This window comes from Mytilus galloprovincialis, chromosome 6, assembly GCF_965363235.1.
Source record: "Mytilus galloprovincialis chromosome 6, xbMytGall1.hap1.1, whole genome shotgun sequence".
Classification (NCBI taxonomy): domain Eukaryota; kingdom Metazoa; phylum Mollusca; class Bivalvia; order Mytilida; family Mytilidae; genus Mytilus; species Mytilus galloprovincialis.
This window is the reverse complement of record NC_134843.1, coordinates 39,664,914-39,809,092: the sequence shown is the minus strand read 5'-3', so window position 1 is coordinate 39,809,092 and position 144,179 is coordinate 39,664,914. Positions and strand designations below refer to the sequence as shown.

Below are 144,179 nucleotides of genomic sequence, written 5' to 3'. Positions count from 1 at the left end.
AAACAGCACTTGGTCAGTATCTCATTAGGAACATTCATACGATGTTTGGTTTCATTCCATTCAGTGGTTCTCTAAAAGAAGTCATTTGTATGCATTTCCCATAGGGTTCTATGTTAAACTAAGTCCCCTGCTGGCCGCCATCTTGGATGATGGATTGGCTACAAAGTAGCAACACTTAGTCAACACCTCATAAGGAACATTCCTGCCATGTTTGGTTTCATTCCATTCAATGGTTCTCTAGAAGAAGTCGTTTGTATGCTTTTCCCATAGGGTCCTATATTAAACTAAGTCCCCCGCTGACGGCCATCTTGGATGATGGATCGGCTACAAAGTAACAACACTTGGTCAGCACCTCATAACGCACATTCATACTAGGTTTTGTTTCATTCCATTCAATGGTTCTCTTAAAGAAGTCATTTGTATGCATTTCCCATAGGGTCCTATGTTAAACTAAGTCCCCCGCTGGCGGCCATCTTGGATAATGGATCGGCTACAAAGTAACAACACTTGTATTGGTCAGCACCTCATAAGGAACATTCATGCTGTGTTTGGTTTTATTCCATTCAGTGGTTCTCTAGAAGAAGTTCAAAATGTAAAAAGTTAACGCCGAAGACAGACGACGATGATGGACGACGGACGCCAAGTGATGAGAAAAGCTCACTTGGCCCTTCGGGCCAGGTGAGCTAATAAATGCAAGACCAAATTTTTCATCCTAGTCCCACCCCCTTTAAACAAACGGAAGCTCCATCACAAGATCACACAGACATAAGTTTTGGATCGTATTTAATATGTATCATGTATGAATTTCAAGATTATTTATACGTCACTGTACCAAGTCAGGAATGTGAGTTGTTGTTCATCCGTTTGATGTGTTAAATCATTTCATCTTGCCATTCGATAAGGGACTTTTCGTCTAGAATTTTCCTTGCAGTTCAGTTTTTGTGTTATTTTACATTTTAGATATACGCCGTGTGTGGTGATGTTGTTAAATGAAGATGTCCGTTGTTATTTTGCGGTTGAAATGAACTATTATATTATTTATTTATGCGTTTCTCTGCCCTAAGTGTCCTTGTGTTTGTGTACTGAATTCATGCCACGTTGTGTTTATTATTAACATTGCCATTTATGCGGAAGGTCTGGCTAAGTCATTTCAGCAATGATTTTAGCATTGCAATATATTGTTTCGGTAGCCATAAAACCAGGTTCAACCCACCATTTTTTCTTAAAACGTCATGTACAAGGTCAAGAATACGGCAGTTATTTTCAAATAGTCTGTTTCTATGTGTGTTTGCATTTATTATTATTCCACTTCAGAGCGTCTGTTTTTCCGTTGGTTTCCGCTTATAGTTAATGTGCTTCCATCGGTTTTAGTTTGTAGACTGGAATTGTTTTCTCTTGATTTCTGACTTTTTGAGTAGAGGTATACTACTGTTGCCTTTATCTTTGTAACATCATAGCGAGATGTATAAGTACCGAGCCACGTTAAGAGGATAATACCAAAATTGGACTAATCAGTTAAATTTAAAAGTTTTCAAAGACGAAAAAAAGAACATTCCAACACGTAATTAAGATGAACAACGCATTCTTTTATTACATTGGCATTGTTTATTTCTCTACTTTTCTGATATAAACCACTTTTCAGAAGACACACGAAGTTTATTAAATACTAAGGTTTTTTGACCTCAGGAATAGATTACCTTAGCTGTATTTGGCAACACTCTTAATAATTTTGGTCCTCAGAGCTCAACAACTTCGTACTTTATTTGGCCTTTTTAACTCTTTTGGATTCGTGTGTCACTGATGAGTCTTTTGTAGACGAACACGCGTCTGGAGTAATTATAAAATGTAATCCTGGTAATCTTTGATAAGTTTATTTACAATAACTGGTTCGATTTCACTTCTCGCGGAGTTTTAATTCCCCGAGGGTATCACGTCTGTGCTGACAGGAATTGTCATTGATATGGTCATATTTATAAATATCTATTTACAAAACTTGAATTTTTGAAATATTATGGTTTTTCTACCTCAGGAATAGATTACCTTAGCTGTATTTGGCAAAACTTTCAGGAATTTTGATCCTCTATTCTCTTCAACTTCGTACTTTATTTGGCCTTTTTAACTTTTTTGGATTCGAGCGTCACTGATGAGTCTTTTGTAGACGAAACGCGTCTTGCGTATATATAAAAATTAATCCTGGAATCTATGATGAGTTTATTGAATGCTATCAAATATTTGCAAATGTGGTTTAAAATATAAAACATAATTTATTCGAGCAAACCTGAACATATAGTTTATAAATTTCTATATTTCAAGTAGTGCGCCTTTAATGTATAACATTTTTTGACGACAAGCAAATTAATAAAATGTTGCTTATTCTTTTCTTTTAGGTGATATTCAGACTTCAACGATCTTATAAGACACAATTTTAAGTAGTTTTAATAAAAACTAGGAAGTTTGTTGAAGTCTTTGGTGACAATCACAAAGAAGGTTGCTGAATATCTCCCGTTGTGTTATAGAACAATAAAGCTGGAATGACTGAATCTTATTTTTTATCTATGATGTTTATTGAGTTTACATAAAAAGTATTTCAGATATTTTTAGCGTTTGCCGTTGTTGATTTTATGTACATTAGAACACACCCGCGAAATCGCGGGCATATACAGCTTGTGAACTGTTGTAGGATGATTTTTTGTAAAAGATATTATGTATGAAGAATTTAATAAAAGGTACCAAAAGCCCTCTACCTTTTTCCAAAGTCCGATATTTGTTTCCTTTCTGTTAAATTCAATTATTTTCGTGTTTCTGGCCTCAGACCACAATTATTCTTCTCCTTTGCTACAATGCTTCGTTTGGTAAAAGTTAAATCAAATTAAAAATTTGCACCGTTTCAAACATGTAATAAATGTAACTGCTTATATATAGACCATTATGAGTCTGACAAAATATGCTTCTAGGATAATCCATCAGTGCTTTTTCTTTTAAGAGCCTTATTAACATGCCATTGGTAGGATATGAATCATGTATAAATGACTAAGACCGACTAAGGCTAATTTGAGGGGTCCTGATCCCCAAATCCCGGGCTTATAACCATGAAATCCCGAGATGCAGAATTTAAAGAAATTCATATCCCGAAATCGAAAAATATATTCCCTGATCCCGTAAGGATCAATCCCCAAATCCCGAGCTTAAAAACACCCGATCCCGACGCCCCGAAAAAGGTCCTGCCTCTCTCTAATCTCTACCTTAGTTTCATTTTTGCCAAATCACTATTTTCCCTTTCAACAATAAATTTTTTTGCCCCATTTATGGGCATTATGTTTTCTAGTCTGTGCATCCGTGCGTTCGGTCGTCCGTCCGTCCGTCTGTACCGCTTCAGGTTAAAGTTTTTGGTCGAGGTAGTTTTAGATGAAGTTGAGCATGTTCTATAGAGAAGCTGTCCGAATATCTGTGAAACTAAAGGTTATTACTGATACGTACATTTTACAATCTCATAGATTAAGATATAACCTAAATGAAACTCCTACTTGTAAATTATGTGATACAGATATCGAAGATCGTTCTCATTTTTTGCTTACATGTAAAATACTCCAATGCATTAGAGAAAGATATCTTAACCAAATTGATGAAATTATCTCTGATTTCTTGAACTTTAGAATGAGGGACATACCAACTGATGACCAACTACAAATTATCTTGGACTGCACTGTGTTACTTTCTCGGTATACAAATGATAATACATTACTTCAAAGGATAGAAGATTTATCAAGACAGTTGATTTATGCTCTTATGCTGATTTGCTAGGTATAGAACGTTGGACATTAAGAAGAGATAATTGTGCGTCTTTAACAGGAAATAAGTATATTGTTAGTGTCCCGGGAACATTTAGTGCTAATTTTACCGTGATTGATATTGTGTATATATATATAGTGTATATAAATGTGGTGGTGGATATTATTGACATTATTGTGATTAAGGATTACTGTTATCTAGATATTGAAGAAAGAAAATCCTACTCAATTGAGGTTGTCCCAACGTGGACGGAAAGAGAATAGAGTAAACATTTCAAAGAAAACAGTAGACAGAATACAGAGAGTCTCTATATATTAAAGTAGTATAATCGTAGTTTACATGCAGATAAACGCGAAAAATAATTGTCCTCTCTTAGGAGGTATAATAGTTGTGGTTCTTGCGATATAAACACCATGATATGGAGAACGCTCTGATTGGCTTATTTATTTTTCATTTTTGTTATCCATCATACGATTGGTTGTACTTGTGAATATGTCTTATCTGAGACTTAAAGTCAGTCTAATGACGGAATCATATCCGGACTCCTTTTTTGTCAGTTTTTCTCCCAAAATAACTCAATCTGAATAATCATAAAAATGGATGACGAATGCGACTATGCATGTTACCTATAGGACACAGAGGCATGATGATTGATTTATTGCGTAAGGAAGAGAAGCGACACACAAAATGAGGTCTTCTCGTTTAATAGTATAGATAATAAAACAACTGACCAGTCTGTTATGGCTGCACTTTTATTTGTTTACGATTCCTGTTTTGTTATGTGGTTCTAATAAATGAATCAAATCTGCCGTTTTCTTGTCTGTTTTATACTTTGAGCCAGTGCCCGAACCCTTTGAGCGATCTGATGCACAAAACAAAGGGGATCAGAGCGATGTATATGACCGACCCTTTTTCACAATGAAACGTCGCACGATACTGGTGTTACTTTGGTGAAATCGCGGACAAGACGTATTCATGTCATTAATTTATATACATTAAATTTGATATACTAAAGTGTTATATATATTGTTAGAGCTTTTTAATTCTTCTTTCCGAATATCGCAATTTTGTATATGTTCCAGGCTGATTTTATTATAAAACCCTTATTTTTTAAAATTATTTACTTGTCCCGCGTTACACTAAAAGTTTTGTGAAATTCTGAATAATGTAAAAGGCACACCAAAAAATTCGCAAAACGATATAAAAATTAGTCCCGAACAAGCACACGTTATGTCCGTTTTTTTTCTACAGACATACGGATTTACGAAAAAAAGGGATCAAACTGATACAAATTAAGTGTCCCATGCACGAAAAGTTGATGTCATTTCTGTAATTAATGGTGAAAAAAGTGAATACCAAAGCGATCGCCATGTCGTAAGTAAATAATTTTTATGCCCCACCTACAATAGTAGAGGGGCATTATGTTTTCTGATCTGTGCCTCTGTTAGTGCGTTCGTCCGTCCGTTCGTCCGTTCGCTTCAGGTTAAAGTGTTTGGTCAAGGTAGTTTTTGAAGAAGTTGAAGTCTAATCAACTTGAAACTTAGTACACATGTTCCCCATGATATGATCTTTCTAATTTTAATGCCAAATTATAGTTTTGACTCCAATTTCATGGTCCACTGAACATAGAAAATGATAGTGCGAAGTTCAGGTTAAAGTTTTTGATCAAGGTAGATTTTGATGAAGTTAAAGTTACATCACCTTGAAACTTAGTACACATGTTCCCTATGATATGATCTTTCTAATTTTGATTCCAAATTGAAGTTTTGACCCCCAATTTCACGGTCCACTGAACTTAGAAAATGATAGTGCGAGTGGGGCATCCGTGTACTATGGACACATTCTTGTTATAATAGCATTTTGTACAAAGGTCTCGCTTTCCCCTCATGCAATAATCAAGGATTTAGAATTGTTTTTTTTTTAATCCAGTTGAATAGCAATGTCCGACATTTTGTCCCCTTCAAAACAAATTGACGTAGGGTTACGTTTTTCCGTTTATATAATATTTATTTAATGCAGTGCTATTCGCTAAATAAAAAAACCCATAAGGGATAAAAGTACAAATAAATATCTCTATTTTGATATGAAATTATCATAGATCTAATCTAAAAAATCAGATATCAGATAAAATAATAATGTCCGATACAATGTCCCCACATACGATTTTGACGTTTTGTAACAAAATGTATAGATCGTTACGTGTGAATTGTTTTGAAAATTAGCCGAAAAAAAAATAAAAAAGATAAAGCACTCAGACACTTACACAACTTAAAAAGGGAGACAACACACGGTATTTGGACTTATTTTGAATCATTTATCGGGAAAGTTAGAATCGGCTACCGGTTACAATAAAACAAATAGTTATGACTACAGAAATTCAAAAGGAAATGAAGGTATATTTTTTTTTCTAAAAAATAATAAAAAAACAAGGAATACAAAATTGAATTAAAATATTTTCTTTCAGAAAAACAAAAAAAGCCGAAATGAGTTCTCGAGAAAAACTACAGTGGTATCGCGACCAAAAAAAAAAAGAGAAGTGAACAAAAAATTCAGCCGTACATGAAAAATCGTGAATTAACTCAAAAAGAACAAAACAATACGAAGGCAGCGATAAAGAAAAGAACATACCGGAAGAAAGTGACAGAAAGTAGAACAAAGGAGGCATTAAGGAAACACAATTACAGACCATCCTTGAGAGATAATGGTATAGGGCAAAAACAAAACAAAAGGAACAATTATAACTTGAAAAATGTATTTGAAAACAGAACATCAAAACACAGAGCAGTAAATAAACTAAAAAACTCACTCCTGCTTACTCCTCTGGAAAGAGTAGCTACTTTAGCTACTTATCTGGATAAAACTCAATCTCCAATAGTTCGCAAGTTACAAAAATTGAATATTGTTAAAACTCCAGAAGAACAGTCTGATATAATTGTTGCAACGGCTGTTTTAGCAGATATTAAAACGACAATTAACGCATCCAAATTAAAACGAAGTAATGAATCTTTAAAGGGAATGAACACTATCATTGCATCATTAAGCGGAGAAAAAGTAATTGAGAAAAAGTGTAGAAAGCGTTTAACGATGAAACTTAACATCTCGATTAGAAGAATAAGCGGAGGTAGGAGAAATCGTACCCGAATTCTGAGGTCGGACCAATTCTGTTGGAGCTTAACCAAAAGAAAAACTCGTGCTGATGCGTTATCAGAAGACGTAAAGCGTCGAATATATGAATATTGGCAAAAATCTGGTCACAAAAGAAACCAAAGCAGGTGTTCTTTTTTCACACATTAAGAGTTACTGAAAACTTTTCCATTTCATCAACATAAAGCTTTAGGGCAAAATGAACAATTTAAATCGTTAGTGTCGTCTCTATCGTTTGGTAGCTGTGTTTGCGTCCATGACTTTTCAGAAAATTATAGATGTTCAGAAATGCAAGAACTTCAAAGTACGTATTTTCAAGTATCTGTCCATGTGTCGATTATTCTTCGCCATGCAATGCTTGAATGTGACGGTATAGAGAGCACTGAAGAAATTCCTTACATTATTACAGAATACTTTTATGTCGTTAGTCCTGATCAACAACACGACCATTTCTTCGTACACGAGGTTCGAAAACAAATATACGAGTACTTGAGATCTATATCATATAATACCACCTGTATTCATGAATTCACGGATGGCTGTCCATCCCAGTACAAAAGCCGTCACTGCTTTGGAGACTTAAGCAATGCTTTCAGTGACTTTCCAGAGTTAAATTGATTTAGCAGGATTTTTTTGAGACATCCCACGCCAAAGGTATTTTAATAGTTAATACTTTTTCAATGTCTATTTGATTCAAACGTATACTTTAATAATTATGTTTAAATCTGTAAAACAAATCTAAGCACATTGTTGTGCTTTTTTTTATACACGTTTAAGTCTTAACATGTCTCGGTTCTAAATATGTTTAGGTTGAAGAGGATGTTTAAAATTATGCTTCGTGTTGTGGTAATTTGAATAAGTGTTTTATTCCTTACCACATTTAATGGTTTTTATATTGAAGAAAGATGAACATTGTATGTTCTTATTTTGACATGTGTTAAGATATTAAACATTATCATTATGCAAGTGTTTATCAAAATAAGCACGGTTTTTCAGTGTATATTTTTTTATTAACAAAAAATAGAAATGTTGGTTGATTCAAACATGCATTTTGATAACGCATGCAATGAAAAATCTTTAAAAAAATCAACATTCAAAAATACTTTGAAAGAACAAGCTGAACTTTAGCCAATCTTAAATCTCTAATTTAATCATACAATTTCGAAATGGGCATACAATGGTTTTAAATGTATACCTTTTAAAAAGCTTCACTACTAGGACAAACAAATCTCTTCTGTAGAGTACATTCCACGCTTCAAATCACGCACATTCTAGATATATATTGTCCCAAAACGATAATTTTTCGTGGTTTAAAGCAGTTTTATAATGAAAAATTTGCAGTTTCTCGATCTGAACGACTTATACTTATTTCAGGACCACAAGATGCAGCCGGGGAAATTCTAAAACGACAAGCAGATATAGCAGTGTTGAGAGGTCGTTGCCGTATTCAGACCGCAAAAGACTTGTATGATTTTGGTACTAAATCCCTGATAACTACCAAGTCAGGAACCTGCAGAAGACGACTATTTAGATATTTAGAAACAATTCAGCGCGATTTTCCTGTACGATCTATTCATAGTGTTCGCAATCAAAATTCAGAAGGTCACTTATCGTTAAACGACCTGTCCTGTTTTTCGTGTGAACACTGTTCCAATAAATAAACTCATCATAGATACCAGGACTAAATTTTGTATATACGCCAGACGCGCGTTTCGTCTACAAAAGACTCATCAGTGACGCTCGAATCCAAAAAAGTTAAAAAGGCCAAACAAAGTACGAAGTTGAAGAGCATTGAGAACCAAAATTCCTAAAAGTTTTGGCAAATACAGCTAAGGTAATCTATGCCTGAGGTAGAAAAGCCTTAGTATTTCAAAAATTGAAAAAATTTGTAAACAGTGAATTTATAAATATAACCATATTAATGATAATTCATGTCAGCACAAAGTGCTGACTACTGGGCTGGTGATACCCTCGGGGAAATAAATATCGACCCAGTGATTGTAAATAAACTCATCATAGATACCAGGACTAAATTTTGTATATACGCCAGACGCGCGTTTCTTCTACAAAAGACTCATCAGTGACGCTCGAATCCAAAAAAGTATAATTTAGAGGAAGAATGTTTAAATGTCTCAAAAACAGGATATTCTCGTGTTCACATGATTGAACGAGAACACCATTTACAATCGAACAACGAAGCTAAAATTTCAGAAAACACTTTGCCAATGCCATCTTTAGTTTCTTGTGAAAGTATTATTGTAGTGTTTACAGACGACTCGGATTATGACTATTTTTTATTGCTTGTAAAGAAAACTCTAAATGTTTTAAGCAAAAGCTCTACCGATTCATGGGGGACAAGATTACCTCGCGGAACTGAAGTGTTTTCCGGCCTCTACTATGACCGTCAGGCTGATCCTCTTCAGTAAAAACTAATAGAAAGGAAAACAGCTGTTGTTCCCGCTGATTTCCTAGTATATATTTGTGCTGAACTCAATGGCACTGCCATTCTAACTTTACCGGAGTCAATCCACCTCGACATTCTAGAGTGTATCAATGAGCGCTGTTGCCGTGCATAGTGAATAAAAAGAAATTAATGGCTTTTATGATTAAGATGTAAATTTATCAAATGGTCTCAATTTTATTTAAAGTTTAATTTATATTATCTAAGAAAAATATGAATCTAAAGTTTTAACATATTTCGTTTATAAAATCCGTTAAAATTGACGTCAACTGAATAACGTGCAATCTAACTTGAGATTTTTTTTATTTGAGTAACGTCTTTAAGCGTGTAACGTTAAGTAACACCAGTATCGTGCGACGTTTCAATGCATACACATATTTAAATGTATATACCAGGCGACTTATCTGTGAAGAGCTCTTAAACCTCGAAACCTTATTTGAATCAATTGGCCATTCAATTTGATAAAATTCACATTGTAAACCTCAGACATTTCGTGTTGGTTGATAGAATCTCTTTTGAAGTTTTTACAGCTAGTCACAAAAGTTCTAGGATTATCAAATTTAAACAGATTTAACACACGATCTCATGATTCAAAGACTCCAGCAATCTATCTCTTCCGTCTTTCTGCTCATTCTTTTTCAGTTTGCTTCAGCGAGACTGTCTGTGAGTAAAAATAAGGTAGGAAACGCTCCATTTTGATTTGCTTTCAAAATAATACGGTGGTTGCCATTTCAAAGTAAAAATAAAGTATGATTACTGGCTGAAAACATATTCACAATGGCCGAATTTGCCTCAAGACATTATTTGACCCGATTGGCCGCTATACTTTCAATATAAAAATATAATGTCACAATTGCAATGGCTTAAACATTTTCAATGTTTGGATAATCTATTCTGGTGTGCCAACGCTTGTTATAGGACACATAGTAAACGAAACCAACAACTAATTGAATTTCTGTGATATACCGGTATATTAAAAAATTAATCTTATTTTTTCTAATTTAATGATCTAAAAAAACTTAGCTTTTGAACAAGACTGGCATAAAATTGTGAGGCAAATAACAATTTAAAGATTGCATCATTAAACACTGACTCCATTTCGAATTTTGAACTTTTTCATGCGTTTCTTTCAATATGATTATACCCCCGTTCCAACTATAATCAACCCCCCGTTCCAAATGAGGGACATACTGTATGACTTGTGTCTGTTCGTCCTTATTTATGTCCATCCCATGAAATTCCGTCGCAAATTTTCACATTGCACAAATCAAGAGCTTCCTTAAATTTGTTTTCGGAGATATACTTCTTTTGGCTAAAATCTGTGCTCAGATATGATAAAACATGGAGCCTGGATGTAACAAGACTGTCACTTTCAACTATATATGCAGACAGTATGGTCTGATGTAAAGTTTATTAACTTCGGTCTCCATGTGAAAATGGTATACTGTATAATATAGTTTTGGATTTGTCGATTCTCAACTTCCTATTTACCAAATATTTATTTATATTTGGAACACATAATTGTCATGTATGACATTTTCGTGGCATTTTTATAAGAAACAACCAACAAGAACTTCCTGAAATGTATAAGCAGTCTTTATGTGATTACAACATATATACTCTGCGTCAAACTGAAAGTCTGAATTCTTAGAGTCATAGGACATGTCTATCACAATTTGTTCTTGTTTTATATAATCTTCTCGAGATTCATGCTTTATTTTTTGCTTTCCTCTCACTATGGACTTCGGATTTACATGTACAGTTCTAAATTTTTACCAATTTTTTACAAAGTTCATCAAATTTGTAATTGCAATGAGTTGAATGCAATGAGTTCTAACAAAATGGTTTCTCAGTATTTCAGTTACTTTTTCACATTTTCTTCGTGAAATATTTCTGTGACTGCATCTTAAGTTACGATCCTTTACGTTAGATAATTTAACTAATCTGCAATCAATTCCATCTTCGTGCCTAATATATCAATACATCATGTACTGTGTCACAACTCTTAGATTCTGCTGACGAGGAATGGTAGCACTAGGCCACCGAAAGCTGAATGTTTATATTAGTCTAGGTTGTTGAGTGGTCTAGAGCGCTGGACACAGTGCAGGCGATGTTGTCTCGATATCCCGGCGAGGGAAGAACAAACATTTGCTTCCGTAGATTTGCAGATTTAACATTGTTGTGCTAATATTTAGAGTTATTAATTAATCAAATAATATATACATATACTAGAAAATACCCGCGAAATATACGGTTCATAAAGTTTTAAAACATATAACTTTGATGTATGGCGATATTAAGATCTTAAAAATCTTTTTGAAGCGTGTCACAGACGAAATACCACCACTCAACGTGTCACCCAAAAGAATAGTCTTCCCGACAAAAACTATTGGCGCGTGTGATATTATCATAAGATTTGTCATTGCGTAAACCCCTGAGGGTTTACGCAGTATATATTGGACGATCTCCGTAGTCTTTCGGAACACCGGATGTTATTCGGAATACATCTTCTTTCTATGACCACCTTTCATATACATGCGCAATAGCTTATTATGATAGAATACTTCCTTGCACGCAATTACAAGCTGCTTATATTTACCTACATATATGCGTAGTTATATTAATTAGAGTCAAACGTTGAAACCAGCTGTGTTTAGATATGAGATAAGATTTCATGTAAACCAGCGATTTATATTCGGAACGAGAATCGTTAAAACTAAAATCTATAAAGTTTAAAGAAGTATTACTAGCATTTTTAACTTGAGATTTTGAGTCTTGGGAAGATGTTCATGATGTACAAAGCATGCTAATTCATTTTTTCATATACTGAAATTAAAAGGAAGTCTTTCTTGCATATGATTAAAAAATACAGTTATTTTCTCACTGGCCGCTTTGTTTAAATATTGGAACATTATTTCCTTTTAATATTAAAACAAGGAGGTAATATAACCTCCTTGATTTTAAAATAACAAATCAGATTGTTATAGGTACATCTGGATCCTTTTTCGTTATTAGAATGTGGATAAATAGATATTGAATATGTCAGTGTAGCGATAAGTGAACACAACAGCTAGGGGTCCAGTTGAGTGTTTATCGAGACTATAATATATTTGATATCCTCTGGGACTATCATACCATGGAAGTATTATATTGATATATGGGTCATTTTCAAAAAATGTCGAATTTTGAAATTGAAAAATTTATTAAAAGTTACTTATTCAAACAACCCTCTACATAAGCAAATCAAAACAAACAGTACTTTAAGAACAACATATTAAAAGATGCAATCTTAATGATGTCATACAAGAATATCTTGAAACATTTTTTGATCGGTGGTACAATATTTTGTCTATCCTGTTACCATTTTCAAAAGAAATTTTGGGTTATTAAGAAAAGGTTTAGATAAAATGTTAAGCTTGTTTTACGTTACCAATTAGATGGTTTTCAAGAGAATAAACTTCTATATATATTCATTCTGTAAAATAATAGATTATTTGCCAATTTTCTAGGTTGTACTGAAAAAATTTTCCAACACGTTATTGCACTTTTTACAACCATACTGTTAGTGTAATTAATCAAAATAGTTGGTAACAGCATAGACATGAAAAAAAGTACGCTCTATTTTTTTCACTAAATGTCTTGAAATTTCTTTTCTCTACACTGTCGTTCAAGAAACGAGGCGTTTTTTAAAAATGTAAAGATTACTTTGCATTTTTGAAATCAACACTGACTGATTCAATATTCATATAGGGAGAATAATTTAACGACTGATTTAAGTAGCGGTAACAGGATAGACATGAATCTCCTGTACGCTGATTGAATTTTGTCTGTAGATAATCTGTTACATACAATGATAAAGAAGCTACGATTTTTCGTTAAAATTATAATTAACGTTCTTAAAAAGTCCCTTTCGCAGATATCAAGGCGATCAGAAAATCGGAAAAAAGTCATTTGAAATGTGTTTTTCTGACAATGTACGCACACAAATACCCCCAAAATCGGACTTAAATGCAGTTTAATCTTATCAAAATAGATGTAAGGCGTGTTTTTTATTAATGTTCTGAATCACAAATCCGACAAGCTTTCATTTAAACCATTACAACTGAAATTTCCATTAGAAATAAAAAATTTAGCATGGGTGTACTGAAAATTCGACATTTTTTGAAAATGACCCATATAATTCTTCCATGATCATACTAATATATCATGTCACAGATATTCTACATCAGTAGTTAATTGATCTAGAAGATAAAGTGTGAAGTTTTCTGAAGCACAAGCTGTGCTCCAATATGGGATATGATTTTAAGCGAAAAAAGTGACTGTCATGCAGTGAATAGATATAGGGCGTTTTTATGATTTTATGTGGTTTTCGAGAAAAAAAATAGCAATATTGTTTACGTGATTATTTTGTGATGATTATCTTATCAAGTCAGAGATCCGATTGTCTTCTCTTTTGTTGTTGTTTGGGGGAAGGGGGGGGGGGTGTTTACAAAGGGACGACTACCCTCTCCAAAAAAATAAAGTTATAAATGGAAAAATCCATTCTTTTGTTTTTGTCATGTGAAACCCCTCGCCAAATAAATGTAGTAAAACATAATGTAGCAGGTGCACAGCTTTGTGTCATATATTTAAGCTTTATAGATGAAGTTTTGGGAATTCCGTCAATTCATTTACAAGGAGTTGCGGCAATCTGTATTCATAAGTCAAGTAAGAGGGTCTATTTGACAGAGGCTCACCGCGTGTTTGGCGAAAAATTAGGACGAAATGTTAGAAGCCGTTGAAAATAAAAAAACACATAAAAAAAAAACAGCTAAGTACAAATTATCTTTCTTCAAATGAAAGTCAATATCCTTTTTCAACGGACAGGCGATTGAAAAATTAACAATTTTTTTTAAATGCGTACTGGACATGAACTACATGTATATTGCATTGGCCTTTTCATTCCTGCTTCCTTCTCTGTTTCTATCAAACAACCGTATAAAACAACACAGCTGCAGCTTCTTTTTATTTGGGATAATTTACAAAAGGACAAGCTAGAAATAAAAAAGTGAAATTTGTTTGAAAAAGTATAAAGTTCCGGTTTCATACTGTTTCACTCCAAAAGCTTGGTTTGAGTTTGTTGCCCGTGCATTGTATTTATTAATTTATCAAAACTAACTCTTATCAAAAAACAATTAAACCAGCACCTTAGAATGGAACATCCTGGGTGACTTAACATGTTGTATTTCGGGAGAGGCAAATAAAATTATATACTAAAACAATACATCTTTATTAATCAATCATCTGATATTTAATGCCAAACAAGCATTTGGGTTTACGATTGCATTTCTTTTTTTTAAAGAAAGCAACTTGTTGTTATACCCTGGATGCATTGTACTGTTCAATATAATATGTGTTTATAAATACCTTTAACTGGTGACATATAGAGTAAAAACTGACTGGGATTTTTCACAAAAAAATAACCTGACCCTGATTAGATAAAAGAAAATTTTGTCTAGCACTTCTAGCAGTTTTGCCAATTCCCCATAGAAGGAAATAAATTGGGTGTACTGTACACATAGGGAAAACATTGAAGGATTAAAAAAGTGCGCACAAAAGTTCTTCTTGTATATGAATTAAAATTATGATATATCGGATCCATTAGAACCCTGTTAGCCATATTAGACCTTCAATCTGGACAAATATTTAGTTACAGTACTACGTATGTACTTTTTCAGGTACAATCATTTTGTTTTTGCTTTTATTTTAATTAATCTATTCTTGAAAAGAATACAAAACTGTCATATCCTATAAGTTTCAGTGACAATTTTGACCTTATTTGGTGGCCATTTTTAATTTCTGTTCGTCACTTTAATATAGTAAAAACACTTTTTGTAAAGAAATGTCACAACGTAAATATGCTATGACTTTGTGGCAACATAGTATCTATATTCAGTCGAAATGGTAAATAATTGATAAGACGTTTGAAGTAGTGAGCTTTATTGCTTGGACAGAGATTTTAATAAAATTCAATAAGGGCACCTATCATTTTATTATTCCCATTATATCTCCGTGTCTATATGATAGTAAAAGTTTATGCGTTGTAGAATGCGACTATTGTTCACGTTGTGCTTCTGTCTTTCTTTCCATGTACTTGGTCGTACATTTCATTAGTATTTTTCATTCCCAATACCCCGGACTTCCCCTGTCTCTTACAGAAAATACAATCAAACTTAATTCAACATTTGGAAGAGAAGTGTATATTTTTAGATACTTTTTATTCAAACTCCTGTATGATTAAGTGTGGTTGTTTTGTGGTATCGTTCTGTCCTCATCTGTTAGCATTTTTTGTTTATGCTCTTTTTTTTTATTTATATTTTATTCAATTACAAAGTATGATTTTTATTTAATTTCGAAATAAAAAGCACTAAAAAGAATATAAAAGATTTGTTAATGGATTTTTTTCGTTTTTTTGAATATCCAGCTTCTTTTCAAAGTAGGATAGTATGATACAAAAAAATATCACAAACTTTATAAAAGAAGGCATTATACAAATCAAAGTTCACATGAGTAATTGAATGCAGATTATTATGCGTTCATACCTTCTCATATTGTTTGGAAATTCTGTTTCGGTTGTTGCTCTTAGAAGTTCCGCTATGATATTAATATCTTTCACGACATTTTCTGTAATACGCCAAGGCGTCAAACGTCTCCTGACTAAGGTTAACGGAACTGTAAGGTATGGAGACAACATCCATAGAACGGCAGATTAGAGATAAAAGTTTCGGCATCTTAATAACTACTGGCTGACTGTCGTAGAAACATAGACTGGACATTAGGAGAGTCGAACTGCTTACTAACGTCTTTTGTCTTCTTGTCTTTAGTCATTTTCAATATTAAAATAGGCAACACAGTAACGTTCTATAATTTCACAATCAGATATATTGATGGTGCTCTTTTCATTAACAATTCAAACTTTTCTGGTTGGGTTCTATTAAAATATCCCCAAGAACTAGAAATAAAAGAAATAACAGACACATGCAGTTTGCCTCATGTTTATAACTATACCTCGAATTAGAAATAAGCGGCCATCTCAGTACCAGAACATGACAATAGTTATCAAAGGTACCAGTATTATAATTTAGTACGCCAGACGCGCGTTTCGTCTACATGAGACTCATCAGTTACGCTCATATCAAAATATTATTAAAGCCAAACAAGTACAAAGATGAAGAGCATTGAGGATCCAAAATTCCAAAAAGTTGTGCCAAATACGGCTAAGGTAATCTATGCCTGGGATAAGAAAATCCTTAGTTTTTCGATAAATTCAAAGTTTTGTAAACAGGAAATTACAGACGAAACGTCCACCAGCAGTGACATCGACCCAGTGGTGTAAATAGTTATGAAAGGTACCAGGATTATAATTTAGTACGCCAGACGCGCGTTTCGTCTACATAAGACTCATCAGTGACGATCATATCAAAACATTTATAAAGCCAAACAAGTACAAGGTTGAAGAGCATTGAGGATCCAAAATTTCAAAAAGTTGTGCCAAATACGGCTAAGGTAATCTATTTCTGGGATCAGAAACTTCCTTAGTTTTTCGATAAATTCAAAGTTTGTAAACAGAATTTTTTTTAAAATGACCACATTAATGATATACGAGACAATTTTAATTTTGAAACTATAAAGAGGTAGGGTCATTTTTGGGTTTTTTTTTTTTATTAGTTATGCAAATCATGCCCGATAGATGCTAATAATAGTACATGAAAATACGTCGAATCATCTATTTTCATATCTTGTAAACGCCCCTAAGGAGCTTTAAAATATGAATTATCAAATAATGGATACAAAAAACATGTTGCTTCCGTAAGCGTGTTAATGTTTGTAGGTGGTTTGTAGCATACGTGAATTTATAGTTTTGTTTATCTTAAAATGAACAAACACAATAAAAAACGAGGGTTAAATATTACTACAAAACACATTTAATAATTTGATTATCTGATATAAATCAGCTTATCTGATTCAAAATCGGTATATGTCTAGACTGGCATCTTTAAATAAAGTAGAATATCTGTCGGTTTTTAATCTGTATGTCTGGCATATTCCATGTACAAAAATATCGTAGCTACATCGGCACAACATCCCAGTTCGGGCTCCCGCCTTACACTCACAAAACCAACCGTTAACTGGATGAGTAGAATTCAAGCCAAAGACCTATTGTTTACAGCTAGTGTGTCTGTATTGTATTTTGGCTTGACAATGGACGACGAGACTGTATATAAAAAGATATCAATATCGTCGTCATTTTCAAGATGCTAGTCGGCATAGTTAGGAGTCTAGTATTATTGGTAAACACCAAATGTAAGAGATCGTAAATGTTAGTAATCTTCTGTCAGTGTAGGGAAGTTGTCATAATGTTTACATTCGTGTAACGGAACCCACTCTTCTGCTCAATTACCTTATGCTTTGTGTTTTAGAACCCTTACCTGTAAAAGGTTTGGTAGTTTAGACTTATTTAACATACTTCTAGTCAAGTTTCAGTGTTCCTAAACGGAAGTGATTAACGGTGGCCTAATTTAGTTGCATATAGCGCCTACGTTTCTCATGTATTTTTTAAGGTTCAAGATATCGATATTTTGGACAACTTTATCGAAATCGTTCCATGTTTTAATGCTTGTGTTGACTGATTAAACCGTCCATCTAATTTCAGTAACTAGTATTGACAAGTTAGCATCTTAAGTCGAAAACTACTTGCAGATTTAGCAAGCGATTTGCTTTGAAACCCACAGGCATGTAAAACCTCTCACGCATCTCTAAGTTCTCTATCTAGAATCAGAATATCATCTTTCTATAACCATTTCATCATATAATCATCATTTGAACGCACCATATGCTGCACAATGCTAACATCATTGTTTTTGGTCATCCACTAATTACAGCCCCAATATATTCAATATGTATTCATCCGTGGACACTCGGTTTACCAAAGGTCTAAGCTTATGCTTAGAAAAGCATCGCCGCTGGAATTTGAATTTATTGCTTTTCTGTATATAAATATATGTCCCATCCATATTTGTGATGACAGAGTCTGATAAAAAGTTACTAAAAAGTTGAGTAGCGAAATAAGTAGTATGGTTTACTTTTTAAAATTGTGGGTCCTCAATGCTCTTCAACTTTGTACTTGTTTGGCTTTATAACTATTTTGATCTGAGCGTCACTGATGAGTCTTATTTAGACGAAACGCGCGTCTGGCGTATTGAATTAAAATTCTGGCTGGTACCTTTGATAACTATTTCAATAATGTTGTCTCTATTGATGTGATGAAAGCCAATATATGAAGGTACAAAATCTGCAGACTATGAAATTTTGCTTGTTGTACTATTTTCGAAACTGTACCCAAAAAGAGTTGCCAGATATCTGAAAAATGTGTACTCTTGTTTTTAAGAACGTATTTCTTAACATTTATAACATATATAACATTAAGTTTGTTTAAGTGTAGTTAAAAACAAGCGTGCAGAGTGTAAAATGAAACAAGAGTTTCTTTAATAAACAACACGATGGATGTCTTTCAAGTGACAAAAAAAGGGTTACCCGTACGTGATGATGTATATCAATTCAAATATTTATGCGCAGTGAGATTCATTTGTTTTGTTTTGTTTTGTCTGTTGTGTATTTTGTTTTCTTGTTACCAGTTGTGTTTTTGGTTACTTGACATTCCTTTTTCAATTGATTTCTGTTAGTTAATTGATATAAGGGATAAGGCTCCCCTGTAAGTGTCATTTATATTATTGTTTTGATGTATCAATACGCTTCCACGTTTGATTGGTTTGATGACGTTTGGTCGGATGCCCCAAGTGTGTTACGGAACTTGTGCTACAATAATGATGTGGTTCGTAGCTGACCACTTTGTAGCCTATACTTTGTTCCTGACCACCTTTCTCTCATTGTCTGGGGGCAGTTAATATCTAACTTGAATTGATAAGAAAAATTCCTTTCCGTCGTATCATATATGTAGAATACTAGATTCAGACGACATGTAAAATGTTTTCATACTACAAACATTATCATATACACTTCCACCCAAGAGGTTCATTATGCTCAGTCTTAGTTTTCTATGTTGTTTTTCATGTACTATAATTGTTTGTCTTTTTTAGCTCACCTGGCCCGAAGGGCCAAGTGAGCTTTTCCCATCACTTTGCGTCCAGCGTCCGTCGTCGTTAACTTTTACAAAAATCTTCTCCTCTGAAACTGCTGGGCCAAATTAAACCAAACTTGGCCACAATCATCATTGGGGTATCTAGTTTAAAAAATGTGTGGCGTGACCCCGCCTACCAACCAAGATGGCCGCCATGGCTAAAAATAGAACATAGGGGTAAAATGCAGTTTTTGGCTTATAACTCAAAAACCAAAGCATTTAGAGCAAATCTGACATGGGGTAAAATTGTTTATCAGGTCAAGATCTATCTGCCCTGAAATTTTCAGATGAATCAGACAACCCGTTGTTGGGTTGCTCCCCCTGAGTATGTAATTTTAAGGAAATTTTGCTGTTTTTGGTTATTATCTTGAATATTATTATAGATAAAGATAAACTGTAAACAGCAATAATGTTCAGCAAAGTAAGATTTACAAATAAGTCAACATGACCGAAATGGTCAATTGACCCCTTTAGGAGTTATTGCCCTTTATAGTCAATTTTTAACCATTTTTCGTAAATCTTAGTCATCTTTTAGAAAAATCTTCTCCTCTGAAACTACTGGGCCAAATTAAACCAAACATGGCCACAATCATCATTGGGGTATCTAGTTTTAAAAATGTGTCCGGTGACCCGGCCAACTAACCAAGATGGCCGCCACGCCTAAAAATAGAACATCGGGGTAAAATGCAGTTTTTGGCTTATAACTCAAAAACCAAAGCATTTAGAGCAAAATCTGACATGAGTAAAAAAATTTATCGGGTCAAGATCTATCTGCCCTGAAATTTTCAAATGAATCAGACAACCTGTTGTTGGGTTGCTGCCCCTGAATTGGTAATTTTAAGGAAATTTTGCTGTTTTTGGTTATTATCTTGAATATTATTATAGATCAGTCAGAGATATAACTCTATAGGGTTATTACAGAAAATAACTTGCGTGTGTTATTACAGATACTTTTCCCTAAATTTTCTAAATCTGTAATAACATATGTTTGTTATTTGTAAAATTATTTAATCTATAGTGGACTCTAGGGAACTCTTGAGACTTTGCGCAGAAACTAAATGCATAGCCTTGATAATTAATTTTTAAATTGAATTAATACATTTTTGATTAACCATGGTAAATCAATGAGACAAGGCTATTAAGGAATTAACTTAGCTGTGATAACAAGGCTTAGTTATTAAAGGAATGTAACTTATTATATAAGACACTTGGGAATTACTGAGAAACTTGCGCAGAACCTCATTACATGCTCCGGTCATTATTTCTTACAATAAATTAAAATACATTGTACAAATGTTGTAATTAAGCATGATGTATGTCTGAGCAAATGATTTGAAGTGATATAGAGAAGCTGTGATAACACCCTTTAGTTATTACAGGCATATTTTTTCTGTAATAACATAAAGGTGTACTATACAAAATTGGAATACTATGAACTGTTACATCTTTCAATAGTTAAGTATACATAAAGACAATAGTAATATCAATAGAACTTGTATACATTTTAACTAAATTTATGATGTATATTGTCCCTTTGAAACATGTAACATACGTATGTTATCACAGTTCTTTGATTTTTTAGTCCACAATAACAAATGTATGTTATTTTCCTGTAATAACCCTATAGAGTTATATCCCTGACTGTAGATAGAGATAAACTGTAAACAGCAATAATGTACAGCAAAGTAAGACCTAAAAAGAAGTCAACATGACCAAAATGGTCAATTGACCCCTAAGGAGTTATTGCCCTTTATATAGTCATTTTTGTTTAACAATTTTCACAAAATTTGTAAAATTTTACTAGCATTTTCCACTGTAACTACTGGGTCAAGTTCATTATAGATAGAGATAATTGTAAGCAGCAAGAATGTTCAGTAAAGTAAGATCTACAAACACATCACCATCACCAAACCACAATTTTGTCTTGAATCCATCTGTGTCCTTTGTTTAGTATTCACATAGACCAAGGTGAGCGACACAGGCTCTTTAGAGCCTCTAGTTCTTTTTAGCCATGACGTTGTTTATTTTCAACATACGCATTTAAATGTACGACTGGTATCTTTCGCCACTTTTTAGGGAACGTTGGATTAGTATCCTCATTTTCCTGTGGCATCATTCAAATTTTCCGCCGACCTTCATCCAGGACGACCACTTACCCTCTTTTTCCAGTGGCATTCGAATATCTTTTCACTACGACCTTCATCCCGAACGGCCTCTATTACAAGATCTACTGCTAATTTGCTCTCGTCCTGAACTTGCATGAAATTATGCCACTGGAGACTAAGCAACCAACAATCAATCAGATATACTTAAGAATTAATCAAATGAAAAAGTCAAATATATAACATTTAAGATTGTATGGTAAAATTTTACGATAGGGAGTTGCAACCTTAGATTTAGTGCAATCCCATAATTTTTTTACCGAAATTTTTTACTATATTATGTAAAGCATTAATGGACCGAAATATTACAATTGTTAGATGAAACATAATAAATTAAAATTTTGTATGGTCGATTGAATAATTGCTAGATATGCAAAAGTGTAGTTCGATATCCATTTCAACATTTAATCACTCGCGACTGCTTGTTGTTGTATATAATCGGGGGTACCTTTGGTCCCACAAATTAGCATTCAGCTCAGTGCGTGTTAATAAAAAGCCATTTAGGTTGTAAATAAAGGCAACACTAGTGTACCGCTGTTCGGTAAACAAGGGTTTCGTATTTGACAAGTCTGAGATTTCTAACATTAGTCTTACTTTATTATACTGCTATAAAAATTTTGTTAAATCCTTTTTTTTTTTTTTTACTAATGCTCAAATGTCCATTGACAGAACGATATGTGACCTGAGGTTGTTAAGAGTAGGCAGCTCGACAGAATTTAGAATTGTGTAGAGTAGAAGATATCACGTTGATTTGTGATTACTTTATACTTCAAGCGAACATTGTGTATATGAACCTTTTTAAACACAACTCCCCCTTCCCCTAAAAACCTAACTCTTTGATGGTTCTAAATATAAGTAGCTGTTACAATGTCAAGTGTCTGGCCCTATCCAACATAATATCCTCTTTTTCAAGTGGCAGCCCAAGTCTTTTCTACCCGGTATAATTCTTTTGCAGAATCTAACCATTAGATTAATTGTTAAGTTGTAATCTTCCTCAATATCCATGAAATTTTCGCCACCAGACATAGAGCAAACAAAAATCAATCGATCAATATTCCCTTAGTAATAGCTTTTGACACATATCAAAATGTGTGTGTTTTATGTGATTTAATTATCACTTGAACTTTTTTTAAATCTTAGTTCAGTTAATGTCAGATATCAAATATATGTCATCTATATTCGGAACAATAACAAAGTACCAATAATTCTGCAATGTTGGTCGAACAGTAAAATAAAGCGTGAAATTGGACCGCCACTCAAAAAAAGAAATTTTGGATAGGTGCAGAAATAAAGCCTCGAGACGGGAAACGTACGGACTACTCAGAGTTGTTTACGTGCATGGACCTTGGTGCTGTAAAAAATAAGGAGTCGTCGAGATCAACTTCTTCAAAATGAATCTGTTATATACACCAGCACTGTCAAATGGGCCATCTCTGCATGACCTATATTTCAGGATAGGAGAAGTCTAGATGACAATATTTCTATATCAGACTCAACTCTTTTATGTCGAATACCGAACCGTATAATGTTTATAATGATGGTCATTTCTTATCAACACAAGTTATCAGACATTTGACCTTAAATGTCATGGTTAGTTTATTCGTGACTAACAAACATTAATTCAACATTCCAACAAATACTCAGACCTAAAGAAACCCACAAACCAGAAGAAATCCAATGATTATGAAAGGATGAACTTATTAACAATATTCGTGAAATATCTTTTACGCGATATTAAAGAAATTACAACAAGGTTAAAGCTAAAGATTCAGTTACATAAAAAAACATGTCAGTGTCAACAAACTAACTCACAGAATGTTTCAAGGAACCAATTACATAAACTTCGCTCTATGAAAATAAAAGAGTGTACTTAAGGAGGCTCGATGGTATAAAAATTTCAGAAAAAAATTAAACATTTGTTTTTCATTACAAATTTTATTTATTACCTTTTGTAGTTGTTACTTTATCATATGGTACAAAAAACATTCAAAACAATTAATTCGTGTTGGCCCCAGATGACTTTTAAAATGTAAACATCATTGAAAAAGTTCCAAATTATCTCCCTTTGGTGGAAAAATGCCATTTTTGGCTTTAAAATTGAAATATCTCTTTTAACTCATCGGTGACCTATATTTTTTAACATAATTTCGATATATGCTGTACTTAAACTAAATTATTGTAAAATTTGAGCGATTTCTGTAATAAATTTCTTTTTTTATTTCGATATTACCTTTATTTCTCCTATTAGTTCAACAGAGAAAAAAACACTTTTAACAAAGATGCATGCTTCTTTCGAAGGCAGATTGTGAGCGCAAATGAACGGTGACCCCATTTTTTAATTTTATTTTTTTATTAACTATAAGATAAAGTTCATTTATAGAAAAATATAGAGAAATCCTATTTAAATGATTTAGACCCGCGAACCCCCTTAAACATATTTTTACGTTTCCATTTTTTATTCCAATCAAATTTATTTTGAATAAAATGTGTAAAATGCTTTTTTCAGTAATTGTCAGCATTAAAATTTCCATTGTGATTTTTCACTTCAAGAAGTACCGTCACTTGAAATATTGTACTGTACTATGGAAATTTGCCTTCATTCACAAACCATGGGAGTGTAAATATAAGTATCCATTTTTCAACTTTGAGATTACATGATATAGTCACTTTCTTAAAATTCTAAATATCAACACTATTCCTTAAAACCTAAATATGTATGAGAAACATATAAAGATACTAAAGGTCTGTTACAGCGTAAATGTCAATATATATTAACACCCACTTGTAAGTAATTGGTGCACTCGGAAGTCTCAGAAATGTGCACGGGTGTAGGAGGTAACAGTCGTCCAGATAAACCTACTATAGGTCAAACACAATTCTACTAAGATATGCAAATTGTCTGACTTCTGTAATTGATAAGGCTTACATATATAAGCCCTTGTGTTCCATTGATAAGAAAGCTTTTTCGTTTTGACTTTTCGTAAACCGCCTTAAGATGTTCCGAAATATCGGATTTCTTCTGGCATCTTTCGCAGTGCTGACAACGGCTCAAGGTAGGATTTTATTAATTATGTTTATTTATTTAATTTTCAAATAACCTAACTTAATGTTTATTTTAAGAGTTGCCTTTCTTGTTGGCAGATTTCCGCTAAATGTTACCAATAGAAATTTTATACTATGAACTTTACTAAATAGTAAATGTATATATTAAGTGTCTAAATGTGAGGATTTGGATAAATGAAATCTAATAAAACTAGAATATCAGGTCATATCAACTATAAAAAAGGAACCTGATCACAAGATTCGCATCTATGTATTACTGGTATTAAAACATTATGTTTGAAACGATGACTGTGCTCTTGTAAGCAATGAGGAATGAAGGACGCCTTCCAGAAATAAGACTATCGGAACCGCAGTTGTGGAATTACTGGATGAAAGAATTATATATCGGAGTTTTTATGTACCTTTGCCAAAAAGGATGAATTTACAAGTGAACCTATATCATAGCTATGCTTGGTAAATGGACATAAATATGAAGTTATAGTGTGATTAATGTTTAGCCTTGCTGCTTTATTTATTTTTTGCCATGCATTTCGTCTCGAGGATAGCCTAACTCCCAATTGAACGTCAACTGGGGTGATCATGACTACATGCATCGAATCAAGTTCTGTAGCAGAATTTTAATAGTGAAAGAATTCATTCTGGAGTCTGAATCGAGGACCAATAAAAGTATGTCATGACAATATTAAAAGCTATTCTTAGTTGTACATAGGATGGCACCGAGTTATTTGTTTTAAACATTGTAAAATGGAGTAAATGCATTCCTTCTTTATGTTTTGCTGTAAAATTAAAAAATATGTGTACGGTAAATTGATGTGGTATAATTTAGCTGCTTTAAGATGGTTGCTACTGTCGGATAATTGGGCCATCGAATGTCAACTGTATTTGATATCCGTTTTACTGGCATACCCTGTGAAAAATTGATATTATTATTTGAATCTTAAACAGAGGTTAATTTTTTAACGATATTCCCTTCCATTTTAACGATATTCCCTTCAAATTTAACGAATTCCCTTCCGTGTATTTTAACGATATTCCCTTCCATTGTAAAGATATTCCCTTCAAATTTAACGATATTCCCATCCATTTTAATTATATTCCCTTCCATAGAAGTACAAATCTGTGCTGTCTTCATATATAAATATAAAACACGATTACTTATATATGATAGAAAAGGGTTTTCTTAAAGTTATGATTGTACGATCGTCAGACTGTTCATACAGTGTTGCCTTTATTTGTCAAGTGGCTGTTTTTCTATATTGAATGAAACTAGTAAATGAATTCAGAAACCGGTATCTAAAATTAAAAATATATGGACTTTCGTGTAACTGCTTTTTCCTTATACATACCAATTTTTCCTCCCTAATATTAATTAACTCTTTCCATGTTTCTTTGTTTCTCTCCATTTAATTTTCGTGAACAGTTAATTGAATTAAACTGAAATAAAAACCATCTGATTGTCATTTATGTCAGTAACAATAGAAATTAATTAAGTTGATACGTTTTTGTTTTCATTGTTAAAGTTTATGCACTCTGGTAATCTTAGTTTCCTTATCAGTGGTCTATTGACCTTGTCGGAATAATAGCATATGTAGTCGACAGGATTGGCTGGTATCACGAGTTCTGTTATCAAACTCCACACAAGGTTGTTTCTAAATCAGTCCAACAAAACCACAGATATAATGTTTCTCTTCTATTGACCAAAACAATATGGAAAGGAATGTTAAGCATATAGCGAATTTTTATTTTAAAACGATACCGAATATGACAACTAATGTTACCCAATTTTCATAATATACCTTTATTTGACAAGATGCAGAGAAACAACAAATTCTTAACATTAATATTTGACAACATTATATTGGGCTCTGAATTTTGTTCTAGTTCACGCATATATCTTATCAGCAAACAAAATTTCCAGTGCACTTTTTATTCTCAATGATAAACCATGATTATTTGACAACATATAGAGAAATTAACAAATGCTTAACATTAATATTTGACAACATTGTATGGGGCTCTAAATTTTGTTCTAGTTCACGCATATATTTTATCAGCAAACAAAATTTCCAATGCACTTTTTATTCTCAATGATAAACCATGATTATTTGACAACATATAGAGAAATTAACAAATGCTTAACATTAATATTTGACAACATTGTATGGGGCTCTGATTTTTTTTCTAGTTAACGCATATCTCTTATCAGCAAACAAAACTTTTCAACGCAATTTTTATTCTCAATGATAAACCATGATTATTTGACAAGATATAGAGAAATTAATAAATGTTTAAAACTTAAATATTTGACAACATTGTATCATGGGGTGCTCTGATTTGTGTTCTAGTTCACGTATATCTCTTATCAGCAAACAAAATTTTCAATGCACTTTTTATTCTCCATGATGAACGATTATTTGACAAGATATAGATAAATTAACACATGCTAAAAACTTAAATGTTTGACAACATTGTATCATGGTGTGCTCTTATTTTTGTTCTAGTTCACGCATATCTCTTATCAGCAAACTTAATTTTCAATGCAATTTTTATTCTCAATGATAAAACATGATTATTTGACAAGATATAGAGAAATTAACAAATGCTTAACATTAATATATTTAACAACAATGTATGGTGTTCTGATTTTTGTCGTAGTTCACGCATATCTCTTTATCTGCAAACAAAATCCTTAGACAACGTAATCATCAATATGGCATACTTCATTGTTTTATATTGTGACTTTAAAAATATCATTAATTATACAATTATTATTTATATAAAAAATAATTATAGGACAATTTACAACATGTAAGTTGTTTACATTTGGACATATGCTTTAAGCTTATCTGAAAAATATATTTTGTACATGCTTTGTCTAGCATATATTATGCTTTGAGCTTTATATTTTGAAACTTTAAATATTGCTGAAGCTTATTGGTACTTGCATTATTTGCCTCCACTTTTTAACCATGACGATGATTTCTAGTTTTGAACATTTTTGTTTAAATGGTGGGACTTGCATGAAGACGGCGACTTGTTTAAACCTTTTACCGTCCTAATCATGCATGAAATATTTGCCATTTGACGTTAAGCAACCAACAATCAATCTTGTTCAACTCTTTTGATTTAAAAACTGAGAAACAGTTATTTAAAGGTAACTTATTTTTTTAATCATAATTTTTTTTAAATTAAAGATATTTAACACCAAACAAAAATGAAAATAACGTTCGATGATTATCCTGTCTACTCCTAAAATGTTCCAAGAAAATATACATGTGGATGTTTTGTACAGTTAAAAGTTTGAATAACTAACTAACTGTCTTTGTGGGAATTTTGTTCAACAATGTAAATCTTAAGCTTTGCATTTGCTTTGTCAATATGCTGAGATATTGCTTCATTGACAGAAGGTGCTTATCTGTAGGCATTGCCTTATATTTATTTGTTTATACTGAAATTGTTGAGATATACCTTTTTCCTATATTCTTCTTAAAGCAGTATAACACGCAGTTTTTGTTTGTTTACAAATTGATAAGTGACAATAACATTAAAGTATATCGAGGATAATCAATTCTATAAAAACTGCATATCATTTTAAAATTTTACATAATGAAAAAGAAAATATTCAAATGAAAACATATAACCTGAGGAATTGAGAAAATTTCTATTTTACAATTTAAAATATTGTGGATGAGATTTGAGTTGCTATTTGTGTTCAACAGCATGCATACCTCAGGACATTGTTTTTATGGTGGACACCTCCGTCGGAGTTGGAGCAGACAATTTCCGAAAGGAGCTAGACTTTGTAAAATCTACTATAAACAATTATAACATATCCCCGCAGTGTATTCATGTCGGCATAATAACGTTTAGTGGCCAAGTATACCATAATATAAAACTTGGTTCTTATGGTACCAAGGCAGAAATTATGTCCGCCATCGATCAAATACAATACCAGCCAGGTCGACGGTACACTACTGAAGCCATAAAGTATTTACAATCGAACGCATTTGGCCAAGTTGCTGGCGGCAGGAGCAATGCAGCTCATATAGGCGTTCTAGTAACAAATGGACAGCCTATTAATAATTTAGCATTCCAACAAGAAGCCGGGAAAGCAAGGGACAGTGGAATAAGACTGTATACGGTTGGGATAGGACAGGGACAACACCAAAGTGAACTAATGTTATCTTCTACCTATCCTCAAAACAGACATTCAATGAGTGCTCAAAACTTTGACGCTCTCGGTGATTTAGCATATCCGCTTGCAACTAAAACGAACAAAGGTGAGTACAACAAAACAAATATTGTATATGTGTACTTATGTAAAAAATCTGTTCTTTTCTAAAAGCTCAGCTTTAAAGATGGCAGATTCAAAGGTTATCTTAGAGAAAAAAAATGACTACAAACATGACTTACTTGATGCCATAACAGGCATATTTTTATGGATTGCTGCTTTATATCATTGTATAATTATCTGTGTATGTTCATCTAAACATTCTTTTCAAATATTTCAGTATTCTTCAGAAAAATTACTTAATCAATGATTTTCAAATTTCAGACGGCCAGCAACTTCCATCAGCATCAGGTCAGTTTAGTATAAACAAAATATGAACTTGTTTTTTATTTTGATACAAAAAGAACATAGAGTTTTTTAATGTTTAAACGAAAAAGAACATAGAGGTTTTTAATGTAAAAACACAAATGAACATAGAAGTTTTTATTGTCAAAACAAAAAAGTACGCAAAGCTGCATAACAATTATTAATGTTAAAATAAAATGATTGCAGAGGTTTTTAATGTTAAAACAAAAAATGAACATAGAGGTTTTTAATGTTAATACACAAAAACATAGTATTTCGGCTTTACTGTCAAGTTTTTGTATACACTGGTTAGAGTAATGTTATTTACGATGTTCAAACTCTAAATCTAAGAGTAAATACGGATACAAATTTGAGTTTTTCAGTTAGAGTATTAATCAACGTCCATTTACTTATTCGTGTCTATGTATCCATGTTGACCAATAATAACGATAAACATTAACAGATTATGATACGAACAAAAAATGGGAAATATAGCACGGCCTTGATAAAAAAATATATCAAAGTTATTGAAGGATTCAATGGGGTCGAATTATTCACTTGCAAGTGAACTATTCATCAGCGATGTTTTCTTATCTTATTTTGAAAAAATTGAACTAAACTGACAACTGAAATTGAATCATTGTTTTACTATTTCACTTTCACTAATGATTGATTTCGTAGCTAGTGCCCATTTAAAACAAGTCAGAATAATTATTTAAGTTAATACGGTTTTTTTTCAGGATGCTTACAAAAAGCAGATTTAGTATTCGTAGTAGATGGATCAGGTAGTATCGGACCAGCAAATTTTGTAAAACTACAAACATTTCTAAAGGACATAGTTACTCAACTAAATGTCGGAAATAATGCTGTGCATGTTGGTGTCATGAAGTTTAGTAACTATCCATCAATTGAGTTCCCATTGGATATGCATTTATCACGTCAAGAAGTGATGAAGGCTATCGACAATATCAACTATATTGGTGGTGGTACTAATACTGCCGAGGCAATTACCTACATGGACCATCAGATGTTCTCTCAAAAGAGCGGAGCGAGATCAAATGTTCCAAGAATTGCTGTAGTGATAACAGATGGTAGATCATCTAATCCGACAAACACTGCAAATGCTGCAAATCAAGCCAGAGTTGATAACATCGGAGTTATGTCCGTTGGAATAGGCGCTGGGGTAGATCGATCAGAGTTGAATGCAATTGCTGATAACCCTGACAGTCAGAATTCATTTATGGTCAACAACTATGATCAACTGAAATCAATTGTAACACAGATTGTAAACAGAGCATGTCAAGGTATTCTTATATTGAGGCTTTTTCTCGAAAATTTCAATTTACATATTTTTTAGTAAATGTCATCATAACTTTTTAACCTATTTATCTCGTGTCTAACGTGTCTGTATTTTAAATTCACAGCTATAATATTTTGATTATATTTTTTCTTCGATTTTTTTTCCTTCAAGTTTTGGTTTGTAACCCCGGATTTTCTTTTCTCTTAATCGGTTTAAAACTTTTGAACACCGGTATACTACATGTACTAATGCCTTTATTTCTCACAATTAAAAAAAACTAATATAATTATTTATTTATGCTTAATAATCAAGTTTTTTGTCTCTTTATAGTAAGAGCTACACAACCAGTACCAACAGTACGAGCACCAGGTTAGTATTTCAACTGACAAATAACAAAACACATGGGACAATGAATAAATAAAAAATAACGTACAATCAAAATATATAGACCGAAAAACTATTGGGCTTACTATCTAAAATTCATTAGTTCTCTATAATTAAGATACTAATAATTCCTGCCATTCAGATTTTGTAAGTTTACAGTTGAATCAGGTGTACTATGTTTTTATATCACATGCTTAAATGTGCTGTCTGATAAATGTTTGAAAAAAATCTAAGAATCTAGGAATGCATAAGCTTCACAGATGTAATTCCGTCGGAGACATTTAAAGGTAAAAAAAATGTAATCACTTTAAACCGATGTGGAATTTGCAGGTATGAATAAGTCCATTAGAAGTCCATTTATGGTCATCTTTTTTTTTTAAGTTTTCGTAAGGTGCACGTGTGAAGGTAAAAGTCATAACTTGTAGTTCTTCTTTAACAATGTCTAGCTAAATAAAATATATGAACGGTGGGCACTGAATTAAATTAGTGTCTCCTCCATGACAGTCTTGAACATTAATACTCAATATTAAATAAAAGACACAGCTACTTTCAGTGGTTGGTATGAAGGTTGGCTGTCACTGTGCACCACAGTTCAACATAGAATCATATGGCGGAAAAACAGAGAACTCTTTTTGTCCGAAAACACTGTCAAACATCCAAACAAACTATCCACACTTATATGTGTCCACACTTATTCTTCTTTTAAAAATAATGATAAAATTACGTCGATCACTTGTTATGTCTGGGTGGTACCCTGCCTCCAAACTGTAAGTGTTTCCAAGACAAACCTATGGGGAAAACTAGAGAACTCTTTTTGTCCGAAAACACTGTCAAACATCCAAACAAACTATCCATACTGATCTTTGTCCACACTTGTTCTTCTTTAAATTATTACTTAAATGAATAACGTTGCTGCTCACTTGTTATATCTAGGTGGTACCCTGCCTCCAGATCCATGCCAAGACGTACAGGCAAACTGTGAGAGTTTCCAAGACAACATGTGCTACGATTATGCACCATGGGCTAAAGATAACTGTGCAAGATTCTGCGGATTCTGTAAACGTAAGTTGTGATTATTTTGTTTTTAGCAATGGAAAAGTAGATAAGTAAGCTTTTTTTTTAATTATCTAAGCATTTTTGTGAAATATGCTTTATTTTTGAATGGGATTATCTTTAAATATAGATAAACTTATATAGTTACATTTGTTCATTTTATTGTTATTTTTTTGGTGATGTTGTACCCTTTTAGCTGACTGGATAGATAAACTTATTTATATATATCAATATTTCTTTATTTCGGAAACATATATTTACCCTACACCTTCTCGACAAAATTCTCATCGTCTCGTAGAATGACAGAGAAAAATCGTAAATTTTACGTAATGTTTTATTATTCAGCAACCTATTAAACTAGAAAGTTTTTATTTCGGGGTGTTTTTAAGTCAAATATTATTTATCTATTTTTCTTTTCAGTTTATGAATCTTTTCTTGTTTGTGTCTTTTTGAATCTTAATGTTTTAATTTCAAATTTTTTATCCACAGCCCTGTACACCACCGCACCACCACCATGTATTGACGTATTAAACAATTGTGCTAACTATGGACTGTTCGTGTGCCATGATAAGAGATACAAATCTTGGGCTAGTCAAAACTGTAGGAGGTTCTGTGGATTATGTGGTAAGTTTAACAATGCTCTTCAACGAGGGGCGTAAAGGATGGGTATCTGCACGGAAGAACGCGAAATAAAATTGCCATTTTACGATGAACGAACAATTAAAAATTTACTGCATGTTGATCTTTTTACCAATTTCACGAAACATGGAGAATGACAAACATTTTTCACGGCTGCACGTGAAATAAAAATGGCAAAACATATTGCACGAAAATAACCCTTTACCTCTTCAACTTTGTACTTGTTTTGGCTTTCTTACTATCTGAGCGTCACTGATGGGTCTTATGTAGACGAAACGCGCGTCTGGCATATGAAAGTATATATATAATCCTGGTATATTTGATAAGTAATTAATAACTTAGGAGTAAACCTCACTGTCCGACTGTTAAACGGCAAACCTGTGTTAAAAAAAGAGGCGTTTGACTGCGTTGGATTTATAAATACGCAGCCACGTCCAATCAGAAATCGAATGTTAAGCCTGATGTCTTTTTACAAGTTTGTTTCCATTGACTATCTCACTTTTGTTTATATATAAAATTACCAAAATATTTCAAACTTAGATGTTATCGTTAAGTGTAAATGTAATTTTTTTTTTGTTACATTTTGTTTTACTAATTCTTAACTGTTTAGATATATTTCATGCAAAGCTCTGATTCCTTTCATGGATTTGGCTATACTTTTTGGAACTTTTGGATTATAGCTCTTCATCTTTTATATAAGCTTTGGATTTCAAATATTTTGGCAACGAGCATCACTGAAGAGACATGAACTGTCGAAATGCGCATCTGGTGCAGGAAAATTGGTACCGTTAATGTCATTGTACTCAAATAGTAATCAAAAGTAGATCATATTATATGGTTTGCAAGACTGAATGTTCCTTAATTACTTGCTGTATAATGTTAAATCTTTTTCTTTTCCTCAGGCACTGAGAATGGAGCAATCGGATTTTGTAAGTTTTTTTAACTTCTTTACTTTATAGAAAAGCACTTTACGCCCATATGGGCCAATACATATGTCAAAATATGATGTAGAAAATCATAAGCAATCCCCAACAATAAGTTTTACAAATTCATGTATTTTTTATCGCTAATATATTAATATTTATACAAATAAAACAATAAGAGGTAAAAAAAAAAAAAAAAAAAAAAAAACAACACCTTTGAATTTATCAAAGTACCGTTAAACAAGTTGATATCATCCTAGAACTGGTAACCCGGCTTATTTCACCTAACCTCACCTATCCTCTTCATGCCGGTCGGTATTTAAGGCCCTAGATCACCTTTTCACCTCACCTCACCTATCCTCTTCATGCCGGTCGGCATTTAAGGCCCTAGATAACCTTATTTTCATCTCACCTATCCTCATCATGCCGGTCGGTATTTAAGGCCCTAGATAACCTTATTTTCACCTCACCTCACCTATCCTCTTCATGCCGGTCGGCATTTAAGGCCCTAGATAACCTTATTTTCACCTCACCTATCCTCTTCATGCCGGTCGGCATTAAAGGCCCTAGATTACCTTATTTTCACCTCACCTATCCTCTTCATGGCGGTCGGTATTTAAGGCCCTAGATAACCTTACTTTCACCTCACCTCACCTATCCTTTTCATGCCGGTCGGCATCTAAGGCCCTAGATAACCTTATTCAGTCAACGATAAATAGTGTATCTGTGATCTAATAATCTTTACTTTATATTTCAGATGGCAAATGTTATTACAAGGGACAGTCATATCAGCATGGTCAGAAATGGACCGATGGATGTGATTATGAATGTGTCTGCGAAGACGGAAATACTGGACGATACAAGTGTTACAACAAGTCAGTTCTGATAAATGTTTATCACATTTTTTAAATTTATTTTACAGTTTATATTTCAGTCTCGTATTTGATTTTGTAGCAATTTACCCACATTTTGAGTATTTTATTTATTATATCTGTTTAGTTCACGCATCATTGTAAATATAACGGAATTTGATGAGACTGTCAACAAAGTGAGAGGGTTAGCGCTATAAAACCAGGTTTAATCTACCATTTTCTACATTTGAAAATGCCGGTACCAATTCAGGAATATGACAGTTCTTGTCCATTCGTCTTTGATGTGTTTTGTCATTTGATTTTGCCATGTGATTATGAACTTTCCGATTAGATTTTCCTCTGAGTTCAGTATTTTTGTGATTTTACTTTTGCAAAGCAAAAACAAGGGAATGTCATAATCGATAAGAGTTCGCTATTGTTACAGATGAAAGCAACGATTTATTACTGGATCTTTTGTATTTTTATGTTTTTTTTTTTTTTTTTACTTTTTACCATTTACTGTGCTCTGGCTTAAAAGACATTTATCAGCGTGTTTGTGAAATAAGACAATTACTTAAATCATATTTAACATCATTTTGGTATAAAAATCAATCAATAAATATTCAAGAATCATTGACAGTTTTTCTTGCAAAAAATACTAAATAAACTAAACTACAATGTACCCCACTTGTACAGTAATTTCTGCGTTTTGTTATTTCAGATGTCCACTTTACTACAACCTTCCAAATGAATGTACTTTAGTACGAAGTCCATCAAAATGCTGTCAACAACCTGTCTGCAACTTCAACCAAAACATACAAACATTCCAAAGTAACTCAATGGGTCGTACCCCTGCCGGCTTACGTAAGTTTCTATTACCACTTAATAAGAAACTGACGAGGGATCTGTATTATGGGGAAAATTAGATGTTTCGGTAAAAGGTTTTATGAATGTTTGGTCCGCAATGATCTTCATCTTCGTATTTTATAGGCCTATTAACTTCTTTGAATATAATGTAACTGATAAGTTCGTTTGTACACGAAATGTGCGTATGGCGTTCACAATTATAGCAGCCTGGTTTCTTTGATGAGTTTTTAATAAGTTACTCGGAATTATCTATACTTTCATTGTTGAAGATTGGCTCTATTCTCATGCTTTCAACTTTTTACAGTTGACATTTTTTTGTGCATCTTTTCTATGTCTATTTGAATATGAAAAAGAGAGTGCAACTGAATCTCGCTGGATATATTTAGGTTTAATGTCAAATTATTGAATTATTTCTTCCGTTTTCAGCTGTCTGCGCATACAAAGGAAAACAATACATCCAAGGTCAATCTTGGCAAGACGGTTGTGATTATCAGTGCACGTGCACCAATTCTGCCACAGGAGCATACAAATGCCAGGACTTGTAAGTATTTTATGACATAACATTATGTTACTATATCCAAAGTAATGGAACTAATACGTCGACGGTTCCCTGAAAAAAGGTGATTGAATCAGTGACTCAATCACGTGGCTTTTTTCAGGGAACCGGTGATTTACTCAACATAACATTATCTTTGTCTCAAAGAAATTTATTAATGGATTGGTCAGATGTCCCTTTTAAAGGGAAAAAAGAGGAATATAATTTATTGTAACATCTATTAATTGGTTTAAGTCAGAAGGCAGATTGGATTATAAAAATATGAACACCTTGACTTACCAACAGTAACTGTGAGGGTGTCCCATTTGGCTGAGCGGGATGTAAAGATGCACACTATCACAGACTTCCCATCCGATGTCCCATTTCACAATCATGTTGTAAACGCTGAACATTTCCAACTTGAAGAATGCATCAATCGTCACTGGTCAACTCTCTGGTCACTGACGATTGCGTTCAAATTTGATTTAAGGAGTTGTTGATGAATTTATTCTTTGTCCAGAATATACTTGAATACTTTAGATAGAGTAGACTTGTTGACCGTGAACTGATCGCTCGCGTGATCGCACCAACCTTCCAATAAACCGGATCCGCTCTACCAACATGGGTTAGACTGTTAGTTTTGTAACATCCGGTTATGAAAAAAGGTGAAGAAAAAGTTTTTTGCAGCATGAGCATGAATTTGTTTTGAAAAGTTAGTATTTAAACAATGTTTTCGATATTTTGATTGGATTTTTTTTGTAGAAATAATGATTTTTAAAAGATAAACCGATTGTGTTGATTGTTTAAAAAAATGATACGTTTATTAAAACAGAAATTTTAGTTATATTTTTTTTATCAGCCTTTTATTGACTTCCATAATAGTTTACGTATACTCACTATGACCAGTTCCGGATCCAGAAATTTTTCCTAAGTGTGGGCCCACTGACTGTCCAAGGGGAATATAGTTTATAGTTTTACATAAGTTTAATAAAGATATTATAAGCTGTTGTCTATTTAATATAGAAAATTAAAACTGAATAAAAATGGATGTCTAAAAGAACATCTAACCAGAGACAGATATTATTATATGTCTCTGATCAAACTTAATTCTGCCTTATGCTGTATTCTAACTTTTACAATTTGCTATACTAGGTAACTAGATAAACTTTTTATAAGATAGTTTAGACAGCTTTAATACATTATATATATTAGTAACAGTGTATCTCAAACTCTCTCTGACCAAGGATTTGTATGGTAATACAAATCTTTGGTTTGACATTAACTAAATGTCAGACAAAAAGTAATTCGGTCAGACAGAATTTTAAACATTTTTTAGTTGAACATTTAGTAGAAAAGTTAAATTCTTTATTTCGGTCAGACAAACCCTACATGTACATGTACAATAGTTTGCCACAAACTGTTGTAAAGTAAAATGTCTGATTGCACAATCATGTCAGCAGAAGCTAGAGGTAATGTTTTTTTTAAATGCTTTAATTTGACTCTTGACTATTGAACAGATGCCCTGCCTACACCTCAATTCCACCATACTGCCATATGACCAAACAGAATGGAGAATGCTGTTCTAAACCAGTCTGTGATTTTACCACACAACAAGGAAGCTTCTCAGGAACTGGATCAATTAGTGGGAAAGGAGTTGGTAAGATGACAGTTAATATTACTAGTGTTTCCTTTATCTTTTGAAAAGGGCAGGGTATTTTTTCTCAGTGGGCACTCTTAGCGTGAGTGGCTACATTTTAAGGGCACCCTTTGCAGGGAGGACTACACTTTTAGGGCACTCTTTACATAGATATAAAGTCACTGTAATGGATAAGAATTTAATTATTGTTTTATACATTTGTATTTATTGGTAAGAAATGCAGATATGTCTATTACTATTAGGTTGTTAATTTAATTCCTTTAGGTAATGAAATTGTCACTTCTAGACTCATCTACATGTAATAGAATCTTGTTCATGTTCATTGTGCAACTGCCTCATTAAAATCAATAACTCCAGTTATAAACTTTAATACTGGATCACTGAGACTAAGTACCCCCTTAACCTTTGATAGACAATGGACATATTTACCATTTATTTATTATACATGTATGATTATCTTGTTTAAAAGAATAGTTAATGATCATGTAATTATATTGGCAAAAAAATTGTGATTATGTGTAATATGTGATTACTTAGAAACCCCCATAAGGGGCCTCATCTATTTTTATCTTTCTATTTTTTTCAGGTTCCACACCAACAACACCTCCACCATGTACTGATGTAGCTCCAAACTGTGTAAGATATGGAAAGAAAACATGTACAGACTTTGCTGGATGGGCAAGTGACAACTGCAGAAAATATTGTGATATGTGTAGTAAGTACATGTACACTTGACCTTGGCTAGGATAAGATAAATCTTCCATTACAGAGTTCATGAAAATCGTCAATCCTGTCGGTCTTGACTGTCAAAATGAGGCTCGGTAAACTGAATACTTCAAAACAAGCATTCAAGGGCATATACATGTATCCTCGTTCAATATCTTAGTACACTGTATATAAGAATAAAAACAATTATGTAATTTTATGAGATTAGATACATTCCCTTGTGCCCTAAAAACTACATTGAGATTTAAATAATTAGGAAAGTACATGTTTATGTATGTTCAAAGGTTGAATGAACTCGTTGAATTTTTTTTTTTTTTAAATTGAACATGAATGATATATTTTCCTGCTATGAATTGATAGGTATTTTGCATTAAATTACAGTTATCATTTCATGTTTTGTTTAGTTTGATATTTGTTTTATAGACATTTTTTTTACTAACTCTATAGATTTAATATTTGTACCAATTTAAATTACAAAAACCAATGTGAGATTTGATTTATTCTAAATCTTTTTCAGATCTTAAGCCAACACCTGGACCAGATGGTTAGTATTTTACTGGAAGGATTAGAAGGGGCTCCCCCCATCAAAACCAAGATACTTTGTGTAATTTTGCATACATCAAATGGACACTCAACCATAAATGATCTTTTAAAAAAAATTCCTCCCTTCCGTCCTATATAAAATAAGGAGTGGTGGCTTGATTGTCAATGAGAAAACTATTCACCAGAGTTTCATGATGTGGATGAAAGCAATTATATGTTACTTTATAGCCTTCAACAATGAGCAAAAGTCATACTGTTCAGTCAGTTATAAAAGAACAAACTAGGATAACACAAATAAAAAAAAAAAAAATGACAGACAACCACCAAAAATAAACCACTGAATAACAGGCTCATTACTTGGGACAAGCACATGCATAATCATGATAGTGAGGCTGGGTTAAGCTTGTTTGTGAGTGGTCAATCATGTTCTCCCAGACTTTTATATATTCATATACATTTTGATTGAAACGCCTGCAAAGCAAAAAGTTTAGAAAAGAGGTGTCTACATTTATAAATACATGAAGTGCTATATAAGAAATTTCATCTTGAAAATAATAGCCAAAATCATCGCAGGAAAATTTTGCTTCTGATCTGGATTTACTATAAAACAATTTATCAGGCTAAACTTGACAAGGATATGAACATGATGAATGAGTAAGAGTTTTGTTTGTCAACAGAAGCAGTTTAAGAATGGGACAGACAGCCCTAGTTTCCCCCATATGGAACTATGTACTAGTATGTAGTTTAAGTTAATATGTACTGGGTATATCTTTTACATATCCCACTCCTAATGTCGCCTAGTTTGGCAGCCCCTTTTTTCAAAATCCTGGATATGTATGTGTGCAATATACATGTACATGTATATTATGATTTGAAATTCATCATAGATGCATGCTTTTTTTATTCAAAATCCTGCTTTGGCATCTGGGCAATATACATTTACATTATGATTTGATTCTCAACAGTATGTTTTTCTTCAAAATTCTGTTTCGGCATCTGGGCAATATACATGTATATTATGATTTGTTTCTCAACAAATAAATGTATGTTTTTTTCAAAATCCTGTATAATCATCTGTGCAATATTCATGTATAAATATATTTTGGTTTGTTTCTCCACAGAAAAATGTATGTTCAATGGAGAAGAATACAGCCAGGGACAAGGTTGGATGATCAGCTGTGATACACAGTGTGTATGTGAAGATGCTATTTATGGCTACTACAGGTGTACAAATATGTAAGTTTATTTGTAACATAGGATCTAACTGATTGTGTTATTACTTAATTCCAATTTTTCACCTAATGTGACAACCGAGATGATATAAGACAAACAAATATATGTTGGTTCCAACCCCTGGCTTATCTTAGCAAACTAATACACTAACATTTCAAAAAAAGTAGGATAGAAGATTTAAAAAGGGAAAGGTTTTTTAAAGATCATAAAAAAGACAGACTACACCCAAAAAGTTTCTAAAGTTTGTTTAATATTAAGTGGTGCCACCTGTTTAAAGGATTCAAATCTTTATTCAGCTGCCCAAAATACAGCAATTTACCTACTGGTTGTTATGAAACAAAGAAATCTGGTGATTGTTGTGCCTCAGTACAATGTGATTCTGGATCCATACTGACCTCAACTAACAACCTCGGAACAATCGGCAGTGGAGGACTGATCGTAGTTAAAAATCCCAATCAGCCACAGATAATACCCACAGCACCAGGTGGAGCCACTCCACAACCTGGTACCGGAGGAACTGGAATGCAAGCACCTACACTTCGTAAGTAAAATTGATTACATAGGATTACACTGCAAAATGTAATCGATTACAGCTGATTACGATTACTGATTACGATTACCCAATGCCTGATGTAGGATGGATTTTAATGAGTTGAGAACCAGACAATTTAATCAGACTTATATAGACATCTAGAGCTTCTCCTCTTAAAATTTAATTTTGGAAGAATGCTGGTATATTTCCTATGGAAAACAATTGTAGTTAGTATGAATAATATAAAAATAAGAAGATGTGGTATGATTCCTAATAAGACAACTCTCCACCAGAGAGGGTCCACTGTAAGCTTAAGTTTGGTGAATAATTCCTTATTGTTTCCAGCTTTGCCTAAATTTCAAGATATGGGAAGAAAGAAAAGTAGTTTTGAAATAAAAACACTATTTCAACTTTTTATTTTAAAATAATATATATGTGTTTGTATGTATATATATACATGTATATATATCTGACGATTAATTTTAATTGATTTATTTGTGAAAAGAGCAGCTTATACACATTTTTTCATGTTTTCATTTCTTAATTTACACAGGAATTATCAGTATGTAATTTTTTTCTATTTAACAGGTGGTTGTTTGTACAAGGGACAACTTTATCTACAAGACCAGATGTGGGATGATGGGTGCCAGTTCAGTTGTGCTTGTAAGAGTGCTCAAAGTGGATTTTATGAGTGTTCCTCAAAGTGAGATTTTATTTGGTTTTTTTTACTGTATTATAGATATGACATGATTTTATTAATTTTACAGAACCCAAGATACATGAAAATATATATCCCTTTATATTTATATATAAAATAGTATAATTAATTGATTGTTCAAATGCACTTTTTTGAATTTATGGTAATTCATAATTTTGACTTCATTAATGGTAATAAATAGATTGGATTTTTAATTACTGGACAGTAATTCTTTTTATTGTTTCCTTTTACATAATCATAATTGCCATGTATGAACTTTGTATTGCATTTTTTCTCAGTGGCCTATTATCATGGCTTTCTGGAATTTAGAATCAACCTACATTTGAGCATGCTACACTGTGTATACTGTTAGCATACTTAACTGTGTGATGAGTTTTAACATCAATCAATCATCAAATTCCTTTTTATATACAGTAAAACTTGTATAAACCAGCCAGCTACGGGACTATGAAAAAGGGCCGGTTTGGACGGTGAGCCGGTTTATTCAGGTTTCCGTTTTGACCGGAAGTTAATGACTTGTGACGTCCGATATTTTGCATGTAAAAGTTCTCTCTGATTGTAAATTATATCTGATAAATTAAAATACTTCACTTCGTTTTTCATTGTTTGCATTTGCATCATAATGCTCGCCTTTTTGGGATTGTTAGACGAGAGTTTAGATTTACTTCCATGATCATTAATTTGAAATGTTGGAGTGGCCGATTAAAAAGCCAGAATATTATCCAACGTAATTTCATCACTATCGAAACGTTGTCGTACAGCGTACAATACCCATTGATTGTTGTCATCCGGGTGTTTTTCATTATTAAGGTCATTTGTTTAGGGGTTCACAACAGGGAATCCAGAACTTCGAAATCACGATGTAAATTTCTTACTCCGAGATTTAAATTTGTTTATCCAAGTTACAACGTAATTTCACTCCGAGATATATTCGTTGTGTCTTTTCGTTTAATTGACACGTTTATAATGTTTTAATAAATAATACAGCTCACCACTGTACGATTGTAAGTTCACAGTTTAACACCTGACTAATTGATTACCTGAAAAGCCATATTGTATAAACAAATATGTTTTGATTGCATATCGATCATGGAAATTAATTAGACAAACCGGTTTTGACACGTAATAATTAATGTAATTAAGAGTATAATTAGACTGGAATTCGGAATACACAGGGTCAGGTTTACAAAGGGTATTTTAACAAAGACTTTGAAGGGGAAAAATTGGGACTTTCATTTTCGGCCGGAATGGACAGGAAACTGGTTTATTCAGGGTCCGGTTTAATCAGGTTTGACTGTACTATTGAAAATGAAAATGGGGAATGTGTCAAAAAGACAACATTCCAACCAAAGAGTAGAAAATATCCATAGGTCAATTGGTCTTCAACATAGTGTAAAAATCCTGCGCATCCCAGAGGCTGGCATCAGCTGTCCCTTAATTAAATATGTGTACTAATTCAGTGAAAATGGAAACATATTATAGAATACTGAATTTACTGATAGCAGGACTACTGTAAATAAACTTATTTTCGTGGATACTTTATTTTGCATTTTACTCTTTCTATTACACGGCTACTTATAGTTTCGAGATTTAAAAATTTATAAGATGTAGTTTAAGAAGGAAAGATCCAAGTTTAACATTTTCGCGACAATTTATATCTGTGTTATTTTTCTACTCCTGAAGTCGCAAAAAAATTGCTCGCGAAAATAAATTGAATTACAGTATCATTACTTAAATTATGAGTAAAAGCTCAACTTGTTATTGCTAAAATTTCAGATGTCCATCTTACCCTAATCTCCCAGTTGGCTGTCACATGGAAGCAGACGACAGTGAACCATGCTGCCAGAAACCAGTATGCATTGACCCCAAGACTCCAGTGATCCCAATATTTAACCAGGGAACAACAGGACAAGGTGTAGTACGACCACCCAGTATTACTGATCTGTACAACAACACTTACCAGGTTCATTACACCATGTTATATGGTAACCAGACTGTTGCCCCGCCTACTGCCCCATCAGCAACAAATAGACCAGGAATTGGTAAGACATATTGTATATTGTATATTTATGCCCCACCTACGATAGTAGAGGGGCATTGTGTTTTCTGATCTGTGGCTTCGTTCGTGCGTTCGTCCATGCGTCCGTCCATCCGTCCTTTCAGGTTAAAGTTTTTGGTCAAGGTAGTTTTTGATGAAATTGAAGTCCAATCAACTTGAAACTTAGTACATATGTTCCCTATAGTATAATCTTTCTAATTTTAATGCCAAATTAGATTATTACCCAATTTGTACAGTCCATGGAACATGGAAAAGGATAGTGCAAGTGGGGCATCCGTGTACTTTGGACACATTCTTGTTTGTATATATTTATCGCCTTTGTCTGATATGGGAGTTTCAGGATGATACCTGGCATGGACTAATGTAGAAATGACCATGTATTAATCTTTTTCACAATATCTCTTATTGTATTGGATCATAATTTCATATACTGGAAAATGATTGATTTTCATGGAGTTTAAATTTTGCGGACCAGACCTGTTCATGAGAACATTTTTCCAATTTTTGTTTCCCCTATAATGATCTTTTTGTAAAAGTTTTAAGAGTGTGAAAGGCAAACTTCAGTTTAATTCATGAATATTAACCAAATACATAAAGTTAATGCAATGAAATAAAAAAAATAACAACCCACCATAAAATATCACATTTTTCAATTTGCCCCACTAATGAATGGTCAGTTTGATTCAGATTTTTTTTTATAATTTTTTACGCCTTTGACTAATAAGAACTGTTCTTTTCCTTACTTGATTTGTTTTTATCATCTAGGATATTGTGAATATAAAGGAAAGAGATATAACCAAGGACAGAATTGGGATGATGGCTGTGATTATAAATGTGTCTGTGAAGATGCTTCAATTGGAAAATGGAGATGTAGAGAAAGGTGAGCATACAAAAGAGATATCTTATACTGTAGATTTATTCATTTTCTTGGGTACTGATTTTCATGGATTGCTGAAAATTTGCCTTTTCATGGATATGTGATTTCATGATTCTGCCAAAGAATAGAAATTTGTATTTCGTTGAACATTTAAATTCATGGTTTAACTGTAACCATAAAACCCTCGAAAATTGGTATCCAACAATGATAATGAATCCACAGTAAATTTTGTTAAGACAACAGCTGTTTAACTTAAGGGCTATTCCATTAAAATGTATGTGGGAGGGTAGGAAGGGAAGTTTATTAGTAAATGTGGGTCATCAGTCTTTTTTCAGTATGCTTCTATTACCATTATGCAAAATTATCTAAAAAAATGGTTCTTGGTTATAGAGATATTTTGAATGCCCCTTCCTACCCTCCCAGATATATTTTAATGGAATATCCCTAAGATAAGCAAATATAGTCATCTATAGATGTGATATGACCCTCAGAAATATGTATGCACCAAGACAACAAGTTATAAATTGCTTTTAGTTTTTTTAGTTTACACACAGTCACTGATATTGGTCGAGTTTGTGTTGCTCAGTCTTAAGTTTTGTTTGATATACTTTTATTTGTCTTTTGGTTGTTGTTCATTTTTTGCCACGGTGTTGTCAGTTTTTTTTTCGACTTATGAGTTTGAATTATGTATGTTATTTTTTGCCTCTCTTTGCAAAAAGTGAGTGGGAAGGACAGTAGATACACATGTATAAACTTCTGTGCATACATCAGTGTTTGTTTAGGAAGGACAGTAGATACACATGTATAAACTTCTGTGCATACATCCTTGTTTGTTTAGTAACTCTCTTACACATTCTTCTTGTTAAGAGATACTATAAAATTTAGATATTATTGGGGAAATGCGACAGGGTTACAATCCTAATAATTAAAATTCACATTTTGGAATTTTTTATATATGATTAAACAGGCCTTTTCTTAATATTGCAAAAATTAAAATCGCAATCTAGTTTAAAATGACACTTTAACAATAAAAAATGCACGCAATAATTTCTTAATTTACAGTATCTAATACTGGTATAAATGGACATTATGAACCAGAATTTGATTTTGCAGAAGTAGGTATGATTTATCAGATAGGAAACCTAATTAATCTATGATTGATGATAATGTAGTTTTTAATTTAACCAAAATATATTTTGCTGATTTGAACAGATGCAGAAAATATAATAACCTTCCACAGCAATGTATTCTACAACAATCTGTGGCTGATGCATGCTGTATGGAACCACACTGTGATTTCTCAGCTACTGGAAATTCTTTCACTGGTGCTATTACACTTACCATGGCACCAATAACACCACAACCAATCACAACTACACCAAGACCAACATCACCTAAACCTAGTAAGTAAAACACATAAAAGTATCAAAAAAAAAGTTGTTTTTATTCCTGTATTTTCAAAAGTATTTGAACAGAAGGGCAATATTGTCCAAAGTTTTAAATGTAGTGAAGAGAGATATTAAATGTCAAAAGTATTTGTGGGGAAGAAAGATGATGTCAAAAGAATTTGTTGGGAAGGGAGATAATGTCATAATTATTTGTGGGTAAGGGAGGTAATGTCATAATTATTAGTGGGTAAGGGAGGTAATGTCATAATTATTTGTGGGTAAGGGAAATGATGCCAAAAGTTTGTGGGTAAGAGAGATAATCCAAGAAGTATTAGTGGGTAAGGAAGATAATGCAAAAATTATTTGTTGGTAAGGGAGATAATGCAAAAATTATTTGTGGGTAAGGGAGATAATGCAAAAAGTATTTGTGGGTAAGGGAGATAATGCAAAAAAATATTTGTGGGTAAGGGAGATAAAGGAGAATAAAGAGCAAAGACTGGCTTAAAAATAATATGTTCATATGCATTTAATTTTCCACTGAAAAATGGGCGGAGAAAATATTAATTTGGTGTTTGAAGCACTTTTCAGGATTTATATTCATCAGTGATGCTCTCGCCAGAAAATTTAAATGTATGAATAATGAAAATAAAACATTTGCCTACATCTCAAATTTACAGGAATTTGGATGAATAAAAGATAAGATTTTTATGCCCCACTTACGATAGTAGAGGGGCATTATGTTTTCTGGTCTGTGCCTCCGTTTGTCTGTGCGTCCGTCTGTGCGTGCGTCCGTCCGTTAAGGTTTAAGTTTTTGGTCAAGGTAGTTTTTGATGAAACTGAAGTCCAATCAACTTGAAACTTAGTAGACTTGTTGCTTATGATATGATCTTTCTAATTTTAAAGCCAAATTAGACTTTTGACCCCAATTTCACGGTCCACTGAACATAGAAAATGAAAGTGGGAGTTTCAGGTTAAAGTTTTTGGTTAAGGTAGTTTTTGGTGAAGCTGAAGTCCAATCAACTTGAAACTTAGTTAACTTGTTGCTTATGATATAATCTTTTTAATTTTGAAGCCAAATTAGACTTTTGACCCCAATTTCACGGTCCACTAAACATAGAAAATGAAAGTGGGAGTTTCAAGTTAAAGTTTTTGGTCAAGGTAGTTTTTGATAAAATTGAAGTCCAATCAACTTGAAACTTAGTACATATGTTCCCTATAGTATAATCTTTCTAATTTTAATACCAAATTAGATTATTACCCAATTTCACAGTCCATGGAACATGGAAAAGGATAGTGCGAGTGGGGCATTCGTGTACTTTAGACACATTCTTGTTCATACCTAAGTTATTCTATCAGAAATCAGATGCACATTCTTTTTGATTTTAGAAATGTGTGTGTATGGTGGTAAACAATACTCACAAGGTCAGCAGTGGTATGATGGATGTAAATACAGGTGTACATGTGACAATGCACTTCTTGGCTTCTACAGGTGTACAAACAGGTAATGTAGGAATTGGAACATGTGATCTTGTTCGAATAGAAATTGACCTTATGCAAATGAATATCAATACATCTGTTAACTTATTTAGGTTTGACAAAATCTTGATGCAAAGTCTGTAAAAATTCTGCCAAATTGACTTGATATACCGGTAAGAACCTACTAAAAAGGCAAAATTTATCTTTTATTACAAATTGAATGTTCCAAAATCATTAAAAAGTCTTATATATGTACATGTATCTGTGCAGTTGCATAAGATCATTTTCTATTTGAAACTTCTCATGGAATATTTTCTGTTTAACATTATCTCCCTTGTTGATTAGTATGGTATGTTTAAAACATAGCGCTACTGGTAACAATTTTTATTGTAATATTGTTTGATGGAGGTTTGCCATTTTTTATATGAGCTGTTGGAGGATTGAAACCAGTAGTTAATATGTAAAATGATTATTAATACATCTATAAAAAAAACTTTTTATTGTACTTACATGGTTTTATAATTACTTATATATTTTTATGCCCCACCTACGATAGTAGAGGGGCATTATGTTTTCTGGTCTGTGCGTCTGTTCGTTTGTCCGTTCGTTCGTTCGTTCGTCCGTCCGTCTGTCCCGCTTCAGGTTAAAGTTTTTGGTCGAGGTAGTTTTTGATGAAGTTGAAGTCCAATCGACTTCAAACTTGGTACACATGTTCCCTATGATATGATCTTTCTAATTTTAATGCCAAATTAGAGATTTTACCCCAATTTCACGGTCCACTGAACATAGAAAATGATAGTGCGAGTGGGGCATTCGTGTACTGAGGACACATTCTTGTTTTTTCTTATAAAGTTCTAGCTGTAAAAGGGGCTGGTAATTTTCCGCATGCTGGTTGTTTTGGTTTTACAATTTTATACAATACATTTAAATGGATGATGAAATGTGTTACATGAGATAAACTTCCCAGTAAAATGTCTTTTTGCAAATATAGCGAAAATTAAAAATATAAAAAATTCCCAAATATATGGTTTAGCCTGCCATTTAAGAGTTCATAGGGGACAAGTTTCACCATGTATATTGGGTTTTGTATGTATATGTTTAATTGTATTACTTATAGAATATATTGTAGACTTCTTAGGAATGTTTTAAGAGAACAAATAGATATAGGAAGATGTGGTATGAGGGCCAATGACTGATGAGACAACTCTTCATTCAAGTCACAATTTATAAAGTAAACTTTTATTCTAAATTTCAGATGTCCAGAATACCAGAATGTTCCTGATGGTTGTTCTATGGTTCCAGACACACAGGATCCCGTCTGCTGCAAAGTACCACAATGCAATTTTACTCCAGCTCCAGGTGTAAACACAGGAACCGGGGGTGTAGTAACCTTGTCACCAGGATCTTTCCAAGGATCAGGCAATTCAGGAACAAATATTAACATTGGTAAGACTTAGTCTGTTGTATTCTATCAAAACTATAAGTTACTGTGGATTCATTTATTTTCGTGGGTACCAATTTTCATGGATAAAGAAAAACTTGCAAATTCGTAGATATTTAATTTCGTGGTTTTGCCAAAGTCTGCATATAAGCCTAAACAAGTTTATCATTCATTGAATATTTGATTTCGTGGTTCACCTGTACTAAAAAAATCCACGAATATTAGTATATAACTAAGCAGCAAAACTTTCCAAGGAGAGTAATTTTGGGGGTCTAGTAATTTATACAGCCAAGATATTTTTACACTATAACAAAAATAGTAAATATTAGGCATCTTAAGACTGCCATCACAGTGTTCGGACATAACCACTGTTCTTTTCACTTTATCTGGTTTTCCTTTCCATAAAAAATTGAAAAATACATTTTGAATATCCTTCAAAACCCCATCTGGAAGGACAGTCAGAACTTGAACCAAAATGGGAAGTGCTAAAGTTTTAATCACAACAACCCTCCCAATATATGTTAGTTCTCTATAAGTCCAAGTATTAAGAAGTGACTTGATACTGTTTATATTAGCTGAAAAATTACATAGAGTCTTATCCCTTTTAGCAAGCTCAAACCATATACCTAATAGTTTGAACCTCCCAGAAAGGTTCCAAACAAGATTTTTTTCTGGCAAAAGTTTTTCCATACTACCCTTTTTTGACCCAATCCATATGGCCTCAGTTTTGTCAAAATTACACCTAAGTCCAGCACATTCTGAAAATTTAGACATTGATTTAGAGACTTTTGGTCAACATCAAGGAATAGGGAAGAATCATCAGCATATTGACTCAATAAAAATTCTGAGTCATTAATTGTTACCCAGCAACATCAGGGTAATTTTTAAAAGCTGCACTGAGTAGTTCCAAAACTAAAATAAATAGATAAGGAGATAAAGGATCCCCTTGACGAACCCCTCTTTTCAATGAAAAAAATTCTGAAATATATCCGTTGTTTAACACTGCACTAGAGACATCACAATAGCATGCCTTAATCCAACTTATAAATGTATGGTCAAAGCCATAAAACTGAAAAGCCTCTAGTATAAAAGACCATTCGACCGTGTCAAAAGCTTTTTCAAAATCGACTAAAAGTAAAAGTCCAAGAGTGTCGTCTTCCTCCATCTTTTCCATCAGATCATAAATAAATCTAGTACATTCACCTATATACCTACCTTTAAGAAATCCTTTTTGTGTTTGACTAATTATATTTACCAGCACCTTTTTTAGTCTATTTGCTAAACTTGCTGTAGCTATCTTATAGTCTAAACACAAAAGTGTGATAGGTCGCCAGTTCTTAAAAAATAAAATATTGACTTACCCTCCTTTGGTATACGAGTAATGAGTCCCTGCCTTTGTGTGATTGAGAACTTTCCATATTCTAAAGCCTCATTTAAACATCTTACCAGTGGTATCTTAATCTCATTCCAAAAGAATTTATAAAACTCAACAGTAAATCCATCTATACCAGGTGATTTGGAGTTCTTCATAAGTTTAAGAGAAGACAAACATTCCTGCATTGTTAAAGGTCCCTCACAGGAACCCACCTCTTCCTCATTCGGTTTTGTAATAAAAGGATTATCATGTTGAAGAAATGTGTCCCTGTGAGTTTCAAGTAACAATGGTTTACAACTAGTATATAATTTTTTAATCGTCTTTATACTTGACTCTTACTTCTTGATTTTAGGTTATTGTTTGTACAAGGGACAGAAATATTCTCAAGATCAGAAATGGGATGATGGTTGTAATTACCATTGTTATTGTAAAGATGCAAGATCTGGCCTATACCAATGTGATGAAACGTAAGTACTGCAAATTTGTTTATTATGCCCCACCTACGATAGTAGAGGGGCATTATGTTATATGGTCTGTTGGTCCGTTTGTTCGTCTGTCTGTCCTTCTTCAGGTTAAAGTTTTTGGTCACAGTAGTTTTTGATGAAGTTAAAGTTCAATCAACTTGAAACTTAGTAAACATGTTCTCTAAGATATGATCTTTTTAATTTTAATGCCAGATTAAGAGTTTTTACCCCAATTTCACAGTCCACTGAACATAGAAATGATAGTATGAGTAGGGCATCCGTGTACTATGGACACAATCATGTTTTTCATGGCTGTCAAAAATTTGTGGATTCAGTAAAAAATACATTTTCATGGATATTTGATTATGTGGTTTTGCAATGATTTCTTTACAAGCTATTTATATATCATTGAAAATTTGAATTTATATTTTTCAAAAGCTGTGAAATCAGCCAAAAATGGTACTCAACAAATTGTAATGAATCCATAGAATTTTTTTTATTTTTTCTAGACCTGTATTCCCTTATAGCACTTTATTAATAGGGGTACCAGATCCTTTCCTTATTCTGTTTAATGGGAGGAAAGGAAATTATGAAATATTTGATATTTAGATTTATATATTTTCATGTAAGTAGAAATTATTTGAAGAGGGATTTTGTAAATATTCACATGTATTTGGAAAGGTACTTATACATGTTATAGTACTTTATTAATAATATTATGAAATAGGAATCAAAATTTTTAAAATATGAAAATTTTTGAGAATTTATTATAGTTTAAAAAAATCTATTTTGGTGTGGGCTTTAACATATGACCCTAAGGGATGATTGATAGTTTATGTTCGGATTGTCTTTTTCAGTTGTCCTCGATATGGAAATCTGCCATACCCATGCACTCTAATAACAGACTTCAGAAACCCATGCTGTAAAGTACCAGACTGTCAGTTCAATGGAGGTCTTAATGAAATTACTGGAACTTTGACCCCTGCTCCACATCTTGGGCCTACTTTAGTGCCACCAATGCCAGGTCAAAATGGACCATCAACACTAGCCCCAGTCCTGAGTGAGTAGTTAGAAATACACATGTTGATCTTACATAATCATCCAAACTAGCCCCACTTCTGAGTAAGTAGTCACTACTCCACATGTGGGTCTTATATAGAAACTGTAAACATCAGGTCAGAATGCAGATAGGTCCTTCGTCACTTTGTCTAGTAATCACTAACTTGTTAAGTCCTGCTTCACATCTAGGCATAATTGAAATTGAATAAACCTTCAAAACCTTAATTGGAATGGTCCTCTCAATCCTGGCCTAGAAGTCTGTAAGTAGTTTACCCTATTGAACACTGGAATAGCTTAGATTTCAGATAGATGCACATGAGTAAAAAAATTACAAAACACATGGAAATAACCAACATTTCTAATCAATAGCTCTTGTCTTGCAATCAACATAATGAGAGTGGCTGGGAAATTATCCAAGTTTACAACTTGTTATACTAGTATGCATAGAGTACTGTCCATTGCTTAACTTTTAGGTCTTTATGTGATGCTGCCAAAAACACTGTATCAATTTCCTTTTTATAAATTAAAAAGAAAGCACTATTAACCTATTTTATAGAGCCTTTAAATAAAACTTTAATATTCTCGTTAAAAGTTTTGAAATGTTATGATTTGCGCAAGTGTTAACAATAAAAATGAATTTAGGGGAAAGTTTGGCAGATCTTAAATTTAATATCCTATTAAACAAATAATTCTAACTACTTTTCAGATTATTGTCTCTACAGTGGAGTTAGATATTACCAAGGACAGACATGGGATGATGGATGTGATAAGAGATGTAGATGTGATGATGCAACACAAGGATTCTACACTTGTAATGACAGGTAATTATTATTTAACTAGTTATTAAACCAGGTTTAATCCAACCTTTTCTACATAAGGACTTTACCAAGTCTGAAATATGACAGTTGTTTCCCATTTGTTTGATGTGTTGGAGCTTGTGATTTTGCCGTTTGATAAGGAACATTCTGTTTTGGATTTTCCTTGGTGTTTGGTATTTTTGACATTTTACATTTTTCTATATCAACAGACCTTTACAACAGGGGTATAGATATAATGCATTGATCAAAATTTTTACTAAATTTTATCACAATTTTAGAGATTTATTGTTAAAGTATAATTCCACCTGCAGGAATTTGATAACAGGTGGTAATTTGCATCAAGCTTTATATAGAAATATTATTTATTTATATTAGATATTGTGCTGATTGTTGGTATGTGAGTTTACCATGATGAGTTACAGATCAAGTTTAAGTTTCGTTCCGCTCCGCTAATTTTTGCCAAAATTACGATTTGGACTTTGATAAATTGTTGAAAATCAAAGTTATACGGACTTTTTTTCTAAACTCTTTCAGATATTGGGATGATTTTTGGCATGTGAGTTAACAAAGATGAGTTACAGATCAAGATGAAGTTTTGTTCCGCTTGGCTAATTTTTGCCGAAATTACAGGCTATTGACTTTGATAAATTGTTGAAAATCACAGTTATACAGACTTTTTTTCTAAACGCTTTCAGATATTGGTCTGATTTTTGGTTTGTGATTTACTCATGATAAGTTACAGATCAAGTTTAAGTTTTGTTCTGCTTCGCTAATTTTTGCCAAAATTAAGGGTGTACAACTTTCAAAATTGTTATAAATCACAGTTATACAGACTTTTTTTCTATATGCCTCCAGATTTTGAGCTGATTTTTTATATGTGAGACTACCATCATGTTTGTGTCCACATGTGTTATTAAAATTGCAGATTTTTCAACTTTTGAGACAGGGCCATTCGTGTCGTTTTGACACATCTAGTTTCCTCTGCTGTTGTCTGTTCTATGGTCAGGTTGTTGTCTCTTTGACACATTCCCCATTTCCATTCTTTATTAATTTTTTTTATATATAAAAACAGAAGTTCACTTAACATGTATTCTGTAGATATTAAATAAATATTTTATAATGACAAAATCTTTTTAATTTATTTTTTTAGATGTCCAAAATATCCAACTCTTCCAAAGGATTGTACTTTGGTAACAGATCCCACTGATATTTGCTGCCAGAAACCAGAATGTAATTTCCAATCTATCTTGAAAAATATCTCTGGAACAGTTCCCCCTAACTTGATTCCAACTCTCGCTCCACCTGCTATAATTACTGGACAGGTCAACACTCCAGCACCAACACCTGGCCCAGGACCAACACCAAAACCAATTAGTAAGTTTCATAAAATGATTTTTTTTCTTGTAAGTACATGAAGCTATTGTAAAGTAATCAATTATACAGGAATATGCAAAAGATCAAGAAGAAAAGTCACAGTATGGTAAAAACCAATTTAAGGTTGAAAAAACTTAGAATAATTTAAGAAGACCATTGGTTGTCTGCTTCTGCTATTTATCATATAGAGTGATGAGTCCTTAGCCACATGAAGGGAATTTGATTGATTGATTGTTGGTTGCTTAACATCCAGTGGCAAGTATTTCATGCATATTCAGGACGAGAACAAGTTAACAATAAATACAATAGGTAGGACTTGTCATAATAGAGGCCATTTGGGATGATAGTCGGGGAAAGTTAGACTGCCACTGGAGAATGAGGGTATATTGGATAGGGACAGAAATTTTGCCTTGCAACAGGCCACCTACAGACCCCTCAAAGAGTTGTTGCACAGGTTCTTAAGGGAATTTGATAATAGAACATATTTGTTCATTGTTTGAACTATATACAGATATCATAGTGGATTGCATTTTAGTAATTAGTTAGTTAAATAGTTCTTAAGATTTCAAGATTATGTCACAAGTGTAGAAATTGTAAAGATTTTCAATCACTTTTGTCTTGAATAATTGCTCAATAGAATAATCAAAAACACATCAGAAATCAGATTGCACCAATTCTAACACATTTTTTAAAATTTATTTTAGCCAAATGTTTGTACAAGAATGCACAATACTCCCAGGGACAGAGATGGGATGATGGCTGCAAGTACACATGTGTGTGTGACGATGCAATGAAAGGAAAATATACTTGCACTGAAAAGTAAGCTATACTTGATATAAACCTCAGATATTTGGCAGACTGTGTGAGGGCTGTATAGCCAGTCAAATCGTTAAAAACATCCATCATCATACTTGATATTATCAAATATTTTAAACTTTCATCTTTAAGAAAGTTATGTTTTCTTCATAATGTATGATTCATATTTATAAACCTCAGATATCATATCTGATGATTATAATCTAGATCAATCAGAATGCTAGAATTCATTAAAATACCATTTTTTGTAGAACACTTTTTACTAAGATTAAGGATAAAATGAAAAATGGAAATATTGTTTAATGTTTACCATCAGAAACATATTGCGTACCAAATAAAAACCTTTAAGTGTGTTAAATAAAACTGCAAACATTATATGCATAAAGAATAATTGTGTTTACAGTATTTGTTGGCATCAATAATAAGCATTCTATTTAGAAGTGGTAATAATATTAATGTATATTCATTGTTGCTTATAGGTGTCCAAAATGGCCAACCCTGCCACCACAATGTAGCTTACAGAAGGATCCAGCTAACCCATGTTGTTACAAACCAGAGTGTGTTTTCAACCCTAATGTGAATGAATTAACAGGCAAAGGGCCCACACAAGCTCCCCATATTGGACCAACACTTGTACCAACACCCTACACTGGACAACCCACAAGGGCTCCTTATGCTACACCAGCTTTACCTAAAGGTTCGTTTTGTGTCCGCATGAATTATCATTGATATGGTCATACTTATAAATTAACTGTTCACAAAACTTTGAATTTTTAAAAAAATATACTAAGGCTTTTTTTTCTCGCTCAGGAATAGATTACCGATGCTGAATTTGGCAAAACTTTAAGGAATTTTTGGTGGTCAATGCTCTTCAACTTCGTACTTTATTTAGCCTTTTTAACTTTTTTTGGTTTGATGTGCACAGATGAGTCTTTTGTAAACGTAACGTGGGTCTGGAGCAAATTTGTAAATTTTAACCCTGGAATTCTATGATGAGTTTATTATTGAAGAACATGTAATGTGATTCATCAGTTCTTACTAGTTAGAGGTTAAATAAAAATAAAAATTGTGGATTTGTTAGTTTGTAGGGCATAACTTTTAACAGAGTATTTATTTTTATTTATAGGCCATAGGTCCATAGGAATATTTTTCGTGAAAATCAATATACACTAAAAAAAATAAAAATATAGACAGAAAATTAATATCTTGCAGAAATATTTCTGTGTATGAGCATTAATGGTTAGCTTTGTCCAGTTTATAAAGGAAAATAAATGATTCTAAGAATCCCTTTTCTTGAATTAAAGTATGATTCTTATTTATTGTAATTTATAAACTTTGTTATCAAAAAGCTTACTATAAGAAATCTGTGCCAAACTGTTTTAGGGTTTGATTGACTGAAAAAGAAATTTGACCTTTTTACTATATTTTTAACCACTGTAAATTCAGATTTATTGTATTCATTTATTATTGCAATTTTTTCATTCAAGACTAATATACGATTTTAATTTTGGCGATATTGAGAAAAATCCTGTGTTTAATTGTGATATAAAAAGAAATTAAAAGGCAAGTTTAAATTATTGCGATAATAACTCAAAAAATCTAAAAATTTCTGTCTGACATTTTTTCGGTCAGAAAGTGTTGGGAGACCCTGCTATAAGTCATGTAAATATGTCATGGTGTGTTATTTGGCTTACATTTGTGTTAGTGTTATTTTGGATAAAAATATGTTTTATTTAGAGAAAGAAAATTTAATGTTTGTATTTTGTAAAAATTTTATTAATCTGTTTAATTAATTTTACCTATGCTGTGGCATTAGTACTTGAAATGTCACAGTTTGCTCAAAGCACTTTATTTTGAAATACTAATTGTAATTAGCATATGTCACTTTGAAAGTTTAAGATTTTATCAAAACATTATAGGATTAGGCTTTGTTAATTAATGTCTATTTTTTGCTAATGAGAGTATTATTAACGTGTCGGGACATGTTGAGTTATTTTGTGTTTTAGTATAAATATCATTGTGAAATTTTGGAAAAGCAGTCACCTTTCGGAAACCTAACCTTTCACTACTAAAGTCTATTATACTGGATCTGTAAGACTGTCGATCAGTCTACTAGTTGACTTAGTAGTGTTTAGACAAAAATGTATTTTTGACTCACCTTTTATTTTTGAGAATAGTTTTAGAACAGTCAGTGTTTCGGAAGCGTAACCTCACACTACTCATGTCATTATACTGGACCTATAAGACTGTCTACCAGTCTACCAGTTGACTGTGTAGTGTGAGACAAAATTTATCTCTGACTCATAATTTAACTTTAGAAAATAATACTTTTGGAGAATCTTTTTATTTTAAGACTTTACATTCTGAAATTGAGATTAAGTATATTTTATGATTTAGTAATTTTGGCATTTATTTTATATTTTACATTTTAAAGAGAAATAGTTTTACTTTGGATTTGTTATTTTGAATTGATACTTTGTACTTTAATTAGATTATTATTATTTGGCATTGTTTATTGATTGATTTGTTATCATTCATTTAAATCGTTATCGTTAATTAAATTATGAAAACCTTCCTTGCGTTTTAGCTATGCCTATAGAACATTAAGTCTAGCGATAGACTGACCCCCTGTCCCTTGGTTCCAGCACATACGAGTTAGCTCCCCCTTATCTAACAGTGCTCTGGAGTGGACCTTGGTGACAGATATGGTGGATTGACCCGGGCATGATACAAATTAGATTCTGAGACTGCATAGCTAGAATGTAGGTTGACAAAAGTCATTCAAAATTATTTCAAATTTCAAATTTCAAAATTGAGACAACAGCAGGAGAGACAATAAGAGGAAGAGAGAACCAGTAGCAGGAGAGACAAGTTGCAGATTCGACAACACACAACTAAAAGATAAGTACATCTTGCCTATTGTATTACACTTTAATATTTTTAGTGAAAAATAAAGATGTATGTTGATTCTTGGTGTGAATCTGTAATTTATAATATTTGTTTGTGCAAAACTTTACAGAAGTTAAAATTCAGTTCATGAGAAACTGTACTTGTGCAAATAATTTTATACAATCTGGAAATTTGACTCATAGTAGAGAGAAAATAGAAAATAAACAATATACTGACAAAAATTACTTTTAGTTTCAGTTTGGTAATGGGAGTAGAATTATCATGGAGAGAAAGAGAATCTCAAAAGGATGGTGCTGCCAAAAAGACAGATGTGCCAGGCTATCCAGTGTAATACCAGGAACAGCAAGTTTCCAGTTTACTACAACCATGGAGAGGAACTAAATTTGTCGAAATTGGAATAGAGAACCTTCAAGTGAGATGTTTAGTTGACAGTGGGGCTTCTTTTAGCTGTATCAGTCAACATCAGCTGTACTGTCTAAACACCACTACAGCGATACACAGAGATCAACGATCAAGGATGCAATAAGTGTCCGTAGATGTGTGTATGCAATAATCAGAAATATAGTGCTTCAACTTTCTTTTGGACATCTTACAAGAAATTCATAATTTTGAACATTACTTGCTAGAGCGTATTTATAGGATTAAACTTTTTGTGAAACAACAAAGCAAAATTAGACTACAAGAACAGAACTTTGACATTACCAACTTAGATCATTTAGACATCAGTGAATATCATGATGGTGCTTATCATGTTACCATAGCAACCTTCCAAGACAGCAGTACATAGAAAACTTTCGGTTTCTATCTTCTTTTTTGTGGTTCTAGGAACTAGTAGGAGTGCACGCCTGTTGGTTCTTTTCACTACATCAATTTGAATTTTGGATTACAGAAATATTATTCTATTATTCATCTGTTAAACAAGGAATAAAGGTTGCTGGAAGCTAGCAAGTTGGAATAAATTGTTGTTGATATATGTATATATTTTTGGCGCCAGGTTATAAATATAGTTTACAAAGAGTGTATTGAGATATTTTTAGGGTGTTACTACAAAAAATGTATGTAAATGTTTATATCATGTTTGGGGACAAACATATAAGAGTAGGGGGGAATATGTCATGGTGTGTTATTTGGCTTACATTTGTGTTAGTGTTATTTTGGATAAAAATATGTTTTATTTAGAGAAAGAAAATTTAATGTTTGTATTTTGTAAAAATTTTATTAATCTGTTTAATTAATTTTACCTATGCTGTGGCATTAGTACTTGAAATGTCACAGTTTGCTCAAAGCACTTTATTTTGAAATACTAATTGTAATTAGCATATGTCACTTTGAAAGTTTAAGATTTTATCAAAACATTATAGGATTAGGCTTTGTTAATTAATGTCTATTTTTTGCTAATGAGAGTATTATTAACGTGTCGGGACATGTTGAGTTATTTTGTGTTTTAGTATAAATATCATTGTGAAATTTTGGAAAAGCAGTCACCTTTCGGAAACCTAACCTTTCACTACTAAAGTCTATTATACTGGATCTGTAAGACTGTCGATCAGTCTACTAGTTGACTTAGTAGTGTTTAGACAAAAATGTATTTTTGACTCACCTTTTATTTTTGAGAATAGTTTTAGAACAGTCAGTGTTTCGGAAGCGTAACCTCACACTACTCATGTCATTATACTGGACCTATAAGACTGTCTACCAGTCTACCAGTTGACTGTGTAGTGTGAGACAAAATTTATCTCTGACTCATAATTTAACTTTAGAAAATAATACTTTTGGAGAATCTTTTTATTTTAAGACTTTACATTCTGAAATTGAGATTAAGTATATTTTATGATTTAGTAATTTTGGCATTTATTTTATATTTTACATTTTAAAGAGAAATAGTTTTACTTTGGATTTGTTATTTTGAATTGATACTTTGTACTTTAATTAGATTATTATTATTTGGCATTGTTTATTGATTGATTTGTTATCATTCATTTAAATCGTTATCGTTAATTAAATTATGAAAACCTTCCTTGCGTTTTAGCTATGCCTATAGAACATTAAGTCTAGCGATAGACTGACCCCCTGTCCCTTGGTTCCAGCACATACGAGTTAGCTCCCCCTTATCTAACAGTGCTCTGGAGTGGACCTTGGTGACAAATTACTAAGTTTCATCATTTATTGTTTACTAAAAACTGTATTTTCCAATTACCTTTGTAGCTGTATGTGTGTACAAAGGAAAGAGTTATACACAAGGACAGAACTGGTATGATAACTGTGATTACCAATGTACATGTGAAAATGCCATGCAAGGAATCTACAGATGTAGCAGAAGGTTAGTAGATTATATTTTTGTACAATGAGTCAGATTCTGAATGTTTAATCACAATTTTTCAATGGTTTTATAATAATAAACTGAAATTTGCAATTAAGATGTTATGTGTAAAATGTCAATTATATTTGAAAATCAAGCACATGATATTTTATGAGCTACACCTCATTTGACATCTTACAAATTGCTTTAATTCTTCTTCATTTTTTTAGATGTGCAGAGTACACCAATATACCCAAGGAATGTGCCCTAGTCGCTGACGATAGAGATCCACTCTGTTGTAAAGTACCTCAATGTAACATTCCTCCCCAGTATAACAACCAGACTGGATACGTTCCAATCCCCACAGCACAACCAGGAATCCTTACCGGTGGATCTGTCACCAAGGCACCAACCCCAGGAACTACCCAGGTACCAATACCAGGACAACCCAACCCAACACCAGGACCAACACCAGCTCCTAGAGGTAAAGATCAATTTATATTGAGATAAACAGTAAACCTGTTGATTTATTATTATTTGTTTTTATACCAATTGTCGTTGGTACAGGTGAAATACTAGTACCAATGTTCAAAGAATTACAAACTTTCTATAAGCTTGTATGCAGATATTGGAAAAAAGCGAAATCAAATATCCATGGAAGTACAAGTTTTGCACAATTAAAATAAATTTGGTACACATGAAAATAAACGAAATCCACAATAGATATTTTGCATTCTATAATTGTGTAACTTACTGTCAGAATCTCGAGCATTCAAGTTTTTGGATTAAGGTAAATCCAGAATAGTGCTTCAAACGTATAAAAATTATGAAGATATACATTGTATTTTAATTTATCAGACATTTGTTAAATTTCTAGTTTGATCTCATCTTTTATGATACTTTAAGGTGGTACCCAACACTTTCACTAAAATTAATTTGGCTCATATAATTTTCATAAAATTTTGTCAAAGTATTTACTTTTGATCCTTTAATCAAAATATAAAAATTTTGAAAATTTTGAACCAACCGTTTTGTCAGAAATATTACACTGGTTATATAGCAGTTTGGCAAACACCAATTTTGATCATTGAGAAGCTCAATATTCCTTTTACAACACAACGTAATTAAAACGTTTAGCTAACTTTACAGAGTTATCTCACTGTAGTGTTAGGTACCACTTGAAGTAACATTGAATATTCCATTTCAATTGACCTATTTTGAAGTTTAAAGACGTAACAGTAATTACATTGAATTTATTTCAATACAACGGGATCAGAGGAATTTGATATTACACTAAACACACCCCTTGAAATAGTAACTAGACGTTTTATAGCATTGAATTTGTGATTAAGTAAAAATTTCCTGATGAAGAAAGCAAGTCTGTTAGCCTTAAATTTGAGATTTTTAAAAATTGCCCAAAAGAGAAAGCATTATGTTAACATTAGTTTGAGATTGAATTGAATGCCTGTCTATAACCAGTATAAAAGATTGTTCAATGGTCATGAGTTATTTGATTATTTCAGAAATCTGTATCTACAAGGGAAGAAGTTATACACAGGGACAGAAGTGGCAAGATGGCTGTGATTATGATTGTGAATGTGTTAATGCTAAAATGGGTTTCTATAGATGTTCAGAGAAGTAAGTATTTAGTAGGTGGTACATTTTCTTTAAACTTGTTTTCCCATTTTTATATAAATGAACTTTTATGCCTGAGGACGGAATATTTGCAGAGTGGTCAGTGTAAAGAACAAACACTTTTCTTCATTTTAAAAATCTTTGCTTGTTCTACCAACTGCATTCCTCCTCCATTATAAATACTAATATCTTACTTTTCTAAAGAATTTTGATGTTAATTTTTTTAAAATTTTGTTCTATTGTAATTCTTATTTTGTCTGATGGCTTGTTTTTTGTAATTCTTTTTATGCCTCATCTATGATAGAAGGGGGTAAATTGCATCTCAGTCGGTGTCTGTCCATATGCTATTGAACTATTAATATTGTTGTGTTGCTCATATTTTCTATAATTTCTTTCCTTCATGAAATGACAACATTGTACACTTCCTTTGTAGGTGTCCAAAATACACCAACTTACCAGCACAATGTAGATTGGTAGCTGACTATCTTAAGCCATGTTGTAAGAAACCTTACTGTGACTTCACAGGAACCAATGGTCAGATCACTGGAACCCTGACTCTAGCTCCAGGTATGGTAACGACCTTGGCACCACTCGCTCCCGGACAGACAAGGGCACCAACTCCAGCACCTACACCAAAAATGCCTGGTATGATATTGCATATCTTGAGTTTTTTTCGTTATTTTTTTTTTTTCACTATAATTGGTTATGTTGAAGTTAAAGGAGTATTGATATATGAATTGCTATCTATCCAAAACTTTTATTTTCCCTGACAATATTTATTGATTTAAGAGCGACAAAACTGTTTGTAACAAAACGAAATGGTGCAACAACTTAAAAATTAATGCAATCAGAGTGTTTTCAAGTTGGTTTTTCATCTTTTAGTATCAGTATAGTCTGTCTAAACATCTTTGCTGAATGGACAACTTGAAAATTACAAAATTCTTGACCTAGCATTTATGACATCTGGGTGTAGTTTTGCAATCTATATCTATGTAAACAATTCTTTTTATATAATTCCATATTGTTTTGGTAATAATATTCATTTCTAATGGATACATGTGAAATATATGGTTAGATCATATGTTTTCATACACATCTGATAGATACATGTGAAATATATGGTTAGATCATATGTTTACATACGCATATGAATTTGAACTATGTATGCTTAATCATGGGAAATTGTGACGACAAAATACATTCTTAATAGCGCTAAAACCCATGAGATGAGGATAAGTATTTTAGTTTGTCCTGAACATGCATGAACTAATTGCCAATGGATGTTAAGCAACCAAAAAGTAATCAATAATGTAGTCTCTTTTACTTTCGTGTTTGTAGATACCTGTATGTACAATGGTGTACCTTTCAAACAAGGACAGACATGGGACGATGGATGTGATCTTAAATGTGTATGTGAAAATGGAAAGACAGGGTTCTACAGATGTTCAGACATGTAAATAATCAACACTAATAAATGTGAAATGGTTAATTCATACATGAAAAAAAGATAATAGGATTGACCTAATATATTTGACAATGCAACATCTACCATCAACAACTAATTAAGAAAATAAACAACAAAGCATGGTTCAGATAGACTAACTCTGTTTAGGCACAATTTTTTTGTAGGGCTTAAACTAGTTTGAATTGTACAGAAACTTGCCATCAGGCTTCCTAGATTACATGTCAAAAAAATAATGCAAGCAATAAATTAATCTGCACTGTCCAGCTACCAACGGTATGACCATTGAATTGAAAAAAAAATTACAAATAGCACATAATTATAAGTTATGTGTACTATCTGGTGTTGTAAGTTGTTGTTTTATTTTATATTCAAAATTTTAAAGGATACTCCATATCTCATTTTATTCTCATTTGCTTAAAAGTTTAAGCATTTTAACTAAGAGTTTTGTGAACCAAGAAATTATTATTGATGATTAAAAAACCAATGGGGAATTTATATGTGTATTGATATTAAAAACTAATGTTAAGATTGAATCAAAACGTTTTTTCTCTGAAGCATGTTTGAAAAGCCAATAATTGAAATTGAAGGCTTGTTCCTGAAGCAATGTACGAATTTATAGTTATCATTTGAATTAATTTTTTTAGATGTGCTAAATACCCAAGTGTACCTCAAGGATGTGTTTTAGTTACCGATCCATCAGACAGCTGCTGTCGCGTACCAAGTTGCAGTCCTCAGACACCACAACCAGGACAAACACCTTCACTTGGCCCAGGAATGACACCAAATCCCAACCCAACACTGGTACCACCAATGATACCTACCGTACCTGCTGTTATTATTGGTGTGGGTGTGACACCAACACCACGCCCAGGAATGCCAACCCCTGCTACAAACAGTCCACCAATTCCAGTCTGTATGTACAAGGGAGTGACTTACACTCAAGGACAGAAATTTGATGACGGATGCGATCTTCATTGTGAATGTTTTGATGCCGTCAACGGAAGATATAAATGTACAAAACGGTATGTAATATATATTGTTAGCCGTTATAAAATTTGTAGAATATTTTAAAATTTTATATATAAACAATGATAAAGACACATACAAATGTTTTTTTTTTATTTTTCAAATTTTCTTGCTACATCTGAAGTACAATTGAAAAATCTTTTCAATGTGTTATTTAGTGACAACCAAATTTGAGATTTCTAACTTTGGACTGACTGATTAACATTGGGAATGTGGAACTAGTTTTGTGAGAACTTAATTATGCTGTTTTGTCTTCATAATATACATTAACTTATACATCCAAAAGTTGAAATAATAATGTTAACTATGATAACAAGATAATTGTAAAAACTTATTCCTATTTTTTTGAAATTTTGAAATTTTTGCTAATATAGTTATCTCCCCTGAACACAATTTGTCACATGACTATTTTATTTTTCAGTTGTCAGACCTATGTCAATCTACCTGCTAACTGCAGACTATCTGTTGATCCAAATGATGCCTGCTGTAAGATTGCCACCTGTGCACCAACACCTGCACCAAACATGACACCTAATCCTATGAATACACTGGTTCCAAACCCAGGAAATACTGGTGGCCCAACTATTGCACCAAATCTTAAGACTACTCTTGTACCAAACCCCTACACCGGAGTACCAACTTTAGCACCACAACCTAAAAGTAAGTCCTCATTTAGTAATTATTCATTTTAAGTTTTTTCATTTTCGTACTCATTTACTTTTAAATGTAATGGCATATCATACAATATTTCGTCCTGAATATAATTGAAACATGTTTTGTAGGATCTCAACACCCTTCTATACCTCTAGCCAAAAATGTGTTCAGTATATACAAATGTTTATATTTAATTTGTCTTTGAGTTATAAATGCTTTGCTAAACCAGTTCCAATGCATGTATTAAAAGGACAAATATTTTACAATCTGTCTTTTTTGTAGATGTCTGTGTAATGAAAGGTCGTCAGTATACTCAAGGTCAGACTTGGTATGATGGCTGTGACAAGATATGTGTCTGTGAAGACGGTCAAACTGGATTCTATAGATGTAGCGACAGGTAATATTAATTTTACAGCAAGAACCAGTCATCTGTGCATCAATTTTCTTGAAAATCAATTTTTCTATTCTGAAAAAAAAAGAAAAAACTATTTGCTGTTGAATTCAAAGTTGTTGAAATAAGAAAAATTCTTCTGGTAACTTTATCTGAGATTTACCTGATGTCAGCTTATCAATTTGGTTTCAATAGTTGTCAATTTTTTTTTAATGTTTTATACATGATCGGTAACCTAGAAGTTAATGGGAAAAGGATTACAATACATCTGTATAAAAATAAGTAGAAAAAAGTAGAAAAAAGTTTTGAGAATTTGGATAAGACTCAAAATTGCTGAAAAAATTGTATTCCTGAAAAGGATAATCTGTTTTATTTATATGTTAATGCTTATTTTACCTCCTACCTGGGTTTTTTTTCTTCAATTGTTTAAAAAAAAATTTTGATAAAAGGTATATATATTTTTTTTTATCAGATGTCGATCATACAAGAATGTTCCTCCTACCTGTACCATGGTACCAGATCCAAAAGACCCACAATGTTGTCAACTTCCTCAATGTATCCCAGGAGTCAACGGTTACCCAACCCCCGTACCACAAGTCACACCACGTCCAGGAATGACTCAAGCACCACAGCTTGTGACAGGACAGCCATTAGGTAGTGTAACGGGATTTGCACCAAGCCCTACACCAACACCTATGATTACTCTAGCACCTATTCCAGGCCAGCCAACACCATCCAGACAACCCACACCAGCTCCTAAAAGTAGGTTATAGTTTACACCAGCATTTATTAAAGTGTGCAGTAACGTTCTTGCCTATAATCACTTCAGTTCATTTTTAATTAGAAAAATTTAAGCATTTTTTTTATATTGAGGTTAATTCTGTTAATTCAGAAATTATTGTGGAATTTATTATTACAATCTTTGAAAATTAATTATTTTGATTTCAGATAAATCAAAAATTGAAATTGTCTAGTCATCATTATAAATATCTAAACTGATTAAATAACCTGAATGTTTTTCCATGAACATTGTAATTGTTAAAGTCATTATGATAATTAATAAGTAAAATGATTATATTTTAGTGGTATGTGTATACAAGGGTAAAGCTTATGGACAAGGTCAGAGATGGCAGGATGGATGTGACTACAACTGTGAATGTACTGATGGTATGACAGGACATTATGAATGTACTGAAAGGTAATAAAATTAAGTCACTAATGTCTACTGTGGATTCATTTATTTTCATGGGTACATATTTTTGATATTGATAAAAACTTGTATTTTTGTTGTTTTGTCAAAGTCTAAAAAAGAAGATGTGGTATGATTGCCAATGAGACAACTATCCACAAAAGACCAAAATGACACAGACATTAACAACTAAAGGTCACCGTACATCCTTCAACAATGAGCAAAGCCCATACCGCATAGTCAGAAAGATAAGACAATGTAAAACAATTCAAACGAGAAAACTAACGGCCTTATTTATATAAAAAAATGAACGAAAAAAAAATATGTAACACATTAACAAACAACAAACGACAACCACTGAATTACAGGCTCCTGACTTGGGACAGGCACATACATAAATAATGTGGCGGGGTTAAACATGTTAGCGGGATCCCAACCCTCCCCCTAACCTGGGACAGTGGTATAACAGTACAACATAAGAACGAACTATAAAAATCAGTTGAAAAAGGCTTCACTCATCAGATGGACAAAAATACAAGTGGACGTGGATACTACCATATAATTACTGTGCCATTCATTGAACACTCAAATTCTTGATTCACCTGTACACATGAAATTCACAAAAAAATCAGTATCCAAAGAATAATAATGATTCCACTGTATTATTAGACTCAATTAGACTGTTCAATGACAAAATAATTTTAATGCAATAGAAATATTTTGTGTATAGTCTAACTTTATCAAATATGCAGAAAATTGATAATAATAAAGCACTTTTAAAGAAAAAATATATTGAAGGTTATCATATGCAAGTAAAAATGAGATGTGTAGTGTATGTGATTAAAAGAGCAACCCAGTCAAACAAAAATCTAGATTCTCAGTGGAATGGTTAAAAAGTTTTGGAAATTTTGTAGCAATTTGTTTTTCTGACAAATTATTGAGTTTGTTTAAATACGGACCAAAAAGAGACAATTATCTACCAGTGACAAAATGACTTAGATGTTAGCAACTATAGGCCTCCAACTGACCTTCATTAATGAACAAAAACATAAATTATAAATATTTCTGGAATCCTGCATACAAATGAAGAAACATGTACCAATATCATAATTGCGAATTTTTATTTTTGCAATATCTATTCAGTCGCCATTTTTGCAATGGTGAGTAATAAAATCATTGAAAAACTTGTAAAATTTGCAATAGAAAGAGATTGATACTTGTGTAATTTACTTTTTCGTTAGACGTCCATGTACTTATACTGGGTACTAAAAACATTGAAAAGAATTGTGAGTTTTAAGAGATTAAAATGTGTGTGGGTTTCCTATTCTTTTAGATGCCCATCTTATCCAGCTATTCCTCCATATTGTACCCTGGAGACCGATCCTAAAGATTTCTGTTGTCAGAGACCAGTTTGTAACTATGATAAACCAGTAATCATACCAACACCAGGACCAAACAAACCAGTCACATTAGCTCCTAAACCAGGACAACCCACATTGGTACCTACACCAGGACAGCCTGGTACCCAGACAACACAAGCACCTGTTCTAGGTAAGATAAAATTTATACACCTATTATGTGCATAGGGATGGGTATATTAAGATAGTGTACAACAGCATCAAAATTAAATATAGATTAATATTAACTAATTGATAAAAATTATATTTTGACAAAAATTTCTGTCATCAGTATGAACTGACCATTACTGAAGTTCAAACATTTATGCGAAGAAGACATGGTTTGGTTATAAAAAAAAACATTCTGTTAACTTAAAACTTAATTACAATACATCAAACCCTAGTGTTTGTTTTTAACCTAAATAAGTTGAATTCATTTCACAAAATTTGGTATCATGTCACATTTGAAGCTAAAGGTGGCACCAAACAAACACCTTGATTAAAATTAATTAATTTTTGGCTTGTTTGATTTTCATAAAATTTTGACAAATATTTACTTTGACCCTTTAACAAAAATATAAAAATTTCAAAAAACTTGAACCATACTTTATCAGATAAATTTCATTGGACATGTAGCAGTTTGACAAAGACCAATTTTGATCATTCAGAAGCTTAATATTTCCTTTACATTATAGAACATGATAAAACTTTCAGCTGATTTTTACAGACTGAGTTATTTCCCTATAGTGTTTTGGACAGAACTCCATTCAAAAATAAAAGTATTTTGCAAAACAGTTTACTTATTATATCTTTATTACAGCATTCTGTATATACCAAGGTGTAGCATATAAACAAGGTCAGAGCTGGCAAGTCGGTTGTGACAAGAATTGTAGATGTGATGATGCTTCCAGAAATATTTACAACTGCATGGATAGGTATGGATCTCTGCTTGTCTGAATTTGTACAAATGTAATGTGTAACAATTTTTGTTTTTATTTTATATTGAAAGAAACCTTATCACTGGTTTTTTTTGGCCCTTACATAATTTAGTAATTTTATTAAAAATGTTGATGCAAAAAATGACGTCATTTGGGTCAAATATTGTAGAATCCCTTACAAGTTTCATTGACTACAACAGGGGTGTAAAAAGACCTTGTTTATTGAGGGTCAAGTCTCACAGAGTCAGTCAAAATAAAAAAAAAAATATGATAAATAGGTCATTGTAGACTGCATGAATTACTTTTTTTACCCAGTCTTTTAACTTATGGGTTTTGATTCATCCTTTTTTTATAAAAATAATGAGACATGGTATGATTATCAATAAGACAACTATCCATCAAATTTCAAATGAAGTTGATATAAGTAATAGGCTGTTTCATGATTGAAGTTAATTCTTCAAGCTAATATTAAAATATTATTTCAATATTTTAGATGCCCAAGTTACCAGTTACAACCAGGATGTAGTTACGTAACAGACCCAGCAGATCCATGTTGTCAAGTACCCAGATGTCTCTCTACTCCTACACCTAAACCATATCTTACTCCAGGACCAGGACAACCAGGACAACCCACACCACAACCAGGACAACCAACATTACAACCAGGACTTAACCCCACCGTTGGACCTAACTTCACACCTACTGTCACACCCTACCCACAACCTCTGGGTGTTACAGGGTCTGTCATTGGAAAACCACAAGTACCAAGTCTCCGAGGTAAGATTGCTGATCTCTGGTTAGTGGTTATGTTTTACAAAAAACAGGGGTCTCTCTCATGAAACTTTACTCAATACCCAGGGTACAAGATTTGTGCTGGAATACAAAATCCAGTATTTTGATTGGTTGATTTCTGAGTCTAAGTACTTCAATTGTGCTCAAAAGTTTTACCTCACAGGACCAGATTTTGACAAGTTTTGATTATTTGGGATCCATTTATCCAACTTTATGATTATTTAAAATTCAGCAATTATTCTATACATGTTTTATTGCAATAGTTGGATAATCAACACAAATAAAAGTTTAAATTATTGCGATATTAGAAAATGGTGCATCCAAATAAGGCAATCAAATTTTATTTTTTTAATTTAATTATCAATTTTTGCAATAATAAAGACATAACAAAGACTTCTGAATTTGCAGAATATGAAAAGTAGACACAATTCATGACTGAATTTTGTAATTTTCTGTACTAATTAAAACCTTTACTCTGAATCAGTATGACAGCAGATCATCAGTTTTTTGTTTGCTTACAGCTGAACTTTCATGTCTTGCTTTTGATATCCTGAATTGTTTCACTTGAATGATGATATTTTTACAGGAACATGTGAATACATGGGTAAACAATATACCACAGGCCAGAAATGGGACGATGGTTGTAGATACCACTGTGTATGTACTGATGGAATGAGTGGTCAGTACAAATGTGACGAAAGGTGAGTTCTCTTCTTGAAAACCACTGAACCATGTTAGGACTATTCCATTAAAAGGTATGTGGGAGGGTAGGAAGGGAAGTTTGATTATTGATTGTGGGTTGACATGGGTCTTTTTTCAGTATGTTTATAAACATGCAAAATTTTCTAAAAAATGGTTCTTGGTTGCAGGGATATTTTGAAGGTCCCTTCTTAACCTCCCACATACATTTTAAGGGAAAAACCCTTAGATATAGTAAACTGAGCAGGACAAAAATGTTCCTATTGCCATTATCTATTAAATTAGCTAGTAAATCCATCAAATGTTTTAGTCAAATGATATTGGATGTATGGCCTTAGTTGAGATTGTCCATTCGTTTTTGATGCGTTTTGTTATTTGATTTTGCCATGTGATTATGGACTTTCCGAATTGATTTTCCTCTAAGTTCAGTATTTTTGTGATTTTACTTTTTGCTAGTTTAAGGATTTTTGTCTTTTATGTGTGTAAAGAATTAAGTTGAAAGTCTTTAGAATTTCGTATTGATGGCTCTCTTCAGGTACACAAAATTCCTCCATCAGTTAAAACTGGATGCCACAATGTAACCAAGAGTGATGAAAGTGGCATTAAACACCAATATTTATAATCCATCTGATTTTAGTATCAAAAGTCAACAACAGCAGCATTTCAACACACATGAATTAAATCTGTCAGAATCAGTCATAAATGTATTGTTTTCATTGTTTTATTTCAGATGCCCAAGATACCCACAGATCCCATCATACTGTGTTTTGGTACAGGATAAGAACGATCAGTGTTGTAAAGTTCCATCATGCAGTATCTTAGCACCAACACCAAATCCACCATTCAGCCCATCACCAAAACCAGGACAGCCCACTTTAGTACCAGGCATGGGAACCACATTGTCACCAATTATGACTCCACCAACACAAGCTCCACAACCTGTTGTTAAAGGTGAGTTGTAATGTCTCCTGAAAGATGTTGTTATCTGTTGAGAAATGATTAAAAGATGTATTTGTTTTCAAAGCCAATTAAGCTACATGCTTTGTATTCGTATAAAAATTAATAGTTTTTGCTAATGATAAAAAAGATCCTTGAATAATATATATAACATTGCTATGAAGTCCTGACAGTAAATTAATAAATGTTTTTTTCATCTTATCCAGGACTGTTTAAAATATTTTAGGTTTGAATATATTGATCTCGGAATTTTTATGAATTGTCCCATTTGGTCCTTTTTTGGGACATTTTATCAAAAGTCAAGTCGTTTGGGAATGAAATGAATACTTATTTTATCTTTGCTTTGAAGGTGTCATTTAACAGGAACCTAGGGATCAATTGTATTTTTTGTCTTTTAGATGTTTGTATCATGAGTGGAAAAGCTTACACTCAAGGACAGAAATGGGACGATGGATGTGACAGACTTTGTGTTTGTGACGATGGTAAAACTGGACATTACTCATGTAAACAAAGGTCAGTTTGGACTTTATTTACATTTATTATAAAATTGAGAATGGAAATCGGGAATGTGTCAAAGAGACAATGTTTATTTTTTTAACTTTTTTATTAATAAATATTTTCATTAAAAAAATTTATTGGTTATTTATTACCAGTATTCATTTAGGTTTTTTTTTTAATAGTAAGACATAGAATAAAAGTCTTCTGAAATCATTATAAATAGCAATTGTTCTGAAAGTCTACATCATTTAAAAATAGAGAAAGAAAAAAGAAAAAAAAATGGTTAATATTTCACAGGTTTAAACTTTTTTAACAAGAATAACTTGCTTAATTGGTTTTATTTAATTCCTTGTTTAGATGTCCAACCTACACAAACATCTCACCAACATGTATAATGGTAGCTGATCCATCAGACCCTGTCTGCTGCAAGATCCCACAATGCACCAATCCAAACAATTCCACCATTCCACCTGGAGTATTTGGACAAGTCACTGGACTCAACCCAACACCAATTCCAAACTTGCAACCAACACCAGGAGGAATGAACACACCAGTGCCGCAGCCAAACCTTAACCCCACACCATACCCAGGAGGCACCTATGCACCAGGCATGATTCCATCACAGATTCCAACACTTGTACCAAATCCAAATTTGACACCAAACCCTAATCCAACTCCAATGCCACAACCAAGTAAGTTTGTATTTGAAAACTGCGCTCATTATTTACATATCAAACAACTTGGAACTTTGTTATTGCATCATTGAAAATTTCACAAAATATCAATAAACTTATCATAGATACCAGGATTAAAGTTTTGTATTTGCTTAAAAAGGCCCAATAAAGTACAAAGTTGGAGAACATTGAGGACAACAAATTCCTATCATTATACTGTCAAGATGGTTTATTTGTTGATTTTAGTTTTTGGTCCTAGTGAAAACGTAACATATACATGGTTGGTTTTTTAATTTGTTTTTTGTAAAAAACAACTCAAAATAAAAAAATTAAAAAAGTCATTTTAGTGTGTGTTAAAATTCCTAATTTTGATTTACTAACATGACTAAGGAATCAATCAAAAAATATAGTCCATGAATGATTTAGTTTCATTATGAGCTAAATGTGTTTTTTTTTAAATTTGTTTACAGAAGTGTGCGTCTACAATGGCCAACAATATACCCAGGGACAAAGATGGAGAGACGGTTGTAAATATAACTGTGTATGTGAAAATGGCATGACTGGAAAATACACATGTACTGATATGTAAGTACAATTACAAAGATGTCTTATTAATTTTGATTAAGTTTGATTTTATGTTGGGTGATATAACTGGAAAAATTTAGACTTTCAAAATTTTTTGGGGTAAAGATTTCATGCAATCAAAATCCTTATTTGAAAGTTAGTAAGACTTCATCACTACTTTTGACAAATACAAAACATAGTGCATTAATAGGCACACATTCTACACATCTTATCCATGAACATTTCAGCAAACTGTATCAATGAACATAAACTCAGATATTCTCAGACAAAAGTTTTCAAGAAAATTACTTAAATTTTGCATTGTGCATTTATCTAGTATCTGTTGTAAAAATATTGATTGTGAAAGCAAGATTTTAAATTGGAGTTATCTTTCTTTGTTCATAAAAAAAATAATGGATTAACTTGTTCCAGTGGGATCAGAATGAAAGTAAGAGTTAAGATTTAATCCTGACATCTGTTTTCTATCTAAATGATTCTGTTCATCAACTGTTTTACATGAGCAGTTTATTTACTTCGCTACACAGTTGCCAGATAAACTCTATTTGTGACAGTAAAATCTATGTTTTACGATGGTCAAGCTTAAAATGCAGTACAGTTATCTCTGAAATTTCATTGAAATTTGATAAAGAAAATTGGAAAGAACATATGTTCTGAACAATGGAACATAAAAAATATGCCTGTTTTCAATTTATGATTTAATATTTTCAGATGTGCAAGATACCCACCACTACCAGCCAACTGTAGAATGGTTTATGATGCTTCCAATCCATGTTGTAAGAAACCTGATTGCTCCAACCCAACACCAAATCCTCTGACACCATCACCAGGACCTAATGCTACTCCTAATCCACTACCAACATTGGCTCCAAAACTTGGTAATATAAATATCAGAATTTGACTTAGTGCATAAATAATTTGTTTGATAAGAAAAGGTGTTATGATTGCTAATGAGGCAACTCTCCACCAGAGACCAAATGATGCAGAATTTAGAAACTATAGGGCATGGTAGTGCATTCAACAATGAGCAAAGCCACTACTGCATAGCAATCTATGAAAGGCCCAAAAATGACATATGAATAAGCTCATTGGTGTAAACTCCCCAGGTGTAAAAGGGTGCCATTGATTGTTTTCTCTAAAAAAAATCTTCTAAAGCCTGCCGAGAACAAGGTCAAAGCTCTTTCTTTACCCTCTTTAAACATGTAGCTGCTTGTCCAGTTAAAAAAAAAGACAAATTCAAGGCATTGTTAATGTCGGCAAATAAGCTAGTGAAGATTTTTGTTTTATAATGTTTGAATTTTTTATTTAAGATTTTTTTGGCCATAAGTTATTAAATGATACAATATCATAGATAATTAAATATGAAATGGGTTCTGCAAAAGATATTCTGCCATTACTCATGAAAAGATTGTCTCCCCTGTCATCATTAAATCAAAAAGCAATGGAAAAAAACTTGATAATAAATTGTCTCTCATGTTATTTATTCAGATTGTGTATAGACACAGGAATAATATTAATGTATACCTATGATTTCAGAGTTCTGTATTTACAATGGTATACCCTACAGGCAGGGACAGAGTTGGCAGGATGGCTGTAGTAAGGTCTGTAGATGTGAAGATGCTGCTGCTAAACAAGTCACATGTAATGACAGGTAGGATCAAGATTCTTTATTGTCAAGGGGGATAATTCTTGGGTTTTATGTAGTCCTGTATGGTCAAGCAAGGCAAATAATTCAAAGTTTGAAAAGAATACATTTTATTTTCATTTCTGTCAAATACTATAAAGTTTTTTTATGTTGAGCTGATCATTTGACACTGTGCGTGATGTATTAGGTTAACAGAGATAGTCCCTTCTGTAATAATGACAAAAATAGGAAAAGTTCGTGATTTTAACATTTTTATGACAAATATTTTAGGAAAAATTTGAGAGAAAAAATGTGAATAAATTTATCAGAGGCATTCAATGATGTCCAATTAGAATTTAATCCTTAAGGACAAAACATTAAGGTAGACTGTCTAAGACCCTGTACTTTTCCTTTTTTCAGATGTTCAACATACCCACAACTTCAACCCGGATGTACATACATCACTGACCCAAGTGACCCCTGTTGTCAAGTACCTAGATGTGTACCAACCACCAATACTTCTGTTGTTGTCACTGGACCAAAGGGTACCATTGATGGATCTAATATTGTTAAACCAAATCAACCAAACACAGGAATTACTGGTAGATCTAGTAAGTTATTGGGATTTAAATTTGGGTCAATATGCACAATTCATTTCAGGTAAGAAATGATGTTTGCCATTTGTTCTATTCCTCTGTGCATTTCAGAAACATGGATATTTAGGATGGCTCATTTCGAAGCTGAGACATTTTCATGTGTTTAATTGTCACAATACGAAAAGGAGATATTATTACATATTTAAGATTAAAAAAACAAATATCTTGATTTCAGCAGTAACTCTTTTCTAAATGGTGGCTGAACAAACCAATACTACCCCTGACAGTCTATGTCAAAATATTTTATAGATACTAGCCAAAAACTAATTTTAAGAAAATACTTCTACTAGGTGTATGACAGAATTTTCACTAGTCATCACCATTTTTTACTAGACACAGGCTAAAACTTTGATAATTCCAGTATTGGAAGTTTACTATTGAGGACCTATAAGTATATAAATTCTGATGTAAATATATTTTGTATGAAAAGATTATTATTCTGTTATTTCAGACGTATGTTTGTATAATGGTAAGATCTATACCCAGGGTCAACAATGGGACGATGGATGTTCCTACCACTGTGTGTGTCTCGATGCTTCAACAGGACATTATCAATGTACAGACAGGTCAGTGTATAATCTTTAACTTAGTCTTAAGATACATTATCTAAGAGATTTATTCAGGTCGAATTCTGGATGTATGAATATGATCATGATTTATTGTTTTTGTTTTTAATTATTTTATTTTTCACTCAAATAAGCTAAATCATAATTATTATAGTAATAAACCAATTTTCCAGACATTTGGCCATTGCCATTGGCTTTCTTCAGTTTCTGTATTTTTCTTCTCAACTACATGGTAGACATTTTTACTTTCACAATCATTTTAGATGTTATAGATGGAATGTCATTAACAATATCTTTAAGACATCTATTGTTTAAGGATGCCAGAGGAGTAGAAATTCAGGATTTATTTCACATGTGAAACTAATGTCTTTTGTTAATGAAGTGTCCTTCCATGTGTCTTTCAATCACAAATTATCTCATATGAGTTAATGCTGTGGATAGGTATGAAGACCTTTTCTGTAATCTAACTTTAAAACCCCTTTCGACTCGACTTGTTTGAGATTGGATATCTTGATGTTGTAGTGGGTCTCATTGGGGTCTAAGCGTGGCGCGGGATTGACAATTTTTCGTAGGGGTGACACGGGAAAGTCAAATTATTGTGCCGTGAAATTGGGAATTAAGGTCTAGCAGGACACGGGTAATTACAAAAAAATGAGAATTGCTTAGGTACATAGTATAAGCGGGATACGTGAATCTGACAAAACAGTAAGCGGGATCCAGGATCAGAACCCCCCAATGAGACCCCCATTGTAAACATAGATTTAATGTTTTCTTTTCAGATGTTTCAAGGTACCCAAGCTTCCACCATACTGTACTATGATCAGTGATCCAAAAGATCAGTGTTGTCAACTTCCTTACTGCCAGAACCCACAACCAACACCTAATCCAAACATGCAACCCACACCAGGAGTTACACTTGTACCAAACCCTAACAATGTACCAACCATAGCACCTAAACCAAAGAGTAAGTTTTACTTTCAGATGGAAAGATTTAGATTGGTTGCACTAGTTTTGTTTTTTTAATAAAAAAAACATGAAAAAATAAATTTTGTGCTTATATTTCATATCACTCTCTAAATTTTTCTACATTTCACTTTGGAATTGGAATTGTAGGTTAGCTTTTTGTTGTTTTTTCAATTGCTGCTGTCATATGTACCTTAGAATTGTTATGAATTGGAATTTATTTTCTGACTGATTTTATCTTCTCCATGCAATTGCCAAATAAATATATGAATAATTGGTCTATAAATAAGAAAATTTTCTAAGGGCCAGCTGAAGCCTTCCTCTGGGTGGGGGATTTTCCTCCCTTTGTTGAAGACCCATTGGCGCCCTATGGCTGTTTTCTGCTCTTTGGTTAAGTTGTTGTCTCTTTGACACATTTCCTATTTCAATTCTCAGTTCATGATACTTTTATGCATTTATAACTTTTGTAGATGTATGTGTGTACAAAGGAAACATGTACCAAGAAAACCAAGTTTGGTATGATGGATGTAATGCTAAATGTAGATGTGAGAACTCTAACACAGGATACTACAGGTGTCAAGAAAGGTAGGGTTTATAACATATTCTATCAAGAGATTGCTGATATTAAAGGCTTTGCTCATTGTTGAAGGCAGTACAGTGACCTATATTTGTTAATTTCTGTTTCATTTGGTCTCTTATGAAAATCTGTCTCATTGTCAATCATACCACATCTTCTTTTTAATATCAGTAATTTTCATGAGATACTTCATTTGTACTTATAGATTATCGTTGATCATCTCAACGAGATTGATTTTCTCGCTTGAGCCAGTATGGCAAAAGCGAGAAAAGCAATTGAGTTGAGATGACCAATGATAATCTGTTTAACGCTATTTTACCTATGAAGACGTTGTCAATTTCATGTTAATTTCATTAGCAACGCCACGTGCCTACTTAGTTTCTAGCGATAATTTTCCATCTCAAACGAGTAGCATGGTATGAAAAAATTATCATAAAAAAAGATCAAAGGAAAAATGCACAAAATAGCGATAATTATAAGTTATAGAATGACTAATTGAAGAATTTGAATATAGACAAAATAAATAAGTGACTCACCAGCACATCAATTCATTTAATTAAAATATCAGTTTTGTTTTGTCAAAAGTAAAATATTTGTTAAATTTCAAATATTTAAAACACTTGGCAAGCGTCAATTTTGAAATTTGAAAATTTAACTGTCAAGAGTGGATTAATATATCACACTCTACACAGTAGTAGAAATATAGATTTCATAACTGTAACGAGTGTGTTACGATATTTCTTCTCTCGAGACAGTTAAATTTTAATATTTAAAGTGCAAGGCTTGCCGAGCTTTTTAAATAAGCAAAATTTTGCTGTTAGGAAATTTAGAAGAAATCCGAATAATTCGACATCATAATTTAATTTCGTCCAATCATTTGCTGATAACAGATATTTCACTAGTGATGCGAAATATTTTCGCACACTACTCAGAAAATGTGAAAATAGCACAAATAATTGAATATTTCAGATGTGCAAGATACACTGCTATTCCATCAAGCTGCGTATTGGTAGCTGATCCTGCAGATCCAACATGTTGTAAGGTTCCAGAATGTCCTGTCGTACCAACCGGTGGACCTACACCAACACCAGGATTTATTCCAACCCCAATGACTCCTCAACCTGGTGTTCTTACAGGTCTTGCTCCAGTCATAACACCAACTCCAGGTATCACTCTTAGACCTCCTCAACTTGATGGAAGGACCACCTTAGCTCCTCAACCCAAAACAGGTATACTAAAAATCAAATTGGATTGATGAAATTTTTAGTTTGACGATTGTCAACGCAGTATTTATTTGAGAGTGTGTTCTACTGTGGAAACAAGAAATCAAAAATGCATATAAATACAACTTTTCCTCAATCCAAGAATTTATGTACCTTTAAAAATATTTGAATCCAGGGTATTCATTCAAAATTGAGTCTCATGAAATTTTTTATAAGTAATCTTAAAAATGAAATGTGAAATTTTTTGAAAGATGTTGAAATCAGGTTTATTTTCAGATTTTCACCGTTTTCTGTATGATTTTTTATAATGTACAAATACTTTATTCAACATTTTTATAATACCAATTACTTTGTGTTTATACAGGATGTTCCTACAAAGGAGTTGTTTACCAGAAAGGTGCCCAATGGGATGACGGATGTACATATGAATGTGAATGTTTGGATGATATGACTGGTCAATACAGATGTGTTGAAAAGTAGGTCACTGTTTCTCATTTGTAACCCTTAGTATTTGGCGGATATGACAAGACAATAAAGATATGTTGTACTCGAGCCTTATGTTTTTAATTTTGTAAAACATTTAATAATTTGTGCTAAACATGAGATTAATACATTTGTACTTGATTTATTTCAATGTATCCCATTTACATGTTTTCATTTTTTTTTAACAAATTTTTGTTTATGATTTTCTATAATGAGGACCTCAGAAAATATAAGTAAATGAATAACTGAGTAACCCTCTGAAATATTTTTGATTGTTTTTGTTACCTATTGAACATAATTGATTTCAACAGAATTTTATTACAGATATAATATTATGTATTCCATTATAGGTGTTCTAAGTTCCCCAACTTGGATAGCAGATGTGTTCTCATTCAAGATCCACAAGAACCATGTTGTCAGAAACCATATTGTGATTTCGTCAATCCAACACCATTCCCCAACGGTATCCCAACACCAAGACCAAATAATGCTCCCACTCCACGACCAGGACAGAACACAGTTGTTCCAACACCAATGCCCTCCCCCACCCCGGGTAAATGTGTGTACAAAGGTGTGTTCTACTCGCAAGGACAAACATGGAATGATGGATGTGACTACTCGTGTCAGTGTGATGACGCCATGAATAACCGATACTCTTGTCATCAAAGGTAATTAAATTTGTTAATCATGAAAATTGGCATCATCTTGTTGGCTGTTTTAGATTCTAAAGGACTGTGGGTAATTTCATTATTCCTTCCCACAAATTAGAATAATGTCATTGATTGGTTGAATTTCCTGAGGTTTTTTTTATGCCCCACCTACGATAGTTTTACAAAGGTGTGTTCTACTCCCAAGGACAAACATGGAATGATGGATGTGAGTACTTATGTCAGTGTGATGATGCCATGAATAACCGATACTCTTGTCATCAAAGGTAATTATGTTTGAGGGGGGATAGGACCTTTATCAGGACTCCGTGATTGGGTGTTTTTAAGCTCGGGATTTCTGGATTGAGCCTTTCGGGATCCGGGAATTCTTTTTCCTTGTTGTGATGATTTTCGGTTTCACAAGTGTGTATTTTCCAGTAAAATGCTTATATTATGACGTCGGCTATCTCATTCATAAAAAACATATGACGTGAGAGTAAGATCGGAACAGCCCAAACAATATATTCATATTTTACCACGGGTGTGCACTCAAAGCGTTTGAAGGACGTCATGTTAGAATTAACATTATGCTTCTTGTGAGGTAGAAATCTAGATATTTTTGAAAAGTTCAAATGCATTGTTGTTGAAGTCTGAATGAAAATATCAGAGAAAGATATATAATAAAAATATTGTAATTAATAGGTTTTTATGCAGAGTGTGGCAAAACTATGAAAATACATTTTTTTCTCTGAAAATACAAACATTGGTATTTGCAAATATAAATAATAAAATTAGATGCCTGTTTCATTATAATACGTTATTCCGATTGGCTACACGGCAATCTCACGTTGTTCCTTAATCAACTTCATTACACAATAAAATTTATCATTCCTGATGACACTAGGTCCCACAATAAAGTGCACAGGTAAATTAAATAAAAACTTGATAAAAAAATCGTGTTTTCATGATCCTAGCTAAAAAATGTAATTACCGGTATAAGTATTGAATGCTTCTTTTTGTAACTTCATAGGGTTGTAAAAGTTTTTAGAATGTGAAGCCCAGAGAAATGAATGTACTTCAGTCAATGCTTTTACACCCCAATGAAGTAACAAAAAGAAGCATTCAATTCTTAAATGAATTCACAGTATATTTAATTTATTGATGATTTTAGATGTAAAGCCTATAGCCAAGTACCAGCTGGATGTAAACTAAGCACAGATCCAAATGACCAGTGCTGCTTGGTCCCTAACTGTAACATCAACTTGTTCCCCAACACCCCCGGAACAGTTGTCGGAGGTACCACACCTAAAGGTTATACCCTCAATCCTCAATACAACACAGGTCCATCTGGAACTGGTCCACAATATGTCTATCCAACACCAATCCAACCAGGATCCTTTGTTGGTCAAGGTGGAACTGGAGGACAAAATCCATTGATGCCTAACTCAGGAAACAGCTTCACAGGAAGTGGCAATAGTACGTTTTATAAGAGTGAATTGAATAGTTACACAAACATTCAGAAATGAGAACAAACTCATAGCTAAATCAAACTGTGAACGAACAAGAAATGAATACATATTTATTACTGAGAGCATGATAAATTATCAGAATGAACATCAATTACATTTAAACAAACAATCATCTATTCATGAAGGGATCACTTAAAGGACGATAGTTCCTGGATTTTACATTGATTTTATGAGAGATGTTTGATATATGCCATGAGTCTTTTAAATAGGTCAAATTAAATTGTCTTTATATAATAAAAAAAAATAGTGCTTAATGTACAGGCCCTCCTCCTTCAATAGAAGCTTGTATGATCAAGTCAAGGCAATGTGAAAACTAAATAATTTGAAATGCTGTAAACATGGAAAATTTGCACAGGACATTTATTCGTATTTTCCAATCATGTGTATCATTTAAACATAATCTCATTACAGATTGTAGTAATCTATTATGCAAGTGTGAAATTAGCAATTATTGTTGAAATGCAAATTGAATCCTTGCAGGAAAGGTTTATGCCTCATAATTATGATAATATCGCTGTTTACATTTTTGATAACACTTTTACTTTATAAAAAAGTAGTACCTCCTGTTTCCGAATCTGTAATACTACTATGATATTTATTTTTTGAATTCTAGATATGTGTATATACAAGGGAGTTGCCTACCAACAAGGTGCAACTTGGGATGATGGTTGTTCATTACGATGTGAATGTTTTGATGCATCAAGAAGACAGTATAGATGTACTGACAGGTAAATACACTGATTAAATTGATTTTGTGGTATATAGCATTAAGTGCACAGAGTCATCAATTTGAATTCAGCTACTGTAAAGTTGTGATGTTTTTATAAGGATGAAAACTGTGATTTGATTGGTGCGACAAAAAATAAAGATTACATTTAAATTATAAATCTATGATGGCAATATTTGTATGCAGAAATTTTTGAAATCACAATCTAATTTTTGTACATTATTCAACAATCACCCAAGTAAATGCTTGAACAAATTTCTGAATTTACAGTTTCAATATGGCCACTTAGAAGGTTAGAGATTTGGACCACTTAGATTTAACATGATCAGTTAACCTTATTAGCATATGTTTCATGGTTAGAGTTAATTTATATTATGACTTGAGAAAAATCAAGATTGATACAATAATTTAATAACACTAAATTATTTGCTTATACCATAAGTAAAAACATGCACACAATTTTCATATTTAAAAAAAAAAAGAAAATGGATTTTTTTAAAACTTGATTTAAATTCAATTTTTTTCTGACAAGCACATGGTACATAGTTATTTATAAATTGCAGATGTCCATCCTATCCATTCTTGCCACCACAGTGTAAATTTGTACAGGATCCTAAAGACCAGTGTTGCCAGATGGCCAGATGTGACTCTACCTTCTACACACCAGTGCCTAATCCTGCAGTCACACCAACACTTCAACCAAACACTCCCACATTTAAACCAAACACACCACAGCCACAGACACCACAGCCTCAGACAACACACAAACAGATTGTCGTCTCACCAGGACAGAATACTGGACCAGTCGGTACCAATAATCCACCTACACCAAGTGTTAACACAATAACAGGAAAACCAGGTATCAGTCTGATTATTCATATTTTGTTAGGATTAAACATTTTACTGTGTTATATATTTTTTTCTCCATACCAAAAATATCCCATATCCTTTGTTTTTATATTGTAGTAATAATTTGATATATTTCAACAGGTTATTGTCTTTACAAGAACCAATTGTATGCTAGAGGTCAGAGATGGCAGGATGGATGTGACTTGAATTGTATCTGTCAAAATCCTGTAGGAAACGTCTTAAAATGTACTGCTAGGTAAATGATAATACTCTAGAATCATTTATTTTTTTTTATTTATTATTTTTTTTTTTCGGGAAATTGATGAAAACTGTTTTTTTGGTTGATATTGGATTTTTTTGTTTTTCAAAGTTTTTCATACAAGCCTATAAAAACAGAAAATTAAAAATTAAACCTATTTGGTAAAATGCAGGAGTTTGTATCTCATATGCATTTTGTCAGTGATTTCACTCTTATGTCAAGACATTTTAATGGATCCTTCATGCAGCTGAACAAACTACTAATTTTCTAATAGGTTTTATATACTTTTTCTTGTGTGTATATTTCAAATATAAGTCTGTAAGATATCTACAAGCACTAGAGAAGAAATAAAACTAACTTTGATATTTTTTCCAGATGTAAAGCCTACTCCAGTATCCCAAGCTTCTGCACACTGAAAAAAGATCCTAATGACCAGTGTTGTATGACAGTCACATGTATGGCTAACGGTCAACAATTGACACCACTGATCCCTGATGGAAGACCAACACCTTCACCAACTCTGTCACCAAGCATGATTAATGTTGTACCCCTAGGTACCCATTCTGTCGTCACAGGATCTGGTCTACCACCAGGACAGACACCAGGCATGACAGGAGGAAGAAGTAGGTTATCTTCTAATCAGATACCTGTATCCAGAGGGTTGGGGAACACTCAATGTGCACATGGCTAAAATTACTATGATCTTTACAATATTTTATTTTTGAAAATCACAAACTTTAATTGTTTGGTTGTTTTAAAACATGGTTTAAGCCCCACCTTAGCTAGTATAGAAGCTTCATGTTTTTTTACAGCATGTTCGTCCATTTGATAGTACAATGTACATTCTTTCTTTCATCAATTACATATCAGGTTCACATTTTAGTTTAAGATTTTTTTTTGTCACATCAAATTAAAGTTAATTTGAAATTGAAAGTAAGTTCACATGTTCGGTATGAAGTGAATGATTTAGATATATGCAAAATTAGGAATTTAACACAGATTTCATGATTTACTGAACATGGAAATATGTAGTGCAAGTTTAGCATGGTATCCTATGGACACATATTCTTGTTTTTTAAAGATTTAGTAAACAGGTAAGTGAAGTAGGCAGAGTAAGATTTTCTCGATGTGTTGAAGACCTATTGGTGGCCTCCAGCTGTTTTCTGCTCTTTGGTCTGATTTTGGTGGCCTTCAGCTGTTTTCTGCTCTTTAGTCTGGTTGTCTTTTTGACATATTCCCCATTCCATTTTGATTAATTTGGTTTCATCCACATCATATTTTTTGTTATTTACAGGTGTGTGTTTGTACCATGGTAAATTGTACAACCAGGGAGAGTCTTGGGATGATGGATGTAAATATGTCTGTACGTGTGAAGATGGAAGTACAGGAATGTACAAGTGTACATCAAAGTAAGTATGGGAATTTACAAGTCTACTTCAAAGAAAGTATATTAATGTACAAGTGTACATCAAAGTAAGTATATTAGTGTACATTGAAGTAAGTACAGGATTGTACAAGTGTACATCAAAGTCAATACAGAAATGCACAAGTGTACATCAGAATAAGTACAAGAGTGTACAAGTGTACAGCAAAGTAAGTACAGGAATGTACAAGTGTACAGCAAAGTAAGTACAAGAATGTACAAGTGTACAGCAAAGTAAGTACAGGATTGTACAAGTCTACATGAAAGTAAGTATGGGAATGTACAAGTGTACATCAAAATAAGTACAGATGGTTTGATGGAAATAAGCTTTTTACATGAAAAAAATATGGACAAGAAAAAATTGTAGTGTTTATGTTATTACTACCACTGGGTCGATGCCTCTGCTGAAGGACTGATAGTCCCAGAGGGTATCACCTGATGTGGATGTAAGCAACTATATAACATAAACGTGTTGCCTTCAACAATTAGCAAAAATTGTACTGTGAAGTAAATTATAAAAAGCACAGACATAACAAACTATGCAACCATTCAAACAAGAAAACTTTTCTATTACAATATAGTAAGCAAGAAAAATGGCAGACAGCAACTAGCTAACAACAATCCCTGAATTACAGGGTCTTCTCACCTTGAGAAGTCACCTGGTTTAAGCCCCACCTTAGCTAGTAGAGGGGTCATATCAGAATTTATGATAGAAATACAAAAATTATATAATATTTCATATTTTTCAGATGTCCATCCTATCCAGCTATACCATCCTACTGTTCCTTCACCCAGGTACCAGGTCAATGTTGCCCTTCACTTCATTGTAACAGTCCAACCTTTGGTAACTACAACCCTATTCCTCAACTGATACCCACACCACGACCAAATATTGCACCAACAGCTACCAACCCATACTTAATTGTACAACCTGGACAGCAATCGGTCACCAATGGTCAAGGAACAGTTGTCGTACCTGGTCAACCTCTCACCTCATTCACTGGAAATACTAACAGTAAGTTAATATTCTAAGATTGAAATGGCCTTCTTTTTTTTTAGTTTCAAACAAAGTGGTTACTTTTTGTGCTTTCAGTTTTGTGAAGGCCACTATTTTAAGTGCAATTTACTGTAAATCCAGAGAATTTTGGGATGTTTATTTTATTTTAAAAATTATTGCCACTTGATAGATGTAACAAAAATAAGGTTTAATCAAAATAAAAGCTCACATTTTGTTTGCATTATTTACATTAAGCATATCCTGAAATTTGATGAAAACAATGTTGGAAAATTTACCAAAACAGTGATATGTAATTAGTGACAAAAGGAGGTATTTTTTTTATTTTGAATTAATGCATATCGTCGCTGGGCTTCTAAAATGTTGTAAATTACAAATTTTTCAAGAAAAAAATTTCTCACAAACAGGCTTTGAAAATTTTGGCAAAATGCATGCTTCCAAAATGTTGTATGTGGACTTGAACATTTTTTTAAATAGCAGTGAAATAAAAACGTTGACATTTCTGGATTATCCAAGAACTTAAATTATTTTCACAGAAATAAAGAAATGTACAATTATCTTTTTCCCAAAGCCATTCTACAACGATTTTCAAGTTTTCATACAACATTTTGGAAGCAAACTTTACAAACAACTGACATTGGCAATTTTGTAATATGTCTTATTTCACACATTTTGATTGGTCTAACTTATGCTATTTTGTGATAACAAAGATTTCCTCCCGCCCAGACCATTGGTGTCAAAAAGTATTTTTAGCCAAAAAAGTCATATCTGACATTTTAGAAGCCCAGCGACGATATTCAAGTTGATAGATTTGCAAGGGTATATTGACAAGGGAGATAATTTTGGTATTTCAGATTTATGTATCTACAAGGGTAAAGTATATAACAAGGGAGACAAATGGGACGATGGATGTGACTTCTCTTGTGAGTGTCAAGAAGGACAAAGTGGATTGTATCAATGCAAAGCTAAGTAAGTGGAACGTTATAAATACATATACATGTCTTGTTGATTTATTTACTTATTATTGAAACTTTTTTTAATGACCTTAATGCAAGGGTTGATTATGTCAGTTCCAGTACTATTCATTCCATTTCTAGTATATCTCAAATTTAAATAAACACATATACTATATTTGTCGCTATGTGCTTGAGAGGAATTAAGTTTCTGGAAATGATTTTACCAATCAGATTTCCTTTTTAAATTGTGAAGAAGAAAAATAAAGAGGAAAAAAAAGTAATTTTTGCACAAACTTTTTTTTGCCTAAGAAAAATCTGAATTGTAAATTTTAATTTACTAAATTTTTTTTTTTTTACCAGTATATCCAATTAAATGAAAGTTACAATTTAAAATACATAATATCAAAATATACACCCAAAATATCACTATTTTTCCAGCCTATACCAAAAATGGCAGAATGAAAACTAGATAACTTATGGAGAATTAAATAATCTCTATTATTTCATTATTTTGTAACACTATTTTCTCATCCAACAGATGTCCAACCTATCCCAAGATGCCAGCTCAGTGCTACATGACCAAACAAAATGGCGACTGTTGCTCTAAACCAATGTGTACAGGTCCTGATGGTAGCCAGATTAATCCTCTCTTACCCGGAAGTAAATACCCGGTTTACGGTAGCTTTGGAGGAGGATATACTGGATTCAGACCAAATTACACCCCAGGCCAAAACAGTGTCACAGGAAATAGAGCCAGTGAGTATATTATGATTCAAAAGTCTAGAACATTTACAGACATTGAGGTAGTGGTCATGATAATCAGAAATATTAAGGTGTACAAAATGGGATAGTATTATAATGATTCATTTTGTTTGTTTGAAAATGTTTATTTTTAGTTTTGCTTTTGTTGCTGAAAGTGAAAGCAGGTCTAGTAACTGTCCTACTATGTCTTACCACCAGAAAGAGATGTCAAAGTTTTCATGGCTTCTATGAAAGGCAATCGTTAAACACTATGTGTAACATCCATGACATTAACATGTTCTTGTCCAATGATATGCATCTAATATTTGCCACTGGACATTAAACACCTGTTCATCATCATCAAGATATTTTCAAGTCTTTTGTGAATTACAGATGTATGTATATACAAAGGACATGTTTACCAACAGAACCAAAGATGGGAAGATGGATGTGACTTCACATGTGTGTGTACAGACTCTACTAATGGACAATATAGATGTTCATCCAAGTAAGTATTCCATGGATTGTAAGTGTATTCCATGGATTGTAAGTGTATTCCATAGATTGTAATTGTATTCCATGGAGTGTAAGTGTATTCCATGGAGTGTAAGTGTATTCCATAGATTGTAAGTGTGTGTACAGATTCCACTAATGGACAATATAGATGTTTATCCAAGTAAGTATTCCATAGATTGTAAATGTATTCCATGGATTGTAAGTGTATTCCATGGATTGTAAGTGTATTCAATATATTGTAAGTGTGTGTACAGATTCCACTAATGGACAATATAGATGTTCATCCAAGTAAGTATTCCATAGATCGTAAACAGTAGACAAAAAAGTAATAAAATATCTACGAATTTGACATATCTGCTCGAACCGTTTAGAAATACTGTAAATTCAGTATTGTGAGCATTGATTATTTCGAAAAGACAATAGTATGTATAAATTATTGTTTTTTTCTGGAAAATCTGCATACAGCCAGATGCATGCATGCATATATCAGAATGTGACTTCTTAATATTTGTATCTCCACACATTCATATTTATAAAAACCATGCTATAATTGATGAATTTACAGTACTTTAATTGTAAGTAAATACTTTACAAGCAAGTCAAAATGATATTTGTCATAATCACCAATTGATATATTCCATAAAATTTATATATGAATTTATGTTTTAGGTGTCCAACTTACAACGCACTTCCATCACAATGTAGAATGTACGATGTACCGGGAGACTGTTGTAAGGAGGTCCGCTGCGACATGAGCCAAGTACCACCAACACCAAAGGTCCCAACACCACAACCAAATACACCTGCTCCACATGTAGATCCTAACTGTTTTGATGTCCTCGATAACTGTAAGGCCTTTGGAAAGCAAGCATGTAGCTCCACATATGAGACCTGGGCTAGAAAGAACTGTAACTTGTATTGTGGATTCTGTAGTAAGTTTTCGGCTGATTTTTTACAGAGCTTTGTTAATGTGGATTGATTTATTTTTTGTGGATTGATTTTATTGTGTGGATACCAATTTTTGTATATTTTAAATAAATTGTATTTTCATGGATATAAGATTTCGTGTTTCTGCAAAAGTCTGCATACAATTATATAGATTTTTTTTACTTCGTTAAACATTGAAAGTTGTGGTTCATGTAGACTTGCCAGAATTTTTCAGATTTTTTGTCACATTGAAATCACACCATTTAAGGTTAAAAGAAAGGCATACTTCTCTGTTTTTAAAATGCAGTGCAATTCAACACTTTAGGAAAATGCAAAAATGCTTTTTGAAAACAAAACACCCAAAAAATATTCTAAATTTAAATTGATTATTACAATAATGCTGTTTACTATATATCCTTCCCATAAACCCCAAAATAAAGCATTCTTGTTTATAATATATTCTGATATGTAATCTTTTTATTTATTCTAGCATCATCATTTACAAATGCTCCAACAACATGTTCAGATAAACTATCAAATTGTCCCGCTTTTGGAAAATCAGCATGTCAAGGACAATACAGACCATGGGCTCAAGACAACTGTGCACAATATTGTGGATTTTGTACCGGTAAGTACTATTTAGATCACACATGTCAACTTTTGAATCCCCCAATATTTCGTGTTTTTTTTTTTGTTTTTTTTTGTTTTTATCTCCAACAATTAATGCAAATACTTGACTCATATATTATAATACAATTTGCCATTTGACGATCAATGCTTTTGAATGAGGATATATGGTTGGAACCCAACCCCCCTCTTCCACTTTATGCTGGGTTTGGAACCCCCACTTTTATAAAATGGCTTGGTCTGCCCCAGATACAATATAATACATTTAAGATTTTTATTAAAACATCATAATTGGAAATTTTAAACATTTTCTACTGAACAGATCAAAAGAAAAAAGTTTCATGTAGGCTTTTATCCAGGGAGTTTATGTAGAGGGGGTTGGGGGTTGTTCCTGTAAATAAATTAGATAATCAACAAATATTGGCTGAATAAAGTTATAATTGCTTAATAAATAATAATTTTATCACAGTTGTATAAAGATGAGAAATAATATGTGTTTAATAAACTCTCTGGTTTCAATACTCACTTAAAATTCATTCTGAATGGAAGAGTATTGTCAGTTTTTCTGTCAAAGGTGGGTGTTTTTCTTTAGGCACTATTGCTTCCTTTACCATACAAAACTGACAGCCATGAAATAGCTTAGCAATATTATTTATGAATAAAGATAAAATTGCAGTATTTTTTAAAATAACCATAATTTAATGTTATTTTTTCACCATAATTAAAATAATTTAACATTATTTTTTCACCATAATTAAAATAATTTAATGTTTTTTTTTCACCATAATTTAATGTTATTTTTTCACCATAATTTAATGTTATTTTTTCACCATAATTTAATGTTATTTTTTTCAACAGGTTCTGGAACAGGTTCAGGAACAGTACAACCTCAAACTGGCCAGTGTGTGGATAAACTTACCAACTGTAATGAATTCGGAGCTTACGCATGCAAACAACCATACCTCGCCTGGGCTCAAGATAAGTGCCCAAGATACTGCAACTTCTGTAGTAAGTTTGATGTATTGATAAATTATGCATGTTGTTTAATCTAGGATAATTTAAATACTGTTGATTTATTTTAATTATTGGATAAAAAAATCCTGCATTACAGATACAGAGCATCAGTGAAGGAACAAAATAAGCTAATATTATAGATAGATTATGGAAAAAAAAACAGGGCATAAGGGCTGGCTGAGATTTTGCCTTTTATTTACATCAGCATTATTTGCATTTCAAATCAAAGGAAAATAAATCTAGAAATTGCTTAAATTTCGGTTATGACCTTTTATGAGCTTTTGGAGTCTTCCATGAAAACAAAAGTGGATGGGTGATATGAGGCATAATGTTTACCCTGTATCTTAGAAAAAAAACTAAGAAGTCAGAACATCTGACAAAAATTTATAAACCTGACATTACCACATCCTTAGTCAGATTAGATATAGGTTCTAGTATGATATTCCTATGTTAAACAATTTAATTCATGGTTCACCTATACCCTGACAGTCTTCATGCTTAACCACAAGTCCTATGGCATTGGCTTGTAAAATTGCTTACAGGCTTGTAAAATTCTTCTGTACAAGCCAACAGAATCCAACTAAAATTTCCAAAAATTAAGCGTGAACCCACAAAATACACAAAAATTGGTATACCAAAAATATCAATACATGCACAGTATTCAATGTAACCCATGAAAACTGATATTAAAAAAATGCACTATTGTTAAATATATGTTAAATTGTATTGTTAAAAGTGCATGCAATGATTTTTTTTATGAACTATTTAAATCTGCTTTGAGAAAATACCCTTGAATTACAAAAGACATTAAGATTCAGAAAATCAAAAATCATAAAACAATGTTGATAGAATTAAATCATAGAAACCAAACAAAAACTGCTTTGTATAGTTTAGTTTAACTGAAACAATTTCTAATGTAACTTTAATACCTAGTTTGTCCTCAATATTAAGGAGGTAGACCTAGGTTAAGGGAAATAACTCTAAAAATCATCAGTATGTTTGTGTCAGCCATTTTCATAAATATGTTCTAAGCTTCTTGGATACATAGATTATTTTCAATCTGTTTCAGGTAAATGCTTAAAATTCATTGACAAAACTTGACTTTTACAAATGCATAACTGATTTAAAGAGTTATCTCCCTGAACCAAGGTCTACCCCCCTTAAACCAAACAAAACATATATACTAACATAAACTTCTCTCCAGGTTTCAGGTAGTTGAATTCTGCAGGAAAATGAAATGAAAATATAGATATTATCAAAGTTTATACTGAGTATCATTCCTTACTTTTTTGTGTCTTTTGCAGGTGGCACAGGTACTGTTGTAACATCCCAACCACAAGTGGCACTTCCAGGTCAAGGTAAAACATTGAATTAACTTACTTATATTCAATTATGTGTATTATTGTAAAAGGAGGAGGGCATTATAAACAAGTTTTTTAAACTTTTGAACTTTCATGGGTTATCTCCCATTTGCATGCAGGAGGGCATGACAGACTATTATTTTATCTTCTCAACTTTCATGGGTTATCTCCCATTTTCATGCAGGAGGGCATTACAGACTATTATTTTATCTTCTCAACTTTCATGGGTTATCTCCCATTTTCATGCAGGAGGGCATTACAGACTATTATTTTATCTTCTCAACTTTCATGGGTTATCTCCCATTTTCATGCAGGAAGGCATTACAGACTATTATTTTATCTTCTCAACTTTCATGGGTTATCTCCCCTTTTCATGCAGGAGGGCATTACAGACTATTATTTTATCTTCTCAACTTTCATGGGTTATCTCCCATTTTCATGCAGGAGGGCATTACAGACTATTATTTTATCTTCTCAACTTTCATGGGTTATCTTCCATTTTCATGCAGGAGGGCATTACAGATTATTATTTTATCTTCTCAACTTTCATGGATTATCTCCCATTTTCATGCAGGTGGGCATTACAGATTATTATTTTATCTTCTCAACTTTCATGGGTTATCTCCCTTTTTCATGCAGGAGGGCATTACAGACTATTATTTTATCTTCTCAACTTTCATGGGTTATCTCCCTTTTTCATGCAGGAGGGCATTACAGACTATTATTTTATCTTTTCAACTTTCATGGGTTATCTCCCATTTTCATGCAGGAGGGCATTACAGACTATTATTTTATCTTTTCAACTTTCATGGGTTAACTCCCATTTTCATGCAGGAGGGCATTACAGACTATTATTTTATCTTCTCAACTTTCATGGGTTATCTCTCATTTTCATGCAGGAGGGCATTAGAGACTATTATTTTAACTTCTCAACTTTCATGGGTTATCTCCCATTTGCATGCAGGAGGGCATGACAGACTATTATTTTATCTTCTCAACTTTCATGGGTTATCTCCCATTTTCATGCATTCTCTCCAACTTTCAAGACTTATCTTTTATTTGTGCATATTTATTACATTTAATAGCTGTAACAGACAAAAGTTAAAAGATTTTTCAGTATAAGTCATCTATTGTATTGGTATAATTAAAATTTTGTATATTGAATATATTAATAATAAGATGTGCTATGATTTCCAAAGAGACAACTTCCCATCAAAGACCAAATGGCGTAGATGTCAGCTACTAAACGTCTCAGTATTTCTATAATTTATATATGATTACAGGCTGGATGATCATGATGAAGGGTGTAGCTGGTGTACCAGGTAACTTGTACCAGATGTGGCAGAGCCCAACAACAGTGAACGAGAATGTACCACAAGCCATGTATCTTACTGCTCAATACCCAGGACACTACAAACCAGACTTGGCTAATCACTGGTCACAACTCTGTATAGATAAAGTATATAACTTTCTCCTCATAACTTTAAATGATGTTGTATCGTGTAATTTAGTTTTTCACACGAAAATAGTAGCAAACATTGTAAGGTCACCTGGCCTGAAGTGCCTGTGTTCTTGTTGTCCACTCATCAATTCATTACTAAAAACTCTTAAAAATATGTTCTGCTCTAAGAATAGTTGGTCACATATAAACTTGACTTTACCTAAATGTTCTTTAGGATTTTTATGCCCCATTAATGGGCATTATGTTTTCTGGTCTGTGCATGCATTTGTTTGTCCGTTCATCCGTCGATTCAATCGTTTGTCCATCTGTTTGTTAGTCTGTCTGTCCTGCTTCAGGTTAAAGTTTTTGGTTAATGTAGTTTTTGATGAAGTTGAAGTCCAATCAACTTGAAACTTAGTACACATGTTCCCTATGATCATATGAACTTTCTAATTTTAATGCCAAATTAGAGATTTTAACCGATTTTAACGGTCCACTGAACATAGAAAATGATAGTAAGGGGGCATCTGTGTACTATGGACACATTCTTTGTTTTTTTTCAAATTTTAAGATTTTATTCATCACCAAACATGGCCGCTGTTGATAAAAATAGAACAAAAAAAGTAAAATTCAGTTTTAATACGACCGCAAAAATTAAAAAAATTTTGGTTGTATATTGGTATCACGTTGTCATCAGCGTCGTCTGTACTAATTGAAATCATTGAATAAGGAAATATCCTCTCTGCTTTGGTAATTTCTATGATTTGATGACAGTTGATTTATGATATGTATGGGGGTACCAATTTTCTTGCTGGTAAAAGTTACCTATTGACCATGAAAATCAATACACAAACCGGAAACAGTTGGAAATTCAAAACAAATTGACAGAAAAATGTCAACAGAGAACAAATAAAACACAAAGACAGTATTGTAGTCATTTATTTTCAACAAAAACTTTTAATTTAGGAATTTATGTAGGTTTGGCAATCACCGACGTAGTTTTGACCAGGAAATTTACTCCTGACCACTGTTCTCGAGCTTGGATTTTTCCTCTGGTCGCTGGATCTCTCTTATAAGTCGGTACCCCTCTCTGGATTCTGAATTTTACTCCCAAACTTCCGACTTATAAGCGAGTATCTACGGTACAAGTCTAAGTGTGAAATAAAAATTTCTTTTGAAAATTTTGTCACACCAAAAAATCAAGTGTCAAGTTTTTCCTAGATCCATGATAGAAAATTTGAAACCATGAAATAAATGAGCTCACGGTTGTACAAATTGAAAACATTTCATGTTGTATTGAACCATTATGACATTTGAACACATAATGGCAACTAACAGATGTTTATTTGACTTTTAAGTAATTGATAAATAAAAATGAAATAGGGGCATATGTTAATGGGACAGCAAATCAATTAAAACAACCAATGGATGTTTGGAGGTGAACATACAATCTTTGATAATACAACAGTGTCTTTTCAAAATGCTCAGCTCAAAATTTTTCTAAAGTCCATTTTTTGTTGATCAAACATGAGTAAGAAATGCATAAAATCATTAAAAAAAAGACTAATTGTATGTATTGGTTTTATAGGTGAAAGTTGCAATTTACAACAATGGTGTAGAGAAGGCAAACATTGTATTCAACGCTGTTGGTGCTGACAAGAATAATTGGTTTGACAAGAGCAGAGTCATCTCCTCTACATACACAGATATACAGAATGCTCCTTCTGAATTCTTCAGCATGATTGGGTAAATATCTTTGATATCAGTGAAATAAAATTTCTTGTTGTTTGGAAAGACAAGAAAACCAAGTATATATAAAGATAAAAGTTTTCTGTATCCATGAAAATTGGAATCCACATATTTTATATTATTCTTTATTGGTATTTATAATACCGACTTTTGACTCCAGAGTTCATATCAATTAACTTTTATTTTTTATCTATACATAACAAAATCAACAAAAAACAGTAAAATTCTTCCTTAATTGCATCAATTAAATGTTTGAATATACTTCCTTTGATTGCTCTTACCTAACTGATGTCCTAACACAGAGCAGGTAACCTGTTTAAAAATTTCAAAATCCAGAGTCAAAAGTTGGTACATGTTTGTTTTTTTATATGAAAATAGTCTATAACAGGAGGTCAGTGGCGGACTGCCTTAAGGGGGGGGGGGGGTCCATTATTCCCTATATAACCAACCAAAATTTTTCTGAAAAAGGGCCCCCCCCCCCCCCCCCCACTAAATCCCTCATATGTTATGCTAACTTTCTTACCCTTCTCCATATACTATTATTTTCTAATTGCCAAGGATGTTTTGTTAAACTGGTTCTTACTAAGAATTTGCCAAGGGACGTTAAATAAGCAATAGTCATATTTTAAACATATAACCCTTGAGGATACAGATTACATTGTTGATAATTTATTTCTTTCCACTTGGAAAAAATGACCTTGCAATTTCGATTGCAGAATTTTTGTTTTTAATATTTTTGAATATTCCCTTTCTCTTTCTACATTTTCTGTTTTCTATTTTCTTCAGAGATCAAACAAGTGGAAGACAATTTTACATGAGTAGTAGTTCTAACAATAAATGTGATTCTAATGGTTGGATGATGGTATCTACTCAGAATGGCTGTTCATATGAGACCACTAGTGGAGCCAAACCAGCTTTCTTATATGCACCTGGACAAACCATGACACACTGGAGTCAGAGTAAGAATTTTTATTTAATATTAAAACCTGATATACTTTCTGAAGCTGTTTGAGAGAGATTTCTGCATCTACATAGTCTGATGAATAAGATTAAAAATATTATTAATTTTTCCATAATGACAGGTTTAACTGGATAGTAGCTACGATTTTCATTAAAATTACTTTTTTAATCTATATGCCAGATTTTGTACAAAAAGTAAAATAATTATGATTAAAACAATTACTAGTTACGTTCCATTAAGCATTTAAAAGCTTTTTAACGTTAAACACCTACATTTATTTATTGTCTATAGATAATAATTCGATGTTAAGCCCAACCCTTATTCATATGACCTTTACTCTTCAGTTCCCAATGCGCAATCGCACATTGTGCCTCAAAGGGAAAATGGTTGAACAGGGGAATGTTATCGCGGAAATGGTACGCGAATTTACAGTTTCAGCAAGAAAAGAAACAAAAAAGAGTTGCAGACAAGTTTATTGTAAATTAAAAATAAAAAACGTTGATGAGATCGGTCATTAAAATCACTCAAAACTCCTGCGACGCAGGCAAAATCAAACAGAAGTAGCCGACGGTTTGTGTAATGTTTACATTTCTTAAATTTTCCAGATCACATGAAAAAAAATCTCAACGTGTTCATAATTGTCAAAAATATGTTTATAAATTTACGGGCAGTAATCTCCCACCTTAGAAGAAATTAGAAATCAACTTCCTAAACTTTAGTATTATTCTTCAAGTGTATCCTTCATGGAGGCCCCGCTTTAACACACAAACAAGTGTATACATTATCGGCATGGTTTGGTCATACAAATGTAATAACAAGTGTATAATATCGCCATTGTTAGAGAATCTTGGGTTGGAATAATATGCCGGTATTTGTTATATTTTTTATTTACATAATTTGATAAATGGCGTCAAATTTGTACGTTTAATAAAGAGTAATTATCAAATATGTAAGAAAACAAAAAGCACGTGTTTGTATCTATATATATCTTGGTTAGCTCACTCGCTATGTCGGCAAAGTTCGGGAAGTAAACCCGATGCATAATTAATGAGATGAATAGGAACACAACAGGATATGAATTATCAATTATTAACACTTCTGTAGTTTATGAAAACATTCTAGCGATCTTATTGGTTATATTTAGTACATATCTTTGATTTTGGCAGCTTTAAAACTTGTTCATAATTTTGTCAAGATCGTAGCTACTATCCCTTTAAGCATAACCTAAATAATAAGAACGATTTAAGTAAAGGACAGAAATTCAACGTTCATTTTGTCAATTACATCTCAGCAGCCTAGTTTGTAACCTCGTGCATTTTTGTCATTTCTGAACTTGAATGTATGGATTCAGTGAAGTGTTTCAGTGGCTTTTTTGAGCATTTACCTAATTAAGTTCTGTATTTACCCACCTGTAGAAGTAAGGTTTTTTGGTTATTTTTGTTGTCACCACAAATAAAGACATCTGACCTTACAATAAAACAGCAATTTCTTCATGACACAGGCACATAATCTTATGGTTTACTAGTTTCTAAAAAAAAGACTAAGTTACATTCAATCATAATATTGCTAAAAAACTAAATATTTAGAATTGTATATTTCAAAATTGAATGTTTAACCTTTAATATGGCCTTTTTCTCTCCACTTTCTTTAAATTTTCAACAATTTTGATATATAAATATGTATCTGTATCTTCAACAAAATGGCAAAAATCTACATTTTTCCTTTTTTGCCCCTTCAAATGGATTTTTAAGAGGTAATTTCATTTTCTTTTACAGCCAGTGCAGGCAAAGGAGATGTGTTTGCCATTCTTGCCCATCAAGATTGTTCTATCAGATCTACACCACAACCCACAGGAATGATTGGAACGAGTAAGTACATGTTTCACCAGGGAGAGAAGAAAAATGTCAAAGAGACAACAACCCGACCAATGAGCAGATTAAAGCCAAAGGCCACCAATGAATCTTCAACGCAGCGAGAAAATCCTACAAGGTGGTCCTCAGCTGGCCCCTAAATAAACATGTTTACTAGTGCAGTAAAAAAGCATAGCTTTACATATATCAGCAAAAAGAACAATTTTTATGCCCCATTTATTATGCCCAATTTATGGGCATTATGTTTCCTGGTCTATGGGTCCATTCGTCCGTCCGTATGTTCATCCCGCTTCAGGTTAAGGTTTGTTAAAGTTTTTGGTCAAGGTAGTTTTTGATGAAGTTGAAGTCCAATCAACTTGAAACTTAGTATACAATTTCCTTATGATATGATCTTTCTAATTTTAATGCCAAATTAGAGTTTTTCCCCTATTTTCACGGTCCACTGAACATAGAAAATGATAATGTGGATTGGGCATCCTAGTCTTGGGACACATTCTTGTTTTTCTCATGCTATTTTTAAATAGTTCACTATTAAAAAATCTGTATTCTGCAGATATCAATTTATTTTTCACAGCATACTTTAGTTTCCCAAAACAATGATAATTTGAACAATTTACATAAATTATTGTTCAGGACTCATTCAAGCAATAAAGGACCCCAAAAAGACTATTGTAAAACCATTCAAATGGGAAAACTAATGGTCTAAGCTATATAAAAAACGAGAAACGTTTGATCCACATCAACAAATTAAAACCACTGAACATCAGGTTTCTGACTGGTGCAAACAGATGCAGCAGGTTTAAACGTTTTCATAGGTACCAACCTTCACCCATACTTAAAAGTCTATATTTGAATTGTTTGTTTCAGCTCATGCCTGTATTTACAAACAAAAGATTTACAGACAAGGAGAACACTGGGTAGATGGTTGTGATTATAACTGCACATGTGTTGATGAGGACGCTGGACGTTATATCTGCAACAGTTTGTAAGTTTTTACACTAGTTAATGAGATTATATCTGCACGTGTTGATGAGGACGCTGGACGTTATTTCTGCAACAATTTGTAAGTTTTTAGCTCACCTGGCACAAAGGGCCAAATGAGCTTTTCTCATCACTTGGCATCCATCGTCCGTTGTCCGTTGTCGTTAACTTTTACAAAAATCTTCTCCTCTGAAACTACTGAGCCAAATTAAACCAAACTTAGCCACAATCATCATTAGGGTATCTAGTTTAAAAAATGTGTCTGGTGAGCCGGCCAACCAACCAAGATGGCCGCCAAGGCTCAAAATAGAACATAGGGGTAAAATGCAGTTTTTGGCTTATTATATCTCAAAAACCAAAGCATTTAAAGCAAATCTGACATTGGGTAAAATTGTTTATCAGGTCAAGATCTATCTGCCCTGAAATTTTCAGATGAATTTGACAACCCGTTGTTAGGTTGCTGCCCCTGAATTGGTAATTTTAAGGAAATTTTGCTGTTTTTGGTTATTATCTTGAATATTATTATAGATAGAGATAAACTGTAAACAGCAATAATGTACAGCAAAGTAAGACCTAAAAATAGTCACTAGTTAACATGATTATAACTGCACTTCAAAAAATTTGAACCAACCATTTGATGCAAGCTATACTTTATTCCCTTTTTTTGTTTGTAACAAACAAACAACTGGCAATGTGATTTTTCAGAGGGAGGATTTTGAACAGCCAGCATGAGTGGTTGTCGTATCTAGGTCAGATATGTCAATTTCAAATTGCAACACAATACAGTCATAATAAATGAATTAGTAACAACATGTGTATATCATTTAAGAATTTGGAAGTGTTTCAAGTGAATGAAACATATAAAATGCATGTCAATTTGATAAAATTTATTATTCTGCAGTACTCAATATATGCATGTGCAAACAAATTTTAGAGCATGGGTTTATTCACAAAGCAAAGAAGCGCATCATATTAGAATATTCCCTTAACAACACAACGTTATTAAAACGTTAATCTGATTTTACAGAGTTATCTCCCTGTAGTGTTAGGTACCACCTTAATAAAGGATTTTTTTTTCAGATGTGCAACATACAACAATTTACCACCAGGTTGTACTTTGAAGAAACAACCAGGACAATGTTGTTCAGTACCAGATTGTGGTCCCGGTGGTACAATCATAAATGGACAGCTTACAGGTATACTTTACAAATTAATATGTCATTTAGAATCTTTCTGAATTTTGGGTCCTCAATTTTCAACTTCATACTTTATTTGGTCTTTTTAACTTTTTCAATTGGAGCCTCACTGATGAGTCTTTTGTAGACGAATGGTGTGTCTGGCATACTAAATTTTAATTCTAGTATGTAAGATGAGTTTATTTCAAAAGGAAGAAATTCAAGCACTTTTCTAGATCAAAATTCATTGAAGTCTGTTATAGCAAATACAGTGTTAACTGTGTCTTCATCTCCAAATGTTTCTTCATCTCCAAATGTGTCTTCATCTCCAAATGTTTCTCCATCTCCTAACTTGTTTTATTTTCTTCATCTCCCAACTTGTTTCTTAATGTAAACTTAACAACCAGTTATACAGAATGTCAGAAATTGTAGCAATATTTGCATTTAGACTCACTGGGTACTTGTTCTCTTCTATGGAAATTGTTTGTGTCAGAATTGCTAGCAATATTGTATATTTTTTGTATTTTTAGGAATCTGTGTGTACAAGAACAAGACATATTCAGAAGGTCAGAAATGGTCAGATGGATGTAAATATAACTGTGAATGTGTAGATGGCAGCGCTGGAAAATATGTTTGTAAAGAAAAGTGAGTATCATTATCACCATTTTACGAAATTTTCCTTTGATCTTGCTTCTCTACCGATATTGAGTGATATGGAAATTATCGCTATAAATTAAGGGAGCATGAAGAATTTTTGATACCTGCATATTGAAATATATTACAGTGTAACCTGGGTTATCCGACACACTGGGGGGCCAGAAAAAATGTCCCATTAAGCAGGGTGTCGACATGCTCAGGTTTTTTCTGCAATGATATACATATTTTGGGACCAATTAAAATGTTTCGGTTAAAACAGTATGTCGGAATACTCAGGTGTCGGATTATATATTTAATCCATTAGTTTGCCTCTTAGGGGGAACTGATATTTTATATTTTGTTATGTTGGCAGGAGATATCTGTATTTAATTGGATTTTTTTCTGTTAAAATGTGGTCTATAAATGCAAAAATGGTTATTTTTTAAATCTCAAGAAGAGATTTTATATGAATTAATAGGGTTAAATATACTTACCACATATTGTATATTATTCTCAGTATTATAAAGGAAAAGCTGTTGTATACAGTGGCGGATCCAGAGGTTGGAACCCACCTTTTTTTTTTTAACAATCAATGCATTTGAATGGAGACATATGGTTGGGTTGGTACAAAAATGACATAATTACTAAAGGTCACAGTACATTCTTCAACAATGAGCAAAATCCATAATGCATAGCAAGGTATAAAATGAAAAATGTTAAACAAATCAAATGAGAAATTTTGTTTCTTAATTGTATTTCAAAGGTATTGCTTGACCTAGGTCCACAAAATTACTCTTCTGTCAATAGTCGTTTGATTCTAAATGTTTGCAGATTATAGAATCAATATATGCAAACAACAAAACATATTGTAGACAGATATATGCCATTACCATATTACATATTTGTATAGTAAAAAATAAGAGTTTCATTTATTTTCTAAGTACCAATTTTTATGCCCCACCTACGATAGTAGAGGGGCATTATGTTTTCTGGTCTGTGCGTCCGTTCGTCCGTTCGTCCGTCTGTCCCGCTCCAGGTTAAAGTTTTTGGTCAAGGTAGTTTTTGATGAAGTTGAAGTCCAATCGACTTCAAACTTAGTACACATGTTCCCTATGATATGATCTTTCTAATTTTAATGCCAAATTAAAGTTTTTACCCCAATTTCACGGTCCACTGAACATGGAAAATGATGGTGCGAGTGGGGCATTCGTGTACTGAGGACACATTCTTGTTATCTATTAAGGAAAAATTGGATTTAAACTGATGCTTGATTCAATGGTTTTACTGAATTCTGCAAACAAGCCTTTAGAAAATTTGTAATTTTGGTTTTACCGAATTCTGCATACAAAACTTTAGAAAATTTGTAATTTTGGTTTTACTGAATTCTGCATACAAACCTTTAGAAAATTTGTAATTTTGGTTTTACTGAATTCTGCATACAAACCTTTAGAAAATTTGTAATTTTGGTTTTACTGAATTCTGCATACAAACCTTTAGAAAATTTGTAATTTTGGTTTTACTGAATTCTGCATACAAACCTTTTGAAAATTTGTAATTTTGGTTTTACCGAATTCTGCTTACAAACCTTTAGAAAATTTGTAATTTTGGTTTTACCGAATTTTTCATACAAACCTTTAGAAAATTTTTAATTTTGGTTTTACTGAATTCTGCATACAAACCTTTAGAAAATTTGTAATTTTGGTTTTACCGAATTCTGCGTACAAACCTTTAGAAAATTTGTAATTTGTAAAACACTTTCTGTAAATTCCTGGTATTAAACCTTGATGCAAAATTTTTTAGAAAATTGGTACATCACAAATAATAATGAATAATACACTGTATGTAACTGATTGAAGAATCATTCCAATCTTATTTTTCAGATGTTATACATGGAATTTACCAAACGTATGTTCATTGGATCCACCAGCGGCAGGATTTTGTTGTTCTACACCGAACTGTCCGAGCTATGTACAAATAACATACCCACAAGGTTATGTCAAACAATAGTGTAGTGTTAGCACGTAGAATCTTAACTTATTAGAACAACTCATTAAAATCCCATTGTTATCATTTTCTTTTGTTTTGTTTTAATTGAAGTTGCCCTTATCTCTGTACAATGGAGGAGAGAAAAAAAACTTATCTGTAATACAACAAATGTACAATGCAATGTAATGTTAATTAATATGTTTTTCTGTTTACCTTTGTTCAACTTAGGTGATACCAGATTAAAATGATTTACAACAAAAACTGATATTACTGTAACTTCAGAAATTATTGCCTTCATTTATGACCTATTAGTGACATTGTGTCAATATAATTTAATTTGATGCAATTGTCATACATGCGAGAGGTTTAGCGTTATAAAACCAGGTTCAATTCACTATTTTCTACATTTGAAAATGCCTGTTGTCCATTTGTTTGATGTGTTTATCATTTAATTTTGGACTTTCCGTTTTGAATTTTCCTAGTTCAGTATTTTTGTGAGTATTTGAAAAATGGACAAAAGTGTGAGATAGATTATTGTGATTGTTGAAAAATCTCTATACAAATATATGTATCAGATTTCAGAATGTGATTTTGTATTATTGCAAAAGTCACACAGTTGCATCAATAAAAACCTTACAATTTCCAATTTTACAGTACTTAAATTTTACTTCATTAAAATTTATTCACTAGTGTTCAAGAACTCAAATGAGCACAGTTTTTTAGTTGTAGGTTTATTTTCATCGTGATTTATAAAAAGTATCAGTGATCCTATCGATAAAACTGTTATGTCCGTTCAAGTTGGTCATAATTTGTGATGCAACTTACAACCAGAAAAATTTCACATATTTTACCAATTCGCCAATTCAAAATCTAATGCATTTTGAGTAATAGTTTTACTCACTGTACACCAAAACATTGTGGTTGGTTTAAGACATTCTAAATAATGGAATTTCGACCAATGACGTAACGTTATTTTCATTTTGGTGTATGAACAATAGGTTTACCCATAGTCCTTTAGGTTCTGAAAAGGCGAATGTGGACCTGTATGAGAAAAGTATGCTCGTTATCTGTTTTAGACACTGAATATGTTAGATGAAATCCAGGGAAATATACTCATTCTAGAAATTTAATCTACCAGTATGGCAAATGCTCCTCTTTTATACTTGTGATAAGATTGTCTGTTTAAATCTTCTTTGCATTTAAAAACATTGTGCTAGCGATTCATTCTAGAAATTTAATCTAAGCTAATGCTCTTCTTTTACCTTTGTTACAATAACATATTTAACTATGATCTGTTGTAATCTTCATTGCATTTAAAGAACATTGTATGAACATTTTCACAATCCAGGCCACAGCATTTTATCAACTCCCATTCTGATATCTGATACATATATCTGTTGTAGCTTTTAATTAAACTCTGTTTTGTTTGTTCTTCAAATATAGCAATTATAAATGCATGCAATGATTACTGAATTTACAGTACTTCATATCAAGAGATGTCCAACAAATTACCATAGTTACATTTGTAATAGAAACACAAAGAAAATCTGGTATCCATCCATGACTCAAATCTACATGCACAGAAAAAAATACAAAAAGCATAGGAACAGTGCTTTTATTGATGTTCTATATCTTAAATTCACAAAGAGGACTTCAAAAAGCTCACCTAATAGCAAGTTTGAGATGGCCCATAGCACCAATTTGGACCTCTCATTATATTTGACTTACTGGCCTAGTTGACATCTGGGCAATATTATTGGTGTTGCGTGTAAAGCAGTATGTCTTTATAAACATAAGGTGATGTAGCACGATTGCCAATTAGACCAGACTAAATGATGTAGGTGTTAGCAACTATAGGTCACTGTATAACCTTCAACAATTAGCAAAACCTGTACTGTAAAAACAGCTTTAAAAGACCCTGGCACAACAAATGTACCACAATTCTAAACATAACATAAACAGCATGATATATGGAAATAATTTTAATTATAAAGGCAGACAGCAACCAGTTTTACCTATTTAAATCATGCACATGATTTAACATCAGTCTTTCAACTTGGTTTATATACTTTAAATCACTTCCAAATTAGACATTTCATTTTGTCTTAAGCTTAAAATGTTAATGTTTGTAATGGGTATTTTGCTAACCTTACGGGGCTTGGCCTAGGTGGCTGAGTAGTCTTAATAGTTACTAGTGTAATCACTAGCCAGTTAACACTGAGGTTGTGATTTTTAACCCCACTCGTGAGGGTGCAATCGACTCTCCAATCTTAATTGACTAGGATTGTCAATTTTCCTATAGACGGTCGTGGTTTTCTCTGGGCACTCTGGCTACCTCCACCAATAAAAACTGACCGCCACTAAATAGCCTAAAAGTGGTGCTTAGAAATGGCTTACAAAAACACTAAAAACCAATCAATTAAAAAATGTTTGCCTTTACACTTGGATAATTTTTCTAAATTCTTACTATTGTAAAGTTTGTGAATTGTTCCATAGATTGGGAATTTTTATTCTCCTTTCATATGTACATGTTGTTGGTTTGGTATTTTCTACCTTTTATTCTTCAAATAATTTTTGTAATAGCATATTCTCAGTACTTGTATGCATCTTCAAATTGGGTGTGCATTCAACAAAAAATTCTATTGGTAAAATGTTTTAACCAAACATTTCATAATGGCAAGTTCGCAGTATTAGTAATGTAAGAATTGACGTCCATTTCACTGAACTAGTACACATATGTATTGGGGCCAGGTTAGACCACCTCCATGTGCAGGATTTTCTTGCTGCTTTAAAGAACCATTTGTGGACTGTGGCTATTATCTGCTTTTTGGTCAGGTTGTTCTCTTTGACATATTCCCCATTTCCATTCTCAATTTTAAGAAATTATATCACAACATTTGATATGTACACTAGTTTTGTTTGTTTACAAGAAATAACAGATGGGCAAGGGTAACATTTAATGCCTCCTTCCCTTGTGCTTAAAAATCTAATATTTGAATAAAAGATGTGGGGCAATGATGCAGATCAACAAAAACATCTTTTATGTCTAAACAAGAATGTGTAAACGGATGACACACTTGTATTTCATTTTCTATGTTCACTAGACTGTGAAATTGGGGACTTTAAATTGGTATTAAAACTTAACTCATATTATAGCAAACATATGTACTAAATTTCAAAGTAATTGGACTTCTGACCAAACCACTCATATTCATAAAAATAAGAGTGAATATGCTGTCGAAAAAGCAAGACATAGCGATCCTACATTCTGGCGGTGGTGTCCACAAATATTCACTCTGTGGTTAAAGTTTTTGAAATTTTAATTACTTTCTTAAACTATCCTGGATCCAAGATGGTTGCCAGTGGGGGACTTAGTTTAACATAGGACCCTATGGGAAATACATACAAATGTCTTCTTTTAGTGAACCACTGAATGGAATGAAACCAAACATAGCATGAATGTTCCTAATGAGATACTGACCAAGTGTTGTTACTTTGATGTCATTGCAACATCCAAGATGGCCACCAGTGGGGGGACTTAGTTTAACATAGGACCCTATGGGAAATTCATACAAAAGTCTTCTTCTACAGAACCACTGAATTGAATGAAACCAAACATAGCATGAATGTTCCTTTTCTTATGAGGTGCTGGCCAAGTGTTGTTACTTTTAGCCAAATTTTATATTTTTTTATATGATTTCAAAAACCCAAGTAGAATCAGGTGAGCGATACAGGCTCTTGAGAGCCTCTATTTGTTGAACTTGCAATTAACAACAAAAGTAGGCGAGACACTGGGTTCCGTGTAAACCTTTACAATTTTTTGTTATATTGAAACATTTTGAGATAAAGGTTTTACTTCAAGTGTTAATAATAATGCACCTTATTAATCAGAAACATGGTCAAGGTCAGATAAAACTGTCAGACGAATATGTACTCTTATCAAACAAATATGGCAGACCAAAAAAAACAGTAGTATATAAGAGTCTGATGTGATAATTACAATTAAATTATGACCAATGAACCATGAAAATGAGGTCATGGCCAGGTGATTTAAGCAAGTGGGATATTTTCATTTTAGAATTATTCTGTACACCAAATATAGTTAACCTATTACAACAGAATACCATAAATTAGAATACCATAAATTGGCACAATACTGTAAATACTTCCCGTAAATAGGTCTATAAAAATTACATGACAAAAATATTTTTTTGTGGTTATTTAACCATGAAAATTCGTAAGGGTTCCACGGAACCCAGTGTCTCGCTCACTTTTGCTGTTAATCGCAGACTCAACAAAAATGAGGAAAAACATCAATAAAAATTTCCCTCTCGATACTGTCTTTTGATTGAAAGAAGCTTCCAAGTTTGGTAAAAAATCCAGGATAGTTTATGAATCTAATAAATGTTTTATAAACTTTAACTGCAGCCTGTATGTAATGTTAACTGGAAGAAAAACTAATAATATCTTATGATCAGAAACAAGCTTTTGTCTAAGTTTGGTAGAAATCCAGGATAGTTTAAGAACATTATAAAAATTTCATAAATTTTAACCACAGAGTGAATGTTTTGTTTCTGGCAAAAAAAGTCCATTTATAAGTAAAATACGGAAAAGTGGAAATTTATTTTTACAAAATTTTCTTCTTGATACTATCTTATGATCATAAACAAGCTTCTGTCCAAGTTTGGTACAAATCAAAGATAGTTTATGAAAGTTATTAAAATTTTTAAAAACTTTGACCACAGAGTGAATGTAATGTTTCCTCGCAGAAAAACTAAGTCCATTTATAAGTAAAATACAGAAAAATGGAAATTTATTTTTACAAAATTTTCTTCTTGATACTATCTTATGATCATAAACAAGCTTCTGTCCAAGTTTGGTACAAATCAAGGATAGTTTATGAAAGTTATTAAAATTTTAAAAACTTTAACCACAGAGTGAATGTAATGTTTCCTCGCAGAAAAACTAAGTCCATTTATAAGTAAAATACGGAAAAAATGGAATTTTATTTTTACAAAATTTACTTCTGGATACTTTCTTATGATCATAAACAAGCTTCTGTCCAAGTTTGGTAGAAATTCAGTATAGTTTAAGAAAGTTATTAAAATTTCAAAAACTTTAACCACAGAGTGAATATTTGTGGACGCCGCTGCCGACGACGGAATGTAGGATCGCTTAGTCTCGCTTTTTCGACTAAAGTCAAAGGCTCAACAAAAATGAGTTCAAAAACAACAGAAAATTCAGACCATGCAGTATTTGTTTTCAAGAAAGGGATTTTAAAGCTCCTCTGCCTTTAACTTTACACAAAAAGTCTACAATGGCTGCTTCTGGATTCCTTAGGCATTTGTTGTAGGCAAATAAAATTCAAGAATAGCACTGTCAAATTGATATCAAACAAGGTTTTCTGTATTTTGAAAGAACTGTCACTGTCAGGCTTGTTTGAACTGCCACATTCTGGGCCTATTTTAAAATCTATCAAGGACAATAGCTGCTGTAGAGCAAAAGTGAAATATACCACCAAAATCTTTACGGTTCATTTAAGGAATGACTGTATTATTTTTTCTGTCTATGAAGAAATAACATAAAAAATTTGGTGCACGCTCAATAACGCGTGTAGCGGGTTATTTAACAGTGTGCACCACATTTTTTATGTTATTTCGAATAGACAGAAAAAATATTACAGTCATTTCTTATAATTTAATTCTCAATTCCATTTTAAACCGTAAAAACCTTGAAAAAACGTTGATGACGTCACAGTCACATGACTAAATTATGTCTATGGTCTGATAACAAAATAACGTCGGCCAATCAGAAGACGCATTACATCCAAAATTAAATTATATATATATATATAAACAAGAATGTGTCCCCAGTATACGGATGTCCCATCCACACTATCATTTTCTATGTTCAGTGGACCGTGAAAATGGAAGAAAATCTCTAATTTACCATTAAAAAGAAAGATCATGTTATAGGGAACAGGTATACTAAGTTTCAAGTTGATTGGACTTCAACTTCATCAAAAACTACCTTGACCAAAAACTTTAACCTGAAACGGGAAAGACAGATGGACGGACGGACGAAAGAACGAAAGAACAGATGGACACACTGACCAGAAAACATAATGCCCATAAATGGGGCATAAAAAGAAGACTCCATGAATTTTTTCTTCTATAATTTTTACGTTTTATAAAAATTCACAAATAATATGCAGTTTCATCCTAGAAACAATCAAGTTGACAGATCAATACAACTTGTGTACAACAATTCAAAGATAACAAATCTACCAGAATTTCACAGGTGGAAAACTTGAAGAAAACATACAGTATTGGAAACTGTCACAGATATGGACGTGAAATACTTGTAGGAAACATATACCAATAGGCATTGTTTCAGATATTGACAAAAACTGTTTTTAGGTTTTTATTTTCTTCTTTGGAGGTTCATCTTTAGATTCTTCTTTAATGTCTTGTTTTGGCGCAGGTGGTACACTGAAGCCAGATATCTACAATTTATAAATTAAAAAGTTTCAATAAAATCTATCTTTTATCATTCTTTGTATGTTCTTTTTAGTTATATTGACTAAACATTTACACATCCTTGGCTTTGGTGTGTTTCTGATGAAGGAAATTCAATAAAACTCTTTGAATGCACAAAATTTATAATGCATTCTTTTCATTCATCTCAATCACACTGAAAAGAAGTGTCAATTTAAAATGAACAACTCTGCATTCAGACAACTAGTACACAATGTTTTAGAAAATACTACTACTTTTCCAATAAATACTTTACAAATATGTCTGTTAGAATACAAATGAGCCTGTAGTGCAAACAATTAAAATCAGAAGAGTAAATGAGTGCAGAATTGAAGATGATTAAATATTCATCCGTGCAATTTTTCGTTTAAATAAAGTTGATTTGAAAAACTTTCCTGTTTTTCCAGTCTTTCTGGAAAAAAACCCAGAGATGACATCGCAAAATCAGATAATCCCATACTACATGGATAAATATGAGATTAGAATAATGTGACATATAAAACACGGTAACTTCCATTTCATTTTCACTTATAGAGAATTACTACAATATAAGTTCTGTAATTAATGTCATTAATTGTCAGTTTTTAAAGATACCTAACAATGAATGCACATGACAATCTAATACATTTTGAAAACAAGTCCACATTTTTTACTCTTGCCCAAAAATGTTTTTCCCTCTTCAAAGACAATGCAGAAAATATTCATTTTTATTCCTATGTACCTTCTACATCAATGGAAAAATTTATATTCTATGTAAATGATGGTAAGCTGACAGACTCCTGGTCACTGAGAAGATTAACCTTATGTATTCACCTTAAACCTCGACATATTCACATAAAACAACCAACTTACCTCAGGTTTAACAAGTTTAAGACAAAGTTTTAAATGTTGGACATTAGATCGGTCAATACTAATCTGTATCACAACTCTATCAAACACATGTAGAGTAACATCACCACATGACTGGGTGTTTTCCTGAAAGAAATTAAAAGAACATAACATTGAAAAACTCATATGATGATCTGACTTGAAAATAAAACTACTTTCTAAGAAAAAAATTGTGTAAAAAAAAGAGGTGAAAATTGATAAATATTTTCAGGCAAATATTTCACAGGCTTAATGGATGTCAAATGAGCATTGAAAATTCTTATAAATGTAAATAACTTTTTACGCAAAAAAAACCTTGCAGATGATAGACCAGTTTCATGTGTTGTCCGTGATGTTCAAATAGGGTCCTTAATAAAACATACCTTCTTACTTATCGCATTTTACATAGGTTCAAACCAGGGCTTCCAAAAAATATTTGAGCCAGCCAGACATTTTATATCTGATCCCGATTTTAATCCCTTAAGACTTAGTCACAAAAGGCAATTATGGTAATCAGATGGCCATTCCAATGATTGACATTACATTAAAAAAAAAACGATTTTAAACTTTACTTTGATATGATATGAATTTGATGTTCGGATGTAAACTGTTAAATTGGCAGTGCATCATTCAAAGTGTGCACATCAGCGTGCTCATATCTGCCTTAGACTCTTTATTTGTGCAAAATGACATTGTCAAAAAATTTACTTTCGGTTGTAAAATCACATTTTTCTAACCGGATGTTGACTTGACAATGGTAAAACATGGACCATAAACTGATATGTAAAATCTGTGTACGTTTACAAAGCACGACTGAGTGAAGAAGCTCTTTCCACATGATTTCTTCAATAAAATACTTGAAATGAAAGTTAGATACAGGTATCAATGATAATTTTAGCATTTTTGAAGAAATGTAGGATGCATAATTAAATTTCCCACCTGTGCACATGCGCACACGTGTTCTAGTTCATGTGACGTAGTTCTGACGATTTTTCATTTAAAACCTTTTTAAATTTTTCATCAAATCATGTTGATAAACTAATTTCTTATAATTTTAATCTTTTGGACTAAATCAATTAGATACAAACCACTGAAATGTAAGAAAATAATTGTGAATAAACCGATCAATTTATACAATGTCCGGTACTACTAATAAGCCTTGATTAAAATTAGAAAGTATTTTAGTAGGTGTTGTTTTGATAGTAATTAATCATCATGGCACATTTATGACCGGAAATGTGTTGATGTTAAAGGCAAAAGGTTGGGTAAAAAAAAATCGTGAATTATGTTAAAATGACCGAAAAAGCCTTGAAAACTAAAAGGTATATGACCGTTTCATGCTTTGCCCAGTCGGACTTTTACCGGACATTATACAAATGTCCGGAATATATGACCGTTTTGGAAGCCCTGGTTCAAACAAAAGTTACAAAATCAATAAACAACTGAGCAAATAATGCATAATACACTCTTATTGTGCAAGTTGAAATTGTTGCAAAATTAATTTGGATCTTAAAGCATTTCATCAACAATAACAAACAAACCTCTTCATTGAAGGTAAATGTAACACCTGACTTCTCTTTGTTGATGTAAAGCGTTCCTTCTAATCCATACTTAGGGATCAATATCTGCAGAGCATTTTTACGTATAAATAATACATAGCCCTCTTCATCAACAGCTCTGTTCTTAAAGAAAATCTGCAGAAGAATAAACAAGAGTTATTGATAATAAAAATAATAATAATAATTATCCAGCAATAAAACTACTCAATATCGTACATCTGCATTAAAAATATTTTTTTTCAAATCTCACTGGTGACATTTATTGAATTAAAAAATAGTTGAAAAAGTTATTGTTGTGAGGAGAGTAACTTAGAAATACTGTTGAAGTAACTAAAATATTTGCTCCTTTTAAATGATTAAAAAAATATGTGATTCTTTATGACAGAAATACAAATGTAGAATTTGTTCATGCAAATAAAATAACAAATGAGAATTTCAAAGCAATTATGACTTATAAAATTTGTTTAAATTACAAAATTCATTACTTTGGAAAAATATAAATTGGCAAAAAGTTAAGTAAAAGTAAAAGATCATTAAAACCTTCTTTTCATCACTGCATTATTCAAATAAAAACATATGCCTTGTAATTGTACAAATGTTTTTAACATAAGCCATTTGTAACTGTTGTGTGAATTTTTTTCTGGGTTGTTGTTCTTCGTTAAATGTGTTTCATTTGAAATTTTTCTTTGAAATTGTTTTAGATTTGTGTCTTGTTTTCTTCTTTTTTTTTTTGTTTCTTTTGCATTAAATCTGCATTTTTATCAGTTGGAAATAATTCATTTTGAAATTTCATGAAATTTTATTATGAATTTTTGGTAATATAAAATAAACTAGATATCGTCTGGTGATTTTCATGTATTTTCTTTTAACTAAATTTATAATCAACTCACATGTGTATGAAGATTGACAGAAGCTCTCCCTGCATACTGTGCCATCTTATGTCTGTAGTTCAGATTATTGCTTAGTAACTGTAAAAAAGATTAAGAAGACATTTATTTTCCAATATAAAAAACAAATAAAAATTATAATGCTAATTTACTTTTAACTTACATTCATTCTAAGGCAGAAAAAAATATATGTAGTAATATCTATGCCAGGGGGTTCAGTCATAAAACAATACTCATTCCATTGAGAACAAAATTTGTTCTTACAATACCTATTACAGTATTTTAAAATTTGTTGAATTCCATGTCTGAGCATGATAATCATAATGGAAATTTTCAAGGTCTGTAAAAAGAGTGAAATCACCAGCCACAGATGCTCTATATTGATGAAAAAAATCAAGTCATTCATTGAGATAGTTTACTTGTTAAGGCTCAGGTTGATTAAGAGTTTTGTATGACTTGTGGGCAGTTGTCAATTAACCCTTTCGCCGATGAGTCCCGGTTTACCGGGATTCACGCTTCAGACAACTGACGATGAGTCCCGTTTTACCGGGATCGGAATACATCTTTTATGTTTCCCGCTCAAAACAGTGCAAACATGAGTTATCTTTCTTTGATGATACCCGGATGAAAGTGTAAAAATGGCGCTTCCGTTTGTTGAAAACCGTGTCAAAATCAGACGAAATTTACGGAATTTACGAGAATTTGAAATGAGGGAACATTTTTTTTGAAAGAATATGGAAGAATTGAACCCAAACTAGTATACTTTTTTGACATAAAATGTCGTTTTATGTACAAAACACTTGGAATGGACATCGTTCAGTGTGAGGAATTTGTACAGCCTCAAAAAATTTTTCAAAAGTTTGTCGTTTTGGGTTAAAAAATTACGATTTGGGGTCAAAGAGCAGAATTTTGAGAATTTCACCTAGATAATGTCGAAAATTTGAAAATATGAATATTTAATGAGGAAAAAATTATCAAAACATGAATAAAACTGTGAACATGGTGTTAGAGAATGAAATAAATACACAAATAACTACAAACAAGTTTTTATTGACATTTATTATGAAGATCTCCCACTTGAGCAATAGTAGCCAGGGAAGCCATCGTCTCAGAGTAGCTTCTGTCTGGGCAGCAATCGGTGAAAGGGTTAAAGATTGTAGAGTAACCTCTATATATTTTTCTGTTAAACTTAAGATTGCTATAATTCTTTCTTATAACATTTATCAAACATCTTGTTAAATGTATATATGTATGTGTATGTTATAACCCAAAACAAAAAGCTTTAAAATTGGTATTTGCTGCTCCTCCATCAAATCCAGTACTGTGAAAGAACTTTTATTCGTGGGGAATCAATTTTCGAGGTTTTCATGGATGACTATATCCACGAATTTAAGTGCCCAATGAAATAAAACAACTGTTGTCCAAATCAAGACATTGAAAGATCCCCATGTAGGTTTGACTACTGATCTGAGTTGGAGAACATATTGAATATTGCCAAATCTGAGAATACTATAATAGAAGTCACAGAGCAAACACACTATGAACTACAACTGCAGGCAGGATTATACCCGTTTAATCCTAAAAAACTAAACTGTACAACTTTTGATTTTTTAATTCTCATAAAAAAAAAAATGTTGTTTAATGAAAGTCAGATTTCCAATTTTGATATGCTATGATAAAGTGTTCATTTTATATCCTCATAGTTCTCGTATGTGTTGGAAATAATAATATTAAAATCATGCTGGCCTTGCTTTTGATAAGAATAGTTTTACAATTCAAGATATGTTTATAGGTTTATAGCATTTGTTTTTGTTACTGTTTTATGTACCGGGTAGGTGCCATGTTTATGGCCTAATTAACACCTTTGATGATCTTTAATCTGTTGATCACTTTATCTTGGGTTAATTAGTGTAATCACTACGATTTACACGGGTCAATGTTTACCTTACATTTCTTTCAATCCAGACAATTTGTAACCTTCGTTTCTAATGGCTTCACTTTTTCACTTTTTTTTAAGAAAACTAAAATCCACGAATTTAAAAACCCACGAACATGTAAATGTGGCTCAAACCACGAAAATTGATACCCACGAATTAAAGTACTTTCACAGTATATAAGATGTGAGAGCAAATGACTGGTGAGTTAAGATTTAGAATTATGTGTATTATTAGAAAATTGACATGTCTTCCAAAGAGCTAGAAAAGTACACATCTAATTCAACATGGCAATCTATTACAAGGCAGGCTCATTACCATATCATATAAACATATCAAAGCCATACAGTTGCATGTTATATTTGATGCAGGGTATTTTCATTTATATTCGTTGGATACCAATTTCCGTGGGTTTTGTTGAAACAGGGGAAGCACAAATTTTTTGATCAACGAATTACAAATTTTCAAAAGAAATGTTTGCAGACTTTGCCAAAACAACAAATTTAATATACACGAAAAATACAAGTTTTCTTCAATCAACAACAATTGGTACCCACGAAGATAAATGAATCCACAGTACATGATTTCCATCAAAATATTTTTTTCAAATCAAGTGGCAATCGAATGACTTTAGAAAATATTTCCTATATTTTCTTATGTTACTAAATATGCATTTAAGTGTTTACCTGACTTTTATGTTTTTCTAATAAGTCTGGATAAGACGTATCTGCTCCAATACAAACAGCTAACAATCTGTGTACAATTATATCAGAATATCTGGAAAATAATTTACTAAGAATTATCTCCCTTTGTCCAGCATTAATCTCCTCATGTCTTCAGCTTTTGTGTAAATTTTTGTAGTTTCATTATATTGTAATATTATTTATCTAACAGAATTTTTCAAATTGTGGAAGTTTTTCATGCTGAGATAAGGACTTTTTAACAATACATTTTGTACTACAAATGTATAACACTGAAGAAAATGCAACGAATCTTAAAATTCATAATTCATCATAATTCAGAAAAATCAATATTTTCGTCGAGAAAAGTTCCTTCACAATCTGCATATGCATAATAAAGATATGCAATGTTTTAATATTTTGTTTGTATGACTTTATGTGTTATATAATTGCCTTCAGTAAAGAGGAAGATGTGTATTATCATAAAAATCATTATTATACATATTTATTCTCTTTTTAAACATATATCATCTGATTGGGGAGGTATGTGTCCTATTTTTAAACATTATGTATTATCTTGGAACAGCATATCTAAAGGGAAATGAATCTGATAGGCTTTTCAGTATAAAATTGATAAAACCCAAATCTAACCAGACTTCGAGAGATTTACAGATTCAATCAAAACGGCTCAATAAATTAACCAAATTATTCCAAATGTTCAACAAATACAATGATTAGTAAGTTTTATCGTAAAACAGATACATTTTGTCATATAAAATGACAAAATTAAGTGTTATTAATTAGATGTGAAGCTTTTAAATATGGTTTGAGAAACTTGTGGTTACTGGGAAAGCCGTCTACGCCCTTTTTGTATACCCTGTTTGCCTACCCTTGTGTAACGAAATGAGTGCAATTATGACAAATTTGAAGAGACAGATTACAAGTTTGATACACTGGCAACACTTCTTATCATACTCAGTTTGAATAACATTTTATTGATATTATCCTAAAGTATTAAGATAATAGCAAGTACGCATCTCACACATGTCTTTTTTCATATCATGTTATTTATTAACTATGACCCAAAGATAAAATCTGCTATATTTAGGTACTACTGTATGTCTCATCAATATATGTTCCTGGTAATATGTATCTTCTAATTGGAGAGTTCTGTAGTCTCTTTTTAAACATTATGTAATATGTATCTTCTAATTGGAGAGGTCTGTATTCTCTTTTTAAACATTATATAATATGTACCTTCTAATTACAGAGTTCTGTATTCTCAATTTAAACATTATGTAATATGCTATAATTACCTTCTAATTGGAGAGGTAAAATGAGTATAAATAGGAGCTGCTAAACCATAATGGAAATATTCTGATTCTGGTAACATCCCACTACAGAAATAAACAGCCTGCATCATACATCGTGTGGCCATCATACGTAACATAGTGTTAAAGTATGGATCATTTGGAATCACTGCACCTTTTATACTGTCGGCAAATGTTTTTCCTTTAGACACATCTAATTTAAAACCCTGTAGAAATGAATTAAAGCAGAAGTGTATATTGAATATTAAATTAATGAAGCTTATGGCAGTTTTAGAATTAAACAGAGGCGGGAGGGGGCACTTTTTTTTAATACATGACCACTCAAAAAATAAAGTTTCAATTTACTTATGATTGTAACAAAATTGTAAGTAAAATTCAACCGCATATATCTAACTAATGTGTTTACCAGAACTCCCCCATCTGATAAATTTTGGAACAGCTCTAACAACAGTGCATTTAAACTAACCAACACAAATTATTAGCTTCAACCATTTTTTTATGCTATGCCATATGCAAGGTATTAAACATCAGGGGAGGTTTTTGGCCAAGCAAACATGTTTCTGCCACATTCTGTATGTGCCTGTCCCTAATCTTGAGTCTGTAAAGCAGTGGTTGTTGTTATTTTTTGCTGTATATCATATTTGTTTTTTGTCTTGCACATAAATCACGCCGTTAGTTTTCTTGTTAAAATTGTTTTACATTTGTCACTGAAGGGTCTTTTAAAGCTGACTATACAGTATGTTTTTTGCTCATGGTTTAAGACTATACAGTAATACAGTAATTTTCTAAAGGTTGTATGCTGACTTTGGCAAAAAAATCTAAATAGAATATTCACAAAAAATGTAAATAATTTCTCAATCCAAGAAAATAAATGAATCCGAAGTATTTTACCTTTGATTCTGCTGCTTTTATTAAAGGTTCAAAGTTAGAGGGAGGTGGTGCAGGATGTCTACGTAACATGGCACAGTTGGGGAATTCCCTTAACGTCTTCTCTGCTGTGGCAACATTAGCTAACAACATGAACTCCTCTACCATTGAATTTGTATCTCTGAAAAAGTTAGCTTAAAAAGTTGAACTCAGTTTGACATGTGATTAGCATATTCACTTTTCTTATGCAAAGCTATCCATCTTTAATCTAAACAAGATTATGTTTCTATAGGACACTCAGTTCATCCATGCTCTACTCACATTATCACATTCAATGTAAACCCCAAAATCTTGGTCAAAACCTTAATTTTGGATATTCTACTAAAAATTCCAATCATAATGAACTAATTTTCAAGTTGATGTTCCAACATGGTTAAAAATCAAAGAGCAGAATGCTCTGAGGGATACGATTGCCATAGTTTTCATTGACACATGTATAGCAGTTCTGTCAAATTTTCATTAAACAAATGCATGAGATTTGGCCAAAATTGAAAAGATCAAAGAGGAAAAAAATAGATCCAAGAATACTGCCGCAAAATAATATGAACATGCGGGAGTCTCAAGCATTTTTGGCCAGTAACCTGGTACAGCTGGATAGTATTAATCTCTAAACTAATTCAACTGCACATGCAAAATGTAACAATTTGAATAGTCACTCAACTTAAAGAATAGCCAATCCCCGTTACAAGTGTATGTGAGCCAAAATTTGTTCCTGTGAAAAAAGTTCCAGTGGAACTAATTTCACATGAAATTTGTTCTGGGAGAACTTTTTTCACAGACACTTTCCATATAATTTGTTCCATCTCTATGAAATAAGTTCCACACTCTACCTTGTGGAATAAGTTCTGGGTTGGTGAAATTTGTTCCTTACCTAGTGAAATAAGTTCCATGTTTGTGAGATTTGTTCCTTACCTGGTGAAAAAAGAGTTCTGGATTTGTGAAACTTGTTCCTTACCTGGTGAAATAAGTTCCTCGTCTATGAAATATGTTCCACTGGTTAAACAAGTTATCTTATATACTGAGCACTTGTCATCAGTGAGTTTAAAGTCATTATAAAAAACATGTATTATATAAATAATAAGTGTAAACATTCAATTTGGATCATGTTGAGTAAATCAAAAGTCTAATAACATTCTCAATTAATAAGACTAAAAATGACACTTATGAACCAGGAAAGAATAGAATAAAAAGTAATCTCGAAAAAAAGTATTATAGTAAAAGTTGAACATTTGTACTAATTTGAAAAGGACAATATAACTGATCAATCATTTTAAAGGCATAAAGAAACAAAATACACACTCTTTTAAAACTCTTGTACATGTATGATTAGAACACCCATGACAGATCAACAGGAAACAAGGAGGTTGAATACCACATAAATGATAAAACATACATTGTAGATACAAATAAGGATACATTATCATCGCTTTTATTTCTTATCTTCATCCTACAGTCATGCCTTAATTGCAAATGTACCCCATGCAAGCATAGTACAGCATCCAGCTTGCATTTATATAATTTTTTAGTGTAACAAGAAAATGTTTCGCTGTGCAATAGGTCAAAGGTACTTATTTTCTGTGAAATAGGTCCGAGCAGAACATTTTCATTGATTCCTGAAAAATAATTTCGTGAAAAACTAATATCACAGGAACTTATTTCCCTTTTTTTTTTCAAATTTTAATATTGGAACAAAACTCATGGAGCTGTGATTTTTGTTCCGGAACGTATTTTACATTAAGTTAAAAAATTAGTTCCGGAACAAATTTTATAGTGCTGGAACAAATTTTCTGTGATATAAGTTCCGATGGAACATATTTCATATGAAATTTGTTCCGACGGAACAAATGTCACGCCGGAACAAATTTTTTGTTACATATGAGCCATGTACTTATTGTGTTTTATCGAATTATAGTTATCCTGTACCATTGTAAACTCGTACCACTAAAAAAAACTTGTACCAATGCAAACTCGTACCATTGCTAACTCGTAACAACTTATTTAAATGCATTCAAATGGTGTTAAATGATGAATATACATAATATACGTTACTTTCACCCAATACCTCTTAAGTCTGCAAAATGTATATAATTTGAAAGTACAATGACCAATTTGTAGCTAATGTTCCTTGTATATTGGATAGAAAATACTGTGGCAGATGTAGATAATTAAAGTATTAACAGTTTCACCCGAAGAAAATTTTTCATGAATAATTAAATCTTAGCAGTTAGTCAAAATGATTGCCAAAATTATTTTTACTGTCTATAGATAACAATGAAATGTAACTGATTCCTGTTAAGGGGGTCCGCATTTTCCCCGCAAAAAAAGCACATGGCTTTCAACAATTGTAAACATAGCATTCAATTTGTGATCATGGATTACAGCTTTAATTAACTTAAATTGGATATATATATATTCAACATGTTCAATTTTAATAAAGTACAGTTAAAGCAATGTTTTAACTTTCCTCTGGATTAAGTTCTACAGTGGCGGATCCAGAACTTTTCCTAAGGGGGAGCCCGCTGACTGACCTAAGAGGGGGCTCGCTCCAGGCATGCTTCAATGATTCCCTTTATAATCAACCAATTTTTTTCCACGAAAAAAGGGGGGGGGGGGGGCCTGGATCCGCCTATGTTCTAGTTTGAAAGATCAGTTAAAACAGTAATGCTTTAACACATTCTTTATTTTTGTCTAAGTTTTCATTTAACTCCTGTGTAAAATTCAAGTAATTCAACTTTATTTCTATTAAGTTTTTTTTAATATATTTTTCTGAATGGTACGACTTCCCAGTAGTACAAGTTAACTTTTTTGGTTCCAATGCCGCGGTACGAGTTAACTTGCTTCCGTATCTTATCACCGTAATTCTAGGAGGAACCCTAAACTGGACCCCTGTTGTGTTCACTTATCGTTACACTGACCTTCGGTGCGAAGCTATATATAGAACGGCGGACCAGTTTAGGAGGAACCCCATTTCTTACTCTTTAGTTATTGAAGTTCCTTTGGGTCAGAATTGAAGTTCCTTTGGGTCAGATGGCATGACTCCTTTCCGTACACACTCCTCTGTTTACATTGAGATCGTTCTTAATATAATACGACGTTTATCGGCATTAACGAGTTAATTCTTCTTGACCAATACTTCGAAAAGGGAGACAACTCGAAACGATAATATGGAAGATTCCATTTCTGCTGAAGGGGTGTTATAGGAAATTTTTACGATGAAACATTTATTTTAATTTAAATTATGCATATGATTTAAAATTGTGCAACAACAATAGCCCTCCATATGCAGACAGACATAGAAAGAATCCCATGAGTTTCAAATTAATCAATGAAGCGGGGAATCACTCAATCTGATACCCCTTGAAATCAGGAAAACTCTCACTAATTAGCGACAAAAATCGTCAAGAAGCGACAAGAAGAAAAAAAAATAGTGACAAAAAGCAACAAGAAGCTATTTAGCGACAAGAATACATTTTGTTATCACATACATCAAAATATTTTTTTAGGATTATATTGAAAGATGAAGAAATAAAAAAATTTCGAGGAAGAGATTGTGTACTTTTTATATGAAGAAATTAAACATGTGTAAGAGCAAAGGAAATGTAAACGCTATAAAATGAAAATAAAAACAAAGATTTGTCACCTTCCTTTTGAAGGATTTAATAAAAAAAAAACATGAAATATTATTTCCTTCCTAACTGTACAATTAATTTTTCCTGATAGGACCAACATTAGCTGTGGCTTCACTCTAAGGTAATACACAATTCAGAGCATCAAATGAGATTAACTAGGTGCGTGTCCTTTGTTTAATTGCTACAATAACATCCATTAACACCTTCATCTATTACATGCACCAGAATATACAATTATTGTACCGAATAGTGAACACCTGACTGTTGAAAACTCAAGATTGTCATCAGTTTCCTTTAATCTTCAATCTATATGCATAAACATGATAAATATCGTTAAATGAGACAATACACTAAATAAAATGATGAAAAATATTCACGTTTTAGTTATGTTTTCCTCTTGTTTGATTTCAGTTCTTAATTTGTATTTCACAATTTGTGTATGTATTTTCTGGACAATTATGCACAAATAATGCATTTTGCAAGTTAATTATATATTGTACAAAAATAGTTTTAAAAACAAATAAAAATCAAAATATATTATTGTTCTAAAACACAAGTAAAAGTAATACCATAAAACGACAGGGTAAAGGTAATACTTCCTGTGATACCTTATATAAAATATCATGTAAATAAATGTAGCAACTGAATTAGATTTACAAGTTTAATTTTTTCCCCTATCAAAATTAATTTTCCTGTCGTTGAAATTGTTTTCTTTTGCATATCTTTTTAATATTTATTTCGAATAAGTATAAATATAAATAAAAAAATGTTTTCTTGTCGCTAAATAGTTTCTTGTTGCTAATATTATTCTTCTTGTCGCTTCTTGACGCTTTTTGTCTCTACAATTCTTTTTGTCTCTAATTAGTGAGACCACGCATGGGCATTAATACATAAACAAACCGCGACTTGCGATTTGGAACAAGAACGTTTATTAAATGATATGATGAATGGTTCTCCAATTCTTTATGAGAGTACAGTATCAAATATCAGTTTCATAACGGTAAAATATAGAAATACTCCACTTCAGTTCTTGTGACAGAAATAGAATTATCGATCGGCTTTCAGAGAACTCTCGCAAGTTATCAAAATTTGGGAATTCCCTCTGACGTGTTTCTAAATTTATAAAAACACTAAATATAAATACTGTTTAATTCTGATTTTCCGTATTGTTAAAAACACGCATATAAGTCAAGGAAAATATCACACATGAAGATTATGAGTAAAACATTACAGGAAAGTTGTTTATGTTCAATTGTTTTGCTTGTTTTTACCTTTTAAAGCAAGACAATCATAAGAATCTGAGATGTTGCTGAATGTTTAGAATAAAACGAATGACGTGAGGGAGTGTATCATAGGGTCAATGGTAAAAGTCTACAGATTGCTTGACAGCAATCGTATCCCAAAAAATCACCTAAATCTTACACCTGATACAGAAGTGACAAACGAACATATTTACAGACTATTAACATAATACCCTCCCACTATAATGCAGGTATAAATCTATCAATATATTAAATCTATATTTCACTTTAAAAAAAACAATTCTATTTATAGTAGACATTACCAAACTTAAGGAAGCTGGCTTGTCATGTTTTGCAATTTTTTGTCAGATTTTCGGAATCCTCTGATTTTATCCATTTGAATGCCTTGAAAAAAATTGCCAGGTGACGCCCATTTTTCTTTTTGAAAATCTTTTACATGTATAATGATAAGCCATCTGTAAAAGTCTTATAAAATTTTAATTACTTTTTAACAGTGTTTTAGAACTTCAACTTGTCAATGATATAGCTATGAAAAGACAGGAGAGAATATTTTCCCGCCAAAATTTCAATGGCTCATATCTCAAAAACAAGCACGGTGAACTATATATTTTTGTTGCTTTGGATTCCTTTATTAAGTCCCTATCAATATAAACTAGTGTTTTGAAAAATTAATTACTTTGAAACAGAGAAGCGAACTCCCTTAAATACAATAACTGATTAAATAGAATTATGATAATAAATGAATCCACAGTAAAAAATTAAATTTTAAATTCAAGGTCCAACTGGCAGAAGGCCTTCTTTTTCACTTTCCCTTTATGATACCATACCGGATTTGTTTTGTCTGTACATCAATTGGATCATGGGTTTCACTGTCAATGTTAAATCTGACTTCAGATGAGGCCAATGTCAAGGCTCTGGATAAGAAAAGAATCAAACATTTTAACTATATTCAGAATTTTTCAACCCTTCTTGACTATTGGTTTCAATGATGCTGTTCAATGTAAAAAATAAAACTCATTTCAAATAATTATTTGTTACAAAATTTATTAGTAAAATCTTTCAATCCTTTTCAATATATTTCAAGAAAAATAAGTTACAATTGACTGAAACACAAATGTTTTAGGTGCTTATTCCTTGCTTAATTACCCATTATCAATTCTTCTTTGTTTCAGTATCTTTGCCAGTTTATTTAACCACCGTAAACTTTTCGTTGTGTTATCTGTCATGGCAGGATCATCTATCCTCATTTGGGCTTCTGCATAGGTAAGGGATGCCTGAAATGTTAAAATGTTATTTAAGAATTGAATGCTTCTTTTTGTAACTTCATTGGGGTGTAAAAGCGTTGACCGAAGTACATTTTGTATGAAGCGCGGAAGCGCTTCATACTAAAAATGTGCGCACGGTCAACGCTTTTACAACGCTATGAAGTTACAAAAAGAAGCATTTAATACTTATAATTACATTTTTTTAGCAATGATCATGAAAACACGAATTTTACTATTGTTTTATTTAATACACCTGTGCACTTGATTGTGGGACCACATGTTATCATGAATGAAAAGTTTTATTGAGCAATGCAATTGATTACGGAATAACATGTGATGTGCAGTTAGCCAATCAGAATAAAGTATCACAATGAAACATACATCTAATGTTGTTATATTTAAATAACCTGATGCTTGTTAATTATGCTTATCAATATTATTTTTGTCAAATTATATAAAGTCACATGACAGTTATAAGTATATTATTTTAATGCTCAACAAAATAAAGTAATAAATATTTATGTCTGAAACCAAGAAATGCAGATACTCCAGCTGAACTAAAGTAGACCCTATCCAAATCAATCAATCAAAAAAATGCTGACATGTATGAAAATAAAGATTCTTTTTAATTCTTTAAATGAACTTAAAACTCTAGCTTTATATTTTTTTTTTTTTTATTTTTTTATTTGGATCTCAGATCAATCAAGTTTTATTTTTTTTTCTTTCTATACTTTTGGTGCGGTGTATAATTCTTCGCATTAATAGACTGAATTTTTTTTTTCACAATTTCTCGATAATGAGGATTCATTTATTTTTCATGGGTATTAATTTTCATGGATTGAGGAAATCTGTCATTTTTGTTGATATTTAATTTTGTGGTCATGCAAATGTCTCCATACAAACCAATAGGAAAGGAGTATGTTCGATAAGGTCCTAAAATGGCCCTTTTTTTAGCGTAAATTTCAAATTCAGATTTATTGACCGATATCACGATAAATTATAGCAAATACATTGACTAGATAGGATATAAGCCATTTTGTTGAAAATTTTACGTTTCTGCGTTTCATTTTGACGTCACAAGTTGTACTCATATTGATTTTTCACGAAAAAATCAATGAAAATGGGTAAATTTCCAAAGATTATTTGACAGGAAACATAGAGCGCATACGTCGACAACAAAGATCTTTTAAAATAATGTTCGTGAAGACATTTAACATGTCTTATTTGAATATTAAGCTTGTCGACGCCTGCGCTCTATGTTTCCTGGTCCTTTGTTTGGTTGAAATCCAGCTGATTTTGTCAAATTTCACCAAAATCCCTTATCTTGACCTTTTTGGGATGTAAAAATCAACGTGTTAGAATTAAACTTTGACAAAAACAGCTCTGTTTAACTTTCTCACATGTCTTTAAGGCAACTTAAAACAATTATTGTCTTGTAACCATGAACTTTATAATTGGGGCCAAATATGGCACTTACCGAACTTACTCCTTTGAAAATCGTTGAACATTTAAAACTGTTGGTTTACCTGTACCCATAAAACCTCCTAAAGTTTGTATCCCCAGATAATGATTAGTCTACAGTAGTCAAAAACACTTTTTCGCATAATTTGAGTTACTGCCTTTTCTATCCTCTCCGCTTAATACTGCATCAGTTTTGATAGTAATGTACTTTTTGATATGCCAGTTGCTGTTAAACAATTTATTGTAATACAAAGTTGAATTACAAACTGTTGCATTCATTGTATGTGCTCTTTGAAACCAAATTATATAACTCTTTAATAACATGTAAAATAACACTTACTTTAGACAATATTATACTCTTTGTAAAATCTATCTTAACTATTTCTGCTTCTTTTGTCATTTCCCATAACACTGAGAAGGCAAATCTAAAAATATAAAGTTTTTTTTTAAAACATCTAAAAATTTACTTTTACAAAAAAAAATATATTCCTTTGGTGTTGTTAGGTTTTTGTCTTATTGAATTTTACCATCACATCTCTCTTAAAGGCTGAAATAATCAATCATGCATTACTGACCCTAACAAAATAAAACAAAAAAGATGGTTCATTCATCAGAGCAATTTTGAAATTTATGGGGAGGTTGTGATTTAAAACAAAGAGGTTACAAGATTCAGTTGAGGTTTATTAAGACAAATTCTTAAGATTTCTTACTTAACTGAACTATTAATTTCATCCCATCTTGTCTCCAAAAGAACAGATTAAATTTAGGTAACACTTTCAATAGATTTGATGAGACAAAAAGTAAAATAACAAAAATACCAAGGGAAATTAAGACGGAAAGTTCCTAATTAAAGGAGACTAGAATATAAAAATGCGTTTTTTCTTTCAAAAGTTCTAATACTGAGTTATACTGCTTTTCTTTTATCACATATTCATACACTTCTAAAATGTTGTTAAACCTACCTTTCCACATTAGATCTCAATGAATGTTGTTAAACCTACCTTTCCACATTAGATCTAAATGAATGTTGTTAAACCTACCTTTCCACATTAGATCTCAATGAATGTTGTTAAACCTACCTTTCCACATTAGATCTCAATGAATGTTGTTAAACCTACCTTTCCACATTAGATCTCAATGAATGTTGTTAAACCTACCTTTCCACATTAGATCTCAATGAATGTTGTTAAACCTACCTTTTCACATTAGATCTCAATGAATGTTGTTAAACTTACCTTTCCACATTAGATCTCAATGAACACAAGTTAGAGCTGAGTAATTCTGGAACCATATCTATTCTCTGCAAGAAAGCAAAAATCATGAAATTTTAATTTTGTTTTCTGAACAAGTGTAATACATACACCTTATCTCTATTTGTAAATCTGTCCTGCATGAACTTTTGAAGTCATACAACAATCAATTTTCTATTGTGGCATCAGATATTTTCTATTATGATGTTAAAAAATGTTCTCCAACTTTTGTGATGTCCAGTTATGGTGGACAAATAGCGATAAGGTGTATTCTAATGACATGATGAAGAGCAGCAATAAACAGATTTTTCTCAGGTCAAGATTTTCATTTTATTTTTTGTCAGATATTACCTACTTCCATCTGTTACCTTTTTTGCTCAATTGCGATGACCAAAAAGATAGATGGCAATGCTGATGACCAAAGTTCATAATGTTATACATAACTATTGCTATACATGGTAAGAAAATGTCAATGTATGGTGGCATACTTAGATTAATCAGTGACTGATGTTATTTATTTAAGAATTGAATGCTTCTTTTTGTAACTTCATTGGGGTGTAAAAGCGTTGACCGAAGTACATTTTGTATGAAGCGTGGAAGCACTTCATACTAAAAATGTGTGCACGGTCAACGCTTTTACAACCCTATGAAGTTACAAAAAGAAGCATTTAATATTTATAATTACATTTTTTTAGCAATGACCATGAAAACACGAATTTTATTATTGTTTTATTTAATTCACCTGTGCACTTTATTGTGGGACCACGTGTTATCATGAATGGAAAGTTTTATTGAGCAATGCAATTGTATACGGAATAACATGTGATGTGCAGTTAGCCAATCAGAATAAAGTATCATAATGAAACATACATCTAATGTAATTATTTTATTTCAGTTACAAGTCAGTAATGAAAGTATTAAATTTTGTGTATCTTATTTCGGACATTCATTGTGGTATAGTTATTATAATTTTTTTTATTGGTTAAGTGTTTATTATGAATTTTTCAATATCTTTAAGACATTTATTTTAATCTATCATTTTCTATTTGATTCTGCAGTTTGCATAGAAAGATTGAGCAAACAATTTTATTCATAAATAAGCATTCTGTATAAGTTTCATAACATTTAGTTGAGGCAAACTACAGTTAAAGAACAGAAACCAACATTGAGACGTACAGACATACGTACAGACAGACAAGGGTAAAACTTAATGTCCCCTCCCCTACGTAGGGGCCATAAAAATGCTGTAACTCACATTATCAACTAAATAAACTGTGGTCCCTCTCTTGGCAGCTTCTTTATCCATGGCATTTCCTGGTCGGATAAAATGTGAAACATCTGCTATATGTACTCCTACCTGAATAATTTGACAAAAATACAAAATCCATTGCTCAGTATGCCTGCAGTATTTTTATGTATATTGTTTTAACAAATCTTACTTCTATGTAAAGCTTGATTTTACATGGTTTAATTTAATAGTTTTCAGCCAATCAAAATTAGATTTTAATGAAACATGCATGTAACATATCAATCATTCACTAAAGGACAAGGTTCACTAATGGCACAAAATGGCCTAAAACATCAACTTTATCATAAAACACCAAAAAAGTCTCAATTTGGTTGGTAAATGGGTATATTTCCAAAGTATAAATGCTAAAAATATCAGTTCTTTTCATAAGACTACAATATATTCGCCAAAGTAAGCCCATTTTGGACATTTTGTCAAAATATGATGATTTGTGCATTTTTCAGACCTAAAAGCTTCTGAAACACCTTGGCCGCCACCTACGATCCAGAATGTGTTGTAACCAAAGATTCCAATTTTGATATAGATTTCATCAATATAAAAACTTTTTGGATCGTTGATGGAGGCCAAAGTTAATTATGCCAAAAACAATTAAAATTATGGACAAAAAGTACCAAAATTAACCTTTTAATACAATTATGCCAATTTAAGGGGTCATTGCTCCATAAATAGTAAAGGAAAGTGCCAGAAAAAATATTTTTGTCTTAGTAGTATTATCACAAGTATTTCTATGTGAAATTTGTAATTTTTTGCCCAAATTTAAAAAAACATAAAAAAATCAGGGCCAATTTTAACCCTTCGCGAACCTTCTCCTTTATAATATTCTAAAAATGTCCCGTATCAGTAAGACATACTTGCTACCAAACATCATAGAAGCCCCAAAAAAATAATAAAAGTGATAGCATATCTACCATTAAGGCAAAAAGGGCAAAAAGATATTACAAAATAATGTCAATTTTAAACAGCTCATGTCAAATACCGCCTCCTCTTTCCTTTTTAAGAACAATATTTTTCTACAACTTTCTTCTACTATGAAAATCTGTACTTTGAACCTACCTCAAGATAACCATTGTCCAGTTCTCTACAGTGTAAAGCATCTGTACTTTGAACCTACCTCAAGATAACCATTGTCCAGTTCTCTACAGTGTAAAGCATCTGTACTTTGAACTTACCTCAAGATAACCATTGTCCAGTTCTCTACAGTGTAAAGCATCTGTACTTTGAACCTACCTCAAGATAACCATTGTCCAGTTCTCTACAGTGTAAAGCATCTGTACTTTGAACCTACCTCAAGATTACCATTGTCCAGTTCTCTACAGTGTAAAGCATCTGTACTTTGAACCTACCTCAAGATAACCATTGTCCAGTTCTCTACAGTGTAAAGCATCTGTACTTTGAACCTACCTCAAGACTACCATTGTCCAGTTCTCTACATTGTAAAGCATCTGTAATTTGAACCTACCTCAAGATTACCATTGTCCAGTTCTCTACAGTGTAAAGCATCATCTATGTCAGTACAACCAGGTGGGTCCACGCTACAAATATCTATATGTCGTAAATCTCGTCTTTTCTTCCTGTCCTGTTAAAATAGAAATTAGATTTATCTAAGAGTCAGAATAGTTTGGTGACATGTCTTATCTGCTAAAAAGCACATTAAAAATCTGGCTCGGTATAAAAATTAAGAGAATGGGTGTGATTGACAATTTTACACCTGTCCAATTCATGTGGACCAACCAGTGATGTTTTTGTCCAGTGATATTGTTGGCTTTTTTCAAAACTGCCTCTACCCTTTTATAATGGGAAAATATGCATAATTTTCATCAAATTGGGAAATTTATAATAAACAATGAATTTGAGTGAAACTTCAATTTACAGACCCCCTTTCAAGAGTCAAACCCTGCTTTGAAATAAGACCCCTTTTTGTCAGTGATGATACATGTTTAGACCCTCAAATCTGCACATATTAGGCATGAAAATGTATAAATGAGTGTTTTTTCAGTTTGTATTCATGCACAATTACTTCTGAGACTGTACTGTTTAGGAAAAAAAGTTGTCTTTTTGGGAATAATTTTAAGCCATTTTTTTTCAAATTGGGATTCTTCTCCAGGGGAAAAAGCCTTTATTCTCCAATTATTTAAGGCAAACAAAATCAATGTAATTGTACAAAGCAAAGATCACATTCCTAACAAATCAACATGTTCATTGTCCTCAATAGGTATGTAACATCTACTTATGGAAGTTAAAAATCTGACCATTCTATAAGATAGTTAACATGGTTGTGTTCAAAATTAAAAACATTTTGCAGCATAAAATCTTGAAAATATTAAAGGAAAAATGTCAATGTGAGGCAATTTTGTCAATTATTCTTAAAAATTCAAAACTATCAAACAAAAATGAGTGAAAAAATATCACATGAATATCTGAAGCCCATCAACTGGTGAAGTAATAACACTTTGAAACCTTATTCTTTAAATTCAGATATTAATGCTTGTATTTATCATTGCTAATCCATAACTTCTGGAAAGATGCCAAAATCTCAATAATGTGATTACATAAATTTAATGAAGGGAAATTCCCACTGAAATTATGAATGTGAGTTTTTATGGTTGCTAACCTGATGCTGTCGTATTTTTCACATTAAAAAAAAACAACATTGGAATAATTTCTGATTTTACAGTAATTCAGAGGGCTAAGAAATAGTGGCTTTCATGTATCTCCTACAATATCTAAAATGGAAAACATTTTGTAATGATATTTTTTTTTACCTCATCTGTGATAGACCATGGCATTTTTGGCAGAAAGCTCAATACTGCTTCAGAAAATTTACTATGTGGAACATCATGTTCTAGTAACAAAACTTCATTTTCTGTATCTTTATCTCCTATGTTACCTAGCTTCCTCACAAAATGACCCTACAAAGGAAAATACATAACTAAAAAAATTTCGTATGAAAGTGTTGTTTGATTGCTGTTTATAACTTTTTTGTACTTTTTAAATTTTTGTTTTTAAGTCATTTTCTCATGGCTGTGTTTTTATTAAAATATGTCTTCTACTGTTTGATTTCTGTTTATATCTTTTTTGGACTTTTAAAGTTATATTTTATTCATTTTCTGTGAGAAATTGATTGAATATTTTCCAAATCTTTAAAAATTACTCTTATATGAAACACAATGCAGATTTTACCTTAAAAAAATAGTAAATAATATATAAGATGAACCTTATTACATGAATGACTTCACATATTACCAATTACCAATTAAATTTAAGGGCTATTAAAAAAGTCTTTTCAACAAGTGAAGATTAAAGTTTTAACATATTTGAAAAGATTTTAATTTGTTATATGTTTCAATTCCTGCAAATGACTTGCTTACAAAAACTAGTTATTTGAGTTGAATATAACATGATAAACTATTGATCAGTGTTCTGAATTTAAAAAATAGTCTTTTCAAAGAAACATATGACAGTAAAGTGCTTAGGGTCAATACAGTCTACCTGCAGTGGTACTAACTCTCCTACTTTATAAATACTTAGACAAAAGCTTTACCTGAGGATATCTTGAATTCCTTGGCCAGTTATCAATGGCTACTACAATTCTTTGACTTGCTAGATCATGTGCTTGTCTGGTTTCTATCCTAATCCTAGGAATTCTTCTGTCAGCAGGAGTAAAAATATGTCTTGTACTCTGTTAAAAAAATAAATATCATATAAATTTAACCAAAGTTATACATTTCAAACAATCTACTGATGGTCAAAATATAGTTTACAACAAAAGACAAATGTCTATATCATACATATATTTTTCTATTTTAGATTTTACTGTAAGCCTTAAATATAAATTATAAAACAGACATGCCTAAAAATGTGATAAAAGAAAATGTTGAAATCATCAACCACAAAACAAAACATGTGTGAAAATATTTGATTGCGGATAAGTTTAATGATGCAACAATATACAGCTTTTCACAACACTGACTGCTTTATATATACAGAGAGGTTTTGGTAAAAACTAAGAGTTACTTCCCCTACACTATATTTTTTTAAACTGGATACCAAATTAAATCTGAAAATACTGTCAGCATCACTTATACATAATCTGTTTACACTACAGCACTGTGGAAAATGATTTTTTTTTGTATGTTGCATCACTCTAATGTCATTTTGTTATTTTTTTGGGGAAAAGCAAATTTTACAACAGTTCAAAGAACACACACTTTTACATCTTAACCCACCTCCTTTAATGCTGACGGTTGTAGGATACCACAATACTGCCTCCAGTTTCTTTTAATTATTCCCACAATTTTTCCTGTGGGCTGTCGTAACTCTTTAGGCACTTTGTTTTTCCTCATTTGTTTCTCCTGTAATGTTAGAATTCACTCTCAGTAATGAAATTTTCAAACTGACAGAACACACACTAATTCAAGTTTAAAAACCATGTAAGATGTTTTTTTCAAAGGTTCCTGGTTTGATTCCCTTTCGGGATGAATTTTTCAGGAACTCAATTTTCTGCTCTCCCTCGATACCATTTGCGAGTATGGTCTTGAGGAAACGATGATAGTCCGTCGGAAGGGATGATAAATGGCTGACCCTTGTGAAGAGAGAGCCATATCTCTTGCATGTTAAAGACACCCTTGTAGATTTTCGAAAAAGAGTAGGCTAATGCCGCTACAAGGCAGCACTCGCACCCGCAAAGTGGAAAGGAATTAATATAAGTTGCAAAACTTGTTTCCCAATCCACTATAAATAAATATGTTTAAACTTCATAGTGTTTCAATATTTTACTCCATCATATCATTCTATGTATTAAAGCCCCTATCAATTTTCTTGCTGTTGATTTCTTTTAAATTGGCATCATGTAAATTTACCCGTCTATTTCAAAACAACTGATATATTACACGACTGTTTAAACAAGAAATCAGGTGAATGAGTACAGTATTACACAGCCATACTTTAAGTTACACAGCACACATATGACAGTTAAATGCATATATATTTGTTTCAGCTATTAAAAATAAAAATTTTGATATAACAACAAAAATAAAACAATTCCAAAAGGATCTTTACTTTTAAGGGTTAAAAGTTTAAACACTATTTGTTCATAGATGATCAGAGTCTAGAGTCTATTGCAGCTTTGAATAACAGAGAAAAAGGTAAAAAAAAAAAAATGCTGTTCTTTTCAACTCAGTAATTTTTTAGGCAAACTGTAGGTAACATAGGGAATATCTACAGCCTAAAATATATCTGTTGCCTCCATACTGAACAAAACTGCATTTTGTACATCCATAAACATTTAGGTTAGAACCAGTACTTAAAAATCAACCCAGATCTCTAATATGGACTCCTAGATACCTCTATTTCCATATTATCTTCGTCTGCCTTTTCTTCTGTTTCCTCTAACACCATTGAAGAGGGACAACTCCATTCCTCCTCAGGTAACAGTTCAATAGCTACAATGTCATCCTTCACTGCTCTGTTTAAGTTCTGGTGACCTTGGACAAAAATCTGCAAATAGAATACATTTTTGTACAACAGTAATTTGTATACTTGAGAAGCAAGATTTATCAACTGTAGACCTATTTGATTACCATGGCCAGAGTTTTCTATTGTAATTCAGTTTAAAGATCCAAGTTAAAACATATAATTTTGCAACTTCTTAAATATCCATAACACCTATGAAACAATTAACTTAAGCAATGAAACAATAAACTTAAGCAATATACAAAGCACCACCAAATTACAGAGAGAAAATAGTCAGACAGTGAAACTAAAGGGAAACATTTGTCAGACAGTTAAATTAAAGGGAAACATTTGTCAGACAGTGAAATTAAAGGGAAACATTTGTCAGAGATTGAAATTAAAGGGAGACAATTTGCAGACTGAAATAAAGGGAGACAATTGTCAGAGGAGACAAATGAAATCCTACCATTCTATCCTGATCATGAACACTGACATTAGCTTCCAGGTAATTCTCTCTGCTAGCCATGTAACTTCCCTGTAAATATTTCCCAGTTTTAATACCCCTCTGTATAGTGGACAAAGGCAGGTGTTCAGGATACATAATTTTGTCTCCAAATTTCTGAAAAAATAGATTTATCAATTATATAACTTCATTTAATCATAGGACACAAGCCATTACAGTTAAGGAAGGGTTAGCACCTCCAAACTAATTTACCCAGCCACATTCTGTATGTGCCCATCCAAATTCTGGAGCATGTTATTCAGTGGTTGTCGTTTGTTGCTGTGTTACATAGTTACATATTTGTTTATTGTTCATTATTTTGTACATAAATAAGGCCATTAGTTATCTTGTTTTAATTGTTTCACAGCTGACTATGCGATATAGGCCTTGTTTATTGTTGAAGGCTGTAATGTGACCTATTGTTATTATTTACTGTATTATTTGGTCTCTGTTTGAGTGTTGTCTCATGGGCAATCATACCACTTCTCTTTTATAAATAGACAAATTGTCAATAAATATTTGTTCCACAAAACAGAAGTTCCCCTTGAAACTTTGGTATAAATAATGCCATGATATATGTTCCTTTAAGGACAAGTATTCTGTACCCTTTATTCTTTAGGTAACAAATACTGAAATATATCACAGAATATTTCTTCTACATGAAACGTATATCATAAAGAGACTTCTATTTCATGACGAATAAAGATAGATTAAAAGTAAAAGCTAAGATTACCTGAATAAAAGCTGGACAAATCTTGAAAAAAATAGAAGTAAGTTTTAATGTTTCCCTTTTATTTTAAATGATGCTATAAGAAATATCAGAAGTTTATAATAATAACATACCTGTCAAATGACCCGGATTCTGCGGGTGTGACCCGAGATTTTCACAATTCTGAGGGATCACCCGGATCACCCGCCGGGTCATTGAAATAACCCGGAAATTCCGAAAATGACCCAATTTCACCCGTATTTCTTAGCCTTGAGATTGATTTTCATAAGTAATATTCCTTTGAAATACCGGCAAATTCGTAATTCTTCCATGAACATGCAGTTCATCTAGCTATGTAAACTGTCAAATTAAGTGACCCATTAAGTGCATGGCTTCACTTGACAGCTTTGGTGTCAAACACACTGTTGATTAACACCAATTACCTTAGCTTTAGGTCGTAAATAAATTGCCCTGTTGTTTTACAAAGATATTTCAACTAAGAGTTCCCTTTATTTGTCACCATTCAAAATTATTCCTTATATTTACGTTTTATGGGTGAAAAAGATTAAATCATAATAATATAAAATTCAAATACATATTGAAAAATAACTTTTCATTATTTTTATACCAAAATACATTTATACTTCCTTTAACTGTATTACTATATTTTATCATAGTCTAATTTCCTTGTCAAGTGAGAGGTGAATGTTCATACATGTAATACCTCTACATGGTATGTCTCAATTTAAAATTACATTTGCAAAATAAATTTTAGATGACCACAAAAAGTAAAGGACATAAGACTGTGATACACAAGTTTATAAAAATCTTTAAAAGTGTAATGAAATAATAATAAATAAGATTTAAAATGACTTAACCAAGTGAACATGCATTGATGTTTTGGTATCTTTGATATACATTATAAGAAAATGTACCATAAATACTGAAATTCAGCTCGAAAAAGTTCGTACGCGTTATGACCTGAGATTTGATTCTTCAATGCAGGTCATGACCTGCATTTTCATCGTCACAGGTTGACAGGTATGATAATATAAATGATGGCACTGATTTATAGCAAGTGTAGTTGTCAATAAAATTTTCACTGAAAACATTTGATTAATTAGGCCATTTTTGTTTTCAACAAAAAAAACTTACCATGTGGGAACCAGTACTAGAAAGACGATCAACAATAGATCCACAATCTTTTAAACTTTTAACATATTCTTGAACTGTAAATAAAATTAAAACATCTATATTGACTATAAAAGTGACACAAGAGTATTATTTATGTCTGTTTATAATATTCATGATATTAATTTCACACTTTTGGTTATTTTATTTAGATACTTTGAACTAATTTCTTCCTATAAAACTGTAGTTGAGTAGAGTCTTTTACACATATACCGACTTATTTTATCTTATGTGCAAAAGTTGATTCTATGAAATAACTTTTTGGTTTAAAACTACATTTTGGTGAAGTTTTTTATTTCAGAAAAAAAGAGAAAAAAATCTGTAAATTTGTACTGGTTTTTATTTTACCTGTAAATGACTGAAGCCCTTCAGCTTTAGCCTTTGTTCTGTTGTCTTCATCGTTTGTTAGTAAGACAATATCAATATCTTCTGAAGCATGGTCCTCTAAATGTCTTTTGTACCACAGACTTGCCTCCCTTATAGCCCTATCATTTCTGTCATTGGCACTCTCTCCTTTCTGTCTTTCAACATATGTATCTCTGAAGGGAATTAAAAACACAACAGATAACAATATTTCAATCTCTACAGTTTGAATTCAAAAAGAAGTGGTGGATTAAAAAAAAAATCATATTGGGTGGTGGAAAGGGGGGTTGGGGCTCCAGTCATACCTAAGTGATTCCCTATATGAAGAAAAAATAAGTGTTATATATGAACTGTTATTTTCTCTTTTGCATTGTACTCATTCATTCTTTCAACAAAATTTTTCCCCAAAAGGGAACCCTGCAATTCCCCCGCCCCCTAAATCTGCCTCTAGAAAGTCTACAGACAAACATATCATTCTACTTAGACATTTTATTCACCCATAGGTTAGAGGAAATAAATAAAAGATACTACATGTATTGAAATTTAAGGTTATTTTTTAGTAAATTTTATAAAATAAATGTGAACGATGTTCATTTCTATTGTTATAAAATAACGTTCATTAAAAAAGAATCATTCCAATAGTATATTGTAAATCGTCAACATGCAAAATGCTGACGAAAAAAAAAATTGACCCAATTGAAAATGACAAGAAGAAAATATCAAAGACTTGCCAGTCTATTACATCTTTTTTCAAGAATAATAACCATCAAAGGTTAAAAAATAATTTAATTCTTTACTTTTATGAAAAATCGAGAAGAAGAAAGGTTTCTTACAGATATCGCAATTGTTCTTCTATTGTAAATTCCGCCGATTACGGAGCACTCAAAAGTCCGATTTTTTGTATCAATTTTCTTATTGAAATCCACTTTGACAAACTTATTGATATTATTAGATACACTCAACATGAAATATACGGAGATCCTTGTTGAATTGATAATAAACTTTCAAAGTTGAATTAACAAACTTATTTGTTGAATTAATCTATTTCTCAAGATTGAAATAAAGACAATCGTCTCATTGGCACTCTTTTAAATTCACAACCAAACATACACAATTTTCAATGTAAAGTTTACCCAACTCTCCCTATCTTCTTTCAGTAATGATGGAAATGAGACCCCTGAAATTGTAATTGAGACAGCCAAAACTCCTATACAATCACAAATACAAGCAAATGAAGCAACTCAAGAAAATCCTAACCCTACACTTTCTTCCTCCACACGAACAAGAAATCCTAGTGGGAAACACAAAGTTGGTATAAATAATAATTGGTTGAAACAGTATTCCTGGTTATATTTTGACAAAGACTTTAGTGAGGATGGAACATTAGTTGATGTCATGCTTTGCAAACTTTGTAACAAGCATCAATCACACGGAAGTAATGGTAGTCAGACATAGTCTCAATTAACTTAGCTACATGCTTGCTAAAAATATGTCATTATGTGGTAATATTAAGTGTTTGATTTTTTTCATTGAGAACGTGCTAAAGTGGCCTTTTTTAAAAACCTGCCCCTCTATTTTCAAATCCTAGCTGGAACACTGTTTACCTTACCTTAAAGTAGATATTCACTGTGTTAGCCTACCTTTATTATCAATCACAAGACTTAGGTCACCCTAATATGATTTTCTTTCTATTTATATAAAGATTTCTGATAAAACTGGATCTTTTTTTCAATGATAACCATCATGTAGTGAGTAATTTTACATAAAAGTAAATTTTTAGCAAGTAAGAATCTTTTAAATATATAGAAGGAAATCAAAATTGTTTCTTAAAGTTCTCAGTGAAAAACAATGTCCAATAATAACTAGCAAAGTTCAAAATAACTTTTAGAAATGTAACTGCTAGCAGTCAAATACAAGGAGAGAAAAAAAAAATTGGCGACTTCTTCTACATTAGAAATTTACAATATGAACTTACTTGTTGAATTCATTACAGAATGTGTAGAAATGTTTGTCTGGATTTGCTATGAAGTCTTTGACTCTCTTGTAAGCAGGAGCACTTCTGTGTCGAATCTGTTAAAGATTTACATTGTAGGTAAATGATTAATTTATTAAACTTAAAGTTATAATAACAATGCTTATATTCATACGTATATCTTTACAACTATTTGTATTAAAACTTTTACAAAACAATATATTTGTAAATATATGCACTTAATTACATCATTTAACATGTACTGTGGATTCATCATGATTCCGGGGTTACCAATTATCCAGTCTGCACCAAAAACTTTTTCAACTACTAGTCCAAAGATCACTATTTTGACATTTTTCTTATTTAGCCAAACAAGGTTTTGCAAAAACTTACTAGTCCAAATGAAATTTTACTAGTCTGGGGCATCGGACTTGTGGCTTACCGTGCAGACTGATTATCGTGGATTTCATTGGTAAAAGTGAACTGTAAATTTGAATATAACAATCCATTTTAAATTTTGGAAAGGCTTGAATGCAGACTTTGGCAAAACCATGATATCAAACATCCACATAAAAACTACTATTTTTTTGTCAATACAAGAAAGGCATGAAAGGAGAGGAGGGAGATACTGAAAATATAAGAATAATGTAGGTTGTCCTTTAAACAACCTTCAATCTGAATTTGAATTTTGTGGTGCTGAAATGGTGGATTAAAAAAGTTATTTCTGAACAACCCTCCACACAAAAGCAAAAATATTGACATTATGGAAAAGGCCTTTACTTTTAACATGTTTAATATACCTTACCTCCTCTAAAACTGTCTGTAGAACTATCACATTCTGAATGGAGGGATCTTCAACTACATCAATCTGAAAAATTAAAAAAAAAACTGGTTTTAACTTTAAAGAAGATAAAAATCAAGACATATGTAATCTTATATAAATGTTTCTTAAGGGTTAGTTTAAACATATTTATTTATAGTGGATTGGGAAACAAGTTTTACAACTTATATTCATCCCTTTCCACTTTGCGGGTGCGAGTGCTGCCTTGTAGCGGCGTTAGCCTACTCTTTTTCGAAATCTACAAGGGCGTCTTTAATGTTCTTAAGGGTTCATCCCTTATTGTCAACCATTTTTCAAAACATGCAAAATCCCAACCAAAAGGGAGTGTGACTTTGTGTAAAAAAATAGCTAAAAAAAAATGCTAAAAAGTTTTTAAAAATAATATATATATATATATATATGTGTGTTCTAAGAAGACATACTGTTTTTACATCATATCGCATACATAAGTGTAACTATATCAAAACAATTTTTTGGGACCATAAAGTTTGATTGAAGTGAAAGGCAAGCACCTGAAAAATCACTTGCCAATTAAAACAAACAATCATAAACAAACTGGTAAAAAAGAAATTATAAGAACTCATTCCTTAACACATATCTCTAAAGTGGCAATTGTTTCAGTATACTTCAATTGGAATTGATCAATGGAGATGTCCACTATAATAAATATCAACCAGATGCTCCGCAGGGCATAGCTTTATACGACCGCAGAGGTTGAACCCTAAATGGTTGGGGCAAGTATGGACGCAACATTCGAGCTGGATTCTAAATTTGGATTGTGATTAAATAGTTGACACAGCATAGGTTTCTGACACAGAATGAATGTGGTCTAATGAACTTAAAATATTTTTTTGGCCTTTGAGCAATTCACTATGCTGTTGAATATTAATCCTCTCAATAAAATGTTTGAAGAAATTTTCTTTTTATTTATGGAATCTGAAATGAGAAAAATTTAACCCCCCCCCCCCCCCCCATTTTTTTTCACATCCCCCTTTCCCTTTTTCCAAAACTGATCTCAATTCAAATTTCTAATGGAGTTTGCAACAATAACTACTCATTTAAATACATCATGAAATATTAAAATGTAAAATAAAGTGCTTGTTATCACTGAATGGTAAAGATTGTTTTAATTTATCAGTTGGTAGTAAAAGTGAATATACATTGTATATTGTATAAAACAATGATTTAAGTTGATTCAACTACTATTCTGGACAAAGAAAGATAACTCCAATTGAAAATTTCTTGCTATTGCACAATATTGTGCAATTAGATATTTCTTCTATTGCACAAAACTGTGCAATTGAAAATATTTGATATTGCACAATACTGTGCAATTGAAGATTTCTTGCTATTGCGAAATACTGTGCAATTGAAAATTTCTTGCTATTGCATAATACTGTGCAATTGAAGATTTCTTGCAATTGCTGAATACTGTGCAATTGAAAATTGCTTGCTATTGCACAATACTTAATATAATAATTTTGGATCCTGATTTGAACCAACTTGAAAACTGGGCCCATAATCAAAAATCTAAGTACATGTTTAGATTCAGCATATCAAAAAAGCCCAAGAATTCAATTTTTGTAAAAATCAAACTTAGTTTAATTTTGGACCCTTTGGACTTTAATGTAGACCAATTTGAAAACGGGACCAAAAATTAAGAATCTACATACACAGTTAGATTCGGCATATCAAAGAACCCCAATTATTTAATTTTGGATGAAATCAAACAAAGTTCAATTTTGGACCCTTTGGGCCCCTTATTCCTAAACTGTTGGGACCAAAACTCCTTAAAATCAAACCCAACCTTCCTTTTATGGTCATAAACCTTGTGTTTAAATTTCATAGATTTCTATTTACTTATACTAAAGTTATGGTGCGAAAACCAAGAATAATGCTTATTTGGGGCAGGGCCCCTTTTTGGCCCCTAATTCCGAAACTGTTGGAACCAAAACTCTCAAAATCAATCCCAACCTTCCTTTTGTGGTCATAAACCTTGTGTTTAAATTTCATTGATTTCTATATACTTATACTAAAGTTATTGTGCGAAAACCAAGAATAATGCTTATTTGGGCACTTTTTTGGCCCCTAATTTCTAAACTGTTGGAACCAAAACTCCCAAAATCAATCCCAACCTTCCTTTTATGGTCATAAACCTTGTGTCAAAATTTCATAGATTTCTATTTACTTAAACTAAAGTAATAGTGCGAAAACCAAGAAAATGCTTATTTGGGCCCTTTTTGGCCCCTAATTCCTAAAATGTTGGGACCAAAAACTCCCAAAATCAATCTCAACCTTCCTTTTCGTGGTCATAAACCTTGTGTTAAAATTTCATAGATTTCTATTCACTTTTACTAAAGTTAGAATGCCAAAACTAAAAGTATTCGGCCGACGACGACAACGCCAACGTGATACCAATATACGACCAAAAAATTTCCACAATACTCAATACCTAATAACAGGTTGAAGAGAGATCACTCGTAAATATATGCTAACTTAACCAAATGTCTTGACCATATTAAACTGACATGTCACAAATGTCTCGGATGGGAACTCATGACTGAATAATAGCAAATAAGTAGATTGCTTGATGGGTTAGTTTACATTATACCTTTATACCTTTATCTTCGGGTTGTTACATAAGCCAATGGCTCCTACTGACCCCTCATCTTGGCATTTCATTTCTCGTCTCATAATAATACATATATTTATATATATTAGACTTATTAAAATAACTTATTATTTAGGTGTGCGCAGCTGAACACCTAACACAAACATGAATTTATACGGGTTCCAATTTTCGCCATTTAATGCAGACTTAAAATCATTCAGTCTTTGCCGTCACAGTTACATCTGACAAATTATTCCACTGATCCACTACTCTAATTGAAAAAGTATTTAGTCTGTGTGTCCTCTTACACTGTTTTATTTTAAAGTTTTAATGAGTGACCTCTAGTATTATTATTAGATGGAGCTAAAGTAAATAGGCTCATCCAGTTGATGTCATCTATACCATGCAAGGCTTTGTAGATTTGTATCATATCATTCCTATCCCTACAAAATTCCAAGGTTGGCAACCCAATGAACGTAGTCTATTTTCATAATTAAGATGATATATATTTTTTACCAGTTTTGATGCCCTTCTTTGTACAAATTCCAGTTTGCGGATGTCTTTTTAAGGTACAGTGACCAGACACATGTCGCATATTCTAACAGCGGATGAACTATTGATTTATAAAATTTGTAAGAAACATATCTTGATCCATGTAATCAACAGCCTAAACACTTTAAACAGGTATGTAGGTGTAACTACCCTGGATTTCAATAATAAAAACAGAGAACCTTTAAATTTTATACCTGATGAAAAACTACATTGGTGTCTAAGATAAGATAGTGTGACTTCTTGCATAATTTGCTTTTGTTGACAGGTTTGCTTTCCAAAGGTTTGACATCGTTTTTGTCGCAGATTGTACAACTCTGACATCCACATGTAATGTCATCACGGAGATAATGTTCTCGCACAATCTTTATAATACTCCCTTTCTTTGTCTTCTTGATAAAAGTCTTTGTTGTTAACATTTTCTGCGATTTAAAAATACAAATAAAAATTCACATGCGTTTATTTTTACCGGAAATGATAGATATTTGTACCTCCAACATCGAAGAGTGACTTTCCGTATAACAAATGACACAAGCTAAACACTTGGAAAAACAAAGACAGCTAAGTTCCTTAATGAAATGAGACATAAACTTACAAACATGCCCGTAGCTACGTTTACGCCAAAACGCCCGGGCGTACACTTAAATTTGGTAAAAAAAAAATATCTAAATAAAAATAAAAGAATTGGTTTAAAACAGTACCTTTTAAGTCTTTCTTCAATGGCTTGTACTTGCGAATACAAGTGACGAAAATTAGTATCATATATTTCTGTCAAATTCTAAATCTACCGTGAATTCTATACTCACTTTCCTTTTTTTTTTAAAAGCAATTCATTATGAGCTAAGATTCGATATGTGGTTTGCCTTTTTGGTCAAGCCATTGACATTAATGTCGCGAAAGGGAGACATTTTGATCCTAAATTTCGTCGGCGGTGCCAAAATTATAACTATGTACATGTAAGTTCATTATGTAGTTAAAGTTTTAAGATATCAATAACTTTGTCAAATTTTACTGTAGCTGGACAAAAACTGTTAATGGTCAAACGAGTTATCCAGAGCATAAGAACTAAATTATATATGATGAGTTTTCCCGTATTTTATGAATTAAAGAAATTTCTTTTTGCATTTACAGTCGAAGGTTAAAATTTATTACATATCAATTACTTTGTGAAACCTTTGTCGAATTTAAGTTTTTTTTTTTCGTGGTTAAATTCTGAAGCAAAACGTTTTTCGTTCATTTTTAAGTTTTATACCGACAGGCGGACTTTCTTTTGGGCAATTTAAATCAGACGATCTGGCCACCGTTTAATAACCGAATGCACAGGGAGGCAATCTTTTAAATACTTTCTTTCATTGAAATTAGATTACGACTTCGGCTGACAGGGCATGGTATATATTGTCCATTACATATATTAACAACTCTTTGTACAGAAATAAAATATTCTTTTCGAATACAAAAACAGTTAGATATATTAAACAAAACTATGTCACAGTGATATATGAGGGTCTGGATTGGGGCCTGTCACGGAATAAAAGTTCCTTCATAATATAAGTTCCAAAAGGATAATATATTCTGGAATATTATTTCCACAGGAATAAATATTACAGTATATGTTCCTAACGGAATAAATGGTATAGAATATTTGTTCCAACAGGAATAGATATTATGACAATGTTTATAACAAAGTTTCCATTGGAACTTCTGTTAGGCGGAACAAATATACGTTGACAGCCCAACAGGGAGTTTTGTTTTTTTTTGTTGTTGTTTTTTTTTTGGGGGGGGGGGGGGGGAGTGCATCATTTCTACATTTCTATGTTCTGTCATTCTTTTGGTCTTTCTAATCTATTTAGTAAGAAATATGCTTATTCTTTAAATTATGGGTCCCTTTTGAATTTGCCACTGCACTACACAAATGAAACCATGTATCAATTTGGATTTATATCGGATTGTACCCAAACACGGAAAAATATAAATATTTCGATTTATTTATGATAAATTGGATATCGGAGGGATAACAATCAGTAGATCAGCTGAAATTAGTCATGCCCCTGGTTATCCACTACCAGTATATATAGTTTCTTTGGTCTCACCGAGATTTGGGCGTACACGTAGAAATGACCTTGCTACGCCACTGAAGAATACACAGTTTCAAATTTTGGTATGCATAAAAAAATGCCCAACAGCATTCGTCCTTCTGCTCGCAAAGGTATTTGTTTCTAAGATCGATATGGTGTATACCATTATGACAGAACTCAAATGAAGCAGAAAGGTGATGTTACTTATCTGCTTAACTCGATCCCTTAAGACAAATACATGAAAGAAGTGTAATAACGCCTAACACAAACACACATACGCACAAACACAAAACAGTACACCATAGCCACCACTTTATTCCAGAAGCTTCTAACTGATGCCGAATGCTAGAGTGTAAAATTATAATTGAGACCTACCCAAAACAATTGGAACTTTTCTAAAAAAGACTATAAATGAAAACAGAACTATATCATCTTCCCATAATGATTGAATGTTAGGAAAATTGACCAGAGTTATCCTACTTTAATCACAGAGAGGGGAAAGTAAACATTTTTTAATTTAAGCCTAATTAACATTAAAACAATTTTCCACTAACAAATAAAGTTACCTTATTGAAATATAAGGACTTTGTTAGCTAAATCTATTAATTTTATTAAATATTATGAATTTTTATGACAATAGAGAAACATGCTACATATAAAGACTCATTTGAATGCAGTTTACGAATAACTGGTGCAAAACACAACAAAGTTTTGATGTTTCTTAATAACATTGTTATTTGTTTACAAAGGAGTAGGTCCGATAAGAGCCGATTTTGGCCTCAAATTTCAGGTTCATCTGACGAAAGATTTTGGACACTTTTTACTTGAAACACTGAAGTGTCTATTTCAGTTGATTCAATTAGTCTATGTGAAAATTTTAAATTGATTAAGTCATTAAAAACGCTCCGATTTAAGCTTAAATATGAAAAATCTATCAAATATGCCAAAG

The 144,179-nt window shown here is 32.3% G+C and overlaps 2 protein-coding genes across 2 annotated transcripts; one reads left to right on the top strand and one right to left on the bottom strand.

The window, feature by feature from the left end:
• Positions 1–24,688: 24,688 nt before the first annotated feature.
• On the top strand, positions 24,689–102,155 carry LOC143079549 (uncharacterized). The gene is made up of 78 exons (XM_076254955.1): positions 24,689–24,786; positions 27,590–27,604; positions 28,516–29,076; positions 29,352–29,378; positions 30,113–30,676; positions 31,003–31,041; positions 31,990–32,118; positions 32,599–32,733; positions 33,651–33,677; positions 34,429–34,546; positions 35,244–35,386; positions 35,816–35,930; positions 37,442–37,581; positions 38,168–38,296; positions 38,825–38,851; positions 39,972–40,086; positions 40,380–40,624; positions 41,204–41,318; positions 43,110–43,375; positions 44,158–44,272; positions 45,482–45,672; positions 47,044–47,158; positions 48,389–48,579; positions 50,302–50,416; positions 51,271–51,473; positions 52,179–52,293; positions 53,441–53,664; positions 54,369–54,483; positions 54,960–55,177; positions 59,596–59,710; positions 59,920–60,173; positions 61,213–61,327; positions 61,758–61,969; positions 62,663–62,777; positions 63,434–63,811; positions 64,237–64,475; positions 64,752–64,866; positions 65,333–65,622; positions 65,944–66,058; positions 67,383–67,600; positions 68,267–68,381; positions 68,878–69,161; positions 69,763–69,877; positions 70,606–70,826; positions 71,231–71,345; positions 71,688–72,022; positions 72,475–72,589; positions 73,298–73,464; positions 74,123–74,237; positions 74,631–74,821; positions 75,318–75,432; positions 76,212–76,396; positions 76,866–76,980; positions 77,942–78,201; positions 78,560–78,671; positions 79,029–79,346; positions 80,497–80,801; positions 81,468–81,582; positions 82,145–82,440; positions 82,572–82,686; positions 83,065–83,312; positions 83,984–84,098; positions 84,862–85,127; positions 85,982–86,096; positions 86,622–86,839; positions 87,218–87,332; positions 88,010–88,272; positions 88,758–88,895; positions 89,753–89,902; positions 91,213–91,266; positions 92,553–92,728; positions 94,299–94,456; positions 95,246–95,418; positions 97,196–97,288; positions 98,159–98,276; positions 99,353–99,468; positions 99,978–100,092; positions 101,964–102,155. The coding sequence occupies exons 1-78, from the start codon at positions 24,729–24,731 to the stop codon at positions 102,088–102,090; spliced, it is 13,203 nt and encodes a 4,400-aa protein (XP_076111070.1). The 5' UTR covers positions 24,689–24,728; the 3' UTR covers positions 102,091–102,155.
• A 6,324-nt stretch (positions 102,156–108,479) lies between these two features.
• On the bottom strand, positions 108,480–141,640 carry LOC143079546 (exosome complex exonuclease RRP44-like). Its single transcript, XM_076254954.1, has 23 exons — positions 141,353–141,640; positions 137,960–138,022; positions 137,158–137,252; positions 135,168–135,358; positions 134,784–134,857; positions 132,884–133,036; positions 132,310–132,462; positions 131,193–131,318; positions 130,508–130,645; positions 129,729–129,875; positions 128,426–128,542; positions 126,913–127,014; positions 125,643–125,707; positions 124,748–124,832; positions 122,828–122,955; positions 122,509–122,595; positions 116,755–116,911; positions 115,849–116,069; positions 114,539–114,629; positions 111,922–111,999; positions 111,014–111,166; positions 109,458–109,580; positions 108,480–108,574 (listed from the first exon to the last, which is right to left on the bottom strand). The coding sequence occupies exons 1-23, from the start codon at positions 141,572–141,574 to the stop codon at positions 108,485–108,487; spliced, it is 2,859 nt and encodes a 952-aa protein (XP_076111069.1). The 5' UTR covers positions 141,575–141,640; the 3' UTR covers positions 108,480–108,484.
• Between the last annotated feature and the right edge of the window lie 2,539 nt (positions 141,641–144,179).

Coding starts and splice junctions, on each gene's coding strand:
- LOC143079549 (XM_076254955.1), top strand. CDS start 24,729: ATGTTCCGAAATATCGGATTTCTTCTGGCATCTTTCGCAGTGCTGACA. Junction 33,678..34,428: donor GAATGGAGCAATCGGATTTT/GTAAGTTTTTTT, acceptor TTTATATTTCAG/ATGGCAAATGTTATTACAAG. Junction 34,547..35,243: donor CGATACAAGTGTTACAACAA/GTCAGTTCTGAT, acceptor TTGTTATTTCAG/ATGTCCACTTTACTACAACC.
- LOC143079546 (XM_076254954.1), bottom strand. CDS start 141,574: ATGTTAACAACAAAGACTTTTATCAAGAAGACAAAGAAAGGGAGTATT. Junction 130,646..131,192: donor AACCGTCAGCATTAAAGGAG/GTGGGTTAAGAT, acceptor TTTTTTTAACAG/AGTACAAGACATATTTTTAC. Junction 122,956..124,747: donor AGAGTATAATATTGTCTAAA/GTAAGTGTTATT, acceptor TTAACATTTCAG/GCATCCCTTACCTATGCAGA.